The sequence below is a fragment of the Phoenix dactylifera genome, chromosome 5 (assembly GCF_051530095.1).
Source record: "Phoenix dactylifera cultivar Ajwa chromosome 5, Ajwa_hap1_PhDact_Kaust_v1.1, whole genome shotgun sequence".
Lineage (NCBI taxonomy): Eukaryota > Viridiplantae > Streptophyta > Magnoliopsida > Arecales > Arecaceae > Phoenix > Phoenix dactylifera.
Genome location: NC_143194.1, coordinates 22,681,931 through 22,826,109, shown reverse-complemented (window position 1 = coordinate 22,826,109; position 144,179 = coordinate 22,681,931). Strand labels below are relative to the sequence as shown.

The window sequence follows — 144,179 nt, the reverse complement described above, 5'->3', positions numbered from 1 at the left end:
AATTAAAGCTATAATACTTAAAAAGATTAAAGAAGCAAAATATTTTTCTGTAATATTTGATTGCACTCCTGATGCAAGCCATTAGGAACAAATGACCCTAGTTTTAAGATGTGTAGATACTTCAACAAGTTCAGTAAAAGTAGAAAAATATTTTTTAGAATTTTTAGAAGTAGATGATACCTCTGGAAAGGGCCTTTTTAATGAACTTATAAATATAATAGAAAAACATAAACTTGAGGTTAATGATATAAGAGGACAAGGGTACGATAATGGATCTAATATGAAAGGAAAACATCAAGGTATACAAAGGAGATTATTAGATATAAATCCTAGAGCATTTTACACACCATGTGGATGTCATAACTTGAATTTAGTATTATGTGATACTACTAACTCGTGTCCTAAGGCTATATCTTTTTTTGGAGTGATACAGCGAATTTATACCTTATTTTCTTCTTCTACAAAACGATGGAAAATTTTACAAGATAATATATCCACATTAACTCTTAAACCCTTGTCACAAACACGTTGGAAAAGTCGTATTGAAAGTGTCAAAGCAATTAAAAACCAAGCTCCTAAAATAAGAGATGCTTTAGTTCAATTAGCAGAAACTAGTGAAGATCCTAAAATAAAGAGTGAAGCCACATGTTTAGCTACATATGAGATTGAAAATTTTGAATTTTTATTAGACATGAATATTTGGCACGATATATTGTTTGTTGTTAACTCAGTTAGTAAGATTTTACAATCTGAAGACATTCATATTGATGTTGCTATAGATCAATTAAAAGGTCTTCTTTCTTATTTGAAAAGTTATAGGAAAAATGGATTCATGAATGCTTTAAATTCATCTAAAGAAATTGCAAATGAAATGGAAACAGAACCTATATTTCGTGAAAAACGTGTGATCCGTAGAAAAAATATTTTGATGAAAATAATAATGATGAGATAACAAGATCAGCTGAAGAATCTTTTAGAATTGATTACTTTTTATATATAGTAGATCAAGCTATTTTTTCAATTCAAAATAGGTTTGAACAATTTACTGCATATGAAAATATTTTTGGTTTTTTGTTTAATTTTAGAATGTTAAAATCTTTGAATGAAGATGATTTGAAAAAGTGTTGTCTTAATCTTGAAAACTTTTTAAAGCATGGTGAATATTCTGATATTGATGGTATTGATCTGTTTTCAGAGTTAAAAATTTTAAAAGAATTTTTACAAACAGAAACTAGTACCCCTATTGATATTTTAAGTTTTATAAAAAAAACAGATTCTTTTCCAAATGCATGCATTGCATATAGGATATTATTAACAATACCTGTAACAGTTGCTTCTATTGAAAGAAGTTTTTCAAAATTAAAGTTGATAAAATCTTATTTGCGATCAACTATGTCACAAGAAAGATTAAATGGATTAGCTATATTATCGATTGAAAATAGTATTTTAATGGATCTTGAGTATAAAAGTTTAATTAGTAATTTTGCTTCTCAAAAAGCTAGATGAATTATTTTTAAATAAAAATTTTAAAATATTTTTATACTTATTAAAAAAAATTATTATTTAAATAATAATAAAAAAGGCATCTTCTAATGAATTCGCCTAAGGCCCCCAAATGTATTGGGCCGCCCCTGCATAAGCTACATGCACACTATATTTTCTAAAAAATTTTCAGAATTGGGACGAGACAAAATCTATTAAAGTTGGAGCACAGGCAGGACTCGAACCGAAGTTATTGGTAACGAATCCCTAATGACTTTATCAATTGAACCAGTTGGCACTCTCCACTCAAGGGACAATTTTATATGCAAAGGCTAGACATATAAGTATAGGCTATTCATATTGTTTTCCCTTTTATTGCATATATCCCCTCAAAGATTTTCGACATTTGATATTGTAAATATTTATCTAGAAATTTCTTTCAGCCACTTCTACAAGAGAAAACCCACATAATTCATGAAGGTAATGAAGGAAAAGCTCAAGGAAAATACCCATTTATTCAGTAAGTACTAGTAGAGCATCAAAGGAATCAAATTATGCACAAAGAGGATAGGCTCCATCATGCTAATTCGATTAGAAAATGGCAGACTTCAGTTGACATTTAAAACTTGACAAGTTATATATTTTTTTAAAAAATAAAATAAAAATTTGACAAGCTAAACCTGAACACACATTGAGCTAATAGAATCTTGGATATCAAGTTTGAATAGCTGTTGTGCTTGGCTCAAGCTCAGCTCATGCTCAAATATCCCTGACTTATAGTAAATTACTACTTGCCCCATATTTGTCGAACTCATTTGCAGTCCTAGGCAACGCAGAAATTTCTTCCATTATTGGAGATCTTTTAGGAAAAAAAATTAATGTCTGGGTTTGTCAACAAGCTTGATCAACCTAGTAATGTCCTATGCCAACCAATCTTAATGTGGTTGATCTGCTACTAGGCTAGAGTAGTGTTCTAGAAACACCCAAAACTCGAGTAAACTGTACACAATTTATGTCCAATTAATCTTCGCTATTTTTGCATACTTCATGAAATATAAGATATATAGTGGAGCAACATAAATGTTACTCATGAACCGTATCGCTCTATTTTGTGTTATTTTTCTGTTAATACAACATATCACATTGGACCAGCATCAGCTCATAATCCATTAGATCTAGGCCCATACCAATCAATAATTCGAAGGTACAATTAAAATAATGCTTTTACTAGGCATGCAAAATTCAAAAAAATGATTTTTTTATAATGCTTACGGAGCCTATCATGTAGGCTCTTTTAAAAGTAGCACTTGGATATAATATTCCATAGGACACGGTTTTAAATGCAATTACTCCGCACTGCAGGCCGCCAGGTACTAGATATAATATTCCATAGTACAGGGGTTTAAATGCAATTACTCCGCACCGCAGGTCCGCAGCCAGGTACTAGTCTGACGAGGCTAGTTAAAGAGGTACCATTCCACTGGAAGCAGGGCCGAAATAAAAAATTTGTGATGAAGAGAAAAGGATTTGAATGGAATATATCTAGCTGATATGGTCTTGAATGCAAGTGTTCTGCAGTCCGAGAACTAGTCACATCAGTACGCGGGATAAGACTAAGGCTGCAAATAAGTCGGATTAATCCGTGACCCGACCCGCATAGATCCGATCCGATCTGAATTTTAGGACCCGCGGATCCGGGTCGGGTCCAAAAATTGGACCCGAATCATTTTCTGGGTCGGATCTGGGTTTACCGAACGGATCCGATCCGATCCGAATGGACCCGAAGAGGGAGAGAGAGAAAAAAAAGAAAAAGCTCGGATTCTTTCTTGATCTATTACACTGTTGAAACCTCCGGTGTCTCGGTAGCTGGGTTTTTTTTTTCTTCTGTTTTTCGGTTTTTGTTTCTTTTAACTTTTGAAGGGAGAAAGTGAGGGAATGCTGAACTGGATATGGGTCATGTGCCAGTTTCTGCAATGGAATTGGATTTTGGAAGAACGTCTGGGATTTTCTTTGCCCTCCTGAGAGGGGAGCTGGGAGACACCAAGTTCCGTCCAATCAGTCATGTAGATAAAAAATAGTGTGATATGAAATTTGGCTGGTAGACAAACTTACTTAGTTCGTCACGGGTCATCTGTTCTGACTGGAGGTCAATTGCAAGTCTTTCAAGTCATGGGTCACCCAGCACCTCATAGTTATGATATGACCAAATTAGATTTGCTCAAAATTTTTTCCCAAAAGCACAAAAAATGGACTCGATTCGAACTCGAACCCAATCCAACTCGGATCCGGACCCGACCCGAACCCGACCCGACCCAACCCGATCTTCAACCGGATCGGGTCTGGGTCCAAAATTAGGACCCGAACAAAAAACCGGATCAGATCAGGGTTAGGTACCGGGTCGGTGACCCCGACCCGATCCGACCCGACCCATTTGCACCTCTAGATAAGACTAGTTAAAGCTCTAAACAGTCTTGTGAATACCACCCTCCATAAGTTAAATATTACGCAAGATATTCCTTATTACCAGCACGATGCCATGGATTCATTGATTTTGCCTTGTCCAAAGCTCGTGCTGTGCTTGGATTACCACCGCGTAGACTGAGTAAATCTTTCCGTCTTATGCTAAGCCTTTACCGAGACACGTGCCAAACCCTCTCGGCAACGAGGTCTCCTTCCCAAAACTTGGCAAGGGGGAGAATGTAAAAGAGCGATCAAGAGTGAAAAGAGAGCTCTACTATTACAAAGTGCAGAGAGCGCAACACTCTTAGAGGAGTTGATAGCATATGGAGCCCTCCTCTGCTATTTGTAGGCCCTGGCCAAGTACACGTATGGCCTTAATTATGCAATTGGTCAATTTTCTAAGAGCAATCTAGTCCTCTCAATGCAACAAATATCTAATTCTAGGAATATCTATGTAATATCTTCTAGAATGATCCATAAAAATATTCTGTAAAATATCTAAGCAAAATATCTGGTATCCTAAATATCTCCTGTAGTAACGACCTCGAAGGCGTAAATATGTGAAAATAAACTTGCATATGCATATTAGCATCAAGCAGATGCTATGTACACATGATAAAAGCATGGTTATATATTCGAGCTCATAGACTTCTCTATATTCATGCGAGAGAAAAAAAAAAAAAAAGAAAGAAAAAATTGATATGAAATTTTATTTGAACTAGTTATTTAAAATTTAGATGTAAGATAAATTTGAAAATATTTTTGCATGGATTAAATGCTAATATTCCTTCTCCATGAAATTCAAGATGATTTCTTTGGTATGTTATGCTCTTAATTGAATAAGCTTAAATTTTGTTGTCAAAATGAAAGTTTGGCTACTACCAAAAATTTTAAATATAGAATAAATTTTGAAAAGATTTTAGTGTGAATTAGATTCTAATATACCTTGTTCATGAAATTATTTATACTTTTTTTGGTATATTATATTTTTAATCTAGATAAGCTTAAGTTTCGTTATGGTTAACATATAATTGTGAATTTGAATGGAGGAATTGGAACTCTTATTATGCATAGAATTATGGAAATCCCAGTCTAATTAAAGTATCTATCCCTCTTGGACCCTTTTGTTCTCAAGTCTAGGCAATGTTAAAACTCTTTTCTTATGGAAATTCAGCATGATTTAAAAACCCTAGGAGAGAATTCTAATTTGGTTATCATGAGAATTGCAAAGTTAAAAAACATAGATACTTTTATGCAGAGTCAAGGAGGTTAAGAATTTAGAGCATATCTATGTTAAGTTTTTAGATATTTCATCAATTCGTATGGTCTCCAAATATGTAGGGATATCAAAGATTATTTTGGACCCTTCTTAAATATATGTATTCACTCTCTTGGTATGATGGTTGACCCCTGTTGATTAAGTTTCCCCCCCTCTCTCTTATGGCATGAGGATTCTAGTCTAGGGACATCAGCACATCAATATTGGTGTGTTCAATTGAGTTAAGAGTGCTAATTTTTTTTTGAAAAAAAAAAGTCCCTATTTTAGTTGGACTGAAGCCCTGTGAAGGATGGTGCAGGTATAAAGAAAGTCCAATTACAAAATAATAGTTTGGTCGAGAAGGATCGCATTTGATGTGTATATGGGTTAAACTATGACCGGCCCGGTCAAGTTGATGTTGCCCAATGTGGCTGGGTGGGCTTAGGGCCACTTGATTAGTATATTAAGTTCGGCCTGGTGCATTGTCTCAAGCAAATCAACGTTGGGCTTGGGCCCCATTGAACTATGCGAAATTCAGGCTTAGGTTAACATTAAACTATCTCATTGTCATCCCTACTTGCGACATCATAAGCTTAAACTCATTTACTTTGCCTGCTAATCTTCAAGGCTTAGCTGCTTTCTGATAAACTTCCGCAAGACTTTCTTTTTTTTGATGAAATAGTTCTCATTTACCTTTCCTCTATCATTAACTTTTACCAATATCTCTAATATTTAATAGCAAAAGGTTGTTGTGGCCAAATTGTCAAAATTGTCATTGGGAATTCTTTTCTATCTAGACTAAAAAAAATTATAGCCTTCTTTCTCAAACCGTCCACAAGATACTTTGTTATTGGCATGCTAAAATCCTGTAGTGAGCAATGGGTAATGACGCGCATGTATCCATGACGAAAGAACTGCTACATTTTATCTTCAATAATTTCTATTAAATGAAGTGTTAATTAAAATAGGCAAAATAAAAAATAGTTGGTGTGGACTAAGGCTTGTCCCAATGGTCCTACCATTCAATTTTAAGGTGGGACTCTCTTATAATAAATTAGCTCTCTTTTATTACAAGTAAAGATTATGCAGAGTTCCAGCTTTCTCTGGTTCGCGTTCGAACTAGAGAGGATTAATGCTCAATCATTGGCTATTTATACAATTTAGAAAGCTAGTGATTGATTGAGGGGGAATGGAACAATATCCCAAATCTTGCTCAATGTCAAATTGTTTTGCTATATAAGAGTGGCCGCTGATTGAGCTTGAACTTATTTGCTTCAAGCATTAAATTAGGAGAAGCACAACAATTGCTAAATCTAATATTAAGCTCTAACCTCTAGCATGTCGACACGTGTGTTATGCCTAACTCTACTGGTGTCTGATAAATATCCACTATTTATACATTACGACCATGAGAACCATAAAATATAGTTATGGGAATGGTTATCATTTAAAGTGTCGTTACTCAAAATTTACTGCTTTTTTTAATTAGTTTTTCGTAACTCACCAACAATATATTAGATAAGTTAAAGTGTTTTTATTGGATTATCAATGCTATAATCTTAAACCAACATGACCCTATAAAAGTTAACAATAACCGATGCTAGTTTTCATCATAAATATGATATAATTTAAGAATCAATTTACTATGATAATAATATTGGAAAAAGGTTGAAGTCAATTTATTATTAGGAACTCTTATATTCAAGTGTAATAAGATGAATTGATATTTTAGTATGCTTTCTATACATTTCAACCTCGGTGATTGCATGCATCCAAGATTCGGAGCTTGATAGAGCTCGCTGATCCATGATGTTCGCAGGTTTTTGGACGAGGATGACCTGTCGTGGTTCAAACATATCTATAAGAAGGCAAACAATGCGGCTAATTGGATAGCCTGATTCGTGGTCCACCACTTTGGAGATTTCACCAAGAGGGCTACGTGTCGGTGTCTCACCTTCTGAGTTATCTTCTTTTTTTAATTATGTTGGTTGCACCCCTTTGGCGGATGGGAATTGCAGTTGTATATAAAAAAAAAATTGTAAATAAAAAAATTGAAAAGAACTAAGACTTTCTGACATCTCGACCATATTTGAGGATATAGCATTACCAACTGCATTTGAAACATTTATTTTGAAATTGTTAATTATATTTATTTTAGGAAACCGAAAAATAGTTGGCAAATACAAGATAATGTTACATGCTTTTTTTTTTTCTTTTCTCTTCAAGAATATTACGTGTCGATTTGTAAAATAAATAAATGAATAAAAATCTCATTCCTTCTACGGCCGGACGCCATCGCATCGGAATGTTAGCAACCCCGTCCTTTGTCCGAAAGAAGGAATCACCTTCCTTTGCGCTTGGCCACCGTTGGATCGCCCACGGTCGCTTTGAGAGCGGCGCAGGCGGTGAATGGCAGGTTCGGAGAGCTTTGAGATATGTGTGGATGGTCATCCAACGGTGGCTGACGAAGGAAGGGGAACCCTTTGTTCGCGCAAAAGATGCGACTGTAACAGCCCTGTCCCGTTAACAACTGTCAAGGCCAAATCCCGCCCGATGCCATCTCACTGTGTCCTCTGGAAACCTCTCGCCTCCACTCTCTCTTCCTCCTCCTCCTCCGCCTTCGCCGCCACCGCCCCGATTACGTCCCCATATACCCGCCGCCGACCATCTCCGACGCTCTCTCGTCTTCCTCTTTGGTCTCTGAGAAGACGCGCTGCGTCTCAACCCGCGCCTCGCCTTCTTCTTGCGGCGTCTCTTCGGGAGGAGGGATGGGGGGCCAAGCGGTGTCGTATCTCTCCCAGAAAGATGTGGCGGAGACTGAGCGTGGCCACCTTGATAGAGGAGTTAATGGGGTCCTTATCCGATCGCAGCGGTAAAAATTTCATCTTTATGGCTTTTTAGCTTAGTACCTTGGTTGATGTATTAAAGCCTAGGAAGAAGTAATTCTTTTCCCATTGAATTAATTTTAAGTTGGGTAATTTGGTTGAAAGAAGTCGTTTTTGGTTCTGCTTAATTTGCCAATTTCTATCTTTGCTTCTGTTCAGTTCACGGCTTTTTTGATATTTTCCGTTTTTCTTTGAGTTTATGCTGATATAAAACTTTGTAGCGTGACTAAGAGTCCCTGAAGAAAATTGGATCGTATACTAATTCTGAAGGGATTGATTGTTGGACACATGATATCCTTCAAATTTCTTTCATTATACCTATGAATGGCATTAGATTGTGTCCTGAGTTCCGTTATGGAGTTTATCTTTACATTTGTTGTTGGGAACGGAAGGTTTTTTAATTGATGTGGATCTCATGACATTTGAGCTTTGGATAATGATAAGCTAGATGTGAGACCATGTAAATGGTCATGGAGTCAAGCATGGAGACACTTGAGAAAAGTAAGGATAGAGATCAGGCATCTGGCTTAGGCTGTTGGTATTTCATCTGGACCCGGAGATGCCATGATGAATCTAAGTGCTTTAACTGTCCAGGCTCTGATCCTTCAAGCTCCATGGCATGCCATTAGACATTGTAAAAGATCCAATACTGGCAGATGTGTTTGCTCCACCTTGCAGCTTGCCATCATTATTTCACCTTCCCAAGATGGATAGAAATATCATCCAAATAGGCTGTCAAGATTTGAATATAAATGAGAAGATCATTCATAATATATGTTGGTTTTGTTATTAGTGGTCTTCTACACATCTTACTTAGTTTATAAGATCTGTTTTGAAGATTCAAAAATCTTCTATTCAGGATCAAGTGCTGAAAAGTAGCCTATGTTGGAAAATTGTTGTTTCCTAATGTATGTATCTATACTTTTTCCTAGTGCTGTCATGTATGATAGGGTCTATCTTATTGCATTGGCTAGATTTCAGCTTTCAAATGTAGGAATCATTAAATTTAATGTAAATCCATTCCCCATCCATGCTTCTATCACGTCTCAAATTCGGAGTATAACATGGTCGTGCTACCGAGGGATACAATCCAAGATAACATGAAGCCAATATTACATGTAGCTTTCAAATCTATCTAACAAAATATGATAAATAAAAGTCCAATTTTACTATCTATTTAATACAACCAACACTGGTCCAGAGTGTCTAGATCCAAATATAAATATCAAATTCATAATCCTCAACATTCATAAAATCATTAACTACAAATTCATAGTTAATTTAAGATACTAAAATTCTTCTACAAAATCGCCAAGCTTGCTAGCGTGAACTCCAAGCGTGGACCATTCTTCGTTCCTATCGACCCTATTCATATAGAGAGAGAAAAATAAAAATGGAGATATATAAGAGACACAGCTCAGTAAGCAAATCTTAGTCTATCTTACCGGATCAAGGATAAGTTTTTTCATGTCAATGCATCATTTAAGAAAAATAATAGATATTTCAAAATAAGCATTTTATAATATAGTATATTAAAACAAGTTATAAAGTAAATCATGTATGAACAAATCATCCATCTTTCATAAACATAGCTCCAAGTTTATATTGCAAATAAATTGATAAATTATTCTTCATGTCATTTAATCATTATGGATCAAAACATTGCTCACAGATAATCGTGCCATGGTCACTATAACCCATGATAGGGCCATCTTCGTAATCAACAAGATATCATAATTTGTATTCGTTACCAACTTTAATTCATTGATAGAGAGCCATTTTTGTTGGATGTTAACTTTAGGGTATTGATTTTCTAATTCTATAGATCATACATAGGTATCGAAGAGCCTTTAGAAAATTAATATCTTTTTCTTAAAATATTCATATAAATAGATGAAAAATACTAAATGGCATTATCAGATTCATATTTCATAACAAAGCTATTTTTATTAAAACATTCATGAAATTATTTTTCATAATAAAACATGATTTTCATAATACGTATGTTGATTCATAATTTTAAGAAAAATATAATATTTTTACCGAAAAATCATATGCATGGAAAACATGATAATTTGAAAATAATAAGGAGTATAAGATCTACTTACCTCTTTCATCTTAGACTGTCAAACTTTACTAAGCAATTTAGTTAACCCTATTAAAAATATTACAAGCAAAATTAATTTTTGTTTGACGATTTTAATCGAATTGAAATAATAAAAAATAGGGACGATTTGCCGGATGATAGCATTCGACGATTTCGGGTGGGTCAGGCCCAAACGATTCGATCAATAATTCATAGGGCATGAATTTGATCAGGACCAAGGTCATTTAACATAGTTCATCATCAGTGGATTCTACGGACACTTGACAAGATCGGATGATCGATCTGGTAGGCTTTCCGAGCACTAGAGCAGTTTAGGACCTTTTTTCAGATATCAACTCGGGTTCGTAGATCAGGTCAATAAAACCTGATACTGGGTTCCATAGATCTTTTAGAAAGAGAAAGTAGACAGGAGAGAGAAAGTAGAGAGGAGAAAAGAGGGAAGAATCCTTCTTTCCATCTCTCTTCTTTCTTCCCCTCGCCAGTAACAGGTGGCAGCAGGGTGGCCCAGTTGCCCACCCGACAGTGACCACAGGCGATCGCAATCCCCGATCAAACCCAGTGGCCGGCGGTGTGAAATCACGGTGGAAGAAACCAAAATAAATGTGCTTTATTTTGGAAGAGACTCAGGCGATTGCTGGCTTAAATCCACGGGAATGAAGGCCCAAAACACAAAGGAAGGAAGAGGAGAAGATGGAGAGCTCGTACCTAGGTCCGGGGAGGCTCGCCGGCGCCCTTTTCTGACGAAAAACGGGGAAAGATTCTTGAGAAGAAAGCTTGAGATCGAAAGAAAAACTACCTCTATTCTTTGATGGATCTCAAAAGGGGAGGATGGGGAAGCTTAAATAGGCAAAAATCCGGGCTTTTCGGTGTTCGGATTAGCTTGAACAACTACTATTCCGATCGCGATCGCGATCGAAAATGGGGAGGAAGGAGACTCCCAACCGGAGTGCTCCTCTCCTGTTTCGTCACGTGCGGCTCACGTACAACCACTAGGCTGGTCTCTTCAGGCAAGCCCAAGCCCAATGAGTGTGCGGGCCGGTCAATGGACCAGGCCCTCACAGCGTCAACTGCCCCTCACACTTGTTCCTTGTGTTAGTTTGAATTCTAGCAATATAATTTTACGTTCCTTTCAGTGATAGGATTCCATGGTTTCACTTAAGCTATGAAGTTTATCTTGAAAGATTCAAAAAAATTCTTACCTGAAAGTTCAAAGCAAATCTACTTCTTACTAGTAACAAATAGATATAGCCAGTATCTTCCTTGCATCAGAATTTATTATTGCATCTTCTCTTCTTGCTTCTAGCTTCCTTTGTTCATCTTAAACTATGACATTTGTTTTGAAGATCTAAGATTCTTGTCCCAATGTTCAAAACATATATAGTTCTTAATGAAAGAAACTGAGTGTAGTATATACACAAAGAAATAAGAAAAATGTTTCCCCCCTACTAACATATTATAGATGGCTAGTTTGCATTATGTGATATTATTACTCATTTTTCCAAACATGCTTGGCTAGTGTTTCTGGTGATACGGTAGATTACATCATATATTCCCACTACCAAATCACACGGGCATTATACCAAACATGTCTTTTTTCTTTATCTTTATCCTTTTTTTCTATTAGCCAGCTTGTAATTTTTTTTGGCATATTTTTATATTCTTAATCCTTGATCCCAAGGTTCGTCTTGGTACCGGACTCCGTACCGGTGCCACATTAGTATAGTATCAGTACAGTACAGTGCGGAATTTTTTTGGTGTACCGAGTGTCGGTATGCTACCTGTATCGGATATCAGTACCGAACCGGTATGGTACATTATGTTCCGTGCCTCCTAGTTCGGGCCGATACGACATACCATGCTTGATCCTTTATTATGGTATAATATAGTTTCATCACGTTAGAGACAACTTTTTTGTGTTTAGTGTGTAATGCTTGTTAACTTTTTTCTATGCCTCAAAGTAATAATTATAAATTCACTATCTCAATAGGTCTACAAATTAAGTTAACATAGCCGAATTCTTGCTATCGGCAGCCCAGGAAATAATGGTGGTGATGGTCTGGTAGCTGCCGGTCATCTGTATCACTTTGGATATAAACCATTTGTTTGTTACTCTTTGTTTGTTATGCAAAAGGCATACCCAAAACCTCTCTACACTGACCTCAAACTGGCATAACTTTGTCTTAGATTTTTGTCTCAATATGGTATCAGCATGTTACTTTATTACTTTGATGGTTTGTACATGCATGAATTGCGAAAATTGGAGAATACTTAAAAGTTCATGCTTTCTTTTTTTATTTCTATGTCATCTTGGCATTATCATACGTTAATATCTTTTTATGTAGTTGACAGGATAAGACTTGCTTGCAGCTACTTCACACGCAATCTGTGGCTAATAGTTTTGACTCTTACAAAATTAGGTCAACCGAGGCCACCTTTTGATGATCTTATCCAAAGGCTTGGTTCACTGAGTGATATTGATAATGGTTCGAAAAGAAAATTGCCAGGTGATGCAGAGCTTTAGTTATAAATTTGAAGTTCATGTATTTTTTATATATGGCTTTGGTTTTATTTCTTTAGGTATACCAATTATGGAGGCTGAAAGGATCAAGACTTATCTGAAAATCCTCATCCCTTCTTTTGTACTGGAATTCTTTTAACCGCCAGGTGATGCAGAGCTCTATTTTGTACTACTTTTGTGTTATTTGGTTAGATATTGACCCAGTCTATTAGATTAAACAATAGGAAATGGACAAGTACAAGTACTCTTTCTTTAGATGCTCTCTTGTATGTATTTCTATTTAGAACACCTTGAGAGAATAAGTAGTTAACTTGTTAGAATTAGAAAGGTGATTTCATTATAGAATCTTTGGCAGCAAGCGGTGAGATGCCTCTGAACTGCCACTTAAAGCTTCGTATCCCTCTCATGGCTACCCTTCTCTATTATATTCTGCATTTGTTAGAACTTATGTCCAAATTGTAACACCATGTCTGACAAGGTTATGGTTGATCCCGGGCTGTAGGTTGACTTGATCCATTTAACTACATGTCTGTGTTAGCACAAAAATTTCGATTGGTTATCAGCCCTGGTCGACTCGTGCACATCAGCATGCTCATGGATGCTGAGGAGCTTGCTGGGAATCTGAAGAAGAGAAGGTTTTTTATAGGCATATTAAAACTCAACGAAGGAATAGTACTAAACGTGCTGGAAATAGATTCAGATAAGGGAGGCCAAAGATTTTCTCAATAAGAAGAGAGGTTTCAATTTACTTTGGAGGCTTGTAAAAGACAAGGAAAACAGGTAAACATCAATAATAGCAGTGAGACAAGATAGGAAAAGGCTTGTAGCATCACAAGATGTCCTTGATAATAAGAACTTTGGCGAAGAATATTTCAGACAGATAGCATCAAATGGATAGGTAATGCTTTCCTTTGGAAGTTTAGAATATATTTTTCTTTGATTATTTTTTCTCAAAACCCTACTTGGTATGTATAAATTTTTCTAGTTTTAAATTTTCTAGTTTTCTATCTTTCATACAGTGACAGATAGATTTCTTGATGAAAAAAGGCACACATTCTTGATGCTTAGAGCTGGTTATGTCATCTTCGGTTTGTGTTATAACTAGCCTCTTGTTAGTAAAAATCTGAAACCTTATATAGATGTCAAAATTAATTTGATATGCATCACCATATATTAGTTCAACTAGAGAACATGCCCAGGGCATGCTGTTGACTCATTGTCCTTCATAAAATATGCTGAACTATACTGATGTAAAGGGAAAGAAATTCAACATCCTTATTTACCATCTGGTTGGTTTACAATGTCTGAGATTATCAGCATCAAAATTTGCAGGCTAGAGTAGAAGGCGCTGTTCAAAAGGTTCTGATGAGGAGTCTGAAAGGTACTTCCACAGTTGTCCTCGAGAACATCTGCTTTGTGCAATAGCTAGCAATCAGGTATGGTTTGTTTGTCTTGTCTTTGAGCATCCATAAGAGAAATCTCTTTTATTATATGTTAGACTGGGAAGATTTTTATATTTGCCTGTCTATAGAGTACTGTTATAGCTGGAAGGCTTGTGCTTTTCCAAGCATTCAAGGATTTGGAAGGAAGATTCTTTAATGGGTCAATTTGTCTCAGGCCTGATTTCTCTTTAGTTTTAATTATTCTCTGATTATTGAAAGGGTGCGCTAATTTTTTCATAGTGGATGCATACTATTATTTTGCTGTTATATTGCCTTCTGTAGACTGCATGAATCCATGATCTATAAGCTATTTCTAGATATCCATCCTTGTTTGAAAACCAAAATTTTTCAGTCTAGATGTGATTTTCATCAAGGATGTTTTGGTTAATATCAGCTTCTGTTTAACCACACCCACAAGAGAACCAAAAGATTGGTTTTTCATTATTGGTGGTCACTGATGCATAGGTAGGTTCTAAGAGGTAGCAAATCTTAAAACCTTTTGATTTTCTTGTTTCTAGACATTTAAAATGTTATAGAGCATGGTTGATTTTATGCTGATGGGAGGCTTCAGTACTGTAGGTGCAAAATCAACACCATTAATCATCATCTATGACATCTTAAATGCTAAAAAACCACGAAGTGTGTGCAGGTCATTTACGTATGTATGGGGTCACAAAATGGATGGTATCAATATTTCTGTTATGTTGAAATGAGTAATAAGACAAAAACTTTTGGATCCATGCTGGAGATTATGATCTAACCATCCCAAAACATGATGTAAAAACATGATGTGGAGCCATTAATACCCACTTTTTGGACCATTTGAGGCATAAGTAAATGCCCTCCAAAACACATGAACTTTTTTTAGATATCATAGATATTCTAGATCAATCGTGTGGTTCCTTAACGAAACTATGATTTCTTTTGCACCAGCAGGTTGAAGATTGAATCCTAGAAACCCTCTGTGCGCTCACGTGCACATGGAAGCACAGATGTATGGATGTGTATAAGATAAATGCTTAATCCTATTTTGACTGTATGGAATACAAACTGTGCATTGTGCGCTTTCCAAAAGCATGATGTTGACAAAGATAAATTATTCTATTAATATCCTTGTACAGTAGAGGATGCTATTTGGGTTGGGTTAATTTGAGGCAGACCCAAACCATGATATTTTAGTGTTTGTTACGATTAGCTATTTGAAAAATAGAGTTTGTGGGACTGGGCCCAGATCAGGTCAAGCTAGTTTGAGCCTGATCCAGCGCAAGTTGAAATTTGAGTAAGAGTGGGTAGACTTATTGAACTTGATATTAGTATGAAATGCCAATATATACTCAGAAAATCCAATGCAGCTCTACTCCAGCCTAAATATATTTAGTACTAGATTTCCAACTCATCCTAACTTGAGTAGCAACTTATTTGTTGGATCAATTATTTTACTTTTCGATCCAATATTTTTTTTTGAAAATTCCAATATCAAAAAAAACTGTAAATCGCTTTTTTCTTCACCCTGACATTCAAAATTAAGTGCAAAGAGAAACAGAACACAGCATAGCTCATGAGAAGATGGACTAGCATATTGAAGAAAAAGAGGTTGGGATTGGAGAGCAGCAGAGTGGAATGGGAAGGTAGCAGCTACTTTTCTAATCCAGAGAGAGAGAGAGGTGCAATGATAACAACTCTTCTTCAACTACGTATGAAGGGCTTTCTTGGAGGTTGGATGTACAAACTGATGGTTCCACATTAAAGGTGCCAACGGGCCAGGTTAATTTGCAGTAGCCTGACAGGCATAACCTGTTCTTGATAAGGCTTGGGTTTGGTTATCAAACCCATCTGCCACTAGGTATAAATTAAATAAATTAAATATTTATTATGAATTTCAGTATTGAAAAGGTCTTATATGTATGCTCCTAATTGATTGGTGCAATAATGGCGTCTTTTCTTCAACAGCTCATGAAGCGTTTTCATGGAGGTTGGATGTACAATGTGATGTTTCCATATTAAGGGTGTCAATGGGACAGGCTAGCCCAGTAGCCTGATAGGCACAACTTTTTCTTTTTCTTTTCTTTTTTTTTTTTTTTTTTTTTGCTAAGGCACAACTTATTCTTGATAAGGCTTGGATTTATCAAATCCATCTGCCGCTAGGTATCAATGAAATAAAATAAATATTTATATGAATTTCAATATTGAAAAGGTCTTATATGTATGCTCTTAATCAAGGTTCGCCGTCTCGGTACCGGACCTTGTACCGATGCCACACTAGCATAGTGTCGGTATGGTACAGTACAAAATTTTTTTTAGCATGCCGAGTGTCGGTATGCCACCCGTACCGGGTACCGGTATCAAATTGGTACGGTACGGTATGCTCCGTATTGCCTAATTTGGGCTAGTACGGCATACCTTTCTCTTAATCAATTGATGCACCTATGATCTATCCAAAATTTTAAAAGCAGACAAAGTAACCATAGCATTGCATGCATAAGAGAAGAACACATATAATTTGTATCAAACTATTCTTCTATCAGTGCGATCATTAGATTATTATACTAAATGTGCTGGACTTGGACCAAGCCCATGGTGGCTCGCGCTTTGCTTACATGACTGTAGGTAGCTGGAGTTTTGTGAAACTAGAACACGTTGTCTATTGGTGGTTGTTTTACATATTATTTCCTTTTCAAAATGGGGAGTATAGAATGCTTTGTCTCATTATTGGTTTTATTATGAGAATTTATTGATGTATCATTCTTTTTATGTAAACATACTCCATTTGGTTAATGTCAGAGAGACATGGGATGATATATACTAGAGTTTAGAGTTGATAACAGATACTGACTTTTGAAGCAAGTTGTTGACTAACCCAAGTTCTGATTCTGTCGCCTTCTTATGGGTGAAGAAGGTTCATTTCGTTCCTGAGTTGTTAAGATAATTTTCTGAATTATTTTCCATACTCGAGTCACATTGCATATATGTTTTTCTTTTTATTTCTGCTTTTGATTTGTCCCCTTCTTGTGGATAAAGTTTATCCGATCTCATGACCTCAACATTACTAATATTAGTGAATTAATACCCTTTTCGATTATATAAGGTAGTTTTTATACTGTTCTAGATGTTGAGTAGGAACAGAATTGCATAGAAAAGAAATTCTTATCACCCTTCTAATGTTAGACCTTGTTGATAACTGCCCACTTTGTAAGATATGTGATCTCTGCATCATTTTAATAGATCGGGTCGGTAAAAGACCTGATTTTCTGATCCTATTTTGTATGTACTATGATTAAACAGGAGCTTGATTCCTAAACCAGAGGATCGGCAAGGTTATAGACTAAAACCAAACTTCTTCGAATTTTGGCAGGGGCAAACTTCTCGCCTGCATGATCAGTAGGTTCGTCTTGTGTAGTTAGTCAAGCTTTCCAACTAAAGGCTTAATGGCTCGTGATGTATGATTTAATGCGCATTATTTTCCTTGACAGGTTGCAGCATTCACTGAGAGAAGTAGATAGAAAACAAGTATGGCATAATGCAAGGTTGTCCCCATGACTGGTACCCTCACTTTCTACCCTATAACAATAAATAAGCACCACACCGAATCATTTTTATTACGACTTCTTCACCCATAACATTCCACCAAAACTCTGAAACTTTCTCATAGCATGGTATCGTTCCTTGTTTGGTTGCGTGGAGTTGGACCTTCGTTTGTGAGTTACAGTCTCCATGAAAGGTGTGGAACAAAAGCATCCAATGGCTACTGAGTGCTAGCCTGCCATCTGACTTTGCTGTTGTGATCTTAAGATGTGAAAGCCTGCTGGTCCTGGATGACATCTTTGTGTGTGGCTGCCATTGGCCCTCCACCTGCTTTCCGTGATCCCAAAATTTATTTTATTTACCCTTCTTTCTTTCATGGCCTTGGATTTTGGTTAGGATCCCGTGTGAATTATTAACAGGAACCGTTGTGGAGATCTGGTGCTTTTCAATCAGTGGGTCGGTTGTGGGTGGTGGGGCCCGTGACTCTTGTTAGATTCTCTAGATCCATCAAGTGGCTTGGAGATGATGAAATCACATTTAACTAAAGAACACAATAGAAAGTTATAAGAAGTTCTTAAGGAAGGTCTCACTGGGAACAGAAACTAAGTTAAATGATAAAATCACTCAGCCAAGCACATGCAAAGCTTATGGAGATTAAAAATAAATGATTGGTGGAAGCTTTTGTAGTGCAGTTCTATCATGATTATTTACCTGCAAATGGGGCTGCAAATGGGTCGGTTAGGTCGGCGATCTGGTTTGCTCCATCGAGACTCAGGCTCCATTTCCCAGTGCTGTGCCGAGTTCCTAGTCGAGCAGCAGAAATCTTGAATTGGGTTGACTTGGATAATACCTGTGTTAAATTTTCTTGAACTGAATGTGCTGATGAAGAAGTTTCAGCTTTTGTCCACTTAAACTTACGGAGACCTGATTCGATCAAACTGACATTTCAAACTGCTTGGGTCCAAGATTTCTCTCCTGGTTGAAATTTGGAATAGTAGCTCCATGATTATTGGATACCACCAATATCTTCGGAAAAGATCCTACAGTTATGTCAATGGAAAGGAAACAGGGCTACTATACTGTTCAATTTGAACTAGTACGTTTCCTACCGTGCCGGCAAGAAAACTTAGTGCTCCATTAATACTTTAAGAAGTACATGGCAACAAGAAGGCAACTAAAAATGTGCACGAGTTACATGCCCTTTCTTCTCCATTTGTCTGTTTCTTCTTTGTTGACCCCACTAATACCTAAACTTTGGTCAAGCAGCAGGAGGGGTGGCTGCTGTGGCTCGCAAAACATGTAGGCTGGTTTGGTAAATGTTGACCCCAGTCACGTAGTCTTCAGAGATGGATCGAGCATATTTCAACTTTAAATGTCAATTTGGGTACGATCATACCAGTACTAATGCATCCGATCCTATCTCAATGTAACACGAATTGATGCTGAGATGCCCCAACCTGACCTTATTCAAAGGCTCAAAGCAAAAAGATTTTGATCTAAACAAGCTTATTTGCTACTGTACTACCCTTTGTTTTATTAAATAATAATTATGTAGATATTGGATTGCTATAAGTAAAATTTTTAGGTCAATGCCTTTTGGAACGGGTTTGGCCGATTTGTATCAGTGCATGAGTAATATTAAAAGCAGGGATAAAAAGCAGAATTTCTTTTGGACTCTTTTCATGTGGACCAACAGATTTCCTAAATTTTTGCTTTGACTTGGGCTTTTTGTTTAGCCTTGATAAAAACAAACTGTTTCATTTGATGGCTTTTACCATCTTTTTGCACCGCAGATGATTAAAGAAAAAACATGAGCTTATGATTTCCACCTCCAATCCTCCTCACTCCTCAGAGAACGGAATGCAAAGGATGGCATCAATCTTGGAATAGTGGTGCCTGCTTCTCTATGGGAGAATAGTTAGCTCAAGGCCTAATGCCCTTGAAACATGTTTCCCATCCATATAGATGCGTCTCTTTTTACCTTCAAAAAAGAACAAAAAAAAAAGAAAAAAAAAAGATGAATCTCTTTCTTCCCGTCCGCTACCATAGCTTTTCACTTGAACATCCTTCCTGTCTCTCTTTGTAACTGACTTTTGCGTGCTCAAACTGATTTGGACCACCCAAAGCAAGGGCCCAAAGCTTGGAGTAGAGATGGGCAAGAAAAGTCTCCAAATTTGGTGGATTTAGACACTTAACAATGCTTTTACTTCCAGTCGCCTCAATTCAAACAGATGGGTGTAAAATTGCTCCAAAGGTTCTTGTGCTAGGCCCCTTGATTATAGAATTGGCGACCCAACTAGGACTCGTTTGGTTCATAAAAAATTTTTTTACTCATTCTAATGTTTTTTCTAGAAAGATGATTTATGAAAATATGATGCCTGAAAAAATGGTTTTGGCATGTTTGGTTGATCATGGAAAAGTGACATATTTTAAAGTGGCTTGTGTTTGGTTCAACATCTACCTTCCTAGAAAAGTTGTATGAAATACCAATTATACCCTAATAAAGGAAATTACTTTACTCATGGATTTTGATGGCATAAGGCTATTTTTGAAAAAAAAAAGAGATCCCATTTTTTTTTTTTTGTTGAAAACGGGTTCTCATACAGTACGTGTACAAATACACCCAATAAAGTCAAAAAAAAACTAACTCACGGAGAGCCAGTGGCAGCTCCCCCTCCCCCACCCAAAAGGTGTACCCTGAATGATGAGCCGCGAAGGCAGCCACCCAGTCGGCTGCCCCATTAGCTTCTCGGAATACATGTTTGGCCTGGATGGCCACCCCAACCCCACACATCGTCCCTATATCCCGAACCAAGGGGTGGTCTAAGCCCTCACCCCTCAGCTTCTCCTGGATCCAACTGATAACTGTGGCCGAGTCGCCCTCCAAGACAATCGAGCCAGCCTGCAATACCTGCCTCGCATATCGAAGACCCGCCCAGGCAGCTCGTAGCTCTGCCCCGGGAACCGACGTACCGAACAACTGACAGCCTCGTGCTGCCACCACTCTGGAGTGCGAGTCCCGTATCACAAAACCCGCACCACCTCGCGCGCCTCCATCCAGGACCGATCCGTCGAAGTTGACCTTAAGGAAACTCGGGGGTGGGGGTTCCCAGGTGAAAAACACCAGCTGAGGAGTTACCGGAGCAGAGAGGGAACCCCAGGTGTCCCGAGCTATCAGAGGTCCATCTGAAGAAGGTCTGATCTCCAATGCCTGTACTCGCGCGAACTCCGCAACGAACCTTGATGACACCCTGCGCTCACCGAAGGTGCGGGCGTTCCTCGCCAGCCAGATCTGATATGCTGTGCATGTCGCTCGAATAGCCTCCTGACATGTCCAAGGTCGGGCCAACCACTGCTGCATCATCTGTAAAAATTGAAGCCTCCCACACCAAACCCCCTGCGGAAACCCTGCCCATAGCCATGCCGACCTTGCCCAATTTTCAACTGGTAGGAAAATAACTTCTCTATGTCATTTATTGGTTTTTTTCAGTAAAATATGAAAATCTTATTACCATAGCAATGCCATTTTTTTTTTTCGAAAACTCTTCACATAAAAAATATTTTTTTATTTTTAAGCTAGCCATACTTTTTTTCTCTTCTTTTTCCACAAACTAAACTAGCCCCTAGTGATTCTAATGTCAGTTATGTTGACCCAGGTCAACAAGCCTAAAGGTAATGGCAGGACTGGTGTTGGTGACCTTAATTTGCAACTGATTTCAGTTCGAGTAAATGCACTAGAGCTAGTAAGTTCTCGACAAAAATGCACTAATACTAGTAAGATCTTGACAGAAGAGCCCCACATTGAGATTGAAAGAGAGAGGTGAGTTCAGTTTGAAAGCTCTTTTGACCGCATCCACCAAACCCTTCTGTAAAAGGTCGCAAGAGGTGACCACTCTCTCCGTCAGTATTCCTCAAAAAAAGACTACTCTCTCCCACGATGGATGGATGTACGCATGCAGCTTTTTATCTTGATTGGCTCCGAGAGAGAGAGAGAGAGAGAAAGAGAGAGAGGTTGCTATGGCAATGACTCTGTGGGATATTTGTTGCACCACAAATAGAGTAGGGTTGTTGCGTTCAGGGGGAAATCATCAGAGATTCCATCTACTTTCAAGCAAGGAAACAAAGCTTCCAACACAGGACCTTTAATGAGCCTCCCTCTGCAGCTCTGCCTCTCTTCCCCCACCTTTCTCCTTCTCTCTATCAATGGGGGAAATGATTGGGTCTTCCAAGTGAGGACCACATAATGAAAGTCTGAGGGCAACCTCACAAATGCTAATAATTTTACATTCAAATAATATCTTCTACAAACAAGCGAGTTGTAGGTAAATTTGACCATACATTTCTCAATGTGGCAACTACAGCTACAGAAACTGATGCCCCATGCAGAGTTTCAGGGGTAGAAGTTTTACAACAAGGCATTAAAACTCCAGTGCTGGATTCTCCCGAGATGTCCGATACTTTACTACGAAGTTTGGTGGGGGGAAAAACATGGAAGTTAGGCCAAGTTTGGACCAAATAAAAGCAAGCAGCAATGGTACTGCTGCTCCTGTTTCTTCTGATGAGATCTAACTTGGTGGTCGGTTTGTTTCTTCGTCCTCATCTGCATGGGAAATGTATACGGATTACTATAACCTGCAAAAATATAATAGAGTTCTAGCACGGCATGACAAGGGCACAGCTCTGCGAGAGCATGTCCTTCCATTTGTGATTCATTCACATCATGCTTTGCTAAACTTTATCGAACGGCCAGCAAGACATGCGACCCACTACATCATTAGACTAGAATTTGCCTGTCATGCGCCTAGATTATAATTGGGACCATCAAGACTTGGAAATCATGGTGACTTGCAGTTTTCCCAGACATTAGCTTTCTTTTTATAGTACTGTGATAAATCCTTTCCAGGAGAGAAAGAAGAAGAAAGGCTTTCCGGCGAATAGTCGACCCGTTTACCAAGCAGAGTCTCACGAAATCTTCCTTCTTTGCCTTCAATTACATCTGAAAATGACTTGTAAACTTTATTATGTAGCACATGTAACAGCACATATTTGTGCCGTAGTAAAGCTTCAATTCACCATATATTATGCCAAGATCCGGCTTATCAATTGAGCACTAGTCAACAAGATCTTTATGCTTCCAAGTTATTCTTCCAAGTTGAAAGAAAGGGGCTTAGATTTGGCAATAGTTTGAGAAAACGGACTGGCATTGCTGCTGGGAAAGAGTTCTTTTAGATACCTCAGCATTTGGAATATTGAAAGGCTGAAGAAACCAAAGTGGACTTCGCATTTATTGCTAATTGGACAAGTTGTTGGGTTTGTTGGTTCTATTCTTTCAGTTTCTGATTTCCATGCATGCATCTCACTACAGCACTTGGAAATAGACCTCCAGCATTGATAAGCTCCACTAGTTAGTGGAGTGCATGCTCACCCTGATCCAAAAAAAAAAAAAAAAATCATGAACCAGCACGTGTCCAAATTTTTAAGCTCCAGATTGAAATTATTGGAAATTTTTAATTGGTCTTTCATAGTTTGGGGCACCTGTGTGATGTTTACTGTATTAATTCTTTGTGATTTAAAGCTTTCTTAGTTGTCTTGCAAACTTTTCAATAGCTTTTCATTAGCACGTCCATTTGATGAGTGGGGTTAACTTTACATTGCTTTTGAAAAGGTTCTTTCGTGCCTTTACTTGCTTTAAACATTTCGGAGGTTGTAAAATTTGGCCTTAACGTTTATGTACATGTTTCCTTTACAGACATGTTTGATCGTCTCAAATAATCTAGAAGTTGAGCGACCAGTTAACAAGCCACAGTAGACAGCCCTTTTTTAGGAGATTAGGGATGAGTTAGAACAACTCAACAGGGTAAGTGTGAGGACCTGTATAGATATGTATTTAGTCTTACATCGGTTATTTGCCAAGAAAATCTTGAGTACTTATATAGGACTAAAGAATCCAAATAATACCTTCCGACTAGCCTTTTTGGATGAGGTCACGGATTGTTACAAATGGTATCAAAGCAGACCTGGTTCATAACTTATGTGGATTACGGGACACAACGTGACACTGCAACATTGATTCATTAAAGCTAACTACGACCTGATCGTGGTGCTTGTGATTAGATTTGAATGAATTTGAACCCTTAGCCTAACGAGAACATCAGGGCTTAAACGAGGAGAGTATGGGAGGGCGGACTAAGGAATCTAAAAAAAATAACTTTTGATTAGCCTTTTTAAATAACTTCTGGTACTTTGGAATTTTCTTCTTTTTCCTCAAGTTAATTCTCTTCACCCTTCATGTTGATTCCCTAGAGCTTTCTAGTTCTCCCTTACCCTGTACACTATAAATCTCGACTTGTATATCCAATGGATGAAGTGTATCTCTTCCATATTCCTATATGGTTTGCCCAGCTCAAAGCTGTGGTGGCAAGAAACAGATGATTCTTCTAGAACTGTTTGCGAGGAATCTATTTGTGATATCTAGTTTTTGAGTTCCTCAACCTACAGCAAGTTGATTTATGATTTTTATTTAAGGCTGGCACGAGACATGGTTCAACCTTCTTCTTTTTTTCTTTGTACTGCTATTGATGCCAGACCGGTCACAGGAGAGGTGGCTGCAGCGGTAACGTTTCACTCTTGGGATGACTGCTGTAGCTTTAACATAGAAAACAGAGGAAAAGGGAGGAAGAACAGGAGGAGAAGAAGAGAGGAAGAGCGGCAGAGAGGAGGAGAAGCGGAAGAAGAGGAGAGGAGGAAGAAAGAGAAGGAGGAAGAGAGAAGAGAAAGACGTGGGGGAAAAGTTCTTAATCCTTCATTAACCCTAATCATCATAAAAGTCTCCTATAAATAGGGCCAAATAAGAACAATTAAAATAAAATCCCCTTACACAAAATAATTCCCACCAAGCCTAAAATACACAAATAAAGTCCTACAATAATAAAATTGCAAACAAACCCAGAAATAAAAGAAAATAAGATGCAAATAAAATAGGGGACTAAACGAAAGGATAGTCAGCTCTGATGTCCCCATCAACTCCTCGCGGGTGGGAAAAGCTCGACCCCTTCGAGTGCAGGTCTGGCCGGCTATTGTACTGCTCTAGAAGGTCAGGGTCAAGGCGCTGCAACTCGGCTCGCGAGATCCACGTCACATCCGATTCGGGTCGACCTTTCCACCAAACAAGGTAACGTTGGTAGCTTCCTCTCCTGGTAGATATAACCTGCTCATCTAATATATATTCTATATGTTTTCTACGCATGAAACTTTGATGGTTTAGGCTCAATAGCAGGTGATGGGTCAAAGTGATCAACAGAGGCGGGTGTATCAACAAAAGGGTCAGAAGGAATGAATGTGGACCTTTTGTATGGGACTAAATCTTCAATATTAAATGTCGCACTAATCCCATAGTCTTCAGGAAGATCTACAACATAAGCATTCGAACTGATTTTCTTTAGGACTTTGAACGGTCCCGCACTACGGTATTGCAACTTTTTGAACGTTCCTGAAGAAAGTCGTTTAGGTCTAATTCTCACCATGACAGAATCTCCTACATTCAACTCTTTATAATGTCGGTGCAAATCAGCAAGGGATTTATATTTTAAATTATTAGAGTGAATACGTTTGCTGATTTTCTGATGCAATGAATGCAGATGTAATGCAAATGATTGTGCAAACTCAGAGACTCTATATTGATGAGACATGGAAATCAAGTCTATGGGTTGCCTAGGTTTATATCCAGTCACCACTTCGAAGGAACTCATACCTAAGGACCTATTGACCGAACTATTATATACAAACTCGGCGGTCGGTAACACTAAATCCCAAGTCCTAGCATGCTCACCTACCAGACATCGTAAAAGATTTTCTATACTACGGTTAACAACTTCTGTCTGACCATCAGTTTGTGGATGATAGGCAGATGAAAATTTTAATTTGGTGCCCATCATGTGCCAAAGGATTTTCCAAAAGTAACTCATGAATTTAACATCCCTATCGGACACAATAGATTTTGGGAGGCCATGGAGTCTAATAACTTCATCAAAATAAAGTTTCGCAATCCTAGAAGCATCAGAAGTCTTAGAACAGGGGAGAAAATGAGCCATCTTAGAAAATCGGTCCATAACTACAAAAATAGAATCGTGTTTGGTAGAGGTACGTGGAAGCCCGAATACGAAATCCATACTAACATCTTGCCAGGGACAATCGGGAATGGGTAGTGGAGTGTAAAGACCAGTATTCTGTTTATATTGTTTGGCGAGATGACATGTGCGACACTAACCGACAATTTTGGCCACGTCTCTCTTGAGACTCGGCCAGAAGAAACGTTTCTCCACCATTTCAAAGATTTTGTCTCTCCCGAAATGCCCTGACAGTCCTCCAGCGTGTATTTTCCATACTAGGAAGTCTCTCAATAAGGTTCGAAGAATACACAATCGGTCGGAGCAAAAGAGGTAATCATCTTGTAGGAAGAAATCATCTTGTTCTCTCTCTACTCCATCTCGTAGGGTCAAGTATACTTCACTAAAGTCGAGACAGGTGGTATATTGTTCCCTGATCCTTTCAAAACCAATTACTTCAGTGCTCATCATGGATAGGAGGAAGATCCGTCGACTGAGCGCATTAGCAGCCTTGTTTTCAACTCCGGCTTTATATTTCAGGACAAAAGTATAGGCTTGCAGGAACTTGATCCATCGGCCGTGTCGATGGTTCAGTTTCTTTTGGAAGTTGAGATACTTTAAAGCCTCATGGTATGAGTACAAGACAAATTCTTGTGGTAGCAAATAGTATCGCCAATGTCGCAAAGCTTGCACTACCGCATAGAATTTCTTATAATAGACGGAATAACGCAACCTGCCATCGCTTAATTTTTCCCTAAAGAATGCGACAGGGTGACCTTCTTGGCTTAACATGCCACCTATGCCAATGCCAGAGGCATCACATGCGACCTCGAATGCGACCTCGAATACCTTCGTAAAATCAGGGAGACGCAAAACAGGAGCTTCGGTCATACTTTTCTTAATTTCATTAAATGCTTGGGATGTCGACTTAGTCCAGATAAAGTCTTCTTTCTTCATGCAATATGTAATGGGAGACATTATTGAACTAAAATTTCTAATAAAACGACGATAGAAAGTAGCCAAACCATGAAAACTACGTACTTCCGCTAGGGCTTTGCACTCAGGCCAATCAACTATCGCGCTTACTTTTTCCGAATCAGCGGAGACACCCTTAGAAGATACTATGAACCCTAAAAAAGTGACGTGGTTGATCAGGAAGGTACACTTCTTGTGGTTTGCAAAGAAGCTTTCTCTCCTAAGGACATCACAGACCTGTCTTAAATGTGAGAGATGGAGTTCTTGAGTTTGACTATAGATGAGGATGTCATCAAAATATACAACGATAAATTTATTCAAGAAAGATCGAAAAATCTGTGTCATCATCCTCATAAAAGTACTGGGAGCATTTGTTAACCCGAACGACATCACTAACCATTCATAGAGTCCATCTTTGGTCTTAAAGGCAGTTTTCCATTTATGCCCAGGACGGACCCGAATCTGGTGGTATCCACTCTTTAGGTCGATCTTGGAAAAAACGGTAGCACCAAACACAAAGTCCAAACGGTCATCTAGCCTAGGAATAGGAAAACGATACTTAACCGTGATTTTATTGATAGTACGGCTATCGATGCACATCCTCCAAGAGCCATCTTTCTTGGGAGTGAAGAGTGCGGGTACAACACAGGGGCTCAAACTCTCACGAATATACCCTCGGGTGAGGAGTTCGTCAACTTGATGTTTCAGTTCAGTGTGCTCGTTTGGGTTAAGCCTATGATGGGGAAGATTTGGCAAGGATGCTCCAGGAATGAGGTCAATTGTGTGCTAGATATCACGCATCGGAGAAAGTGTATCTGAAAGATCCTTAGGAAAAACAGAGTGAAATTCCTCCAATAGGGGAATTACTGCTGGTGGGTGCTCAGGATTCGACTCCACATTGATAACTCTAGCCACAAGGGCGAACACAGGTGATTGGCTTTTGATATCTTTCATTACCTTTTTTCGAAGTAATGATATGAAGTGATTTATCTTTCCGTAGTGTAGCACTCTTTTTTAGGGGCGGACTCTCTAGGAGGCAATGAGTTCAGTATAATTTTCCGATTCTAGAACATAAAGCTATACGAATTCGACCGTCCATGAAGTGTGACGTCCCTATCGTATAACCAAGTTTCCCTAGAATGACTTGACCTACGTCCATCGGAATGCAGTCACACCAGATTTCGTCTTTATAAGATAGGAATTGAATCGGGACGAGGCATCTTTCCGACACCGAGATGGACATCTTATCCACTCAAGCTACCTTATATGGGTTGGGATAAGGGGTCGATTTCAGACCTAGGCGGGAAACAACTCCGGAGGCAATGGCGTTGATGCAACTTCTGCTATCAAATAAGATTTTGCACGTTTTACCATTGATCTTAATGAGCGTGTAAAATAGGAAGGTCCTACGCCAATCTTGCTCGGTCTTAGTCTGAGCTAGAGTACACCGAACCATATGAAGCCTAGGATTTTGGTCATTCCGATCAGTGGGCTCATTTTGGGGTTCAGCCTGAATTAACTCTAACCCGATCTGTTCGTCTCCAAAGTCTTCTACAAAATTCTCGATGTTTGGTTCATAGACTTCTTCGACACATTCAGTCTCCTGGGTCCCAACTTCAAGTTCAGTCATTAGATAGGTCTTGGCATTACATTGGGACGTAATATGACCAAACTTTTGGCACCTGAAACATTGGGTTTGGCTTTTTGAAGGAGGGTTGGAACCTAGTATGCCTTTTCATTTATCATTTGATGGATTTTGACCAGGCATCGAGGACGTCCTAGTCGGCGCTTGGCTAGAACCGGGCTGGTTAGGAGGGTTAGAAAATGGCCTGGATTGCGGAAGATAATTTTGATTAGGTCGGGCTCCTGGGGCTATGGAGCGAGAGTCGGTACGCATCACTATAGGGATCTGTAAGAAACTATCCATATCTTGAGCCAACTGGTATGCTTGGCCAAGGGTGGTAATCTCTCAGAGGATTAATTCTTTCTGGATCTCCTTGCGGAGTCCTGCCCGAAACCTAGAGAGGGTAACAGTCTCCTCTTCAATTACACCGCATCTCATATGAAACTCTTCAAATCGTGCAATGTAATCGGCAACGGTTGATGTCCCTTGAGTTAATTTCTGCCACCTATCCATAAGGCGTTGTCGGTAAGAGAATGGCAGATATTTCTCATTCAACTTTTCTTTCATATCCTCCCAGGTGGTGATATGAAGAAGCCTTTGGGTCTCACGCATATGTTCAACATTATGCCAGTACCAATGAGCTTGCCCAATAAGCTTCATTTTAGCGAATCGTACTTTTCTATCGTCAGTCATTTCGTACCACTCAAAATAATTATCCATGGCTGCTCTCCAATCAAGATACACGCTTAGCTCTAGTTGACCAGCAAATGTGGGGGCATCTACTCTTACAGTACAAAGTATCGTTCGTCAAGATCATGCTAGTGATCAGGAGGATGTTGGGTCCTAGGGGGATGGGGAAGACCTACAGGTGGTGTGGCCAAACCAAACTCGGGATAGGCTGTGATTGGGGTTCACGGTTCAGGAGTCCTAGGATGTTGCACTAGAGCATAGGTCACTCGCTTGAATTTGTCATGATCAGCTCGTAGGGCAGCGATTTGTTCCACAAGATCTTACAGAACTTTGGAATCCATTGTGGCTAAAGGGGTCTTAGAATGAGTGAGGAGGTACTTCCTACCACTACGGGTTGGCATGCAAGGACTACACTGGTTGATGGTGTGACATGCAATGCTATTAATGACCCTAACTAACCAAATGTGATGCAGGACAACCAACTAATGCAACCTACTATGAATTCAGTAATCAGCAAATTTTCACAAAAGTAACTTAAAATTAAATGTTATCAATTTGTACTTCAGTTACTTCGGAATTAAAGTATGAAATTAGTCACTATAAGAAGTTAGGTTGCAAGCACATATTACGGTCGTTCTAATCCTAAAGTAATCTGATCGATGGATGTTGAGAAATATCCTGTCGCTATGGTGTACTAATTTAATATCTAGATTTAAATGGGAATAGGATAGGTGTGCTCATAGTTGTTCTAGGTCTTGAAGTTTGACAGGAAAGTAAGTTTGCAAAATAGAACTGTCATGCAAGAGAACTAGAACATAATTAGATAAACAAGCCCAAAAGAAACAAGAACCTGTCACCTATGCTGGATGCAGTCAACCGGAAGCGTCCGTTGTAGAGTCTCGAACACGAAGTTGGCGCCGGGCGGAGCTAGCTGGAGCGATGGACCTGGATCTGCAGCACAAGGGCTCCTGAGCTTCTGAAATGGATGGAAGAAGGCGCTGGATCGGGCTTGAAATAGGGCTTGCGGCCGATTGGGCTTGGACCGCTCTCAAGTACACGGGCTCGTGGACCTGGACCGAGATGCAATTGGGCTGCAGAGGCCGGACTGGGCTGGCGGCCTGCGGAAGCCGAGCTGGGGTCGGGCTCGGGTGGGCCTGATGGCACCTCACGGCTGACACACGGGGGACGGGGGGGGGGGGGGGGGGGGGGGGGTGTTTGTGTCCCCTAATCGCAGGTGAGAGGAGAGGGCTAGATGGAGTGGCTTGGAGAAGGGGCGCTGCTGGCGGTCCGCTCGGAGAAGGCGATGCTTGGGGGAGGCAGCGGCCGAAGGGCGCTTGACGGGGCTCGGCAGCGGCGGGGAAGGCTGGTCGGCGCGGCGACGTTGCTCGTCGGGGAGGGTGATGACGGCTCGGTCACCGGAGGTCGAGCGGCGACAGCTCGGGGTGCTCGGAAGAGGCGGCGAAGCCGGGGGGGGGGGGGTGCTCGGAGGAGGTGACGGCATTCCCGACGGGTGGGCAGCGCGGCGGAAGAAGAAGCGGCGGCCGATCGGGACGACGAACAGAGGTAAGAATTTTTCCTTTTTTTGAACCTTTACGGGTTCGGGTTATCGGATTCGGATTTTCGGTTGCAGCCCGCTCCGATACCCGTTAGATCTAGCACGTGCAGATCACATGCACTTTTTTTTTTTGGATTTTTGGACCTGAGCTACCGGGTTGTGGGTAACGGGTTTAGAACTTACCCGTTACTTGACTTTGTCTTCAACCTCCCGACCGATTCGGGAGGGCGTTTCGGTCTCCTCGGCGGCAGCTGCGGAACGGCCGAAGGGGATGGTGACGGAGCTCGTGGCCGCGGCTCCGTGGTCGGCGGCGACAGGCGGCGATCGATCATGGCGGTGGATGGCCCCTTCCTATGTGCGGTGGCCGGCGGCTGCTACGGCGGGTCCAAGAGACAGATCCGAAAGAAGAGGCGATGCACCTTCTCTTTTTGGCAACGGGATTTGCGCGTGGCCCATCAACATGCTCCGGCATCCGTGGTGCTCGGGGTACAGCGTAGATCTCGTGCGCCCACTGGAATTCTGGAATCCGGCGCTGCTCCGCCATACACCAGGGTGGAGCTTCTGTAGGCCGACGTTCTCCGGTAGAAATCAGTGGGGTGGTGGCGTTGTGAGGTGGTTCGGGAATGGAGCTCGGCGCCGAGAAGGAAGCACAGGGGTGGGGCGAGAGCACAGCGACGAGGAAGGGCAAATCATGAAGGGGCTGTTCCTTTCCGTGAGGTCTGAAAAGAGAAGCACGAGGAGTCTTTTTCCGACCCACGGCAGCCCAGAAAAGAGAAATGGTTTTGGCACAAAGGCAAAACCAGTTGCTTTGATACCAAGTTGATGCCGGACCGGTCACAGGAGAGGTGGCTGCAGCGGTAACGCTTCACTCTTGGGATGACTGTTGTAGCTTTAACATAGAAAACAGAGGAAAAGGAAGGAAGAACAGGAGGAGAAGAAGAGAGGAAGAGCGACAGGGAGGAGGAGAAGAGGAAGAAGAGGAGACGAGGAAGAAAGAGAAGGAGGAAGAGAGAAGAGGGAGACGTGGGAAAAAAGTTCTTAATCCTTCATTGACCTTAATCATCATAAAAGTCTCCTATAAATAGGGTCAAATAAGAACAATTAAAATAAAACCCCCTTACACAAAAATAATTCCCACCAAGCCCAAAATACACAAATAAAGTCCTACAATAATAAAATTGCAAACAAACCCAGAAATAAAAGAAAATAAGATGTAAATAAAATAGGGGACTAAACGGAAGGATGGTCAGCTCTGATGTCCCCATCAGCTATGCATGTTCATGAGCATCCACATGCATCGCGTGCACGTGCGAACGTGTGCATGCGTGCATGCGAATCATATATAGCTATCAATATAGAGAAGTCCCATGAATTCATACATAAGGCATTCATATGTCAGAAGAGCTAATAGTATCCATCTGCACACGCTTGTTGTTATCCCACCTTTATCATAAGCCATCCTCCATACAGTACTACATCTGTGTTCCTGTTGCATCATCATCGATCATCGCAAAAATGCTTCACTTGATTGCTGCTGATTTCAGGAGCTGCAGAACAAAATAAAAGAAAGAATGAAGCACCATCATCCTCCTTCCAGTACGTCCTACTATCATCATGAAGCACAATTTAGAACACGCACCCACGGGGAAAAAGAAACAAAATTAAAGAAGCAAGAAAACCCTGAAAGTATTGATCATTTTGTTTCATGTGGATGAATAATGTCGAACCCTGTGCAGATGGCTGCTTGAATAGCAGTCACTCTAGTCAAAAAAAAGATGAGGGATGGAAGTATTGATGGAAGCTTGCAGGATCCGGAGAAACCACAATTTCTACAGTCCTCAGGACATCAAATCAGCTTAAAAGGTAGCTTATGTTGCCATGATTGGTAAATGTGGTACCAAACACGCTGTCCAATGGCTTCTACTATCTACCAAAAAAAACAAAGAAGAACCAACTTTTTATCCAGCTTAATTTCTTCCCTCGTACCTCGCCACCTGCATGCCTGTTATCACATGGACAAGGGTGTCAGCATCTAAATAGGACCTAATAGTATAAGTTCGTCCCAGCTATACAGCCAGCAGTATTGGTTGCCATTCGGCACTATGGCTGGAGATAGAAATTGATGGGACATCAGAGCTGATCATCCTTCCGTTTAGTCTCCTATTTTATTTGCATCTTATTTTATTTTATTTCTAGATTTGTTTACAATTTTATTATTGTAGGACTTTATTAGTGTATTTTGGGCTTGGTAGGAATTATTTTGTGTAAGGGGGTTTTATTTTAATTATTCTTATTTGGCCCTATTTATAGAAAACTTTTATGATGATTAGGGTTAATGAAGAATTAAGAACTTTTTTCCCACGTCTCCCTCTTCTCTCTTCCTCCTTCTCTCTCTTCCTCCTCTCCTCTTCTCCTCCTCTCTACCGCTCTTCCTCTCTTCTTCTCCTCCTGTTCTTCCTCCTTTTTCGTCTGTTTTCTATGTTAAAGCTACAGCAATCATCCCAAGTGTGAAGCGTTACCGCTGCAGCCACCTCTCCTGTGACCGGTCCGGCATCAGAAATCCTTGTTTTATGTAAATGTTCATAGGCGTTTGAGGACAGACACTGGAGGAAGACTGTGACTTGTGATGGACATGTAAATTTTTATGGATGCTTATAGCAAATCGCAGCACTAAGACATTGCCTAAAAAGTTCTAATACCAAACTTCATCAAATGATGGAGTTGTACTTGAGTGGTTGCCGCTAATGTCTTCTTTATTTTATATAATCATCTCATGCACCATGGTGAAATGTCGCTGATTTGCAAGAGGGCAACAACTAATATTCTGCACATTCTTCAACTTGTTAGTTTAAATTGTTAACTGCACACAAAATAATGCCGATCACTTCATCAAGGTGGGGTATTTATACACATTTTTTAGGACTCGTTTGGTTTACGAAAAAAGGAGGAGAAAAACTGTGGTCAATAGAAAAATAAAAATATACCTCTTGTTTTTTGGTGTATCAAATACCTCTTATTCAGTTGGAGTTTTCAAAAGAGAGAGATAGAAAAATAGCATTCTCATGAAAATAAGATTTCTATGTTTTATAGAAAAGAAAAATCTATTGGAGATATGGAAAAGCTACTTTTCTACCAGTTGAAAATTGAGATCTCTTTTTTTCCCCCCAAAAGTACCCTTAAACTATCAAAATTTATGGGTAAGATCTTTGCCATAGTATAATAGGTATTAATACAAACTTTCTCAAGAAAATAGATGCTAAACCAAACATAAGCCGCTCTAAAATGTGCTACTTTCTAATAATCAACCAAACATGCCAAAACTATTTCTTTTGGGCATCATATTTTCAAAAATCATCTTCTCAAAAAAAAATTCCAATAAGTAAAAATTTTTTCTGCGAACCAAATGAGTCCTAAGGATTATTTCGAAACCTAATATAGCTGGATCCCAATCTTAAGTTGATGCTGTCTTTTCTTTGGTAGGAAAGCCGGAGGTTGTTATCTTTGTTCTTATTCTCAACCTAAACCAGTGTGGGAGATGAGGTGTAAGGATCTGTCATCTAGATCTGGAGAAATCTCCACTTGAGACCTATGTCTACCTCAATACTGCTTATCGTAGATCAGGATTCACTTCATCTTCTGAAGTGGTACCTAAAGCTAGACATGAGGAAGTTTAATGGTTAATATACAGAGGAGATTCCTCCAGAAGGAAATCCAAAAATTTGCTCAGGAGCCCCAAAAAATTTCTTTTACTAATGATCAATGGTTCGTGCAGATGAACAACGGTCACTCAGAAAAGCGTGCACTGAATATTATGTATAACTAAACAAATAATAAACGGCAATTGCATTATCACAGATCTATGTACAATCTCAGACCCCTTTTTCATTTTGGACATTTCAGCAAGTTAAAAGGTGAAATCACCAAATGCGTTAAGCATCGAGTTAAATAGTTATCCAAAGCAGAGAGTGAGGGGTCAAATAGTTATCCAAAGCTTGTTGCTGGATTAGACAGTAGAGCACCTTCCCTTGGTTCACCCATGCATTCTGTGAGGAATCATCCCAGTAACCAGAGATGTCAGTGCCGGATAAGCCATAATACTACATGAACGACCTGTAATAAAAAGTTCATTTGTCATGCCATACTTTTGCTTTGCATTTGTTCATGTATTCCAGGAGAATCCAACTATCAAATTTTTCAACCAAGCCCCCTATTAGGTTCTTTTAGGCACCAACTTGTGCACGCTGAGACCATCTTAGAATTTATTCCAGTAAGATCAGAGAGACATTAGGAATATAGATCTCCTCATCTGGCTCCAAATATTACTCAAGAAATGAGAAATTGGCCTTTCATGTTAGCCTAACAGAAAAATGAGGCATCTGACCACTCCCCACAGCCTCGAACATGCCATGCTTGCCTTTTGTTCATCTAGGTGAATTGAATCCACACAAGACACTTGCATTCTCTGCTAAAGAGCGAGTGGCCCTTTTCCACAAGTGAATCATCTCTAACTCAGATGGACCATGCTGCTGGCTTGCTGCACCAGAGGAGCCAGAGGCCAGGAAGACTTTTGCCTTTTCTTCAGCACAGGAACAGGCCTCAGCTTGGCTGATGCCTCCCCTCCCTCTCCTAGTGTTTGTCATTCAGCTGTGAGCATCAGCATTGCTTTTTGTCAAGGTGCCAACCTCCGAATTCTTGCTTCATCTTGTACCACCATGAAGCATAATTTAGCTGTGAAAGCGCTAAGAGTGCTTGATTAGTTCGAGTTGCTTCAGCTTTAAACAGGAGATAGAGGATGAATTACAAGGCATTTTCCTTTTTAACTTGTCATGTTTTCATCTTATTCCCAACTTATTCCCATCCTACCAAACAGCTTGATATTCCCACTTCTGAATGACTCATGCGGAGAGGTGGATTGTTACGTCCAATCCTCATCTGCTTTTGCCTTTGACCCCCTTTGGCTCAGATTCACTCATCTTCCTGGTGGACCAGTCATGATTGATGGGTCATTTTCCTTGCTTTTGGATTGAAGGGTAACCTATAATAAGCTCCGATGAGATCCAACGGAAAAGGCTGTGAGGATGCAGGTTTTAGAGGACTATTTTGGAGTAAGCACTGAAGAAATGATGGTGACTGTCTGAGCCCAATGCAATCTTATCTATCAATGTTCTAAAGGTGCTCTGTGTTTTACCTCTAGAAAATTCAATAACGTCCACCATAATATACAGAGTAGAACAATATTTGTTGGAGAATGATGTCATGCGGCTAGCCTTTGCACTGCCTGCTTCTACAGCAAAAGGTAGTCTAGATGTACGCTAGACTATTTTATACATCAGCAAGTTCTATAGAAACTTGAAAGCTAAGGACTTGAAAGGAAATGCATAACAGTATCTTAAACAGCAGATATTACAGTTATATAACATGATTGTACCTGACAAAGAAAAGAAATTTGAAGGCAGCAAATCTTTCTCTATTGCCTAATAGAAAGATATAGATCAAGAATATTGAAAAATCCTATTTACCACGGTAAAGAGTGGAGTAAGTGCCATTAAAACCTATATGGGCCATAGACGATAGATGCAGCTCACCAGCCCACAAAAAACTAATGGCCGGCGTGCTGAAAGCACGCTATTTTGGTGAATAAGACTGTCCTAATCAGTGGTCCGTTTATTTTTGTTCCATTGGGAACCAAAGCCTGACTTTTGCTGACCTCAAATGAAGGTCATGGTTGTACCTTTCATGCTGTGGCACTCTCAGGTCTCTATAAACGAATCATTAGCATGCCCTGGTATATATAATTGAATAGGGACAAGCAGAAGAGAAAATTCCAAATGCTTAAGAGTCAGTGAATTAATTAAAAACTTATCGCATTACTAGAAAAGACATAGAGATAAAAAAATAAAAATAATAATTAAAAAAAAACAGAGAGGTGAAAGCAGATATTCTTCAGTTCCTTCGAGAGGATCTGATATATTGCTCAAACAATCACAAAAATTGATGAACTAAGAAACATCTGATGGGGAAGATAACTCGAACTTTTTCGTGGAATACTAAGAAACTCCTAGACATAATAAAGTAACTAGCAGTTTCAAAGTTCCAAGTTTCACCTCATGATCAAGGCCTGGTCCTGGATAGGAAAACGATCCAAAGATGCACTCACTTTCTTCTCCAGGAGCACAAAAGAAAGAGAGGTCTCAGCACACTCGAGGCATTGGATGTATCCACTGCCATCTGAAACCACCTTGCTGAGGCCCATCACCATGCAGTATTGCTCTTATGATGATCTCATAATGCTAGAAGATTGTATAGATAATGTTGTATTCATACAACAAGATCACCTTACCCTTTCCCACTTCTAATATGCTCCCCCTCTGCTTCTAGCTCATCAAAGTTTTCAACTGTGCAAACAAAAGAAAGAGATGCACTGAAAGATTGGTACCTAATGACCCTCTATTTCAACAACCCAAGCATGAGGGGGAAAGAAGATTAAAAATAAACGATAATAATGGAGCTATCCGGTCTCGATGGCATGAAGCATGAGAATTATTTGGTGGCCATGAAAACTTTCCGCCAAATTCACACTCATTGCAATGAAGCAAAGCATCATCCGTTTGGAAATAAGCTCCTCGGCGACACCCAGAAGTAAAGAAGAGCCTGGCTTGTTCTTTTCCCTAGTATCTCTACCGAAAGGAAAAGCCTATAAAATCTTCACAAATCGAGGTGCATCGTCCCTTGGCCCTGCAAGAGACCGGTACATGTATAACGTCTCAACAGCCTCACCATCATCAATGGCCTCATCATCATCTTTCTCAGGTCTGTCCCTGATCACTTCCACTACCAAGTGAGGTAGCCTCTGCGCCACTTCCTTGCAACCCCTAATCGAAAGCTTGCACGAAGACATCCATAAGAACCTCATGCTATAGTAATGGTGAAGCCCAGAGAGAAGAGCTGCATCCCCAAAAGGGCTGTCCCTGATCTCAAGCTTCTGCAATTTGGGGCACCCCTCAAGCACGTACCTCAAACCCGAGTCACTGTTCCCCGCGAAGGCCACCGACAGGGTCCTTACTGACTTCCCATACTTTCCAATGTACAAGAACGCCTTGTCAGTCAGCAGGCCAGACACAGCAAGCCTGGTGAGCTTCTTGCAGTTCATCACGATGGCCCCGAACCCCTCATCCATGGCTTCCCCGGTGAGGCGATCAGGGCGGCGGAGGCCCATGATACAGAGGCGGAACACGACCAACTCTGGGCAATTCTTGGACATGCTCACCACAGCAGCATTGGTCATTCCGTGGCAGAAGTAAAGAATCGACCGGAGCTTCGGACATCCCTCAGAAATTGCAATGAGACCGATGTCTGATACAAAGCCCTCGGAGTCCTCTGTTCCATCCAAGGGGAATACACGGAGCTCACGGAGATCCTTGCAAGTCGCAGCCACTGCCTGGAGCCCTTCGTCATGAACAGTGTCAAGGACCTGAAAGAACAAATCCCAAATCAGTTGAATGCTAAACAGGACAGCTGGAAGGAAGGAAGGAAGGAAGGAAGAAGACAATACCCAGAAAGTCTGGAGATTGTGGCAATGAATAATGACCGGCTCGAGCTCCTCGGCGGTGATTACCGAGTAGCCGAGATTGAGAGAGATGAGGTTGGCGCAAACCGGGTAGATGGCAGGGATGAACTGCGGAGCGTGGTTCCGGAAGCCCGAGAGGCACACCAGCGACCTGGAGGCGGCGAAGGCGGCCTCCAGGTCAGCGACCTCCACCTCCCCCTCCCCCTCCCCCACCTCTCCACCCTCCCCGAAGGAACCGGTGCCGAGGTCGGAGAGCTGCGGCGCCCGCACCATGAGGCTCCGAAGCTGGCGGACGGAGACGCGCTGGTTCACCCGCAGCCTCCGGAGGGAGGGGGAGCGGGCGACGAGCGCCTCCAAGGCATCCATGTTCACCTCGCATCCCACGCAGTCGAAGACGAGCGATTCCAGGCTCGTCGTCGACTCCGGGAATCTCGACACCCAGTCCAGCCCCTGGTCCTCCACGTCGTTCTCTATCAGATCCAGCACTCGGAGGTGCCTAAAAGAAAAATCCATCGATCTCTCCAATTATTAGCAGCCACTCCACCACTAGTACTAGTCCTAAGGTTAACGACTGTATGCAACTGAAATGGATCTGATGATTGGAGGAGGAATGATCTCACACTGATACAATCATTACCTGCAATGCTCGGCGATGGCGGCGAGGCCGACGGTGCCGAAGCCGTCGCAGCAGATGAGGGTGAGGTCGCGGAAGGACGGGAAGGAGCGGGCGAGGCGGGAGAGGTCGGCGTCCGAGACGGACATGCGCTTGAGGCAGAGGCGCTCGAGCCAGGGGTTGGAGGTGGCGAGGGCGGCGAGCCAGGGGGAGAAGCCGGCACCCCACCCTGCGGGAACGAGCTCGAAGTCGGCGAACCGGGGCTTGCCCTTAAGAACGAGCGCCCGGACACGGGGGAAGCGCTCGACGGCGCGTGCCGGGGAGACAGCGTAGCAGTTGCCGATGAAGAGCTCGCGCCGGGTCTGGCCCTCGGCGCGGCACCACGACCGGCACACCAGCGACGCCGCGTTCCGGTCCCGGCGGCAGTCCAGGAACTGAAGCACGCTCTCGAGGACATTCTCCAGTACCTGGTCGGAGAACGGCGGAGGAGGGCCGCCGCCCCCGGGGGGCTCCTCGTCCGACATCTCGGACGACCTCCCCTCTCTCATCAACCACAGGGAAGAAACGAAGAGGAATTATTATTACTGTTGGTATTACGAGAAGGAAGAGAAGAAGGAAAGGCTTCTGGTTTTAGACGGTGGCGATGGAGTCATACTCATAGCCAATTAGAGGTTAAATTATATGTTCAAGATCTGGAAGGAAAGAAATATATAGAGGGAAAAAGTGGGGAGCCGACGAGCGGGGGTCATACCTGGCCTGGGCTGGGCCGCCGCCCCTATGGGGGGTTTAGAATGCGGTGTTTGGTTTCTTTATTTGGTTACCACCACCCTTCCTCAGACTCCACACTGCTGGCTGTGCCTCCGAGCGTTGGGATTCTCCCATGTTCCCCACAACTGCAGTCTCCAACATACCTAGTTATGCAACTCCATTATTTGGCCTTTTTATGGTTTGTGAGTTCATTCTATGCATAAATTAAGTTCATCACTCTGTCCTATCTTTAAATTAATCAGTCTGGCTTTCATAATTTAAGTTTGTTTTTGTTGTATATTGATCAAGTTGGACTTTTTAATTGATTATTTATATATCAAAGTTCAATAAAATGGTCTGCTTCTTTTGGTTTCCTTTTGGTTTATATTATTATCTTAGTTTTACAATTGAAGCTTTTTCTCACTCACCACCTTGGTTTTCCTTTAGTTTGTAATTTTATTTTATTCTTCTAGATGGGTTTTTCTCTCCGGGGAACAACTTTATTATTATTTATGTGATCGGAGCTTCGTTTTCCTATGTTTATCCACTCATATTCGTGATTTAAGCTCTTATAAAACTTATAATTTATTTTTACTTATAATTTGAATTTATGTTGTGCTATCATCTTTGTATCTCTTTATTTGCACCGCTCATTCTACCCAAATGGAAAAGAAGATAAAAGACCGAGGAGTTAGAGAAGGGTTGAAAACGCAAAAAAAAATCACAAAATCAAAAACTCTAAAATATTTAGTCTAGAAATTAAATGATATTTTTTGAGAGAGAGAATTTTTTTTTTTTTTTTTTGCTCTGAATAGTTTGGTATTTTGGGTTGAAAGAAGGGTGTAACTCGAAGTGGGTGCTCTTCTTTATATATATAAATATATTAACTTTTATAGGAATTGACAAATATTACTAATGGATACATCCTTTTGAACCTTTTCTTTTTAAAAGTCTTGTTGAGATGCTAAAGTAATAAAATATGAAGGAAAGGAATGCATTTGTGATCTATTTTCATTATCATTCATTTGGTGTTACTTTTTCACCAATCAATCTTCGCTGTAATAGTGATTGTAGAAGTATATTTGGGTATGCAGTGAAGAGTAAGTTATGATCATCTTGCAACTTGTTGCACTTCTATTAAAATGTTGACTAATGAGCACATAAATATGAGTGACTCAAGTTATTAAACATTTGAATAATGGCTCATCATGGTTCCTCCTTTTTGTTGTGGGCTTAGGTGGCAGTATGGAACATGAAGCCATAATTAATGGATTATGATAGAAAATCCTTCTAACTTTTTATAAATATAGAAAATGGGGGAGGAAATTTTTACAAACACCAAGATTATATGGTGGCTCTAAGAAAATTATCAATCATACTTCAAGTAGCTACAGTTTTTCCTTTAATCATGTCTTCTAGGACTTTTGGATCACTGTCCTTATCATTCTAACAGTTGCAGAAATAAAACTGCAAATATTACCAATATTTGTATTCTGATAGGCCAAATGAGTAAAAGGGCCAAAGTATGCCATGGTGACCGAGTGGAACCCTGTTGCTTTGAGCTGGTGGTTGGAAGAGAGAAGAAAAATGATGATGGGAGTTGTGCATGTTAGCCAAGGAGGGCAATCTTTCTGTATATAAGAAATTTGCCGACAGAAGTTGCAAGGTGCTTCGGGAAGGAGTAGCAATTTTTGACCCAACCAAGCCTACTCAATCTAGGCCAAGTTTGGCTACATTATTATGATCTTGGGATTGGTTGGTCAGAAAATTTAACCTGACTTTGATAATTTTGTTTCTTCTTATTTTTAAGCTAAGTTATGAACCATTCCAAATCATGACTAATTGCATTGTCTTAAGTGAGTGCAAGTTAGTATGTTAAAGTTGGTGGAAACCAATAGGAAAAGAAATTTGCAAGAAAAGCCTAGTTCAATTCATGATGGTTGAGGTATGATGTTAGAGTAGGCTCTATTTTTTATGTAGAAAGCAGAACCTGTCATTTGTTTAAATTGTTAAAAGTAAAAAAAAAAAGTCGTAAAAGCTTATAATTTTTACATGTCGAGATTTTTGTTCTGATCAGAAAAATTATTTCTTCCTACGTCGACAATTAATGATAGGTTTTGTTTTTAGGTTTATATCTCTTGTAAATAACATTTTGTATCACTTTTTATCTATGATAGCTTCAAACATGCATGATCTTAAACTAAGCTAAAAGTTTCATAACCATCAACCAACGTTCTAAGTTTACGGCAAGACTGTTGTTTGAAGTTGTTAGTTAATCCAGAAAATGAGCAGCAATCATGAGGTTGATGTCAAAGTGAGTTTGGTTTTATTTTGATTATTATAGTCATCACCTGTACTGTTGTACATGCAATAAGGCTTGTACTAAAACAAAATGAAAATACATACTCTTATCAAATAAGATTAAGTTGGATCATATTTTCTTCCAAAGGGGTTGCCAATATGCCCAATAATTCTAAAAGGTCTAACATAATTTTCACACCCGATGAATAAATCTAAATTCGAATTCTATTTCGGCTTAATTCAAAGCTGACAAAGAAATTAATTTGCTAAGAGGCATCATTAAAACAATACCCAACCGAGGGCTTGATTAATCACAAGGACCAACCTTTTAGTAATGGACATGGTATAAAGGTGGTGATGTTGAATTCTAGGAGATAAAAGAGATATCAAGTAACTATTCATTTATATGCATTAAGCCTTCATCTGCATGGCATGATTTAGATAGTACACTGAGAGGACAAGATGGTCCACAACAAGTGTACTACTCCGAGATATTTCCTCTCATCATCCATCTGTTACAGCTTATCCAGTCATCCAGTATCCACTTTAGCTCGGGTCAATGGGTTAATAAAGCTAGTATTATAAATATCTCCTCATCTACTCTTTTTATTGCGTGACATTTACTAGAGACTAAAGAAGAGATGGACAGAAAATTAATAGGAGGCTAGTGCGCCATTTAGGGGCAGTTTACAAGGAAAAGCTGTAATAACTTTGGATTAATTTATATTTTATTATCATGAACATTGCTAGAAGTTTCAGACATCCATGACTTGCCTATTATTTATCTGGATAAGTAAAAGGATTCATGGGTTATCTGTCATTATAATTAAGTTAAAATAAATTACACATTCTAGAGGTCTCTTTCTTAGGCATTTGCCCTCCTTGTTAAGAGTATCAAAGCCAATCTATATTGTTTGATTAGTAGTTTAGGTAAAAAATAGGAGTCCATTAGTCCACATAAAATCAGGGATTGCTTGGAGCTCCATAGTTGAAGTTGCATTACAATCTAAGTTGCATTAATTGACTTATAGTGCGCTTACTTCTTGTATTTGGAAAAGAGTTTGGAAATAGAGAAGCACCTTTAATAAACATTGCATTGAACATTTTACGAGTGCATGCTAGTTTGGAGCACTTGATGAATATGGAGATAAGAGTATCCTGGACAAAGAGGTCACCTTCAGAGCTGCTAATAATGAGGGCCTAGCATGGACCTGAGTGTCCATGGAGAGGAAGCAAACGGCAGTACAAGCCTTAAGAAAAATGGAGAAAGTGAATGAGAGAGGAAGGGTTTGGGAGAGAAAGAGGGTGAAAAGCAGTACATACTGGTGTAGAGATGGAAGGATAAGCAACATCGGGAAAAGAGGGAGAGGACGAGGCAAAATGGATGAGAAAATTTTTTTAATTAAGATATTTATTCGAGCGATTGCAACTCATCCAGCAACTATTTTGATTGCAAATTTTTTTACTACATGATAGCTCTAAGTTGCAGTCCATTGAGTTGCTCAGTTTATATTATAATATAAATTGGAGGTATTCAAATAAGTAAACTGACCTATATCTGAAATTTCAACTGCATATCATTCTACTAACATGACTCCAAAGAGTCCCTTAAATTGCCACATCTAACAGTATAAATATACCGATGGGTGTGCCAAATTTGCATAGGTTCTTTTATCGTGAGGAAAAAAAAAGAAGCAAAAGCTTGTTTCACTTTGCGAGATTCTTTTATATTCTTTCCCAAAGCCTATTTTATAAAATCATGCAAAAAGTTGAAGTAAGTATTATCTTTTCTTGTCTCATGCAAGAAAATATCAGACTAACCAACACAATTTAAATGTGAGTCCTTCTAGTCATGTCATCTTCTTTTCGGTTTTCTATTTAAATATCAGACTTATTGCCATAGACTTACTGCCTTCTTAAGTAGCTAGATTCTTCCAATCATGCATCAATACCTTTTCTTTTTTATTGGAATGCATCAACATCTATTACTTTATATATATATATATATATATATATATATATGACCAAGACACTGAAATGAAGTGGACTGCTTATGCATCCATGTGGCTTCATTTTCCCAGCCTTGAAACATTTAACTTACGAAAAAAGAGGAAATCACTCAACATGGATCACACACACTAGTCTTCCTTCTCTAAAGTCACACTGCTTATTCTTCCATCTATTTCAAACAAAATCTCAGCCATCCATTGGACATGCCTTTCCATATATTGGCGCATGCAAAATTTTATCATCCATATGCTCTTTATGTTCTTAGAGGATGGGCCTTGAGGCAATGTTAAAATTGATTCATGATCATCTGGAGATCAAAGATCCGAAACACGAAAAGTATTCCAGCACATTAGATTAAAGTTGTGTATTTCTAACCCTCCCAAACTTTTTAATGAAGAAAATCTTGTTGACTAAATCATCCACTCTCTCTCTCTCTCTCCCTTTCTAATATTTTTACGTTCTTATGAAGACCAAGATTCCAATGAATCCAATGCTACCATTGCCTAAATTATTTGGCCATAAGAACTTTCATATGTATATATTTTTTTAAATTGGTATAAATAAAATCCAAATTTTTCAAAGAAAAAAAAAAAAAACAAAAGCCAAACTAGAGTTTCCATAAAAAAATAATAAAAAAAGACTCTCACTATTTTATGGTTTTATGGGTACACATAAGAGCCAAAAAAAAAAAAAGTTAGTATCTTTATATTTCAAGAATGATGATAGTATATGGGTAATTGGATTCCCCAAATATCAATAGTATCAGCTGTCAAACTGTATCTTACTCGGTCAGTCCTGAATTCCCCAAACTAAGATGGTAAGACCACCCAGAGATGAGCATGAAATGACTCGGATACTCGGCATTAATTCCCTTCCTTCCACAGTTAAATAGCGGCAAGGAGTCCATACAACAAGGGGATGAGGTGTGGCGATGGTGTGCCTACGTCTGGAAACCGCCAACTCGTCTCAAATCGAAGGGACTCACAAAGTCTTCATTGGTACGATGCAAAGCTTCTGAAGCCATTTCAAGGCCCACCTCATGAATCATTGAGGGTGGAAGCAATCACTCAGGAGTCCTTCACCACTTCTGTTCTTTTAGTTTATTCATATCATGAGGTGGTGAGAGAGGCACACGACAAACAAAAGCGAAGTCCAAAGCACTCATCGACATGATCCATGACAGAACCTGCACCCAGACCCATCCAGGCTTTGAGCTGCAGCGAAGGCAAGTGAAAGAAGCCCTCAGCTAAAAGAACAATTTAATATGGCTTGGCTTCAAGGCTTTCTTGGATGCCATGGGTAGCGAGGGCCCATTGCCTCTGTACCTGTCATTTTTTGCCATATACTTGCGTGCGCTCCTTTTAGGTGGCACATGTAGGAGGGGATCCAAGTACATCCCTTGGATTAGGGTTGCAAGAGGGTCAAATTGATTCTAGAATGGATATGAAAGATTTGGAGCCATGACTTGACCGATTTAAGGGAGTGGTTTGGATCGCATATGAATTTTCTTTCAGCCAAGGACCGCATGTGAATTATTTTGGACTTGAGATATTTAGGTCAGGCCCAATGTGCATCTATGATAGACTTGAATCCAACCCAATAGGATTTTGGAGTAAAGTATGCATGGATTTCTTTCAGACCAATAAGATTATAGCATCTGCCATTGGCTGTGATTGGTTGGATACTAGCAAAGAAGCATGGGTTTTCCAACAGACCCATAATTCAAATATTTCTTCATGGAGTCTGAGGAGGAAATGGACATACGTTCAAGAAAGCAACAAATGTGATATCACGATAACAGCGTATGATAAGCATTACGCAAAACTGCTTATAATGTCCATATCATACACGGCACAATATTCTTAAGAAAAAAAAACAAGATTGTTCGAATCGATTATTACAAATGATGGATAAAAAAAATGGTTGTCGTGAATAGTGGTGCTACATATGATTTTACCATCTGGTAAAAATGTTCGTTTTGTCGCCTGCATAAGTTTTTATCGAAAAATGTAGCAGACAATCCCATGGCGGCAAGCAACAATCTGATATCATGTCAACCTGCAACTAAAGGGAGACCAAAGGAAAAATTTTATGGTTACGAGAAGCTTTTGTGGAATATTAAAATTTTGATCATAATGGTACACAAGTAGCAGTAAAAGGTTGTATGGTCATTCTATTCTTTGGATGGTTCCCTCCAAAAATCCCTTTTCCTTTCTCTTTTTTTTTTTGTTCCTTTGGATCAATTCTTCAAAATATTATGGTTGGTATCGATGATCATACTATGAAAATTCATAGAAAGATGGTGCAAATTAATTGGTTTATACTCGAAAATAAATCTATGCTAATTAATGAAGCTTTTGGTCACCAGTAGGAAACTGAAGGTCCATCCAAGCAAATGGACAAATGCAAATCATCGAGATAAAATACTCTTTGAAATATCTGCACAGAAATTAATGCAGATATGTGCGTAAAAAGTAAAAACATCTGCACTACATAAAATTTCTGCCTTGACGTATGGAAATAATATGCGGACTCTCCGTGTAAAGATGCAGTACGTTCATAAAATATCTATCGATATGGATCCACATAGGTATGTTATGCGGAAGAAATTCTTAGTGTGCATAATATTCTATGCGGATGTTAACATGTATATGCGGACCTATGCGATTAAGGATGCGGAGATCGCATATAACATTTATACGCATGTAAATCCGTATAGAAGTATATGCAAATATTCAAATTGTTGTGCGAACAAGAACATACAATGTATATGCGGAAAGAGAAGGAGAAGTAGCTGCTCTCGAATGCCCTCTTGCTGTTCTCGAATAAGCTATTTTCGACGCTAACTCGAAATTTCATAAGATAAGAAAGATGAAATCTGCAGATAATGTTTTATGTGGACAATCGTATTTGACAATTAGGATGCTCGGCTCGTGGGAGTTAGTGGTCATATCGAGATGAGGAACCCATAATCTTATCATGCTCCACAAGCATATAAACGCTGCAGCGAAGGGGGGCTTCAAGATGGTGGACAGGGTGTAAGTGATGGAGGTAGGCGAAATCGCCGCCAGTAATTGTTTCACGACCATCGTGACCGAAGACGCAGCGGAGGCTACCGATACTGAGTGTCGAGTGCCAGGTGAGGAAGGATGCGGAGGGCCCGCAATAGAAAATCGATGTAGAGAAAAATTGTAAAAACCCAAAAAAAAAGAGGAAAGGGCGGACGGGCCGGCCCGAAAAGACCGGGCCCATCCCCCTTATTACGATCGTGCCCTAGGAACGATCGTGGAAGAAGAAGGGTGAAGGGGGGCGGCGGCGTTGGAGAGGGCTCGCCGGAGAGACGAGCGCCGGAGAGAGGAACCGGCCGGCCGCGAAGGAAGCCGGAAACTTTTCCCTCCCTCGGTGAAGATCCCCCACAAATTGGGAGAAGAAGTCTCGGATCCGTGCGTGAAAAGCCAAGACCCCTCCTCCGATTCCTCGCCGGAAAGTCGCCAGAGCAACCCGTCGGACTGAGGTAAGCCCTCTTGCGCTTCATTGTTTGGTTTTTTTTTTGGGGTTGTGGGTGGGATTTTGGTTGTCGGATCGTCGAGAAAGAGTCCGAAATAGGGTACCCCTATTTCGGCTTCTCTCTTTCGGATTTTTGGCCGCTGTCGGTCGCCGGGATGGCCGAGATCCATGGCGGGAAGGGGGTTGATCGGATCTGTGTGAGGGTTGGAGATGAATTCCTAGGATTTGTTGTGGACAGGGATGGTGGACCGAGGGCTTTCTCTCGTGGTTCCACCCTCTTCCTCTCTCCCTCTCGTCGGTTCGCCGCCGGCCGGCGACGACGGCGGCTGGGTGTTGTCGGGTGGGAAGCAGAGCCACCATCACGGTGGCTGTGAGGGTCCGTGCGGGCCTTCTATCAGTGATCGAGAAGGAGAGGGGGGGGGGAGAGAAAAAACCCCTTTCAGTTCTAAGGGAAGGAGAAGAAGAGGGATCTTCTCTCCCCTCTTTCTTTGGCCGGCCACCATCGCCGGCGACTGCAGCAAAGGCGGCCGACGATGGTTCGGCCAGTGATGACCGAGGGTCGGGAGGGTGGTGGCCGAGGGTTAGGCAGGTGGCTGCTGCTGCCCTTGAACCAAGAATTGGGGAAGGGGAGATATACCCCTATCTGTGAAGAGAGAAGAGTCTTATTCCCTTCTCTCTCGTTCACCCTCCTTTTGGTCTTTCCGTCGGGACCGGCCATCGTCGCCGGCGTGGCAGCGGCCACGGCTGGCGACGACATAGGCCGGTGGTATAAGGGTGGGAGTCGGGCCACCCCGACTGCCCTAGATTTGGAGGGATTGAGATGTTTGGGGACCTGGTGATGGACCCCATAGTAGATATGAATTATAGTTTAGAATATTTAAATATTAAATAATTTAGTTGTGAACTATAATTGATGTTGTAGAGGAAGAGTCAGCGGAGCCAGGAGATTTTGATCAGGGAAGTCAGCACCCAGCAAGTAGGTTGTGACTCGGATCCGTGATTGAGTCAGTCTATAATTTCGGTAAAAATTCCTACATCTGAGCACTTTTATTTATGCATATATTGGATTTATCGTTGGATATATTTTATCAGTATGTTGCTATTTGTTTTATGAGCTTGTATGACACATATGAGATATGCATTTTGATTGCTATGAAAATATTGAAATAATTAAATTAGAAAGAATTAACATATTTTTGAGAAATTATGAAAATATGTGATGTGATTGGAATTTGATTAAACATGTAAAACTAGACATGTAAAATGGGTTGGACTAACCTTGTCATGGGATAGCCTCTACGAGCTTATGCGTAGGATAGCCTCCACGGGCTTACGCGTGGGATAGCCTCTACGAGCTTATGCGTAGAATAGCCTCCACGGGCTTACGCATGGGATAGCTGCCACGAGCTTATGCGTGGGATTTGTGCAGTCTTGGACTGGGACATGAACTTGGTTAGTCCAATGCCAGAAGTGAAAAAGTCTGAAAACTTGGAAATCAGAGTAATACGGGAATTGATCACATAATGTGAAAAAAATGATTTATGTGTATGAAATGGTTACTTATATTTGCTATTTGTTGAGCCTTTGAAATGATGAAATGATATTATTTTGATATTTTGATCATTTTATTATTATTACTGTGTGTGGCTGTTGGGATTCTTACTAGGCTGGAAAAGCTCATATTACTCTTACTTTCTTTTTCAGAGGCACTGGATTTGTAGAGTCCATTGGGTGGGACGAGAAATGAGATCAGCATGGAGTCTGACTGCTAGATAGATAGAAGTTAATTTATCTTTTGTTTATGGACATTGGAAAATTATGTAATAATTCCGTACATTTTGGTTGGATTTGATTTAATTTCATAAATCATTAATTTTGGCATTTATGGAATTATTGAAATTATTTGTTTATCTTAGGCCTTGCATGATCTTTAGGGCACTGCTCTAGGGCTCATGCGGCCGGTCACGTACCGGACCCGGGTGATGGGTTCGGGGCTTGACAAAAATGAATAAGAGGAGGAGCTCAGGGTCGACCCAACCCTTAAGCGACTGAAGCAGTCGCCTAAGGCCCCAGCTCAAAGAAAGTTTACCACAGAAAAGGCCTCAATGACAAAATAGAAAGAAAAAATACTTTCCTGTAAGTTTGCCTTAAGCTGGCCCACTATAAAAAAGGCTTCAAAGACAAAACAATCTTAGGTCTCCAAATACTTTGAGCCGCTCCTGGAGGAGCTTTTCTATTTTTGGAAGCATCGAGCCCCTCGAGACGCATTGGACCCAAAATATGAGATCTGTACAGGAGGCTCTTGGACGCATTGAACTAACATGTATATGAACTTTACCATAGTTTTAAGGTAACCTAGTAAAGCAGGCATTCCTGAAGTCAGAAAAGAAGAGAAGCTGATGAAAGCATACTCTTATGAGAACTCCCTGTCCAGCAAATGCATGAACTCGATGTATTCTATATGTTTGGTGACGGAGGATCAATTCCAAAAAAGCTATATTAGATATCATAAAGCACATTTGATCATTGGCTATTATCATATTTCCATTTTTTTTGTTTATCTTGGGTGGAGAGAAGAGAGAATTGTGGTGGGGAGCCACCACCGAAGCTCAAACCATGAAGCTCTCCACTGTGGAGAGACATGCCAAATTATGGGGACCTTTTCCATTGCCTTGGTGGTTTGTGTGGTCTTGTTTGGTCTCACAAATTTGCTGCTTGAATTCCCAGCCGACTTTTTTCAGTTGTTCCTATACCACTACCAGAAAACACGCGTATAGTGACGGGAAATTAGTGACGGACCGTTATCAGTTACTATTTATGACGGATTAGTGACCGACAGAAATTTGATCACCGTGGTGTAAACTTAGTGACCGTTTAGTGACAGACCGGTCACAGAATGTGCGGGTAGGATGGGCGCCAAACCTTAGTGACCATCATAGTGACGGGGTATCTGTCAGCAATATGATAACCAAAATTGCAACCAGACAGTGACAAATGCAGCCGTCACAAATATAGTAACCCTAGTATTTATAAATTTTTAAAAGATTATTTTTGGCAGTAACAGATTATTGACAAAAATTTCTGTCACCAAATTTAATTTTTAATTCCAAAAATATTAAAAATATTATTTTTGAGTAAACCTAAATTAAAAGAAAAAATAAAAGGAGGAATATCCAAAATGAAACTAAGTGTGCCCGCCGTTCCGCCCAAATTTCTTCGATAATCCAAATTCCAATCGCTCTCTAAATTTTGGTTACTAAATTGTTTACCAACTATTGTGACGAGCAGTCATAACTTAGTGACAGGATTTTGGTCAATAAAAATTGATTTTGCTCAGCGCGTTTGTAACCAATTAGTGACCGTAAACTTATCACTAGGTCAGTGACGGGATTAATGACAAATGTAGTGACAAAATGTGTGACCATGTCTGTGACGACTAAATCTGTCACTAAAGGTCGTGACAGATTAGTGAACAAACTTGTGACCGCATTCTGTGACAAAATCAGTGACCAAGTTGCCTTCGTCACTAACTCCGCAACTGGATAGTGACGGAAAATACATAATTTCTTAAATATTTAATTCTTGAATTTGTAACGGCTTAGTGACGGCGGTTCTGTCACGGAGGTTAGTGACGGGAATCGCCGCCGTCACGGAGAATTTAGCGACGCGTGTTTTTGTAACGAAGTCAGTGACGGGAGCTCCGGTCACAAATTCCATATTAGTAACCGGAAACACGGTATAGTGACGGAAAGCTCCGTCACTATACGCGTGTTTTCTGGTAGTGTACATTGACGAACGTAGCATTTCACTCTGCTCAGAAAGGAGAGATGACCTTCAAGACTGAAGGAGAGGTGGCCATGAGAGAATGGAAGCCATTCCCTCAACCAACCAAGACCCAAGTAATTTTCTCCTGTCATTGATCAAGAAGGGCATCAAAGAGCTATAGATCTTGAACAAGGGGGCCAGCTGTTACCAAGTCCCTCCGTATATCTTCTTCTGCCTCCGTACAAACTGGAGCTGGGCAAGTGCATGCCATCAGTTTCAGCGGAATTTGAAGGGCGGATTGTTGCATCAAGGTGAGGCATCTGAAGATAATATGCCATCAGTTACTATAAGCTTCCACCATGCCTCTAGAGAATACTTGCATATATACCTAGTCTGTGATGATTCCAGTGAGGATGAGGGCGATGATCAAGCTAACAAGCTGGTCCAGCTTCTGAAGGATCTCTTCCAAGGCTGTGGGGAAATGCTATACTGCTGCCATTTTGTGTAGCGTTTGCCCCGAGGTTGGTTTGGTCATCCATCATCTGAAGTCTGAACATATCAACTGCAGTATTACTTGGTTTCTAGTCATGTTTAATGTCCTTATTGTTGGACACATTTCTATGTGGCTGATATAGTTTAGTTGCTGGATAACTTTGGATGGTAGATAACTATCCATCCACCAAAATTTAGTTACGCCTAAGCTAGTTTTCTTGATGAAAGAAAACTGACGATGTTTTAGTTATTTAGGTCCCTAGTCTAGTCTATTTTTTAGCCTATGATATCCGACGATTTTATGGCTTTTATGGAGGCATGGCTTAGAAGGCTCTTTCTTTCTAAAGTCTTCTTGTAGATATATTCTAACCAAATATTTAAATAATTATGGCTGAAGGTACATATCACCAATATTATTATGCATAAAATTATTTTGATTGAGATAGTTTCTCGCATTTATCCCTCCTCTCGTTACCGTTCAATTTTTTTATTGCTTTGGTTGTCTTTGTTGGTCAAGAGCTTTCCAAATGTACAATAGCTTGTCGTCCGGGTATGTCATTATACATCAAATTATTCAGTTTGTAATGTTTTTACTCTGTTGAATAATTTACACAATCTCTTTTCTAGCATATTTTATGGGGAAGAATCATGCAGATACGGAGAGGTCTTATGGATAGAGGCAGAATCCTCTTGGTACATCACCTTAAGATTGTTAAAATCCAAGCAAACACGGATTACAGACATTATTGATTGGGATTAGTGAATTTTTTGTTCATGAATGCTTGTGATTCTAAGAAAGTGATTATTAGAATACCATGGATAGACATTGGAGAAGACAGCTCGTTGAAGTAGAGCAGCAAGAGGTTTGGTGTGCTAGCCCACATGTTATACTCAAAATTGAGCGATATAATGACAGCATGTTAAGATGTTAACCTTTTTGGTTAGGAAAAGCGCTACCATGTCAAGAAGATTCTGCTCTCGCCTAATGCTCATAGCGTTTCTGTATAGAAGTTCGTATGTATGGTTTGCGAGGAACATTGGAATAGACATGAATGGGAATCCAAAAGACTATATTCTCCGATGCCTTTGATTCATAACTAGAATCGAAATAACCGATTGAGGTATTTTTTGAAAAATTAATTAAATAAGAAGATATTTTTGGAAAATTATATTGTTTAAGTAAAATAACGGAAGGAAAGCAAGAATTGAATTTTGAAGAATTGGAGCATTCCTACTCTTCTCCGAAATAGGAATGTGAATGGCCAAAGGAGACTCCTCTAACCAAATAGCTGGAGTACGGATCATTTCTATGCCCAATCGAGAGCCCAACTTCTCTAACCGCATATGTCCTTATTTTTTATTTTACCACTTTCTATGTTTCTGCTATGTTAGTTTGCTTGTTGTCGTGTCTAACTTCGAAGTATTTTATTTTTCGGGTCAAGAACAACAAACAGGACAGCTTGTGAAACTGCAGATTTCGAAAGATTGAAATAATGATCTTGTCTTCTACCAGTCAATATGATTAAATTGCAAATAACTGGTGCAAAATGTAACCCGCATGACCCATGGGAAACATAGAAACTAAAGCAGTTGCTCTTTGAATTGCAGGCCTCAACTTCCAAGAAACTGAGGAACATAATTCAATGCTCATATGTGCATAACAGCATAAGCTTGTGTAAGACTTTTCACCTCCACCGGAAAACCAAAGCAATGTATGGCTTACCGCGCAACAGATCTTATTTCATGCACAATCCAGCACTACTTTTCAAAAAGACTTTTTTGAACATTCTACTAGTCAAGCTTAACGATCCATTTGCAATTTCAGCAATAAAACATCTTAAATTTCATCAATATTTGTCTGTAACGTTTTCAAGTATATCACCATTTTCACGTACTGGGTGAGAAGAAAGCAACCATTTTGCTTGATTTCCAACTTTTGTAGACCATACTTTGGTAGATCATAGGAAAGCTTGATGGGAGTTTGGGACATGAAATTTCCAAATAAATATTACTTTCCCACACGCAAGCACACCAATCCAAATTTTACTTCAAATTTCAATTTTAGATTACGTAAGTTTAACCCAATTAGTTATCACTTATCAGGCAATATTTTTTTGGATCCAATTGCTGAATGCCATAGGTTATTAGATTCATTAGGGAGTTATTGGATTCCCGTTACAATTTTCGACCCAGCGTACCTCCAGCTAACGGTTCGAACCCTGTCGGCATATTCAATTGGGCGTGGACGATGCTGCCAACTAACGTGGGCTAATGATATCTTTTCGGACACATCCGATAAATTGATTTTTTTTTTTTTTTTTTGCTACGACGGATAATTTATATACTCCTAGCATATGTATACATTAAAAAAAAAATAATTAAAGAATAGTAAATCTTGGAGTGCTCTAGGCAACTTCTTTTTTCTAACCCATGAACTCTCCGAAGTGATCAGCTACGTACGAGGCCACTCAATCTGCAGCTCCATTAGCCTCTCTATACACATGCTTGACTTGAAAAGCCACGTCGCTACTAACTATTATTTGAATATTTCGAAGCAAGGGGTAGCACCCACCCACACCGCCAGTGCCCCAGCCAATCATCCTAGTCGAATCATTCTCAAGCATGACCGCTCTAACCCGCAGCACACGTTAAGCATGGCCCAAACTAGCCTATGCCGCCCTCAGCTTAGTTTCCGGAACCGAGGTGTTGAAGATCTGACACCTACCAGCAACAACTACCGTAGAATCTAAGTCTCTGATGACGAAGCTTGCACCTACCCTTCTTCCACCATCAAGGATGCATCCATCAAAGTTGACCTTAAAAAAACTCGAAAATGGAGGCATCTAGTGAGCGTAATCCAACAACGCTATTCGAATCAAACAAAAAATTTAGAGCTTGGAACCACAAATTAGATTCTATTGGTTATCAAGCCAATTCTGGAATTTATTATTTAAGTAAAAAAATAAAATATTACGAGATTTGATCAGATTTGGGCTCAGAAAGAGGAGTGCCCACACCCAATTCCACCGTACACAATGCAGAAGCTTCAAGCTCGGATTCCGAATGGGATTAAAAATTTGGAGACAAGTTGTTATCGTTGATAAATAATTAAATATAACTAGATATTCTTTTTTAGGATAACCCAATTTCATTCTGATCTCATGATTAAATTGTACCATAATGTAACTATATGGCATAATTACTTTTGATTTTCTTCTTAAAAAATTATTTTCGTTTTATAGTTATAGTTATATTATACCTTTTTTGTAGTTATATTTTTGCCGATAGAAGATCTTGACATCTTGTTGGTCATTTAACAATTAAGTGGGATGAGAAAAACGGAAACAATGTTGCTTTGGATCAGCTGCTAATAATCACTGCTAACTCACCCGAGATGTGGTAGTTGGCTATTGGTATCAAATATGGTGGGATTTGATCCAAGAGGATCACTTGACCTGCCGCTAACTAATCTAGCTGTTTTAGGTTACTCTGGATCAAGCTTTGAGGGCAAGATCCGCAGCATCCAAGGTTTAATCGAGTATCAGAACTTCGAAAAGTCATATCTCTAATTCTAGAAGAATTTGACTTTGTGACCGAACACAAAGCTTATATAGGAGTCAAAATATATTTTCTACCAAAACATGAATTTTAAAAAATATTTTTCACATAATTTTTATTTTTTAAATTAGGAGATGAGTCTAACACGATTTAGCCCAGACTTACTAGTATAAAAGAAATAAAAAGTTTTGTCCTCTTTTAACTAGAAAAAAGATCTGACTCAAAATATAGAAGGTGGATCTTTATAGAATTTGAACACCTTCTATTTAACATTATTTGTTACATTATTTATTCTATTTCAAGAACAATAAAAGGAAAGAGAAAACTATACCGATGCATTATATGATGCTAGTATTAGTGACGAAATATTTTGGAGTGCTTCCTTTACCATGTAGATGCTAGTATCCTGTATTAATATCCTCGATCATCATTAAAGTTTATTATTTAATATACAACAAAAATTTGACAATTAAAAATTTTTATTTATTATATTTTATTATATTGTTAAATTTTAGGTAAAGAATAATTAAAAAATAGAGGGGGAAAAAAGTGTATCCCACATATCATGCAATTTATAAACTAGTATTTGTTAACATGATAAACAACTACTACTTCTGATCACCTGTGAGATCACCGCTTAGTTCACCAGCTACTGCTAAGCTAATTACTTTCACATAAGACTAATTAACTGAGAAGCGATGTGGTAATTAATCTCCAGCTCTTTGTGTGGTGCAAGCCAAAACAAATTCTGTTTGGGATTTGGACGCGCTAGCCTGTCATCAACTGCCGGTCTCTCAAAGAGGGTGCTCGTTCCGACGTGAAGGCCGAAAAGGCCCCTCTCTCCCCAAGAGTCCCAGCCTCTCAGGTACCGCCGCGAGGCCGACGCGTCCGCGCCCAATCGAGAGCCCCCGTCTCCTCGCCGCGGCCATGGATCCCACCGCCAATCCCCTCAACAAGGAATCGGAAGGTGAGCACTCATCGGATTACGCTCCCTACCCCAAGCTCAACGCGGAGGACGTCGCGCCCCCTCCGCCGCCCTCCGTCCCCGCTCACCACGCCACCACCATGCCACCGGAGTCCAACCCCTACGTCACCCCCGCCCCCGCTGCCTCGTCCTCCAAGAGTATGCCCTCTCTCTTTGCTATTTCCTTGGTCTGAGATTAGAGAGATTTGGTTTTGTTCGATTTGTTTATCCTGTTTGTTGTTCTTTTGAATATTTGATTAGTTTTATGATGGATAGGGTTTGGTGAATTTGTGTGTGATTTTGTTTGATTAATTGGATTTTTTTTTTTTTTGGACTATGATGAATAGATACGATGGACACCGTCCGTGATGTGCTCGGGACTTGGGGGAAAAAGGTAGGGGAAGCGGCAAAGAAGACCGAGGATTTGGCCGGGAATGTTTGGCAGCACTGTGAGTATTAGATTTAGATGAATTAATTAAAAAGGGCTCTTTTTCTCTTTCTATGTAATCGAATTTGCTTTTCTATTTGTCTATATGAATTATTCATTTGTGTTTGATCTGCTCGATATTATGTGTGGGGAAAACCGTAATAAATATTTTCTTGAACGAAAGACATAGATTATTAGACTTATGAAACACTTGGTTTTCAGTTAACTTTAGTTAATCATTAGCAAGACAACTGAAGTTAGATGTAAGTTGTTTAAAGTTCGATAAGTTTTAGACATGAAGTAGCTGTAATGGACGTGACTCTACTTTGAGTCCTATAGGGGTGGGGTTGCAGGCTGGAAAGATCAGAGCTGATGATCACGAAAGAGGTTGAGTCTAGTTGCAAAGTTTTTGGCGAAATGATAAAACGGCCATGTGGAATGTTTTGGTGCTAATATAGATATTAGAGTTCCTAAGATGTATCTTAAGAAAATGGAAGCCCAATAAATTCGATTTAGTCTAAGTTTGTTGCTTCCTCAGCGAGGACAAAGTAACCTAAGTCAAAGTATTCTCTGTTACGATCCTAATCTGTAGACCTAAATGCTAGGCTTTGCAGGTGTTCAAGGCACTAGTGTTAAACAAGATCATGACATACTGTTATTATGCTCTGCAATTGCATCCTTAGTATCCTACCCCATGGCAGCCTTGGAGCTCTTACTTTGACCAAGGTACTGCTTTTATGTGTGACGAATCTCACTCTAATGCTGGTATCACATTTGCACTCCACTGTTGCATGGACATGTATGTGAGAATTGGATTCGGACATGTGTCCAAGTATTTGGCTTGGCAAGAGAGGAAAAAGGTGTTGAAATTAACTAAAATATGTATATTTGAATATTCTATGAGGACATTAAAAGATATCATCTATTACAGTTTTTCAACGTGCACGCCTCTCATTTGAACTTCCCAATTATTCTGCAAACCCTGTTTTAAATGGTTTCCATGAAAAGCTAATAAAAAAGCATCAAAGAAAGATAATGAATGATGGATTTTTCACCACAACTCAGAAAGTTTGAAGAGCAAAAAGAGGCAAAAGGATGATTAGTTTTGACCTTTTTCCCCCTTGATATTTGTGAGTTGTGGCAATTTGATGGGAAGTTGAATTTGATTGCTCACTCTTTTGATAATATCCGTACATGTTCTAGTTCTTTCTTTATTTGTTTATTGGCAGATAGTTCATAATACATGTTTGCTAGCTATATGTAATGGTAGCTTCTTATACTTTTGCCATAATGTGGTCGTTGGCTTAATTATAGTGGTTTTGCAAAGAACAAGGGCCTACAAATTTTGAATGGAAAGGAAGGTCAGTTTTGAAATAATGAAATGAATTGCCTAATCGAATTTGAAATTGGAACTATAAGGAAAGCATTGGAGGATGAACATCTGATAATAAGTGAAAGGGAAATTTTGTTTTCTTTTTTTTTTTGAATTTTGAATACAAGGAAGGCCATTTTTTGAATTGACTAAGTGAAAATGTAATTGAACATGAATTTGGAACTGTAAGGAAAGCTTTGGTGGATAAATATCTAATAATATGCAGCACTACTATATCCCATGATGATTACATAAACCATTGGTTTGAGGCTAGGCTAGAACTGAGACTCACCAAAGATTGGCACTCTTAGCTGACATAAACCCTTACGTTGATCTTCAACCACGCCGAGACTAAGATGATTCAGCCGCTCTCCTTCATTTGATTCAGTAACCTATGCCTTTGAGACTCAAAAGGGAAATAATGATGGAAGCACAATAATCCTCACATTATTAGATGGATTAAAATGTTGGGTATAAATATCAGTCCAAGTTTCATAATGATGCACATGGTGGAGATAAAGAAAGAACGAACCTAAAAATCACTACAAACAAGGTTAAAGTTAGAAATATGGATTAAGTAATCACATGCCAGTGTCATGTTGGCTTGGCATTGGCAATGTGTCGACACACAATTGACAACATGCCAACCTTGATTGAGGGTTGCAGTCCTTGACCTGACCCGCCAACGCTACACGAAGCGACACAAAGTTAGTAGATTTGGATTGGCATAATTGGGGTTTGGATCAAAAACAGGGTGTCAAAATTAATTCATTTATTAAATGGGTCAGGATTCTTACGAAAAGGATGGGTCAAAAGGATTTAGAGCCTTGACTGTTCGACCCATCTTGACCCATTTTATAATTGCGTTGGAGACCCAAACAAGAAAGTGACCATTGTCAAACAATTTAATAAGGTATAAAATTATGTCATTACAATATTGTATAAAGCAATAGGGGGCTAATTAGTTAAAATTAGTGGATTGACATTTGATTAGATTAACTAGTTTAATATTAGGTAAATTATGTTAATTTGTGTTTAAGTTTGTCGAGATAGGTTAACAGGTTAACTGTATGATGTTAGATATAAGTCAATTCTATTTTCTTATGAAGTAGGTTAAGGGGATCAGGCTGTCTTACCTGTATAATGAACAGGTCAAGTTTTGGTTTTAATCATTGACATGTTTTCATGCTGGCAGTTTAATTGAAATGCTTATATCTCAACCTAACATGAAGCTGAACCAACTCAACATTGCTGCCCTTAGTTGCTGCATTATTGGTAAGGCATTATCACGCTACATGTCATGCCAAATCACTCATTCTGACTGGCTCTTTAGATGATGGTTCAGAATGAGTATGTTGTCAGAAGGCTGGAAATTATGCCATTTAAGGATAAAGTGGTGGAGAACCTATAAGGGCGGTACATACTTGGATAACAATGGCATAGGAAGCTTCATGAGAGAAATGACTTAAAATTTTTATTAAAGGAATGTTAAAAAGGCCGAAAAGATCTATTGTATGATGAATAGAAATTGTTCAATATAATATGGAGAAGTTGTTGGGGACGAATTATATGTTCCTTTTAAAATAAATGGTGTCGAATGAGTTATCACCCTCCTTTAGATGGATAGGTAAAGTTACATTGAACATAGGAGGCATTGAAGCCCAGGTGGATTGAGTATGGAATACCACTAGGCCAAATAAGTAAAGAATATGCATTTATTTTTTGAAAAAAATGATCTAGTTGGATGAAGAGGATAGTGACGAGGCTTGTTATGAATAGGGAGATGGAATAAATGTGGCCCGACATAAGGAACACCAAACCCTTGAATTCTAGCATTTCTAGCCCTCTTGTAACTTTAAGTATATGCACAGACAAATAGATAAACAAATAACAGACCAGTAAAAGATGGTTATTACAAAAAGAAAAGTGTTTAAAGATGTTAGTTAAAGTGATGGAATAGGAATTGAAAGCAGAATGGTATAGCAAATATTGGAAATTTGGAATGGAAACTTGGCTGGTATGAAAATGGAATGACCACATTATTGGTAGAGCGCTGAATTATGGTTGGACTATTAAAACCAACCTAAGTCAGCTAGTTCAGAGTAGCACAAGTTGAAAAAAGCTTTCTTTTGTATGCGCATGTTCATCTGGACAGAGTTGAAAAGAGATAAATAGAAAAATAAGTGAAGAAGAACAAAATGAAAATGAGAAAACATTAGGTAAAAGGAATAATATTGTGAAACAGTAATTTATGTTTCTTGTTATTGAACAGGCTTATAACTTTAAGTTTCTATACTAGCCTGGTTCAAAATCTTTCAGTAATTTCAGCAGTTTCATTTTTATTTCATGATTTAAATTTGAATTTAATAAATAAATAAATAAAGGAAAAATATTTAGAAACCCGGTGAAATAGGAATACTAGTTAACAGAAAATGTAACATCATTTTTGGGTGTGCTCTTTCAATTCATTTTAGTCAAACTATATGAAAAATTATGTCAAACAAGGCAAGAAATGGGAAAAAGGAGAAATAAGAAAAATAATGAGTTAATGGAATATCTAAGATATCATTTAGAAAATCTTGTTTAGTAATAATGTAAAACTTAAGATGTATAATTATTTGTGTTAGTAGATAATCATATAATGATCAAGGTATTAGAGTACTGAGTTTATATCCTTGGTAACCAGTTAAGTAAGAATTGTGAAGGTGGCCAAAGAATGATGATGGATAACAAGCAGTAGAAATGAATACAAATTTCCACTAAAACATAAAGCATCAACCATCCACTTTATTCTTACTAAAATTGGATGAGACAAAAGGAGATTAAGATGGCGTTGAAAACAAAGCTAAGTTCACATGTCTCAGCTCCTTTAAAGAATAAACGGTCACACTTATTTTGAGTTACTCTAATGACAAGTTAGCCAAGCTGTAACATGGACCAAGAAGATAACTTGCAGTCTGAAGCAATTGACTTGAGGTGCAAGTTTTCAAAAAGGTGCATACCTGTGGTAATTTACTAAAGGTGGCCAAAGTCTAACATATCTGTGACAATAGACTGTGATCGGTGTGATGTCTCCTGTGTAGTTTGAGAATAGAATAAATGACTTGGTTCATATATGCATCTGCTCAATACATCGAATGTTATTATTCTTAGCCCCCCCCCCCCCCCCCCCCCCCCTCCAAAAAAAAAAATCACATTGTTATGTTTCCTGTTTTTGAGAAAAAGGTAAAAACCCCAACCTAGTACATGCGAACTCCAAAAATGCTAGATAACTGGTGCAGACACCCGCATGCACATGCATAAAACATAAACCAATATTCAGTCGTCTTGCTCAATCATGGAAATAGATTTATATATTGAATATAACTTTCAATGTTGCATAAGTTGAGAGTACATACATACATATATACATACATTCATAATAAAATATAAATCAGTATTCAGTTTTCTTGCTTAATCATGGAAATAGATTTTACATATTGAAGACAACTTTCAATATTGTATAAATTGGGAGCTTATTCATTTTATATTCCAATTCTTTGCTGAATAAATCAGTTTGGCTTTTTCATTATTCATTTTCTTTTATGTTTGTCACCCACAGACACACGACTCACGTGCACACACACGCATATACACATACATACATAAAATATAAACCAACATTCTGTCAGTCTTCTTGCTTAATATGGAAACTGATATTCGTAGCGAATACAATTTCAAATATTGCATAAATTGGGAGCTTATTCTTGCACACATACATATATGCATGTATACGTACATCCATACACGTCATATGTACATAATCTTGAAGCAGATTTACATATTGAATATGACTTTCGATATTGCATAAACTGGGAGCTTGTTCATTTTACATTCCAACTCTTTGCTGAATTAATCAGTTATACGGCTTTTTTACTATCCATGTTCTTTTATGCTTGTTTGGCACTTATGTTTTAGCATGTTGGAACATATTTTGTATTTTTTTAAACTTTAGTAGGTCAAATTTTAGCTGTGCAAAATGGTTACAATCTATCTTGATCCAGTGAAAACAGGACCTAGTGTCACAGAAGCAGCGATGGGGAGGATTGCTCAGACAACTAAGGTCATAGCAGAAGGTGGTTATGACAAGATATTCCAACAGACTTTCGAGACACTTCCTGAAGAGAAACTCAAAAGGTCATATGCATGCTATCTATCTACTTCTGCTGGGCCTGTTATGGGAGTTTTATACCTCTCTACTGCTAAACTTGCATTTTGTAGTGACAATCCTCTGTCATACAAAGTTGGGGATCAAACTGAATGGAGCTATTACAAGGTATTTTGCCCAACTTGTCTATGTACGTTCACCAGCATGTGCACTGCAAAATATTCTTTCTTTGGTTGGTAGTATGGACCAGCATGTTCCTTAGAATAACCAACTTCATATAACTTAGTCGAATGTTGGTAATAGATGAACTTAAGATGAGTGGTCATCTTATGTGCTCAATCTTACAGCTCTTAAACACTTACAAGATGGTTCTTTTCTCATCTTATTCTTTGGTTAGGTTTCTCTTTAGCCATGGTTTTTTCTTCCTTTTTTGCATTTTAAACTAACACTATGGAATTAAAGGAGTAATAACATTTTTTACTATTGTAGTGCAATGTGTGTTTGCAGGAGTGTCAACTTAAACTATGAACATCTAAAATCTAACTCCTATAAATAAAAGGGCATGTCCAACCTGTGCAGCATAAGTTGTCACACTGAGATTCTAATTCTGAAATGAGTAATGTTTGACTTATCAGCATCCAAATTATTTATATTTTGTATAATAATTAAAAATATTTCAAAAATGCTAAAATACTTTTTGCTTAACTGTTGACGTGGTTATTTGGATTTTGTACTTGTGATACTTGATTTTTTAACCATTATCTGGTCAATGCATTTAAGTTTTTGTTAGCATTCAATGCATAGAAATATCTTAATTTGCCATCACAATAATTTCACATGCAGACTAATGAGCTTTGCATTAGCATTGCTGTCACCAACAATCTGTTCATTTTCTTTATTGGTGCAACTTCTAGACTTCCCTTAATGAAAATTCATTTTGATATGCAATATGATGCTGGTATTTTATGTTCTTTCTGCACTTGGATCTCACTTGTTAACTCATGTTCACGGCACTGGCAGGTTACTTAGAGCTTACATGAATCAAAAGTCTAAACTAAATTAGCATAAACAAGGATACTGTCATATCGAGCAACGTGTAGTTCACCCCTCCAAAGGCCTGATTTAATGTGGATGCAGTATTCAACATGATCAAACTTTTTCAATTTAATGGTTAACTGTGAAGAGATTCAAGAGAATTTGTTGGGGTTAGATCTCAAAAGTTTAGGTCACACGAACTAGTTGCAATACAAGCATTTGCTAAATAACTCTGCAATAGAATTCTAGTGTTCTCTTCTTCCTTCTAATTGCTAATACTCAGAACATTTTGTGTTGTCAGTGCATGTTCGCTAAAGCCATATCCATAGACTTTCTCAGACGTTTTTATACAAATTATGTCTATGCTCATCTAGCTTATTCTTTTTATAGTTTATAGTTTTTACCTTTTGTAATGAAGTAGACACTACAAATTTTGTATTTGTTACTGGCATTCTGTCATCTGGTGGTTTTTCTTGGAATCCAAACAGGTAGTAATTCCACTGCATCAGCTAAGGTCAGTTAATCCTTCAGCAAGCAGAGTAAATCCAGCAGAAAAATATATTCAGGTTGTCTCTGTTGACAACCATGAGTTCTGGTTCATGGGTTTTGTGAACTACGACAATGCTGTTAAAAATCTACAGGGAGCTATGCATGGTGCTCCCAACTTGCAGCCTTAGTTGTGCTGATGGATTCGGATTTGCAGTTCCTATCGAGTTTTTGTGCATCATATATCTCAGTATGTTAGACAGTTGAAACATATCTTGTGATTGATTTGGCCAGATGATTTTCCTATGTGTCCATGGTTTGATAGCTAAGAGATATTCATTATGCCATATGCTGTGGAATAAATTAGTTTTGATGTTTGATTAGCGTGCTTGTTAATAACATTATTGTATTTAAAGGACATAATTCTTTTTTTTCCTGTATCTTTACAAGGTGATTGTCTAATTCAGTGAGAGACCCCCAACTCCTTGCAGAAATTTATTTTTGAAACAAGTGCTTATTTCTTTAAAAAATTCGGATATTACTCATTAATTCTAATATCTATCAAGAATTCTTCTGCTTCTACGCAATTCTTCCCTTTAGCCTTGGCACATTGAACTGGAAGCCGCGAAGATCTGTTTTTCCATAAATTGTGGTGGTGAGGGAATTAAATTCTCTCTTAGGAACATTGTTTTGCCCTTGTTTATTATTTCTTTGTACACTATTTTCTTTTCTGCCAATTTTTAGCGTAGCAATAGTAGACATAATACCAGATATCACATTTATTGGCATATCACTACAACGAGTCTATGTCGATGCATGGATTTCTTTTGCTATTATAATACCTAATTTCATGTTGGCATATATCAAATTCGTGTTGATTTGCGTGGGCATGTGAATGATATGCTCTCTGATTTCTTGTTGGCATGCTCTTATTTTGGTCATTGTAGGATCTTGATTATTTGTTGTGATTGATTGGTCGCTGCTTTTATATATGTGGTTGATTAAGTTGTATGAAAAAAGGAAGAAAAAAAAAAACAACTTAGCTAGGGGCCGTGGGTTTATGATTTCTTGTTCCTTTGATTTTTCTGCTTGAAAATCATCTAGGATGCTCTTGAAAAAGGGATCAGGGAAATGTTTACTACTTGTTGATTTTGAAATGCTGGAGGATCATTTGACATGATCCGGGATATCGGTTGCTGAGACGGGCCTTGTTACCGATATAGCATAAAAATGAGCCATAGTTTTTGCAACAAAATATCGTTTCCATCAACTTAGCAAAAAGATTAACTGAGTAGCAACTAAACATCACTTTGACCAGCCTTGTGGGTTGGTTAAGTGGTGGTTATTACATTTTAACTTGTGCCACCCACGGCTACCTATTCATCATCAAGAAAAAACAAGAAGAGGAGTGCACAAACAGAAACCAACAGTACATTCATCAAAGGATGGCCGACGGCCATCGATGCTCTCTGTGATTGGTGCACAATTGTTTATGCTTTCTTTCACACGCATTACTTGTATCTAACACCAATAACCATATATTATTAGTGGGGCAAAACTCATGTTGAATAGGCTAGTTAGAAAATTTTGGTATAAGATGTTGGCTATACTTACTGCTGTTAGTCTACCAGACAAGATTACAAGAAAGGTTTAAGCAGCTTATATTCATCTGTACAAACAAGCTTTAGGACTTGTGTCATCCTTTTTAAAATGGCTTGTCTAAATTTTGTTGTTAGCTTTTTATAACCTCGTACAATTGATTTTTCAAAAGCTGGTACAACCTTTATAACAAAACCGTGCATGTCAAAGTTGGCACCTTCAAAAGAAGCCCTGTTCTTCGCATATCAAATTTGCGAACGGTATAACCAATTAGTTTTGGAGGTAAGTGAACAGGACAAATGAATTCCTTTGTTCAGGTTCTTTAGGGTTCTTAACCTACGGATTTTGGAACTCCTTAAAGGAATTCAGAAAAAATCATAAACAAACACTCTAAGCTGCGACGACTTCTCAGGAAGAATTTTGTTCAAACTTCACAAAAATCTGAAGACTCGGTTCGGACACTGGGCTTACAAGAAATTGATGCACTGGACGCATAAGAGCTAATAACCAGGCCTTGGAAGACTTTTCTTCATAATTATTTAAAATCTAGGGATTCTCACGGATGAGCTCACAAACGTGCTGCACTGAAATCTGAAGCCTTGTTAGCACAATAAGCTTACAAGAGCTTATCATCATATGTTTATTTAGCCGTTCTGCAGGTTAATATTTCCATACCAATTTAAATGGCTTGTTGTGATTCCTTTCGTGCAGATTGCCTCGCTTCTTGCCAATGGCAATGACTTACATCTTCCCTGAATGAAGAATCCTCGACCAATCAAACTGCTTGATGCCACAGCTTGTCCTTCCTTGCTTACCTTTGGATCGAGAACTTGGGGGTCTAACAATATTGACAGAATGTTGCTTATTTTCAAATATTTCAATCTTGCATCCTCCCTCCATTTTTATGGTTATATTCACCTCCATTTTCTAGGTCCTTCCTGCTTAGCTTAGACTTCCATCGACGTTTATAAGTATCGTCTGTCTCTAGGCTTCCGACGACACTTACAAGCATCGTCTTAGTTAACTTATTTGTAAGATGACACTTATAAGTGTCGTTGATCATTGGGATTTCTACTTCCACGCTTTTAAGCGTCGTAATATACCGACATTACTAGCAAGCATTGGTAAATTTTGGCGTAGTGATTAAATTACCAACGTTTCTTTCTAGCGTTAGAAGATCACAGTCTGAGAAGCCTCTTTTTTCTGCAGCGCATTGGTCTGCTCCTATCTTTCTTGTGTTGATGCAACCTATCCCAGCGAAGAGCAAGTCTGATTTAGGAGAATCTCTGGACCATTTTGCCACTATGAGCAGAGATGAACAGAGTGTCGGAGCAAAATCCGCCATATTGAGAAGCCAAATCATATGCCAAACTTCAAGAAGCCATAACTTGGTCTACGACGTCTGATTTAGATGATTTTTTTTTTTTTAAAATCGGGCGGCTTTTCGAGATTTACAACTTTAGGCTAACTCTCTGGAAGGTTGAATCGGGCTGAAATTCTATTATTTGGGCCCCAAAACAGGCTGGTTAAATTGAAACTTTCTTTTTCAATAAAGACTTTGACTAGGCATTATCTCCTAATCTATAAATAATTAGGTAAAGTGATAGCAGATAAAGTTGATGTAGAAACCGAGATATATCTTCTCTAAAATTTTATTTTTTCTTAATTATTTATATTAATCATATTTATTTTGGAAGATCTAGTCCTATTCGAACTAGAAGAGGAATTCAACCTAAATTGTGAAAGAGAGGACCTCATTAACATTATAAATAGGGGATATATACCTCAATTTATTAGGTGTAGAGCATCAATGAAAGAAAAATGGACTCAAACCCTACTTTCACAATTCTTCCATCCTCTTCTATTTTTTTTTGAGAAATTCGAGTCAAACGGGCTAAGAAAAATCTACCTTTTCTCCAATTGAATCAAAGTCGGCATGCACTATATTTGATCTCTTCTTCCAAATCTCTTTCTATGTCATTCTTGAGTTCATCTCTTAACTTTTGCTCTTCTTCTGACATAAAATTTGTGTTCAAAACACCCTAGATAGAAAGAATTATCATTAATATCGAAGTGGTTCGATAGAAGCATGATTAGAATGGTACAATACCAATGCTAGCTTAACATCAAAAAATAAGGATGCACTGTTATCATAAAGGAAAAACCTTGCCATGTCATCTTGTGTCATTAAAAAGTATAGATGTTCCGTTAATATCAGCAAGCAAAGATGTGCAACATGTTGGTGTTTGTATGTCAGCAAACCATGCTTATACTGAATAGGTTACAGAAACAACTACTTTAGTCCAAAAGTTGACATTCATGACACTTTAGTCTTTAGTTTTTCAAGAACCATTAAGAAATCCTTGATAGTTAAAACCAATTTATTTCATTATCTTTCTTCTGAACTTTTTACTGCTTGTTTCAGAAACCTTCCACATACTGGCATTTTTTAAATGGAAAACTTATATCTTCAAAAGCTTTATTAATTTTTCTTCAACAATTTTAAAAATTAGGTTGCATGTTTCATTAATGTAATGCACCGATCTGTCTGTATCGAAATGACGCAAGTTGAACAACAAATTTGGCAACTTTTTCCTTGAGCATACTGTGTCAAGAACGTGTGCTTAGACAAGAATGGCAAGGAAAAAGAATTTGAAATTAGCAAAAGTTTACTGCAAGTACTAAAGGATCAGATATTTACCGGCTCCCTGTATAATTTCATGAAAAATGTATTGACTGAAAATTTCAATAGCAAGTTTTAAACAGAAGTAACTAACAGCCAATTGCATGTTAGAATGCTAGAGAGAGGGAAAAAAGGACAAAGAAGTAAACTCCACCAAAAGATCATGTAATGTTGAGTTGCAATGAGTTCGATCAAGCTGCTTGTCCTTCAGACCTGAAACTTCTACCAAATGCATTCTAGGTTTCTTAGTTCATTTCAGAGAAAAGGGCTGATAGAAAAGGAAGAGAAAACTAACCTGGAAACTGTTCCATGTATTACAATTCAGACATACAAATGTCTCCTCACTCTGCATTGTGCTACTAATATTTATAAGTCTGACTGTTCAAGTTAGTCCTTTTATCATAGTAGAGTTAAGCAAATAGGTAAGATGTTACATCAAAAAAAAAGAAAATTACAGTGACAGGGTTAACAGGTTAGATGAGAGATTTTAAAAGATTGAAGTGCTGAATTTTTTAGCACCAAAGCTCTCCTTGCTGATTGCTAAGTCCATTGGAACTTCAGTCACAGTCAAAAGACAAATGACCGATGGTGCTTTAGATGGAAGTAATAAAGAACGGAGTTTGGTTGCCCTTAAAGCACAGTCCCATAGAGATGTTTCACATTACCTACATGTTTGGTTGGAAGGGCACCTACTTTTTATTTCAGTCAATAATATCCCAGCCAATGTCCCGGCCAATATGGAGGATATTCTATTTATATCAACTGAAATAGTTAATTTGAGATTGTTAAAGCTGACATATATTTTTGATTCATTCTCTTATAATTTAATCTTTCAAGATCTAGTCGTCAATCAGTTTGCTAGTTTTTAAATTTCTTATAGGTATGCACAAAAATAAACCTATGTGAGTTGCTAAGAAAAGACTAATGTTTTACGGTCGTGCATGGGTAATTATACGTCGAAGGAAATCTATCTCAAGGTAGATTGTCGCTATAGAGGTTCCCTATTTAGGCTTTTTCTACCCACCTACATAAGCATTAGTTCAATGACATACTTTCGGCTTTTTGATCCTTTGTCACTACTTCATATACCTGACATTCTAAAATGAGTTAGGGCTTATGGTGCAATCACCCAGCTAGTGGCTAATGAAAATAGAAGCCTCTCTAACACCAATTTGTTTAGGATTTAATATAGATAGATAATCAATTTCATTTATGTGACTAAGAAGGCAAGGTAACCTTAAGATTTTTTAGCTAGTCCATGTGCTTCACATTTTGAAATGATTGAGGGCTTATAGCATAATCATCATGGTTAGGTGGGCTAATGACAAAGGAAGTCTCCCGAACCCGATAGGACTTAATTTGGCTAGATAATCCATTCATATTATTATCTCCCAAAGTTCAAGCCCCCGACAAACCCTAGCCGAATGTTTAGAACTTGATTTGGATAGATAATCCATTCATATTATTATATCAAGGAGTTCAAACCATAGATGAGAGCTGGACTTGTACCCAGATCATTAGTACCAACTCCCAATGATCTTACTTTCCAGGCTTAAAGGCACTCTAAAGAGGGAAAAAAAAATAATTGAGTAAGTTCATGCAATCCAAAGTTGAAGTACAAATGTGTAATGAGATCCAATGCACTCTGTGTATGGCAAAAACCTTTCGTCCAAAGTCCAAACAGCTTCACTCCCAAAATAATCCCTTTTTTTTATCTAACAAACGGGGTGTCAACTGTTGATTGGTGAGCAAGGCTGTCTGCTGTTTACCCTAATTTACGGCCTCAAAATCGAGATGGATTTCACCGGAGCCGGTTCAAATCAACCGGACGGTCGCATTCCAGGCTGTCCGTGCCGCCGGGCTTGATCCGACCGAATCGAACCCGTTCCTTTCCCCCTAATAAATCCTCCCTGCCTTCTATTCTTCCATTCTATTTCTTTTTCCGAGGACGATCGGTGTTCTTCCGCTGCTTCTCATGGCGAATTCACTCTATGGCTCCAGCCCTTTTCGATCCAGGTCTCTCCCTCCCTCCCTCTCTTTTTCGATCTTATGGGAATTCCGCGATTTTATTTCCACTGAATGACCTATAATTCCCTAAATTCGCTTCTTGTGGGGTTGGTATCGCAGGGAAGGCCTCACCTCGAGGCCCGCGGCTAGCTCGGACGAGATCCAGTTGCGGATCGATCCGATGCACGCGGACTTGGACGAGGAGATCTCCGGCCTCCACAAAAAGATTCGGCTGTTGAAAGGCGTGAGTCTTTCTTTTCTTTTCCTGATTTTTTTTATTGAGTTTCTGTCGATTTTTGCTTGTAATTTCATATGATAGATTTGATTTGATTTCTCTTCTCGATCCTTTTATATATGTTGGTTTTTGCTGCACTCTTCTTGTTAGTTTATTGAGTTTCTGTCGATTTTTGCTTGTAATTTCATATGATTGATTTGATTTGATTTCTCTTCTCGATCTTTTTATATATGTTGGTTTTTGCTGCACTCTTCTTGTTAGATCCCCGGATTTAAAAGAAAGAAGGGAAAGTTAGGAACCTAAAGATTCTTGGAATCGACAATTAAACCTTGGATTGCTAATCTGAATTGAGGATGTTGTTTGTGTTTGAATATCTTAGCGTTAATTGTGGCCACATGTGTAATCACGTGAATGGCTAATTTCGTTTATTATTGGTTTTTGTTATGCATTGTAGCTGGTATGGTTCAAACAACAAAATGGTTTTGCTAGAGGTCTGCAGAATTGAGAGATTTTTTGACTCGTGACTATATTGTCGAGTGCTCCTACCATTCCTCAAATTCATCATGGTGATTTCTTCCTTGAGTGCTTAAAACTAAACTTCACCAAGATTCTTCTCTTCCTTGGGTCTTCTCGTGTCTCATGCCTAGAATGAAAAACATAAACAATTATTGCTCATGCATTCTCAAGTTGAGAGGTTATGGAGCATCTTTTACATGTTCACGTTCACATGATGTTCCCTCTTTTCAGTTTTGAGAGTTTCAAATCTAAAAGTTTGTGTGAGAAGGTGAAATCTTAACAGCATTAACCTAATACTATAGATGGTAAACGGTTGTTTTTGCATCTTCATCTTTAACCATCTAAACTATTATATAGTTTCCTCTGATTAAAAATAATAAAGGAAATAATCATTAATAGAATTAAAAGACAAGAAATTTTTTTCCTCGTCTTCTTTTCTGAAATGAGAAGATGTAAGGCGTCAAATTATCAATCTAGATACTGTTTATGGAAGCAAATTTTTAGGCTTATGATTTTTGATGGTAGTATAGTGACCTTACCTTTGTGAGAGTTGTTGATATTAAAATCCCAAAGCATAGCAATGCGATGAATGCAGCATCGTTGCTTGGATAAACAACAATGTGACTCTGGAGTTTGCGCATAGCATGATCAAGTTCAGTATTGGCTTGGGGTTGCATACTTGGAGCAATGGGAAGAATGTTGTATAGTTACATGGCTAAACAACAATGGTCAGAGGCACTTAGGTGTATAATATATATAATATTAGTTAGTGACATCCTATTGAGATGCATATTAGAAGCATCAACTTGGGTCTATTCTTCTTTTTTTTTTTTTAATTCAGGATTTAAAACCAAATTTGACAGCATTAGCCCATAACTTTGATACTTGGATAAGTGGGAGAGGGTAATCAAGGACCAGGGAGGAGGTCATGGGCATAGAGTTGGTGGATAATGTTGTAGGGTTAATGTGGCAGGGTAGAGGAGGCATATTACAAGAGGTAGAGCAGGAGATGGTTCAAAGAGGTGTGGGATAAAGAGTGTGGAGAGAAGAGGTTAGCATGAAGTTTTGGTAGTTGCAGGTTGTTTGTGCCGTGAAAGGCAAGGTTCACTGTCTTAGTACCAAACTCTGTACCAATGCCACACTAGCACAGTGTCGGTATGGTATGGTATGAAATTTTTTTGGCATATTGAGTGTCAGTACGCCACTCGTACTACATATCGAGTACCAGTACCAAATTGGTACGGTATGCCCATACCGTCTGGTTTAGGCCAGTACGATGTACCTTACTGAAAGGAGTAGGTTGATGGGGCCGCTAAAAGGCGTGGTAGTGTGAACATCATTGGTGACTGCATAAGCGGGATATGAGCAGAGCCATGGTTAAGCGTGTAGTTTTGGGGAATGAGGAATGGATTTTTGGGTCAAAAAGGCTGAGGGATGTGGCTTGGAAATGGACCTATCTTTTTTCTATCCTGCAGCTAGGCATGGCTTTGTATTTGGCTTATTATCACTTAGACGATAGAACATTCTCTGAGAGTGGAAGTAATTATTAGACTGTTTTAAGTGGTTGCTAGCCAATTGGTTAGGATGGTCTTTAGTTGTACACACAAGCCAGGAATTCAAGCCCTGGAATTGACTGATTCTCATTATATGTGAGGAATACTTCACACTAGATTATATCTGCAGAATTTTAAGATGCTTCCCAACAATTTAAAAGCTCTTAAAGAGTATATATCAAGCTTAAAACTCTGGTTAGTTCAATCCACGAATAACAAAAATTAACCAAAAAGTGGGATTTATTCTAACTTTATGGCCTGCAAGGGCAGATCTGAGAAATCCATGTAGGAGGGCAGAGTATGGAATTTTGTCTTGAATACCATTTTGGTTAATAGTAATTATAAAAAGTTCATTAAAAAAGAATAAAAATAATTGTTTACATTGATTCAGAGCATAAACTGAGCATTGGCTCGTAGTAGCATTTCAAGCATTTGAATTCAAGATGAGAGATTTTGGAAAAGACTAATCTGGCAAACTCACTTCAAATTGCATTTCATTTTACATGATCAATTACTATTTGGAACTATTCATCTTGAGAAGGCAACAATAGAATAACTTGATGAGTTGGAGTTAATTATCAACTGCCATGAGTTGGTGAGTGCAGAAGATGTGCAAATGAGTGGTGACAAAGATGAATTTTGAGGGGAAGTCATAGACAAGGTTATCAAGGCTTAAAAAGAGCCTCAGTACTCCTTGTGCTCAATCCATTTCCTGGCCTCAAATGAGAATACCTTAAGCTTGGGCCCTTAGGCTTGCTACTTCATGAAATAGATGATGTTGGTTGGGATCGAAGGCTACAAGAATTGGCTTCTCTTTGAGGAGCTTGGGAAGGGCTTTTTTTTTTGTAAGGGGGGTGTGGTTGTAATTTACGTGACTTCATGGTGCGGACACTAGTACTGGACTAATTATTTTGCGAGATCACGGTCGTCGCAGGAGGACGGTCCAGCCACTTTCGTTGTGGTTGGATTGATTTATGTTATTTTTTATTATTTTATGTTGGTAGGATTAATTTGCATATTGTCATTTGAGGACCTTGTTTAGATTGTTTTCTTTGTAGGGACCTATCTGTTATTTTGTGGCCCCATATGTATATAGGGCATGCATTTGTTTTCTTTAATGAAATTATGCATGAAAATTAGTCTTCTTCCTCTTCCTCCTCCTCTCCTCTTTCTTCTTCTTCCCCTCTTCTTCTCCTCTATCACTCTGCCTTCCATCCCTTACATCTGTTCTGCATCAGCTTTGGTATCAGAGCCAGGTTGACTTTGCCTCTGTTGCTGAAGTCAAGGGATCCAGTTTATGGACGGACCTCCGCCGATTCCTTTTCGGCCTTTCCTTCATCTGCATTTTGCTGAAGTATTTGCACCGCAAACGCCGGAACGCACGGAGGATCGCTGCACGGCACGCATTTCGAAGAAGAAGGGGTGTTCCCTTTCTTCTTTGTTTTCTTCTCTCTCCCTCATTTCATCTCTCGTGAGGACAAAAGGGGCAAAACCCTTCCGTCGGTCGCTTCCCACCTGGCGCCAGTCCACCGGTCTCCTTCGCAAGACGCCATCGCCGCCTTCGTTCCCCACCGTCGCTGCCTCCACTGCTGTCTCCCTTTTCTTCCCTTCCCTCTCTCTCGGATCCCACACAGAGAAGGAAAACCCCATCGCCGGATACCCCCAAAGCGGCCCGGGAGGCAAATAAGCCGGCCTCCTTGTCGTTTTCTCCTCCAACCGTCACTGTTCAAGCACCAACCACCACCGCCGTTTCGCAGCGCCGCCGATTCACCATCGGACACCGCCGTGCCTCCCCGGAAGCTTCGGCCACATCTTGTTGCCACCGTCCGTGGCCGGATCCAGGAGAAGGACGCCGCCGCCCCACTCGACGCCGCCCCACTCCACCGGTGCAACACCTCCTCGCAACCACCGCCGCGAAATCAGGCGTGAGCCGTCGGATTCGTTGAAGGGGGAAGATGGTCTACAGTACAGGTAAGGTCTAAATCCGTTAGCCCATCATCCATTAGCCCAAACCAATTCAAAAAAAAAAAAAAATCTTGCGGATCGGACTGTCTTAGCGGGTTGAGTCTGTTAACCCGATAACCCGACTCCACTTGAGTTATTAAAAAAAAAAATCAAAATTTGAAATTGCCGCACGTGACGCGTAAGTCACGCACGTGCGGGAGATTTCTTCTTTCTCTTCCTTACTTTCCCGACTACCTCTCTTCTTCGGTATCTCCGATCACCGCTTTCGTCGTCCTATGCCGTCACCGCTCGGCCGTTACCACTTCCGCCCACCACCGCCAAATTTTTCTTTGATTTTTCCTTCGCACCACCGCGTCGCCCGCCTCTTCCCTCTGCCACAGTTGTTGCTACTCCGCCGGACACTCGCCGGCCCGTCCGTGTCCACCACCACTTACCACGCCCCTCCCACCATCGCCAATCCCCTGCCTTCCACTGCTATCAGCGCACCCCGCTCGTTCCCCACCGCCGCTGCCACGTCTGCTGCTGCACCACTGCGCCGCGCGCCGCCCCTGGTCTTCCTTGCCGCCGCGCCGCCGCTTGTAATTGCCGCCGCGCCGCCGCTTGTAATTGCCGCCGTCGGTTGCCACGCCACCACTGTCATCTTTGACAGCCCCTATCACAAACCGTTCCAATCGCAGCCACCAACAGCTGCTCCGACCACCTCCAAGGAAACTGTTATAGTGACGTCCCTTCGACGCCATAGACCACCCTCCTGGTCCTGTTTCAGCCTGATTATCTTCCGCGTGCACAAATCTCTCTCCAGACCAGGTCAGCTCTATTTTTCCCTTTCCTGCGGATTCAATTTGCTCATTTAATTTGGCATTAATTTTCTTAATTTGTGCGTGGTAATACGTTCCACAAATCCAAAATACACGCGATCACACACGTTCACAAGACAAACAGAACCCTAGTAGTAGCATTTTTTTAATATTAATTGTAGAGCTAGATCATATCTGGGAGACATACATGGCTTCGTGACACCTTGCATAGTTCGAGAACTTGGTACTACTTGATTGCAGCTACTTGTTGACCTGCGTCTTATATTAATTTTCAGTTTGCAATAACTATTTGCTAGGGAGTAGTTTTAGTTTATATTGAGCATCTACTTTGCAATTTTGAATTCATTTCATGCATTAGGTCTACTTAGGAATCTTTATAGTTGGTCGGCTCATACATTTTGTCATTCATTTTATGCATCTACGTAGTGGTCGTGTCGCATCTCATTCTGAGTCCCAATTAGGTATGGATTCCAAAATCGAAGCTCTATTAAAAACTATCCAAGACACTAACGCGCAAGTCCAAAACAACAATGCCCAAATTCATGACCTAACCACACTGTCCACCCAGGTTAATGCTCGACTTGATTCAATTGAGGCTTCAATTCAGAGGGTTCTTGACTTTAAGAAAGCTAGTACCTCCCATTTACCAGGTCTTGAAGGGGATGGCACCCTAGAACAATTCCTCGAACAACAAGACTCTGTTCGGCAGGGCAATCTTGATAATAGGTTTGTTCTAGGTCACCATCATGCCTACCCTCGCCCTAGAGGACCTGGTTCCTTTCCTAATATTGATAGAGGTTACCGACATAACGTAGAACCTAGAGAACCTCGTGACCCTGATGACGATGTAATGCGAGGCATTAGGGTTGAAGCCCCCACTTTTGACGGTCGTCTTGACCCGAAAGTCTTTTCAGATTGGTTACGCGAAATGGACCATTTCTTTGAGTGGTACAATCTGTCTGATGAGAAAAAAGTTCGATTCGCTCGGATGAAACTTCTTGGTCGAGCTAAGCTGTTTTGGCAAAACAATGAACAACTGTTAGCTAGGAGACATCAACCTGCTATTACTGATTGGGTCGAGATGAAAGAAAAATTGAAAGAAAAATACCTTCCATTAAGCTATCAAGCTGACCTCCTAGATCGATGGAATAATTTAAGACAAGGTAGCCGCACAGCTACTGGTTACATCGCTCAATTTGATGAATTTATGATGCGAAGTAATGTAGCTGAAGATGAACGTATGATCCTGAGCCGATTTCGATGGGGCCTAAATGATGAGCTTAGGAAAAAACTTATCCTTCGTGAAGTAGCCACCTTAGACCAAGCCTATACATTTGTGCAAAACTATGAGCAGTTCTCCAAATCTATGTTTGCTAGGCGCCGAGACACCTGGCGGGTTCCCACTAGTGCCCAACCATCGGGACCCAGACCCTCAATCAGTTCTGTCCCACTAAACCCTTTTCTTCTACACCTATCCAAAACCGAGATATTAAAGGCAAAGGAGTTTTAGGTGAACTTCCAAAGACAAAACTCAAGAATTCAGTATTTTAAATGCCAGGGATTTGGTCATGTTGCCTCCCAATGTGTAAATCAAACCCTTGTTATTGATACACAAGCACAGGAGGGTGACATTGATAATTTAAAGGAACAAATTTATGAGCCCAATTTGGAGGATATTCAAGATGTCGAAGACGAACCTGAAGACGAATCACACACTTTAGGCTGTATTCGAGCTACACCCCAGATAATTGCCCACGAATCCGACCAATCCACTATGAATGTAGTAAGGTGTGCCGTTACCCAGTCTAAGGAGACGGATGACTGGAGACAAACCTCAATTTTCCACACTTACATTAAGTGCGGAGAAAAAGATTATAAAGTTATCATTGATAGCGGGAGCTGCATTAATGCGATATCTTCCAGCATTGTTTCCCGCTTGGGTCTGACTCCAGTTTTCCAACCTCAACCATATAAGGTCTCCTGGATCGACACATCATCTATTCACATTAAGGAAAGATGTCTTGTACCTATTCATATCCTTTCTTATAAAGACACTGTCTGGTGTGACGTCCTCCCAATGGATGTAGGTAATCTGATATTAGGAAGACCTTGGTTGTTCGACCTCGATGTCACTATCTACGGTCGAACTAACTCTTGCTCTTTTGTATTCCAGGGTCAGAAAATTAAGCTTAATCCTTTACGGCCCAAAATACTAGATAAGTGTACGAACAAGAGTACCTCTAAAGCAAAGGAACTCCATATCCTTAGCCCCATGGAATTTGAAATGAGCGTATTTCATGACTCTCCAATGTTTGCTTTACTAGTTAAAGAGCTCCACCCACATCTTCAAAGCACATTCCCGGCTGAAGCCCTAGCTATCCTTGAGGAGTTCAAGGAAGTTCTCCCCGACGATCTCTCGGATTATTTGCCCCCTCTGCGTGATATTCAGCACGCCATTGATCTAGTCCCTGGAGCTACTCTTCCTAACTTGCCCCATTATCGGATGAACCCTTCTGAGCATGCAGAGCTCCTAAGGCAAATTAAGGAGCTCCTACAAAAGAGATTTATTCGAAAGAGTCTAAGTCCTTGTGCTGTACCTGCCCTACTTACTCCAAAGAAAGATGAGACTTGGAGAATGTGTGTAGACAGTCGGGCTATTAACAGAATCACGATCAAATACCGTTTTCCTATTTCCCGGTTCGACGACATGTTGGATATGATGGCGGGTGCCACCATTTTTTCCAAGATTGATTTAAAAAGTGGCTACCATCAAATCCGAATTCGCCCAGGAGATGAATGGAAGACAGCCTTTAAGACAAAAAATGGCCTCTACGAATGGCTGGTAATGCCTTTTGGTCTTTCAAACGCTCCTAGTACCTTTATGCGAGTGATGACTCAAGTACTACGACCTTTCATGGGCAAATTTTTAGTCGTGTACTTTGACAATATCCTTATTTATAGCCAATCTAAGAAGCAACATTTAATCCATTTAAGGCAAGTTTGTACAACTTTACACAACAAGAGCCTCTATGCGAACCTTAAGAAGTGTTCATTTTTCACTACTCACGTAAACTTCTTAGGGTATTTAGTCTCTTCTGAGGGCTTATCTGCTAACCCTGCGAAAATCACTGCAATTGTCGAATGGCCTGAACCTAGGAATATTACCGATATCCGTAGTTTTCACGGCCTGGCCACATTTTACCGTCGTTTCATAAAGGGGTTTAGTACCATTATGTCACCTATCATAGATTGCCTTAAACGGGGTGACTTTCAGTGGACGCGCGCTGCTGCTATAGCATTTAGTGACATTATGAAGAGAATGACGGAAGCGCCGGTTATGCGACTCCCTGATTTTAGTAAAGTTTTTGAGGTGGAATGTGATGCATCTGGCTTAGGTATAGGTGGTGTGCTTAGTCAAGAACGTCATCCGATAGCCTATTTTAGTGAAAAGCTGAACGAGGCTAGACAAAGGTATTCCACCTATAACAAAGAATTTTATGCAATAGTCCAGGCCCTACGGTATTGGCGACATTATCTTCTTCCAAATGAATTTGTTCTCTATTCTGACCACGAAGCACTTCGTTTTCTTAATTCCCAAAAAAAACTTAATCATCGCCATGCTAAATGGGTTCAATTTCTCCAGGACTACGCTTTTGTTCTCAAGCAAATGTCAGGTGCAGCGAATAAAGTTGCTGATGCGCTGAGTCGACGAGTAACCCTGTTGTCCGCCATGTCTGTTTCCATCACCGGTTTTGACAGACTTAAGCATGATTACTTATCTTGCCCTGATTTTGGAAAACTCTATCATGCCCTTGCTGATGGACAAGGACCTTTGATTGATAGTGTTTATCTTCAAGACGGGTACTTGTTCAAAGCTTCCAAGCTCTGTATCCCGCGAACTTCCGTACAAGATTTTTTGATATGGAAAGTGCATGCCGGTGGTCTCGCTGGACATTTTGGGCGAGATAAGAGCATAGAAGACGTCGAACGTCAATTTTTTTGGCCAAGTTTGAAACGGGACGTTGCTAAAATTGTAGGACAGTGTCGCACGTGTCAACTAGCTAAGCACAAAAAACAAAATACTAGCCTCTACACTTTGATGAGATTGTTAAGCTATACGGTTTACCGAAAACCGTTGTATCCGATAGGGATGTCCGCTTCATGAGCTATTTTTGGAAAACCTTGTGGCATATGGTTGGCACCAAACTTTAAATTTTTTACTGCTTATCATCCCATCCTCAAACCGATGGCCAAACTGAAGTCGTCAACCGAAGTCTAGGTAACCTTTTGCGAAGTCTAGTTGGTGAACACAATCGTAACTGGGATTCTATTCTGCCTGTCGCCCAATTTGCATATAATTCGTCGGTCAATAGATCTATCGGGATGAGTCCATTTGAGGTAGTCCATGATTATAAAGCTAGAAAACCTGTAGACCTCCTACCTATGTCCCCACATATTCGAATTTCTGAGTCTGCACATGCATTTGCACAACACATTCATACTCTGCATCAGAAAATTAGCAAGCGCATTCATATGAGTAATGCTCAATATAAGCTACAGGCTGATTCTCATAAGCGAGATAAATAATTTCAAACTGGTGATTATGTTATGATACGTATTCGGCCTGAGCGGTTTCCATCTGGAACCGTCAAGAAACTGCAGGCTCGTAGTGCTGGGCCCTTTCGGGTATTGCAACGAGTGGGCACTAATGCCTATGTCCTTGATCTCCCCTCTGATTATGGTATTAGCTCCACTTTTAATATTGAGGATTTGGTTGCTTACAAGGGTCCCCCTTCCATTCCTATTGACCCTTTCACTGAGCCATCCCTTGAGCTTGATGATACTTCTATTTTTGATTCCATACCATCTCCGACCCATTTACCCTTACCACCAGCACAAAAAGAACAGATTGATGCCATTTTAGATGAGCAGACTGTTTCTACCAGTGATGGGGGTGTTCAGCATTTCTTGGTTCGCTGGCGAGGACGTCCGGAGTCCGATGCTACATGGATTACACGTGAGGAGTTCCAGTGCATTGACCCAGATCTCCTGGAGTACTATCAGAGTCATTCGTCGGGGTCGACTTCTTCTTACCCGGGGGGAGTTTGTGCGGACACTAGTACTGGACTGATTATTTTGCGGGATCACGGTCGTCGCAGGAGGACGGTCCAGCCACTTTCGTTGTGGTTGGATTGATTTATGTTATTTTTTATTATTTTATGTTAGTAGGATTAATTTGCATATTGTCATTTGAGGACCTTGTTTAGATAGTTTTCTTTGTAGGGACCTATCTGTTATTTTGTGGCCCTATATGTATATGGGGCATGCATTTGTTTTCTTTAATGAAATTATGCATGAAAATTAGTCTTCTTCCTCTTACTCCTCCTCTCCTCTTTCTTCTTCTTCCCCTCTTCTTCTCCTCTATCACTCTGCCTTCCGTCCCTTACATCTGTTCTGCATCACTTCATTAATGCTTCCACTTTACAATGCACTTTTCTTGTTTCTGTCCCTTAAAAAAACAGAGAGAACTGAACTTAGAAATATGTAATTTAAGATCTTAAACATGGGAATCTATATGAACCTTTGGAGAGTGGACATGTATTGGAGACATGTCAGGTTGACCAGTCATTTATCTAAAGGAATTTACTTATAGTAGCAGGATAATAAACTTTAGGAAATGAATTTGGGACAGAGTGTTGGTACAATTGGGACTATATAGTGATCAATCTTCTTGAATAGGGGGATTTCTAGGGCTAGTAGACCTACATGTGGGATTGGAAAGAAGGAATGAGAAGAGGGGCCCAGCTTGTTGGGCATGTATTGAAAGTGGGACTGAGGAAAGAGTAAATGGAAGCAGGACTGACTTGCATCGACTTCCACATAACCCTTCCTGTGATGGCCCATTTAATTTTGTTCAACACATGACTGTTTTGGTTGAGGACATCATCTCAAGGTCATAGCCTGTCTGGTACTTTCCAACATCAATTTAGCAATCATGTTTTTCCCAGAAAATCATGTCTCCTTTTCAGCTCCTGTATGAAGACCTGCCAATATATATGTGCTCAGAAAATGTTATCCTAATTGCTCATTCCACATTTCTTATTCTTAGTAATTCTTTTTATGAATTATGTCATGCAGTATTAGTACTCTTCTTCTTATGCATCAAAAGTTTCAGTTTGAGAAGTTTTCCGTTTTCTTGTTCGCAAGTATTTGACAAAACATTTACTCAAATTTGACATTGCAGGTAGCTCAAGAAATAGAAACGGAAGCAAGGTTTCAGAATGACTTCATATCTCAATTGGTAATACAAGTATCAACTAAGTTGTTTGTGCATTGAATGATCCTACTCAACATATATGCCTATTTCTCTCTTATTGGATTGCTGATTTTTACATTTATACTTTAAAACTGATTACGAAATTCACTCTTATACTTGACAAATAGTATAACAAATAAAATTTATGTATTTCTTGAAAGATTAATGGTTCTTTCTTATTGCATTTCTGATATTATAGATTATATATTATTAAGTAAAGAGAAAATCTTTGATTGATGGGAATTTATATTATGTTCAGATATATTTTGCTTTGTGATGCACGTGAACCTTTGTTGTGTTTGCTTCCATTGTTGGCTGTTTGTAACAACCAACCTGTATTCCTATGAGATGGAAAATTTTAGTTGTTCATTTGCAATATATGCTGGCTCCTCAATAAATCAAGTGGTAATTTTGGGATCTTTGTTTTTCATGCCATCATCATATGTTTGACTTGTGTGGACTTCTAATAAGTTACCTTGTTTCACCTGGTTTTTAAAATTTTTACCTACCCTGGTATCTTGTTTAATTTTTTTGGGATGGAATGTATATTGATTAACAAAATAGGGCAATTGTGATTCAATTTGTTGAGTGTGACTTATGCATAAAAATCTTAAATATTAACATTTAATTGTGATATTCATATAGCAACAAAATTATATAACCCAAAAAAAGATCACTCATTTGGCCAGGGAACATTGAATATGAGAAATACCTTATTTTAAAGAATGGTGACAAATGATTGAGAAATCCGTCTCAAGTGTTCAGGAGGAACTTCACATCTTCTGTCTCTTGTGATTGCTCTGTCTAATGGTTGCCACTTGCCAATATTTTTTTTTATTTTTTCGAACATAAAGTTTGAAGCATCCCAACATATGCATCGGATTTAGTGGCTTGCAAGGTCTCCTTTGCTTTTATGTCATGGAGGATTCTCATTGAGTCCATCTGTTTCCTTTGAACTTCAAAAGTATTGCTTTATGGTCAAGTAATTCCAGATCATTTTTGCGGCACATGAGCCCATGTGCATATGAGTGACAAAGTCCATATATCATCTTCATATTTTTTATTCTTTTTTTTATGTGGGAACTTGTCTGTTATAAAATGATAACACATGCATTTCTTGCGTTCTTAAACAGCAAATGACTCTTATAAAAGCTCAGGCTGCAGTGAAGAACAATATGAGGAGGATGAACAAAAGCATCATCCAGCAGGGCTCAAACCATGTAGTCCATGTCATCCTGTTTGCTCTCTTCTGTTTCTTTGTAGTCTATCTGCTATCCAAATTCTCTAGAAGATGAGGAAAGGAGATGTGAGAGGAGATGGGAAGGCAACATGAATGAGGATTTGATGCTTCTCCAGTTTTCATTGTATTACTTCGATGGAGTTGCTGAGGTAACAGTGGTGTAAAATAATTGGACGGGTGGTGGCCAGCATTGAGACCTCAAATGTTGAATCATGTTAACCTGAACAGGGACATATATTATCCTGTAATTAAATATATGAAAGTAGCTCAGATCCATAGTTGCTTAACCTTCCAGTTACAAGTGCTTTTATTGTTTTTAGTTGTGCGCACCAACTGAATCTGGCTGTCTCGAAAGAATATTTTTCCTGTACCTCTATCTTCGTGAAGTTAAAAATGAAATATAAATCTGGAAAAGTAGAGGCTTACAGAAAAATGTTAGGTTATAGGACATGCAACAGGAGACTGAGAAATGAGGACTGTTTCAGATTTGGCTATGATTAGTGGATGCAATTCCTTGTATTAAAGTTCATCAAGAAACTATGAGGTGTGTTGCAAACTGAGTACATCAATTGCAAACTGAGTACATCTTGCTTGCTCTTTCGTTCTTGGTTCTCTCTTACAACAAAAATTTGGAGAGCTACTTACTAGATGTCGAAGCTAAAGCTATATAGTAAGAAAAGGTAGGTGTGTGTGTGTGTGTGTGTTTTTCGCCTATCCTGCAGATTTTCAGTAGGAGTGCATGTGGTTGCTAGAATAAGAATTTGGCAGCTCGTACAGGAATTCTTATCACATGTTAATGCCAGTATTCACACTATTTTGGAATTGGAAGTATAAATTGTATTCCAATTCCCGGGTTGACCTCTTATATATTGAGGGAAAAGCCTTGACAATAACGGAGACAAATTTTAATCACGGAATGCATTTTCACATGCACATGAATGAAAGATTTTCTGATAGATGGAGAAAGAAGAAAAAAAAAGGTAAAATTATGCACAGAGCTGATGTTTCCCAATATTCAGTAAGAATGCAAACACAAGCCGATATCTTGCCCTGGGTTTCCATTAAGTGTCATAACCAAGCCTTCAATTCCTTTCATTCGAACTTATGTTCAAGTAGCCTATACTTGATGTTCTATAAGTGAATTCGGTTAGAGCATTCGGGCTAGCTACATTGGCAAGAACCTTCTGCAAGCGGTGTCTGAGCGTTTCTTTTGAATGCTTGCTTCAGCTTGTGCTCCTTTACCTCATTAAGGACCCTTGCTGTCCAATTGGCGAAGAAGGTCTCATCATGCCCAAGCTGGCGATCCTTGTAGAATGAAAAGCACCGACGTGTCTCGTTGTTAGGGCAATGATCGCCTTGGGGATCATTCCATGCCCCTTGGTGCTTCATCCCTGAATAGCTAGCGATCCACCGAAAAACGTACTGCCCCACACCTGCTAGCTCTAGCCATCCTTTGGGGAAGAACTCCATTAGGCTGCTGTTCTTGTCCATGAAGAACATATTGGTCAGCTGAGCCCCATGAGTAGAGGCTAGGATGTCCGTTTCACTCAGTAATTTCACCTGCATCAACCGGTGTAAAGATGAATCAATCGATCAAAACTTGTGATCATAGCCTCCAAAACACCTGAGAGACGGAGTCAAAGACATGGATGATAGAACCGGAACAATATTGGTGATATAGAGAGATGCTTATGAACTTTTTGCAAACAAAACTTGCCTAAACTTGTGAGATAATAAGTATTGTGATTCATACAAGGAGGAGGATAGATGTATCATGGTACAAGGTTAGGTCTAGAAGCGACTACTTCTAAAGTAACATAGTTGGATCGACCAAATAATAGGGAAATATACTAGATACGTGCATTGAAGATCCAAGTGTGTTGCTGCGGATGGGGTGGCTTCTTATATGGCCCATCACTCCAAAGGTGTTATCTGGGCAAGACATGACTTTATACCGTCTTCTTTATATTTTCTGCTTCTTTCTGATTTTATGGGTTATACTTATACCCATTGTGTGTGAATCGCCAATGTACCAAAAAAAAAAAAAAAATCCAAGTGTGGGCAAGAAGAGTGAGTGGCTTCAGTTTGTGTCTAAGATTGTAGAAAGAAAATTAAGAAGTATCTGCACCTTGGTGGTTGACAGGTTAACTAGCAATCTATGATTAGCGTGTTCATGGAGGATAATTAATCAAACAAAAAACACCGACCTGATCGCAGAATGTCAAATTATTAGGCCTGGCAACCTTGAGTTGGCACGCATCCACCCTCATGCACTCCCTCCCAAAGATCCTTATAACTGCCGGCTCGTCCTTAAACGACCTGGCCCCCGTCCTCAACAGCAATGTAAGCCTTACGGCACTCAAGCCTCCAACAGCCGTGCTAATCCCGCAGTAAGCTCGAGCCTTGCACCTCATCATGTCATACACCTCCTCCCTCCTCTCCCTCGCCATCGATCCCTCGTTGTGCCTAAACACCACTGCCTCCTCAAAGCAAATCGGCCCCTCTTGGCTCTTCTCGAACCGCTCGATCGCCACCTCCTGTCCGAAGACTGCCTTCATCAGGGCTGCAACCCACGGGCCCATGCGCGTTCTAAGTTCTCCTCTATGGTACAGCACCCACCTTGCTGGCCTAACGCACCCTTTCCTCCGGTGCCATGCCACAAATGGCACCACCGCCGATAGCCCATGCCACAAGTTATCGTAGTCGTAGTACGTATCCGACACGTATGTCAGGCCCGAGAGGAGCTTCGCGTTGCGCGGGAGGGCATCCGGCGGTGCCAATGTGTATGAATTCCTCGTGCCATTCGATGGGTCGCTGCCCGCCAAGCACAGAAGCCGACCGTCCCGCTCCTTCGAGGGGAAGTGGAGGAACTCGGTCTCGCCTGCCTCGTAGGTGTCGTTTAGGGAGCTCATGAACCAAGTGTTGCCCTCCATGGCGGTTTTGGCGAGCCGGAGGTCTTTGAGGGGGAGGAATGTAACGGCCGGTTCCTGGAGCTTGGGCTTTGCGAGCGAGTAAATTAGGTTGTGGGCTTGGTGAGGAAATGGCCATGAGGGGGAGAAGAGGGAGAAGGAGAGGGGGGTCTTGAGTACTGCTTGGATTAGTGTTGGGATTTGGAGGAGGGCGAGGAAGGTGATGAGGGTGATGAGGAAGCAATGGGAGCACTTGGAAGACTGGGTGGAAGTGGGGAAGCCTCTTCGCTTGGAGAAGCATTCTGTGGGTATGCGATCCTGAGCTGGAGTTGATCGGCGCATCCTCAGGACTATGCCTTCTAGTGTTGTGAGGATTTCCCCTACGGGAGATTGGAGAGGCTACTGTATTTATTGGATACGGGCGTGGTACTGTTGGAGTCGTTGTTGAGCCCTGAGAACTCTCTGTTCTCTTCCTTCTCCTTGGCTTGTGTGGTTCAGTCGCGTTGAAAGACCTAGGTGGAGTAGTAAAGGTGGAAAGCTTAAAGCTGTGAGAGATAGAGAGGGCACGTTTGGGGGGATATGAATGTGATAAGAACTAGAAATGGAGAAAGAATGATGCGTGGGATGAGCGAAAGTAGGAGGGAAGATGCTCTCACTAATTTAAGTTGTCAACTGCCTAACTATATAATAGAATTACTTAATAACTACGTAATAGAATGAAAGAAGTACTATCTGATGTCTTCCATGTGAGTTCCGTATGTAAAGAAAATATAAAGAAATGGTTTTGTGGAGTAGAACAGAAGATTGATTTTCTTGGATCAAGTAAAATAAGGGAGCATGGTTCCAAAACTGCCAATAATGCAATAAGCTTGGAGAATTTGGATCGGGGTTGCCACCCTATTCGATTTGTGTACTTTAAAAAACAAAAAAAATGGGTGGGTGATGCAGACGACTTGAGGCTCCACGCGAGTTGGACTAGACTGCCTTAGCATTCCCACTAACCAGACTACATTAGCATTGCATGCGTTGTGGTTGAAATCTGGCCTGTGGGTGACCACATCGGAGAAAGCCGAGAAGACACTGGCCGGGACGGAGAAAGCTGAGAAGACACCGACTGGGACGGAGAGAGGGAGCCACCTCCTGTGTTTCGGGGTATTTGCATAAAACCTTGGCCGTGGATTCCAGCAAAGGCCCTTCGACGGTTAAGTTAGCAGAGTTTTTGGAGGGGCTTCTGAGTATTTTGTATTGCTTTTAATGGCTTCTAATCGCCTACCAAAGGACTTTCCCTACTCCCTTTTTATAAGGTGAGGATGACGGCCGTTACCTGAAATCTCGGGCTGAGATGTGATCAACTGGCCAATAGTTGGAGATGACGTGTGTTGGCAGGTGCGGCGGGGTATGATCCTTCATAGGTGTGGCAGAGTATGACCCTTGACAGGTGTGGCAGAGTACGATCCTTGGTTAGCGCGTCATGGCGTGGCCAGCAAGTAATGGTTCGTAGAAGGGGACTGGCCAGGCTGGGATATTCGGCCACATATGTTGGCGTGGGCATGCGCGCAGGTACGGCTGCGAGCGAGGTCAGGCAGGCTTGGAGGCCGCGACATGTGCTTGACGAGGTCGGCTCGGCCTTCGGCAGGCGGAGGTCGGCCCGGCCTCTGGTAAGATTGGCTCGACTTTTGGTGCGCTTAGATCGGCTTGGCTCTTGATGGGACTGAGGTCTGGCCTCTGGTCGCTCTGAGGTATGTCGGCCAAAATTGGATGACTCCATGCTGAAGTAGGACAATCCATTTGCCTCCCATCGACCTGCATTGAAGTTTCAATTGGTGTTTTCTTCATCCTTTTTCTTCACAAAAGAAAGATATGCGTCCGGCTCATTTTAGACCAACTTGTGCTGAGTTGAAGAATCTTTTGGTTTTAAGTAGTCGATCATCATATCCATAGCAATTTTTAGATGCCTCTCACTTATAGCTTTTTAAACCTTAATATCTTGGTCATTTGTTGGGTGACTGAAACCAAGTTGAACCTAGATCTTGATCAAATATGGAAGTTAGAATCATAAAAGAATGATTGAAAAATCTGGATCGTTATATCGATATATCCTAATCAACATTTTGGGGTATATCAAATAATTGGGGTTAAGACACCAAGGGCCAGGATTTTATGTACACCTGCGTCAGAAATGCGCCTCTACTGAATAAAGCGACATCTCAACTTTGTATGCACGTATTCATCTTTCCCCATAGTCTTGTTCCGAGTAAGATATTGCGAAACACGTCACTTATTAGAAAAAAAAAAAATGGAAACCTCGAAAACTTCAACCTCAAAGTTGACGGGAGTAGTGCATGCGAAGGTAATAGACCATCCTCTCCGATAAAAAAGTATTTGCTGCCCAAATCTAGCAATCAAAGTGCAGCTCGGGGCAGCATGCGAAATTTAAAAGAGCTCCTGAGTAGAATTGCACATTCTATCCTCTGATTTCGACTCTACTGCCCATAGAAACTAAGCACCTAATATTAGCGAACGAATTCTGAAATTGGAATTATTTCAAGGTGCCATTGACCATAAATATTCGGAAAAAAAAGAGGTTTTGTTTTTTAATAATTAAGCGATGCATGCAGTCCAATAGAAGATGCGAAGCACACGCGATGGTCGCTCAGAAAAATCATTCAGAAAAGTCACTCAACTGTCTTCCACCATTCATGTTGCTTCATTTGGCACCATTCGAAACTCAAGTACAAAGCAATTAGAATGGCTTTTTAAAGAAAAGGGGAAAAAAATGAGAATGCAAGACACCAGCTAAGTAATAGTTTGAGTTACATTTTTGAACTACCAAAGCATTTTTGATTTTGCATGAACATAGAACACTACCAGCTTGACCTACCCAAACTCAGGAAAGTCATTCAAAAAAGTCACTGGATTGTCCTCCACCATTCATGTTGCTTCATTGGGCACCATTCAAAACCCAAGTGTAACGCAATTAGAATTAGTACATTTTTCTTGCTTCCACCTGCAGAGCAAAAAATGAACTAACTTTGAGAATCTTTTTAACAAGAAAGATGTCTATAGCACAGCAAAGAGGGCCGGAGGCTTGTGGCCCTCACAAGTGAAAGTTACAGGAGTTAGCTCTATAATAGAAAAAATGTCAATAAATCATTATACTTTTATATGCCTGTGATATACCAAAGGTGGGAAAATAAAAGTGTAAGGCCATATATATATCCATGGACTACTGGAAACAATTCTATTTATTTGTTTGTTTGTTTATATGTTAGTTTTAAAATAAGGTCTTAAACCCCTTGTTTGTGTGGGATATTGGCCCTCTAGATGCACGTAGAATAATATGAATTTTATGGCACAACTTGTGGATAGAGTTAAGACTGAAATGGGATCGAATACCAGTATATTCATATATATATTTGTTTTAGTTGATGAATACAGATACAAATATAAATATTAGTCGGATATATAAAATTATATTCATATTTGATTTAAATATATATAGTCACAAATTGAATATTGTAAATATGATTATAAATATGAATATAAGTTGGATAATTAAACATTATGATTATAGAAAAAAAATTTATTACTAAATATATAATAACTCAAGTTAATAATATGTTAATATAATTATATATTTATCTTAAAAGTTCGTAAGTACTATATAAAATTAAATAAAATTATAAATAAAATCAAATATTTGGATATAGTTATTTTATCTATATTTATATCTATTTTTTGTTAAAAAAATATAGATATGAATACCGATATTAATCGAATGCTCAAATTTTTATCCATATTCAGATAGATTCGAACGAATCCGAAATATTATCCAGCTCACTTTTACCCCTGAATGGAGTAAAGGAAAGTTTGTTGCCTAGTTTCTGTCCAACCTAAACTACATTGCCTGTTGCTTGCGAGTAGCTGGTTCTGTATCCACTGTGTCCAACATACAGCCTGTTGATTGGTACAGCTATTCTTAATTTTATCACAAACAATTATCCTAGTTTTCATCGCCCACAGGCCCCATACATATCTATATACTCATGCAAAAATAAAATAAAAAAAATAACAGAGAAGCCACATTAGATTAGCTTCTTGGCAATCTCCCCCCAACATTATAATGCTTCGGCCTCAAATCTCATTAATGCTAATAAAGGGATAACAATGCAAACCAATATTTCACTTATCAACAAAAAGCTAAAACACAAAAAACTCTCATCAAGCTGGTAACAAGGACATCTAATTACCACAAGAGCAACCTCCTTGCCATTGGACAAACGCAGGAAGTATTCTCTTTGGAAATTACACAGCAATGTAAATTCTAATGTGTAGTACATGCAGCAGACTTTTTTATTCCTAAAATGCACGAATTTGAATAAAACTACATGTCTTCAATTGATGGATTGCATCAACATTTAGTTGACGAAATATGGTCATACTCTACAAACAGTTGTCACATAATCCGTGAATTTTTGGGCAACTTAAGTAGAAAAAACAAGGTGCATGAACGGCAGTGGCACCAGTGAGCTAAAAATATTAATATCCACAGAGAGCATTTAGTCTTATTTACACTAAATTTACATTTAAGTTTGCCTGCTTACCAAGTTAGGGTTACGTAAGTATGGTTCAATCAAACCGGAACAAATATCTCAAAGGCCTTTGTCAAGAGGACAGCATAACCGAGTATAACCAAGTCAATAATTTTAAGCCTCAAAATTGCCACCAACCGTGTCACAGATGTTACCACCCAATGAGTTTAGCTTGCAAATGTGCTGTCATGGACTCAGCTACTGCTATATACCAGAGTCAGAAAGCTGTACAGAGGTTAGACTTCATGTTAGAAGAGCACTGCTGCTGAATTGGACTCCCAGGGTCACAAATCCTACTCCGCTTCGGCTCAGATATTCTCACACGTGATATTGCCACTGCAAGAGCATCAACAAAACCACAGGCATCCTGTTCCTCTGACTTGCAACTCAATCCCTCCATAGATGGAGAGTTGCTGATGACTCCAATTCTTTGCACCTCAATTCTGGGTTCACTGTTTCTGACTCTTGATTTTATTGCCAATGCCTTCGATGGGCACTCTGTGTAGAACAGAATCCATGGGTGTCCTGAAACCCCAATAAAATCACCATCAGAATCATGTAAATGTGAAACAAAGAATATAAATGAACAGGAAGCAGATATTATTGACGCACTTAAGACTTCATCAGCAGCCAATCTTGTGGAGACACTTCGGGTCAGCATCCGATGGACCAGATCCCGTGCAAGTTCTGACACTGACTCCCATATCCCGCTTTGGAAATCAAGCTCAACCTTTTTAATTGCCTCAAAAACAGCTTCCAAAGATTCACCTCGAAATGGAAGAGTACCAACTAGCAGTGCATAAAGCAGCACCCCAGCAGCCCAGATATCCACTTTCTCAGAATAATGTCCTAATAGGACTTCAGGTGCAACATATGCTGGGCTTCCAGCAATACCAGACAGTTTCTGACCTGTGCAAAATGTTAAAAAATAATTGGTAAAATAAGTTAACAAAATTATTAAACGAGGCACCAAAAAATCGTGCAGTGACTGGGATGTGCCTTTGTTACTCCATACTAGGTACAATATGCATAAGGGGGCACAATGGCAAATAGAAAACATGAGCAACATGGTGCTAATGTAGCTCACACCTCACCTAAGTGAAAGCCATGATTTATGAGATATTAGAAGATAACAATGCATTTGTGGGGTTGTGAAGGCTCACATGAACCGCAAATGCAATACTAGATATATTCTGGAGCAAAATGTACTGCATCACTGGCCATGATCTACAATATCTAGAATGAATACCAAAGATCAAATTTTTCTTAGGTTAATTAACTATGAATCAAGTAGACAAAAAATGTATAATTAGAGCTTGAACCCAATATAAATGGTGGGTCATATTTTTGAATATACTTATCTTTAATCATGATTTACACAACTTAAAACACATTAACCAAAGTTCCTGCGTGGTTCTATGTTGCTAAACCCGTATCAGATTCTTCAGCCAAAAAATGCATACCAGATCAAATCAATTGATGCATGAGCAGAAGAATGTATGCATAGTTGAATCTTGGCAGGAGGCATCTGAAATAATGAAGACTATGATTAAAGTGTGCTCTCAGTCAAGATGACCTACCGTAGATTATATCCCTCAAATCCCATCACTAATATACATAATAGACAAGGGGTACTGGCAACATTGGATGAGCAAATTTTACCAAAGAACCCTTCCTTTTATTACAATGAAAATAAAATCATAAACAGGTTCCTTTCAATTGAATAATGCACTAAATGTGCCAAAGGGTACACCAAGCACTCAACTCTATGGATGCATTCAGTGCATTGATATATGACCCACTCACCCTTCTTAGCTATTAATTACATAGGAATAAAGATAAGTGGAATTCACGCCCCTCTTAGCTATTAATCACATGGGAATAAAGATAAGTGGAATTTAGGTTACTGACTGCCAGGGTATGCTGAACCCGTTGGAACTAACCGGTTCAGCTTGTACCGTACCAGTACCGGCCAGCACCAGTACGGTACAACCATTGAATTCGGTTCCGACCTCTTTGCCCGTACCGGTGCGAAACGGTCTGGTTCGAACCGGTACAAGCCTGGTACTGACACTCGGAAAGAAAAAGAGGAAGAAGAGGAAAGAAGAGAAAGAAAGAAGAGGAAGAAGAGAAAGAAGATGAAGAAAAAGAGAAAGAAGAGAAGACGAAGAAGAGAAAAAGCCTACCTGTCACTTCGGGCCGACCTCCTCCCACAGGCCGACAAGGATCACTCGTTTTGCTCGCAGTTCCGGCCCCTTCTTTGCTCGTGGGAGAAAGGAAAAAGAGAGGAGAGGAGAAGGAGAGGAAGAGGGTTCGAGAAGAAAGAAGGAAAAAAAAAAGGGAAAAAAAGGGCTTCGCGCGCGGGGCAGCCCACCAGTGCAGGTGCGAGCGGGGAGGCGCGGTTCCCTGCTCAGGCTCGCTGCCTGCGGGGCCCCGCATGAATGCCACTCCGTGGCAAAAAAGCGGACGTGCGCGCGTTGCAATTTTTTTTTCCCGGTTGGCCAGTTCGATACCGGTCCCCACTAGTACGTCGGTTCGATCGGTTCCGCATACTTTCCTGTCTGCTGTGTGCAAACCTTCTCAATTCACCATTAGTGTATTATAACCCAATTTACCAGACACATAAACTCACATAAGAAAAGCAAAAGAGGAAATTGAAAAAAATGGGTCATCGTATTTTCTAAAATGTTCAACAACAGATTAGATAAATGTCTTTTTTATAAAAGAAAGGAATGTGAAAATGGACTGCACCCACTGTTTTATACCATCCTTATTTTATCTACCAAGTTCGCAGACTTAGATATAAATTAACCAACTTGCGTAATTCTATAAATAAAGCAAGGGAAGCCAATAACGAAATGGATATTTGAACAACAAATACACTAAGAAATAGCCAGCTGATAGACCATAGGAATTCAATTACAAAGCAAAATGAACTTTAAATGAAGATTCAAGAATGTACGCCTTAAGAACCTAAATGTCAACAGAAGTTTTACCAAATTCATGATATAACTAGAGGAAGGAAGGTGTTGATTTCATTAGCTTCTTATACTTGCAACCACAGTCTCAACTCAAATCCTAGCAAACCTTGCCAGTAGCAAGGTTTAAAAACTCAATTTCAATTTCGACTTTGGCTTTTACCAAACCACATGAGTTTAGGCATCTTGAAAATAGACATTATTGTGCTTCCAAAAGATCTCAAAAACTTGCAAAATTTGAGGTTAGTCTATGAAAATGCTTCCAAACATTCAATGAAATGAAGAAAACAAATATTAGAGCAAAAGATCTATATATATATAAGTTGGCCCCATAAGTTAGCTATCAGCAAACTCCAATATCGAACCCAGCTTAAGATCAAGTTTGAGAAGAAAACAACAATTTTTCAAGATCAATAACTTGCTAAATAACAGAAAACGTTATCCTTATGCTCACCAGAAGTTTCAGCCCTGCAACTCTACATGATTCCAAACCCATTGAAGGTAAAGTTTTCAATGGCATTGCTTCTAAACATGAAAGAATAGAGGTAATGGAGGAAAGATGGCTGGTTAGATCAAGTGGTTGCAGCCATGGGGGCCTTTCACAACAAGATTAATATGGACACCTAAAGCAGTTCGGAAAATCAAACTCAGAAACAGAGGGCTAAAATTCGTAAGGATGTTTACTAACAAGATATGCTATCTAATAAAAAAGAACATTAATTTAATATATACTATATTTTATAAATTAACACCATGTTGTCCTAAAAACACCGAAGAAGAAGAAGAAGCACTTCTATTTGAAAAGTAGATTGACTATCAAACTCCTCTATAATGTTGGTGTGCCAACTAATGGTGGAAAGAACAACCAACAAGGTTAAGGTAGAGCCGATCTCATCTCAGGTTGGACATGGCTAAGGCAGCTAGCTGGAGATTTTAATCGGGCTGGATTGAACAACATAAAAACCTGTTTTAATTCATTAATGTAGCTAGTCAGACTGAACAGACCATTTACCATCACGCGATATGCAAAAAAAAAAAAAATGCAAGATATCTATTTGTTTTGCTTCCTGGTTCAGCCCAATAATAAAATGAACAAATATGACATACTTTTCATTTTAGATCGTCGCAGCCCAATAATAATATATACTATATTTTATAAATTAACACCATGCACCGAAGAAGAAGAAGAAGCACTTCTATTTGAAAAGTAGATTGACTATCAAACTCCTCTATAATGTTGGTGTGCCAACTAATGGTGGAAAGAACAACCAACAAGGTTAAGGTAGAGCCGATCTCATCTCAGGTTGGACATGGCTAAGGCAGCTAGCTGGAGATTTTAATCGGGCTGGATTGAACAACATAAAAACCTGTTTTAATTCATTAATGTAGCTAGTCAGACTGAACAGACCATTTACCATCACGCGATATGCAAAAAAAAATAAAATGCAAGATATCTATTTGTTTTGCTTCCTGGTTCAGCCCAATAATAAAATGAACAAATTTGACATACTTTTCATTTTAGATCGTCGCAGTCCTGTTCTTTGTTCTTTTGTTTAAAGCATAACCGGTAAGAGAAACTAAAAGGGAGTGAGTTTCTGATAGTATAAAGTGTCAAGGAGTTTCTAGATGTTCAAAGCCATGTCACTACTTCCAGAACTCACTCCCCAATTTACCTCCAATACCTTCTCTCCTCCACCCCTCTCCCCAACAGCCAGAGACAAACACAAAAAGAGAAGCAATATGATTTTAGAAGCATACAAGATGACGGAGGTAAAAATTTCGGTAGGCCTCTACATGGTTTCAATGTCGTAACAAACTACAAAAACATGCATGTAGTTAATCTATTCTTCCATTTTCTCATTTAGGCTTCCTATATACATCCTCGCATTTCTGTTCTACTATTGACATGCCATATATGGGCAAGGTAAGATGAGTCAAATCCATGGATTGATGTATGTTACTATACAGGTCCATATAAGCACCATGCCATATAGATATGAACACAATAGAGAGGTATACATATTACTAGTCATGATCGTTGTTTTGTATTGGTCAAGGACTGCCAAAGCATCCCAAAGCAAGTGCTTTTGGATGTACTTAGAGCTCACAAATTCTAACCTGACCTATCAACCCAACTCGTATCTAACATGTAATAAATAGGTTTGAGTTTGGGCTAAACATGTTCGAATTGTACACAAATCAACCCGTCTTGACCTGTTTATTATTAAATGGGTCAAGTTTGGGTTCAAGGATCACAACCCATTTAACCGTTTAGCCCGTTTAATGCTAATCAAATTAGGTTCAGTTATATATGTTTAATTGACCCATGTATCTGCTTGAAACGGATTGAATCAAGCTGCCAAACCCGACTACTCCCACCCATAGCCTGCTACCCATTTACACCAAAATGGCTTCTAGAGTCTGGAGCATTCCAATCCCACTTCACTTTCCTCTTCATGCATTCATGGTTAGAGTGAGGGTTAGCATTCATAGTTGAGGAAGAGCACTGTCACCTGGTCTCTTGCGCTCGCCCTCCAACTCCAAGGTACCCAAGCTCTCCCCAGCCCCCTCTCCTCCTTCATCCTTTGATTTTGAAGTTGCCTCTTCTACCGTGAAAAAAGAGTCAACCTAACCCTCATAGCCATCATTAAGCCTATTTTCCTTCCTTTCTCTGTCACTATGGTTGTTTCTTTTATTTTTCAGTGAGCTCTGCTAATCTATATAGGCCATTGTTGCAGCTTCAGCAATCAGATGGTTGAGTGCTCGAGGGTGGTAGCGACACACTACCCGCTCGCCAATTGACGTGGCTTGGCCCTTCTTTGCCCGATCCAGAAGCTACCAGTGGCTAGAGCAATGGCCATGCTCCACATGGTAGCAGCAGCTCAGTCCGATGGCAGCACCACCGCTCTTGTCACCACCAACAGACAGCCTCTGCCTCCTTGCTTTAGATTGACCGAGCTCCTCTGCCTCCCCACCATCCTCGTTCCCCAAATGGGTAGTGGCGATGTGAGTTTCTCTCTCTCTCTCTCTCTCTCTCTCTCTCTCTCTCTCTGTGTGTGTGTGTGTGTGTGTGTGTGTGTGTGTGTGTGTGTGTGTTTTGACCCTTTTAACTCAAGGGTATCACTTTTTTCTTCGTTTCATTCGTTCACTCTACTTTTTGAAATAAAATGGATGCAGAAGGAAAAGGTGAGGGTGAGATAGACGCTGCTCTTCAAGGTCGGGATCAATACTTTATTGCAGGCCTACTTGGGGTCCCGACTTCTGGTTATGATCAGGGATTCCTTCATTTATCTCCTCCCTGCCATCTCTATTATTCTCAGCAGATGCTTCGTTTACATCATTGATCCATATGTGCTTTGTTTCTTACAGGTCACATGTAGCTCTCATCATTTTTTTGTTGTTTTTGAATGTGTTGGGGGAGATTTACGTTTGTCTTTTGATTAGAGGTTTGTGCATACAATGAGGGGGTTTTGATTGTTGCTTCCAATTTTCAAATAATTGATGAGTTCTTTGGCATTTGGAGGATCCCTATAAGGTCTCTTTACTTCTTCTTTCTTATCCTTCTTTATAAATGAGTTTATTGCATATCAAGATATCAAGAATAGAACTTTTGGCAAGTTACTAGTTTTAAAAATTTTATTTCTCTATTTTTTTTATTTTTCTGACCCCAAGTTTGACCTGTTTATTAAACAGGTTATACATGTGACTAGATTAATAGATTATACAGGTTAACTGATATGACCTATTTTTATTAAATAGGTTAAGCAGGTCAGGACATGTTATCTGCTTATTAAACATGACGGGTTCAGATTTCAAATTATAACATGTTTAATAAATAGGTCAACTTCAAGATTGAGATTTTCTAACCTGACCTGCAACTGACCAACCTATATATGATCCGACCCAACACGATTGCTGCCCCTAGGTGTCCTGACGCAGGTGGTTCGAGGTGTACCAAACAGGTCAGGACGATTCGGCTATTTGATTCGGTCCGAGCTAAGAATTGGCCTAAACCAACCTGAAGTGTTTAGTTTTGTCTGGTTTCAAACTATTTTGGGCTATTCCAAACTTAACCAAGCAGTGTGGTTTATAATTTCAGTGGCTTATAGTTTGAGTCATGAGTTGCATCTCCTCCCTATTCTTCTCTCCTCTATACCAATCTTCCTCGCCTCTCCCCTCTCTCCTTCTCTCTCAATCCTCCTCTTCCCTCTCTCTTCTCTTCCAATCATCCTCACCTCTCGCAAGTAGCGACCCTTGCTAAAACTAGGGTTCCATGACCACTGCAGCCACTACCAACAATGATAACAGCCACGAAGCCACTGAGACGACAATGACATCAAAAGTACGTCGTCCCTCCATTCCTCCCTCCCCATCTCCCTCCTTATCTCTCCTCTCTCCCTCTCTTTCTCCCCCAATATTGTACGACATGCCTCAAGTCAATATGGTATATAATGATACTATACTGAATCGATAGCCAACCGGTACAATCTCTGGTACTAGTTCAACGAACCTTGGTATGCATTTATGCTAATCAAGTATACATCACCATGGACTGATACTATCTAGCTCATGCACATTATCTTGATCATATGCAACAAAATATGACTAGGCACCACACATTACGATCTAGTATAGTATTGTGCTAGCCATGATAGGCATAGATGCATCACATGGTACTTTGATACTTGGTCAAATCACATAAGTCAAACTACAAGTGTATTTAGTCATGCACAAGTCAAGACCATGCTCAAATATTACAGTTAAAATAAGCAAAACAAGACCTACCCCATTTAAAACTGAATGAATAAAAACTAAGATAAAACTGGTCAAGCTTGCACTAGAATAATGAAGTTGATGGTTGCATTTTACACTTAATATATAAGAAATGAATCGCAATCCCAGCCAACCATCCTTAAAAACACACTAATTCAAATGATCACAAGTCCTCTTTAAACTCAAATTTAGCTTAGCAAACTTCCACGATCCAATCTAGCTATTTGCAAGAGTAACGAACCATTCTACCACCTAGTCAGTCCATAAAGCTTCTAACTCCTACATTGTCAGAATCTACACATCATGTCAGAACTAATATCAATGAAATGTCAAACTATTTATTTCTTCCATTTCCATACTATAAATTACATACGTACCTATCCACATCCTTTAGAAAAAAACACATTTCTGAATCTCATTTACTATTCATGCATATGCAGCAAGAAAATTTCCTTAATACTATTAGCAAATACATGGCAACTGGATGCAGCAAATGCATAATTGATCTCCTCTTTTTGAATATAGAGGCAACAAAGGCAACATGGTCCTCACAGATCATACTATTTTCCAAATACTAAATCATCAGCCAACATCAACAAACAAGCAAGAAAGAATCAATTCCATAAAGATACATCCTCATTGAGGCGCTAATGTTCATATAGTCATAACATGGAATGGACAATAGATGAGATGACACCATCAAAACCTTAACTAGAACTGTTAGATGGATCATTTTAAGAAAAATTACAACTTCTAACTTCAAATTTCCTTGAAAGGAGATGTGTTACTGAAAGGATCTCAATTCAAAAATACTAAGAAAGTCAAATAATTCATGTACTGGCATACTGCATCTAGTATTGCAGTCTTGTTCTTTAATTGCCTCGAGGAATTTTAAATACAAGATAAAGGTCAGCAGTGGATTCCAGACCCTAATCATATCTTGAGCTTACTGAATATACTTCTTCAAATATAGTCACAAGTTGGTACTTGATAGCTTAGACATGCCCATTTATTCAATAATAGCAAAAACATTTAAGCATATTCAGCTGTTTTCTTCAAATTGTTGCAACTATATATCTGACTCATGCTTCAGTCATATAAGGGAGACACCAACAATTAAACTTGATTTCATTCATGCCCTGCCACCCCCTGCCACCTTTTCAATTAAATGTCCAAATAAATATATAAATATATCCCTGACCTCCAAAATCTTTACTCTTTTGCAATCACCAGAAGAAGAAAAAAAGACACTCGCCATATTTATCTTCTAACCAGAATTTGTTTGGAATTGAATTAGCACCAAGAGCAAAATGGTTCAAGATCATGGAATTTTAACTATGTCATAGAATAAAATTAGAAACAGAAAGAGAAAAAAAATGCAACTACTTGGCCAATTATAACCACTATATTCATATGCAATAGGTTCACAACATTCACCTTAGGATCCGGGCAAGAATCTTCCCTGAGAACATTTGAAAGATTCACAAGTGACATTCTAACAGTGGGCCACCTTACAACCTCCTACATTGCTCAGATTATCATATGGATGTCAATGTCAAATTTGGCATGAGGTGTTGGAATCTGAACGTTGCAACGCCTAAAATTAGCAACAAAACTCTATATACTTGGACATCAATGTATCCATGCATATACATAACTTGATTTGCATACTCAAAAAATGATACACGTCCTCTAGAACTAAATTTCCAAGAAATTCAAAGACAACCTATCCACTGCATGGAATGTCAGTGCAAGTTTGATACTTCATTTAAACTGCCAATAATATGATTGATACAAAGTTCGCTTCCAACCAAATGTCAACATTTTTCTTCTTTTCTTTCTTATATTGTTTACCAAGGTTGTTCGAGAGAGAAGGGGGTTTGAAGGCCACATTCTTTTCTGTATGCTACTATTTGTAACAATTCTGAGAACCTAGTAAACCTCAGCGAAAAGTTGCAAACTTTATAAGAATCAAAAGCATAAGCAGACAATGCTCGAATTAAATTCTAAAACTGCAGAAAGCAGAAAGTTTAGTTTCAGTATAAAGAAGAAGAATAGCATAAAATAATATAATGAGAATCAAGAAACATCCAATACAATTACCACCGGCAACCCGGACCGCCAATCCAAAGTCCGCAAGCTTCATCTTCCCTGACGACGTGAGCAAAATGTTTTCTGGCTTAATGTCCCGATGGACCACACCCATTTCATGACAGTACTTAATGACCGAAACCAGCTCCTTTATAAGGACTGCAGCCCGCTGCTCCGAGTACCTTCCTTCCCTGACCATCTCGTCAATCAGCCGGCCCCCAGAGCACAGCTCCATCACGAGATGAAAAGATTCAGAATCCTCAAACACCGCCTTGAGAGTAACAATACCAGGGTGGCCAGAGAGGTGCTGCATAATCTCCACCTCCCGGTGAACGGTCTCCTCCCCATTCTTGGGCAACGTCTTGCATGCAAACTCCTCACCGCTGGCCCTGCTCCTGCACAGCCTAACAGCCCCAAACCTCCCTTGCCCGATATCCCGGCCAAGAGTGTACTCGTTCTCCAGCTTCTTCTTCCGGCCAATACTGGTCACCGGATCTATGCAACCCAATTTCCTCTTCAGGCCACGTCCCGGAGAACTCGCCAGTGGTCTCCCAGAGGGCGGGGCAGTCATCACGGCTCCTGCGGCCTCTCCACCACTGCAAGATCCTACTTTTTCGCGAGGGAACGCATTCTGCTGGCCCCTACAGCACTTCTTTATCTGCCTCGCGTGATCCACGCCATCAGACAGGTATGACCCCACAGCCGAAGAAGATTTCGCTCCCTTTCTCTTCCTCCTCAAAGACTCCATCCTATTCCTACCAATAGAAATCAAATCCTACTCGTATACTACAGATCAAATCAAATCCCACTCCTATGCACCAGATCAAAGGATTAGGGCGAGCTCGAGGGACGACGGGAAAGAAAGGACTTAAATCCGGACGCCCGAGGACGCCTGTTCTTCTTCTTCCGGCCCATGAGGAGCAGCCGAACGGAAAGCAACCGCGATCGAAGCGTTAAGGGTTCTTGGAGGGGAAAGACGCGGATCGGGGGGAAGAGGGGCGTCCGCTCGTCAAAGAACGGCAATGGCGGCGATCCAAGAAGCCTATACAACCACGAGAGCGAGACGAAACCCTAGAATCCGTAATAACTCGGGGGCGGAGGCGATCGGAGAAACCCTACAAAGGGAAAGAGAGTGAGGGGAAGTGGGGAGAAGGGAAGGGGGGGAAGTTTCGAGATCTTCACCAAGGGCTCGCGGCGCGAGCGTTCGGTGAGAGAGGCGAGGAAAAGCGGGGGAGAGTTTGACAGCGGGCTCCGCTAGCGTTGCTTGTGTGGCTTTCACCGCGGGCGTCGGTGGCGTGGGACCCACGCGAGGCGGTCATGCGTTCTGAGGGGTGAGGATTTTGCTGTATACTTGCATTACGTTTCCGCAAGGGTCCATCGAGGCGGCAGAGGTCGCGGTGATCGACGTCTGTTATGATGCCACGTGGCAAGATGGTTTTACTTGTGCTCCCCCGCGGTTCAGCAGGTCGGAGAGTATGCGTTAGCCTTGGACCAGGAACGTGTTCGTCACGTCCGTCAGATGGGCTTCTGATATTGCTACTCCATGTACAATCAAAACAGCATGTAGTATATACGGCCAAAATTAGGTACCCATCTCATCCTAACGTCCTAACACTGTATATTAATATACATATATATAAATACATACATACATACATACACACATGTGCAAGTGGCTTAATTGTCTAATTTTTTAATTCTTATAATAACTTTATTATGTTTTTTACAATTTAGATTAATCATGAATAGGTTTTCGCGAAGAAAAGAATTATAGTGTGGATGGACTTTAAATAGATGGAAACAATTTCCTTTCAATTGAAATTTTTATTTTATTTTATTTTATTTTGCATACTAAAGGTCATGTCTAGCATCCAAATTGATAGTAATTTATTGATTGTAGCATAACTTGAGTTTATTAATATTAATATAATAAAATAATTTTAAATAATTTTATAAGCAAGTATATTAGTTCCTATTTCTTTTAATTGGTCCTATATCTGAAATTTTTAGTTATACCTGCCTGAGTTTGCACATGCATTATAACTAATGCACATAAAGCAAATTACTATGAGAAAAATAAGCAAGAGCATTCTGGTTAATAAAATTCACCCGAGCTCGAGAAATCCTCTAGCCAGTCAATCTCATTCTAAAATAAATGAGTAAAATAGAGATTGGACTTTTGATTGTAAAATTAGATCAATTGGATTTCTTGATGCATAGCTGTGTGGCTTCAAAATGATAGACCATTAATATGATGATAATATTTTCATGGTACAAGCAAGAGAAGTTCCACATCCAAAGTTTACTTTAGTTTTTTTGCTTTGGAGCAATGGAACTTTCTTCAAAATGGCATACAATTAAGATGATGATAAAATTTTCATGGTACAGGCAAGGGAAGTTCCACCTCTGTAGTTTGCTTTGATTTCTTGCCTTGCTTCAATTCACCATACAAATATGAGGCAAACCCCCAAAGGGAGAGGGCTAAAGCGACCGCTTTACTACCATTAAATTTCTCATTTAAAAAGATGACCGGTAGGATCTCTCCAATAGGGACAAGGATTGCTATCATCATACCACCAAATAGTGAGGAGGCACTAAATATGACACCCACCAGTCCAACGTTGAGGATTTGCCAACAAATTGCATCCCAAATGAGCACCATGTAGTATCTCAACTCACCAAGCTCAAACTCTCTTGCCTCCTTTGGAATGGCCTGAACACGAGCATAAGAAAATCCCAAATGTTTTGTTAAATTTATATTTAGACTAATTTGGTAAGATAAGTCGTAATAAAACTGAAATGATTCGTTATATATGATACAGCATATCTTTGACCAAGGTGTATTTACTAAGTTCTCACAATTTGTTAATCCCTTCATCCAAGAAACAATAAGTGCATATTGTCATGTTTAACGAAATAAACGTAAATGTCCTGCATACAACGATTATCCAAACATAACAATGTAAACATCTAGAGATTTCGTTTAGAATTTATATGGCCAATAACAATGTAAACATAACAATGTAATTCTCCAATTTCCTCTCTAATTCATAAAAAATATGATGATGTTTAAACTTAATTATTGTACATAACCTTAGATGGGGCTCATTCTTTCTTGTCAAAACTTGATGAGTGCATGCTTAGTGAATTTAGGCTGGGCAATCTAATTTCACCAGCACCCTAGAATCAACCATGTGTTATCCTTCATAGTCCAACAATAACATATGCTTTACTAATAATCAACTCATGTTTATCATAAAAATAGACTTATAAGCTATATGAACTATCCATTCTAGAAGTATAAAAAATAAAAAATAAAAAATTGAAAGCAGTGCAACGCTCGAAATCTATAATGTTAAAACCAATAGGCTTATCGGATCTGATCGAGTAGGCACCATTCACATTGGGCTCAAGTTGAATCCAACCTTTCTAGCATAAGCTTTTCTTGTTCAAACTACTACACACCACAATATTTTTTATATCCATACTGGCTTGGTCGGCAAGTCCAAATTTTGGAACTCTACGCAAAACCCTAACAATATCAATAGTCAAAGTCCATGGTAGAGATGGAGATTAAGCCTTTACATTGCTTCAATGCCAGATTCTAAGATGGTTTGATTACGAACTTAGCTTAGCAAGAAAGAGAATATCCAGTCAAGATTACCTAACAAGGTATACTAGGATTGTGTGAGATTTTCCAATAGAAAATTTTAAGGCGAGGTCACCGGCGGCCCTCGACGAGGTTCTCCTCCGTGGGGGGCACGGGATTCTACTGCGGGCTGAGGAGGGGCCGTCGGTTTTTCCCCGACAACTTCTCTGTTTCTTCTAACCTCTCTGTGTGCAGGTCCGGGGACAAGCTTCGCCGGAGCTACGCCGATGGATCAACAGGCGGTCCCTTCAGGGACAAAGACATACGCAGCAGTGGTGGCGGGCAAAGGTATGGGCAAAGGTAAGGGTAAAACTTTTGCGGGACGGGGGGAGACATCCAGGGCTCCGGCGAGGCTGGGGCCATGGGTGACTCACTGGCCCTCGGAAGCGGATGTGGCTCGGTTGAGTCGCCGCTTTCCGACGGTCTTGGAGCCGTCGGAGGCGCCCATCGAGGCTGCTCGCAGGGAGTGGGACGGCCTCTCGGTGGTGGTCCGCAGCCTCGACCGTCGGGTGCCGGCCGAGTGGGTGGCCAAGGATGTGGCCACCCGAGGAAGATTGGTAGGGAAGGAGGAGGCGGTGCCGCTAGCCGACGACCACCTAGCCTTGAGGTTTGGGTCGACGGCCGACCGAGACCGAGCGCTCAATGGTGGCCCATGGGTGGTGGCGGGGCAGCTCCTCGCGATGGAGCCGTGGGTGCCGGAGTTTGTGCCGGGGGAGGTAGCCGTGAAAACGGCCGCTGTATGGCTCCGGCTACCCCGGCTCCCGCCGGAATATTGGTCGGCCGCGACCATACTGGAAATAGCAACCCAAGTGGGGCGGCCGCTCGCCGTTGACGGGGTGACCGAACAACGGCGAGCCATGGGCTTCGCTAGGGTGAAGGTGGCGATCGATGCCACTGAGCCCCTTCTTCCGGGGGTCCTGATTCGAGGGAAGACGAGGGTGCGGTGGCAGCCCTTCGTCTTCGAAAATATCGGCGACTACTGCACCGGTTGTGGCAGGATTGGCCACTCGGTGATGGCGTGCCGTCATTCAGCGCCGGAGCAGTCGGAGGAGGTGGGGGTGGATTTGGGGCATCTCAAGTAGGGCCAGAGATGGGAACCGGGGAGGTCGACCAAGGGCTGATCTTTGGTCCATGGTTAGTGGCAAACCGACCCCGGCTCCCGCGAGGGCCGCCGCCGCCGCCGCCGCTGCCGCGACCGGGGAAGACAGCCGAGCCGAAGGCCAAGGCGCCCTTGCCTCGGCCGCTGTCTCCGGAAGACCGGGCCAGCCCACCGGTTATACCCCCTCCGGACCGTGACGGTTGGCAGAAACCAACCAAGATCGCCCGCCGCCACTCGCCGCTGAAAAACACGCCGATGGAGGGGGCGGGCGACGGAGCACCGGACTCCCACCACGGCAGCAACCGAGTCGACTCGGCATTTCAACCCAGAGTCGGCCTGGTTGACCCGGACGGTGGGCCAAGTAAGGCTGGGCCGGACATGCTTTGGGCTGGCCCGGTCGCGCTACCCGGCCCGCCGAGCTACGCGGGTGGGACCACGGGCCCGTCTGGCAAGCGGCCCAGGGATGATGGGCCGCGAGTCGACAAGGGCCCATTGGGTTCCTTTGGTATGGGTTCGGCGCGCGCACGTGCGTTGCGCGTGATGCGCACGGCACGTGCGCGCGCGCGTGTCATACGGGTGCTGATGGTGCCCACGGGGGGGCGCGCTTCCAACGGGCCACGCGTTCCCAGGATGACCCGCGCGCCCAAAGGGTCGGTTGCGCGCGGGCCTGGCGGGCTGCGTGGGGCCTGCGGGATGCGCGTGCCTGGCGGGCCGCGCGCGCCTGGCGGGCCGCGTGCGCCTGGTGGGCCGAGTCGGCCTGGCGAGCCGCCCATGCCGGTTGGGCCCCGCGGGCAGTTGGCTCCGAGCGAGCCTGTTCGTGAGCTGGCTGACCCCGGGGTCGCTCTCTCGGGGCTTGGTCCTTTCCAGTTTGGCCTTACGGGCTAGGGGATGGGCCCGACGAGTAGGCATGATGTGATGGAGCCGGAGACTATAGGACGAGAGAGGCTCGGGTCACCAGGAGCACTGAGTGTGCCTGGGCTGATGGACACCACCGAGGATCCAGCACGGGGATCATCTACAGTATTCTGGTTTGGTTCCCCGCCCCAGGTGGGGGAGAGACCCCGGCCAGAGACCTCTCCGGCGGGCACTGGAGTCATAGTATACCCCCCGCAGGAGTCTAGCCCGGGCGAGCGTGACCTAGGCGGTGAGGCCTATGGGGCAGGGGGTCGGGTTTTGGTTAGCCACCCCGAGGCTGAGCAGCTAGCTCAGGCCGCCCGGGAGGGGGTACCCCGGGGGGACAGTAGGGAGAGCAGTGATGACCGGGTTGCGGTCGCAGGGGCCACCAGTACACCGGCGGTGGATCATCCGACGGTGGTACAGAGGGTCCGAGCGGCTGTTATGCGGGTTGTCTCCGGAGTGAGTGAGGATGACGGTCAGCTTGGGGGGATTTACCTCGAGGTAGTGCTGGACCCGATGGCCCAGGGGGTGGATGAGCCTGTGGCCGACCTCTCAGACTTTTCTCCATGAGGATCCTAGCTTGGAATTGCAGAGGGGCAGGTAAGCCGTCCTTTAGGACGTTGTTCAGGAGGTTAGTGCAGGTCCACAGCCCAGAGATCTGCTTCCTCTGTGAGACGCGATTGTCTGGTAACGGACTTCGTCGTGTGCAGCGTCGTCTGGAGGTCGACTGGGAGTCCTATGCGATAGACTCCCAAGGGCTTTCAGGGGATATTTTGGTATTATGGAAGCGGGGGGTGGCGTCTGTGGATGTCTTCCACAACTGCCCCCAACAGGTTATCATGATTATTACTGAGCCTGATGCGGCTCCATGGGTTTTGTGTGGGGTGTATGCAAGCACTGATTATAGGAATAGGAGAGTCCTCTGGGACGAGATTACTAATCTGGTTGCCCAGTGGTTTCCGACCATGGTGATAGGTGACTTCAATTGTATTCTAAGTGCGAGTGAGAAGAGAGGAGGACGACCCTTTACCGATACAGTAGATCGAAGAGAGTTCCGAGATTTTGTATCTCAGAATGGCTTAGTGGATCTGGGTTTCTCGGGACCACGATTCACGTGGTGTAATAACCAGTCTGGCATGACTAGGGTTTGGGAGCGGATAGACAGGGCTATTGCGAGCCCCGATTGGATCATCCGATTTCCCACCTACCAGGTCAGACACTTATCCCGTATTGCCTCTGACCATTGTCCACTGTTGTTATCAACAGTTTTGGACTCTGGCCATCATAGCCCTTTCCGTTTTGAGAAGGTGTGGTTGTCCTACCCTCAATCCTGGGATATCGTTCGGGAGGCATGGTCCTTGCTGGTTCACGGCAATGCCATGCAGAGGGTATCACGAAAATTGGAACTAACTAAGAGGCGGCTCCGCCGTTGGAACCGCGAGGTTGTGGGAGATATTTTTAGAAAGATGGAAGTGGTAGAGGTTGCCATTAGCAATCTTCAAATCAGAGAAGATCAGGAAGGTGAGCTCCCGGAGGCAGACATGATAAGCCTACGGGGGCTACTTGCTGATCATCACTCGTTGCTACGGCAGCATGAGATCTTCTGGAGACAGAAGTCCAGAATCCAGTGGATTAGAGAGGGAGATCGGAATACCAATTTCTTCCACCGGACGACGGTCATCAGGAGGCAGAGGAGCATGATTCGTTCCCTGCGAGATGGGACTGGTCATCAGGTGGAGGGGGATGCAGAGGTCAGTCAGGTATTGCTAGATTTCTTTCGGTCTAGATGGACGGAGGATAGAGATCCCGGGAATGTCGGCCAGCTCCCGAGGGCAGATACGCAAATCGGAATGTCGGAGAATGCACTCCTGGTTCGACATGTGACAGGGGAGGAAGTGCAAGAGGCGGTCTGGGCCCTTGCAGGGGACAAGGCCCCAGGGCCGGACGGCTTTCCACCTTTCTTCTTTAGGAGATATTGGGGTGTCATTCGGGTTGCAGTGGTGGAGGCAGTGCGGTATTTCTTCAGTCAGACAGTGATGCCTGATGATTGGAGAGCTACCTATGTCGCGTTGATACCTAAGCGCCAGGATGCGAGGGAGCCCAGCCATTTCAGGCCCATCAGCTTGTGCACAATCCTTTATAAGGTGGTGGCAAGGATAATGGTGGGCAGGATGAAGCATCTGCTGCCAGGCCTCATTTGCCAGGAGCAAGGTGCTTTTGTGGGGGGTAGGAATATCTCTGATAACGTCATGCTGGCCCAAGAAATGATGTGGGATCTGCGACGGGCCTCTAAGCGAAGAAGTATGATGGCTGTCAAGCTGGACATGGAACGGGCTTATGATAGAATTCGGTGGAGTTTCTTGCGACGCGCTTTGGAGTGCTTCGGTTTTCGTGAGACCTGGATTGAGTGGGTGTTGGGGTGTGTCCAGGGGTCGAGATTCTCCATCTTGATCAACGGCACGCCTTCCCCTTTCTTTAGGTCTACTATGGGGCTTAGACAGGGATGTCCTTTATCCCCATATTTGTTCATCATCTGTTCAGATGTCCTGTCTCGGGCTCTGCGGGGTGTTTGTGCTAACCGGGAGTTGGAGGCGTTTGTTCCCGCCCCAGGGTCTCGGTCTATATCGCATCTACTATTCGCAGATGATTGTCTACTCCTGGCCAGGGCGCAGGTAGAGGATGCACGAGTACTCAGGAGAGTATTAGCGGAGTACTATGCTATGTCGGGTCAGAAGGTAAACCTTCAGAAGTCAACAATTTCCTTCAGCCCTAGCACTGAGCATAGGGTCAGACAGGAGATTCGGGGGTTACTTGGGATGCCGGATCAGGACGGGACCTGGAGTTACCTGGGAGTACCCATCACGGGTCGGAGGTTACGGGTGGCGGAGTGTTATGGTCTGGTGCAGAGGATTCAGAGCAGACTGGAGGGTTGGAGGGCATCTTCACTCTCCATGATGGGTAGATTGACGCTGATTAGGTCAGTGCTAGCTTCCATGCCTGTCCACTTCATGGCCAACACAGTAGTTCCGAAAACAGTGCTAATGAGGATTGAGCGGCTACTTCGGAGCTTCCTGTGGGAGTCGTATGGAGGGGGTCACGGGATGCATCTAGTGGCATGGGAGAGCATCTGCCTACCAGTGAGTGAGGGTGGCCTCGGAGTCTTGTCTCTGGTGGAGCGACGTGAGGCGCTGATTGCCTGACATGCAGCTCGATTCACGCTGGAGCCACAGGATTTCTGGAGTCAGACCATGGCTACTAGATATGGCCGTACTGGCACTGCAAGGGCGATTCGCAGTGGGCGTCGCTGTTTATTCATGTGGCAAGAGATTGCCAAATATCTTCCCATGGTCGAGGAGAACACTAGATGGTTGATAGGCAATGGGCAGAGTATTGATGTGGTTGGTGACCCATGGGTGGGTGCCCTACCCTTGAGACTTTGGCCGACTATGGTTGACATTGAGGCAGTGGAGGGACTGCGGGTCTGTGACCTCCTTGTCCCGGGCGGGGTTGCCTGGGATGAGGTTAGGTTGGGTCACATGTTTGGGGCACACTTGGCTGAGAGGGTTAGGTCCCTTCCGATCCCGGGGTATGTGGGTCCGGATACCCGGGTGTGGAGCACGTCGTGCAGGACTGGAGTGAGGGTGGGGGACCTCTCCCGTGTGCTCCGGCCAGAGCATGAGCCAGGGCCGGAGTGTGCCTGGGTCTGGCGCCTAGGCCTCCATCCGAGGGTCGCACTGTTCTTATGGAAGGTCGCCTGGGTTCGGCTTCCGACAAGAGCAGTATTGAGCGAACGGGGTTTGAGGATGCCCCCAGAGTGTGGAGCATGCAGAGCTGATGAGTCGGTGGACCATGCACTGTTTTAGTGCATATGGGCGAGGGCGGCGTGGTGTGCGGCAGGGCTGCCATGGGATGGTTGGACCCGTGGGGACCAGTTCTTACGAACTATCCGCTGGTGGTCGGGTAACCCATTGACACGCCAAGAGGCGGTTAGAGCGACCTGCACAGCATACCAGATATGGCTGGCCAGGAATGCTCGAACCTTTGGTGAGCAGAGCAAGTCGCCAAGGCTCGTGGCGGAGAGCGCCCGGGCGCAGACGGCAGAGTTTAGTCATGCTTCCTCCTTAGATGGACTTTTGATAGCTCGGAATATCTGGGGTTTCCCTTCTGCCTCGGCAGCTTCTCACACGGTGTTTTTCACCTGGGAGCCCCCACCCCCAAGCTTCCTCAAAGTCAATTTTGATGGGTCCGTGCTGGATGGTGGCACGATAGGTGGAGCAGGTTTTGTTATTCGGGACCCGACCTCCAGGGTAGTGGCGGCAGGAGGCTATCAGGTATTTGACTGCACGGTTCCTGGAGCGGAGCTGAGAGCTGCCTGGGCGGGTCTTCGACACGCTCAGCATGTGCTCTCAGCTAGATCAGTTATCTTGGAGGGTGACTCGGCTACGGTCATTAGTTGGATCCAGGGGGGTCTGAGAGCCGGTGCTGCCGACCATCCCTTGATCCGCGATATCGGGTTGATGATGAGGGACGGAGGGGTGGTCCAGGCGAAGCATGTGTTTAGAGAAGCCAACGGGGCTGCGGATTAGGTGGCCACGTACGTGGCTAACCATGCCAGTAGTACCTTATGGGCTGGGGACGGGGAGCTGCCTCGGGAGCTCCGGGATGTTTTGTTTTCCGATTTTATTGGGTGTATCCGTACACGTGTTGTATAGATCACCCGGTTTAGCAAAAAAAAAAAAATTTAAGGGTTTCATATTGTCGCGATGGAGTAGGCCTGATCCGTGGATACATTTAAGGCCCACGATTTTGGACTCCACTCACTAGCCCAATAAATGATAGCTCATGCTAATGCAGAGCTGGCCCAACCCTTAGGCTACTGAGGCAGTCGCCTAAAGCTCCGACCTAAAAAAGGCCCACCACAGAAAAAGCCTCAAAGACAAAACAGAAAAGAAAAATATTTCTTCAGTGAGTTTGTCTTAGGCCGGCCAACTGCATGGAACGCTTCAAAGACAAAATAGAAAGAAAAAATGCCTCTCTCAGTGAGTTCGCCTTAAGTCTCCAAATGCATTGGGCCGCTCCTAGCCCGGTCATATCAGTAAATAGCTTATTTCTTCGTGACATCGCTTTATGAAATATAACTCATGGTCGCCTATTCTTAGTCTTCCATGTCTCTGGTTAATGTGAAAAGCTCGTTACAGATTCAAATTTGATGACCGAGCCACAGTTCCCCGCATCGTATCAGTGATGTCAGGGCATATTCAAATTATTTGAGCAGTGCCAGAGTCTCTACGCTAAAGGTGACATCTGACCCTGCCCATCAATCATGGAAACCAGCAGCGACATATTCTCATCGATCAAGATAAATAAAGCTTGTTAAAAGACAGTGAACGTCAGGATATCTAGCTAAATGGCAGCCATTAACCATGTTTCACAACTATAACAATGGCACGTATACTCAAAGTGGTAGATTTGTTAGTGAACACTGACACTTTTTTAAGTCTTATTTGGTTGGTAGGAGGAGAAGAAAAGAAGTGTGGTTGATGTAAATATAAAAAAATGCCTTATATTTGATTGAATTTTTTTTTTAAAAAAAAAGATAGAACAATAGTTTTTTATGAGAATAAGATTTTCATATTTTATGAAAAAAACTTATGTGAGATATGAAAAAATTTAATTCCCACTGGATAGGAATTAGAAGAATTTTTTTTTCAAAAATATTCTTAAGCTTTTATAGAATGAGGTGAAGTATTTTTTCTTTATTAAAAATGTAATAAGTATGTTACACAACTTTCTTTAAAAAATAGATGCTTAACTAAATATAAGCCACTCTGCAATATGCCACTTTTTATAGTCAACCAAGTATAAAAAAAATATTTTTCAGGCATTATATATTTGAGCATAAGCTTCTTCAAAAAAATATTTTAGTGAATTATTTTCTGCAAACCCAATAAATCCTTAATTGTTTGTGCCCTTCTATTTCTAGATAGCCCCAACCCTTCTTCTTGTATTTTCTTCATTTGTTCTTGTGCATAGCTTGTGGAGTCAGGTGGCTCCTGACCTCCTTTTCAATTAAAAAAAAAAAAGTGGATTTATTAGACTAAAATCCACCGGAGCTTGTCACGCTTGTTCATATTAAAAGAAATGAGGGTTTGACGTAATGTATGTTTTTTTAATGTATCCATCAACAGGAAGGTTTCTTATTGTTTTTTTTTTTTGTTTGTACATCGGCTGCTCACATCGTTCTTACTTATTTTTGGAAATTGAAAGTTGCTCAATTTGTTTTCTTCTAATTGGAAGGATTCCTCGAGAGTTTAAAATATGACCGAGAACACGGATTCCAGGCAATTCAACACTAGAAAGTTTGACATAGAACACGTGACCCTCACTACTCACCGCGACTAATGAAACGAGAATCACGTATTTGCTCTTTGCTTCACTGCTTCCACGTGGAGGTATAGGCAGGCCCATGTGGAGGAGGGCGGCTCGGTCGCACGAGGGTCGGTTATTTACAGTAACCCGTTGGTCGTGCGGCTGAACCGGCCAACCCGGAACGGGTCGACCCGCATCCCACCCGGCCCGGGTTAACGAAACGGTGAGTTCGGTGGTATAGGGAAAGATGTGATCAGGGCTCTCCGTCGTGGTTTTTGATGGCGTGGTCTCTTCTTCCAGAAATTTCTAGTCGTCGGTAACCCTAGGGCTAGAAAGCGCCGCCTCTGCAGCAGCGCTGGGTTCTCGGCTCCGCCATGCCCGGGCCTTGTTACTCGGACCTACATACATCACCAACTACAGGAAAGCCTCGAGCAGCTCGAGAAGGCCATGGCCAAAGAGGGCTCCTCCAAGGTCGTCCGCGTCCATAGCATCATCAGATTTGACGGTGCTTCTTCTTATCTCAAGCAGCACGAAGAGATCTGAGGAAGGGAGGGAGAAAGACGGGGGGTGGAGACTAGAGAGGGGAGGGGTTGAGTATGAAACAAGGGAATGAAGTTTCCGGTTGAACCACGGCTGACCCGCAGTCAAAACCGAAACCGATGACGCGGCCGCCCCAGCGGTTCTATAGGTGACTGAAGTTTTTCTTTTAAGAAAAAAAAAAGCCTAGTGTTCAGGTTGTAACTTCCGTGCCAAAGAATGATGGATCTTTTTTTTTTTTTTTTTGGCAATATCCATTGGATCACGCCCGCGCAGATTTTCAGACACTTCAAACTGCGTAGATCTCGAAGCGGTCATTGCATGATCCAACCGTGGATGAATCTTTCTTTTGCGCGAAAGATGCAATCTCTGTCCAAGCCCACCCCCGCATAGAAGCCTCCACTGGGCCCCCCACCCCGCCAGGAGAATGTTTGATGCGGGCAAATCGGATCGTGTGTTGGGCACGCCGACCTATTTTACTTATACCCTCCCCACCCGTGAGCCGGCTCGGTTATCCGACCCGACCCTCCGTGTGAGTACGTCACACCTGGCACCACCCAGACTACCAGCCGACCAGTACGTCACACCTGGCACCACCCAGACTACCAGCCGACCAGTAGCACTTTCAGACCCTGTGTCCAGGCGTTGAGCATTCGGTCCCCAAATTTAATCGACGCCCGCGCGTTTCGAATCTGGAACCACTTGGTTGGAAGTAAACGCCCCGTTCCAACTGGGCTACCATCTTGGTGGCAGCATGGACATCCTTCAAATATTAAGAGACACAGGTTCGAGTTCAAATATTAGAGTTGTTTCATAACCGCCACTCATGTACTCGATCATTGATAGTCAAAGTGATAGACAACCCAACCTCAAAAATTGGATCCCTTCTATCACCAGGCCTAGGTTAGAGGATCCTGATGCCATATATAAAAGGTACTATCAACTTGTGTTATACGACATGATCATTTGTCCTACCAAAGGTTCAAATAAAATATTTAAACTTTGACTAAAAGTAATCATTATATCAAAAAATAACAAACACATTTGGAAGGAGCACCAAACTGGCTTTAATGTAATCGAAGAGAGTGGGTGGTCTAATAAGAGTTTAGTGTCCACTTTACCTTTGCGGCTGTGGCACGTAGAGCATTATAATGGTGTATCTTCTGCAAGCTTTTTCTAAGTAATTTTTAACTCTATCACGACGGAAAGAAGGGAGGAAGGGAGGGAGGGTGGATCTAGTGTTTGGCGGTTGGGGGAGAGGGAGAGAGAGAGAGAGGTATCAGCGCATGAACCTGGAAATCTTTGCTGAGTAGCATGCCAAGGAGGCAGAAGAGGGACCCAGAAGCTCCCATCACCATCTGCGTCTCGATGACCATGGCGTACGTCATCTCCTCCGTGGTCCGCCTATACGCCAGCTCCACCAGCGGCAGCACCAGCCCTATCAGCGCCGCGGCCGCCACCATCATACAAAATCCTAGGTAGTACTTGGACTGCGGCTCCCCCTCCGGCCGGTCGCTGGCCCCGCCAAGGCCAAGCACGACCGGGCCGAGTGTCAGCAGCACGACGGCGTTGAGGGAGAAAGGGGTGAAGCGCTGTCGAACAATAAGGAGGGCGAAGACGGCAGTGAAGGCGAGCTGAGAGGCCATGAGGAGGGAGGAGGTGGAAAGGGGGAGGAAGGAGGAGGCGTAGGAGTACATGTAGCTGTCGACGGCAATGAGGAGACCGAGGACGGCGCAGGCAGCCGTGAGGGCGGGTGGGAGGAGGAGGAAGAAGCGGCGGCAGCGCCGGCGGGTGGCGGCCGCGGCGGTGGCGGGGAGGAAGAGATGGGAGATGGAGAGGGGGAGGAGGAGGATGGGCCAGGCGCAGACCTGGAGGAAGGCGGAGAGCCACATGCGGTGGCCGCCGCGGACGAAGTAGAGGCGGAGGAGAAGGGGGCCGCCGCAGCCGAGGAGCATGAGGGTGGCGTTGAAGATAACGAGGAAAGAGGGCTTGAGTTGGTGGTGGGTTGAGGTGGTGGACGGAGGAGGAGCCGTGGAGTCCATATTGTTCTCTTTCTCTTCTACTGAGGCCATGGATGAGATAGACGGGAGGGGGGAGGGGGGTGTTCTATAATGTTGACGACGCTAGAAAAAAGATCCCCTGGAGACGCGGTAGTGAATAATGAGTGGGTCCATCAAGATGGACGCCGTGGCAGCGTGAAATTATTAGATGATGAAACGAGTCCAACTAATAATTTTATCCTATGGTGAAATGAATCACTCAAGATATATAATTTTATCCTGGATCCTTAGTAGATCTTATCCATCTAATAATTCCTGCATGGTAGCTGCCCATTGCAGGATAAACTAAATTTACCGTGATGGCAGTGATTGCTATGTCAGAAGTCAGGAGTGTCCCATAGGAAAAAATTCAATAGGGGAAATTAATTCCCCATCCTCCAAAAGACTCCGCTATCACAATAAATTCCTTTTGACTAGCTTCATAACAAGCGGTCCAGCATATTTTTAACTATTTTTTATGAGATAAAAATACCCCTCCCTCATAAGTACCTGATTTTTTCTTTCCAAACCGAAACTCATCTTCTTCTTTCCCCATTACGCCTTCCTATCCCTCGCCGTGGCCGACGGCTGCTTCCCCATCCACCGCCTTGGTGCCCTTCAGTCCGTCGCTACACTCCTAATCTTCTTCCTCCTCCTCGCCGCCGCCACCCTCCTCCTCCCGCACCCCCTCACTCCCAACCTCCTCTTCCTCCTCACTTCCCTCGCCTTTGCCCTACTCTCCGCAGCCTCGGCCCACTCGGCCGCCGCCTACTAGACCTCCGACCTTCAGGCCAAGTGCGACTCCCTCTCCACCGCCGCTTCCCTTGCCCTCGCCCTCCACTCGCGCTTCTTCCCCACCGTCGCCGCCCACGAGAGGATCCGGAGGAGAAAGGGTCTTAACCGCGCTCCACCGGCCACGTCGCCGAGCCACCGCCGGCCTCGGCACTCTTCCGGCGCGGCCGGCCTCGTGGGAGGAGAAGAAAGAAAAAAATAAGAAGAAGCTTCGAGAAGAAAAAAAAAGAAAAAAAAAAGAAAAAGAAAGAAAAAGAAGAAAAGGGAAAAAAAGAAAAATAAAGTTAACTCACTATTGCAATTAAGTTAGTAAGCTTGAACACAGTTAACTCACCATTGCAATTAGGTTAGTAAACTTGGTACACAGGTAATATAGTATGGCATATAAGCTTGACACACAATCAATCAATGTTTGAGCACTTAATCTAGTCTAGTACACAGTTAAATCATCTCGGCATATAGTTAAGTAAGCTTGGAACACACTTAATCTAGCCTGCCACATATTTAAATCATCTCAGAAACACAGTTAAGTATTCTCTACACACATTTAAATCTTCTCTGCACACAGTTAATCAATGGTTGAATACTTAATCTAGCCTGGCACAAGGTTAAATCTTCTCGGCACACAATTGAGTAAGCTTGGAACATACTTAATCTAGCCTAACATATAGTTAAATCATCTCGGAACATAATTAAGTCTTTTCTGCATATAGTTAAATCTTCTCTGCACACAGTTAAATCTTCTTTGAATATAATATTCTCTGCACACAGTTTAGTCTTCTCTGCACACAGTTAAATATTCTCTGTACACAGTCTTCTATGCACATAGTTAAGTCTTTACTGTGCACACAGTTAAATCTTCGCTGCACACAATTAAGTTAAGAGTTAACTACTCAAAAAAGAGTTAACTAATTTCAAACTTTTTGCAACATTAAGCCATCTTAACTTAACTGTGTACAAAGAAGATTTAACTATGTACATAGAATATTTAGCTGTATTTCAAGATAATTTAACTGTGTGCCACACTAGATTAAGTGTGTTCCAAGCTTACTTAACTGTGTGCCAAGAAGATTTAACTGTGCCTGGCTAGATTAAGTGTTCAAACATTCATTAACTGTGTGCCAAGCTTACTTAAATGTGTATCATGCTATATTATTGCAATGGTGAGTTAACTTTATTTTTCTTTTCTTTTTTTTTCTTTTTTTTTTCTTTTCTTCCGACGCCGGAAGAGTGCCGAGTCGTTATTTATTTATTTATTTATTTATTTGTTCATTCATATATATATATATATATATATATATATATATATATATATATATATATATATATGTGTTTATTTTTTTTCTTTTTTCTTTTCTTTCTTTTCTTTTTCTTTTCTTTTTTCTTCTCTTCTTCCCGAAGCTTCTTCTTCTTTCTTCTTTCTTCTCCTCCCGCGATGCCGGCGGCGCCGGAAGAGTGCCGAGGCTGGCGGTGGCTCAGCAACGTGGCCGGTGGAGCATAGTTGAGACCCTTTCTTCTCCACATCCTCTTGCGGGCGACGATGGGGAAGAAGCGCGGGTGCAGGCCGGGGGCAAGAGAGGCGGCGGTGAAGAGGGAGTCACACTTGGCCTGAAGGTCGGAGGTCTGGTAGGCGGCGACCGAGTGGGCGGAGGCTGCGGAGAGGAGGGCAAGGCGAGGAAAGCGAGGAGGAAGACGAGGTCGTGAATGAAGGGGTGCGGAAGGAGTGCGGCGGCGGCGAGGAGGAAGATTAGGAGTGCGGCGGCAGACTGGAGGGCGCCAATGCGGTGGACGGGGGAGCGGCCGTCGGCCGCGGCGGGGAATAGAAAGGCGTAATGGGCGATAATGGCGCAATGGCGGATAGGAAGGCGTAATGAGGGATAGAAAGGCATAATAGTGGAAATTACTCTCAAGGATGGGGGCATCTTCGCTATTTTCTAAAAAATAAATATTCTTAAGGACCGAAAATTAAACTTACTGAAATTATTGGATTGGTTGTTACACCCCACCCCCCCCCCCCCCCCCCCCCCCCCCCCCCCCCAACACACACACACAGAGAGAGACACGCACATATAAATATAGATATAAAGAGAAAAAAGTCATGTATAGGATAAGAACATCCTCAATTGGTTGGTCTAGCTGCAGCTTCTCACCGTGGACTTTTCTCTTGGTAGATGTAGACGTAAATGTTTTGTTGCCTGTCGTCGTCAACTTAGGGTCACATATATAAGATTACTAGTGGAGGCTGGCAGCTTATCTTTTCTTATTTTTTATGCAGCAAATGGCCGATGGAATGGTGATCTGTTGATTTAGTTCGATGAACCACCACCAGCAACAATGGCCGAGCCATTTTGACTAAGCACCACCCTTGATTGAGACGTCAACATGAAACGATTGAGAAGACTTTCATGTATATATATATAGCTGCCCAACTTGATGCCAGGGTGCACCTTATTTTATGCCGTATGTTGGCGTAGCTCCAACTAGAATTTGGGAAGGTATTATCTTTGATTGGGCTACGTGCACTTTCTTCACCAATCAGCTTCAATTGGGCTATGTGCATGGTGGAGCACAACGATGATGTGGTCCGTCTTTGTTTACGGTGCCTCTTGGGCGCCGGCCAAAGAAGAGAACGCATCAAAGCGTTTCCTTATCGTTTCAATGATTGGAATAAGGCGTGCAATATAAAAGAGAAGACGTCTTCGCCTGACGCTGCCCGTGACAGTGTGATGTTTACCGAGAAGATGCCCGACTGCTCGGTCAGGTAGCAACCATCGGTATACGGCAGAGCAGAGGTATAAATTATAATTTGTATGTAAATAAATGAGAAAGGTCCAAAAGGCTGCCGTTTCTCTTGATTTCTCTCGACTATATTTTTAAATATAATTTTGATTCTGAATATATTATCTTGATTGAGAATTCGATATCTTGGTCTGGAAATATCAGCCAAGGCCTCGAAAGATTATGATTTTCTCCAATTCCCTCACTTTCATGTCAGTCGAGATAAATTAAGATCTCTCAACTACTTGCTGCGCTCAATGGCTTGCAGCCTATCGAAAATTCAACAGACATACACCCATCAGTTATTTTTCTTTTATATGTCTTTTTTATTTTTAAAAAAATTAAAATCATGTGGTCGGCAAATCTTAGGCACTCCAATAAGTGGTAGATGGATAAGGGTGTCATTCAAATTCTTGGCTGCAGCAGTGCATTCAAGACTTGATCATCGAAAATGTTCTTATGGTCGATCGGCACACCTTGGTTTTTCTTTCTTTTTTTTTCTTTTTTTTTTTCAATTCCATGTTCTTATCTCATGGCTTGGTAGACATATATGCTTTATTACCACAGAGTATTGATAAAGGCTGGCAGCTAATCATTTTTGGGCTGCAATCAATAGCATTATCTTTTGATTTAGTTCAATGAACCAACCATATAGCTAAGCCATTTTGACTAAAGAGCATGACTCTTGATAGAAAGTTCTCCCAAAAAAGGATAAAAAAAGGCAAAAATCCCTTCACAGGCTTCATCTATAGTTGTCAGCCTGATATCAGCATCTGCCTACTTGCATGTGCTATATGTTCGAGTAAGCTGCATAAAAAAACCAGGTGTTAATCAGATCATAAAATCTATGATACTGTTGTATCACGTAGTGTGGAATTTTCTCCCCTTTTAGAGTAGTTCTTTAATTTATTAAGAGGACAATTTAGTAGCACTTCCTTCTCCTATTGCTCTGATACTATGACTGCAAATTGTCTCTCATCTAGCCACATGCACTTGCCACCTTGTCTGATCAGCCTTGACTTCCTTTCATCACCATGGGTATAGTATATATTTTCGGATCAATGGTCATAGATCACTCGCACCGCCGATCTTTAAATTACCGGTACATCTGTGCACCTTTTCTTATTTCACCATCTCATATACCTAACACTGCCAAATTGAGAATTAATTGAAAGTGGCACAAGATCAGGTGAGTTACATGGCATAAATTCATTTTCTGCCTAATGGACACCAAATGACCTGTAACTTTGTTTAGAAAAAAGAGTCCGAAAAGAAATCATATATACATCCTTGACAAAAACTTAGACGGTGGGTGAGCATCGGAGGTATTGATATTGTTTAATGTTGAGTCTTAAAAGAATGAACTTTGGTTGTTTTGGGAAAAATTTTTTGCAAAGTAACAAGTCTAAATACTGATTCTTTAATGTCAAGTCTTAAAACATGTAGTTGGTTCTCTTTTTTAAGTAAAACTTGCATTTAGTCAATTGATTTAAATATTGGATTTAGTTGAGCATAAATTGGGTTGGGTCCAAACAGAATTTACGTATTCCAGTAGAAAAAAAAAAAATCAAGCAAACTTTGCGTTTGCCCTTTCATGGGATAGGTAATTATCTGCATGCAGCATCCCTAGCGCAAATTCATAAAGAGTTAGTTTTCTAACATCTCCCAGAAGTTGCTTTTCTGACTTATAAACAAGCAATACTCGCAAATTCAATACTTAAGGCTTACAAAATTTGTTGATTTCAAAGGTATAAAAGGACTTTATTATGCCATGCAACACATATATATATATCCTTAAGCCTAGTTTAAAAGGAACTATAGAAGAAGAACCTGAATATTAGCATAAAAGAAATTAGTGGTGTATACTACCTGTTTATGTACAGAAAATGGTCTTTACAGGAAAAAGAAATTTGGATATATGATTTTAGAGGCTTCTATTTTGATTTCTCTACTCATTGGTGGGGGCTCTTTTAAAGAAAAATAATTTTTAACTTAATTTTTTGCTTAGCAGAAATCAATTATTACAAACTAGTGTCCAACAAAGATGAGATAAAACACAAGCCATCATGATTTAAAACAAGTAATCTACTATCTTCTTTGCCAATGCATGTTTCTTATTTTTAACAACTCCAAAAGATAAAAAGGATGTGTAACTTAAAATAAAAAGAACTATGGTTATCAGCCTGTTAATTAGCATGTTGGCCCACATTCTGCAGCCCACAACGGACAACCACCCGCCCCCCCCCCCTCAAAAAAAAAAATGGTAGGTAGGAGTCACTGAAGATATCTCAAAAGAAAAGGCTAACATTATCTCCTAGCAAGAGTGAGTCTCATAAGTGGTATTGCTATAAAGTGGTAACAAAACAAAACAAAATTTTGGCATCTTGACCGAAACGGATAGGATGTTTGGTAAAGAGCCTCGAACTCCCAATCATAAGTTGGTTTCGTTGAAGCCAAAAGTCTAGCATTTTTGTGGTCTTGTAAACCACCTCTGAAATATTAAACCACCTATTTAAATGGGCTACAATCACAACAATTGTGGCCAATGCCAGGCCCAGTCAAGGGAATGGCAGCTAACAAGCTGGGCCTGGACCTAGCAAGTCCACAATTGTCAATCCATCGCCCCGATAAAATATAAAATCACGCTCGTCAGCTGACCTATAAACAACCGCACAAATTGGGGTTTTGGCATGAGCAGCTTGGACTTTGGCAGCTCAATGGTGTACCAAGGTGACTGTAGGCTGTAGAATAGAATAGATCACCGCGAAGTAGAAGAGGAGAGAGGAGAGGAGATGGGGTGGAAGAAAAAGTATAAGCAGGAGGAAGAGAAATTGAGGAATTATATGTCATGTACCCAATCTGAAATTATGAGTTAGGGTTGCCGCAACTACCGTACACTTATGGACAACTCTTTCAATAAGCATGCAAAATATCTCATCACAATATCATAAAGTAAATAGCAAAATTAAAGTAATCATTTAAATAACCTCGAAATTTAAATAACCAAAATGTAACTTAATATATGATAAAATTTCAACAATATCCGATGGTCTTATATTAAACTTTATTAAAATCCCAATCTAAAATAAAAGACCAAACTCTACTCCTAATCACCCATGCCCGAAGTATAATCCCGTGCTAGTTTAGTCCTCAAAATATGTAAAATGGTAAAATATAACGAGTTATGAGATAGACAATGAACATTTTGACTAGATATATAATAATTTATTAAACATAAGTATATGAAATACATCATTTCAAAATCAAATCTAAACATTCAGCCTTAACAAAACATTATACATGCGAACATAATTTTCTCAAAATTCAAATTTCATTCATAAATTCAATTTCTTTCAAAATACCAAGTTCATCTTGATGGCAATGAACTATGACCACACTTGTACTCAGTGGCCGGATGGGATAAGGAGCTCAAAAATAGTCATACTGCCAATGGATAACCTCCCATGATAAAGTATTGAAATACCAATATATAGCCCTCACTCGTAGGGTATTGAATTACCATAATATAACCTTCACCGATGAGGTATCGAAATACTAATATATAACCTCCACAAGTAAAATATCGAAATACCAATATATAATTCCTACTAATAAGATATGGAAGTGCAAACGTATAACTCCTACCTACATGGTATCAAAGTATAGTTTGGTTATGAGACCAAATCTATCTTGATTCAAGACTCTTTTTTTTCAAAAATATATTTTATGTTCCAAATTGAAGAATATATAAAATAATGCAATATCGAAATCAATCAAGTATAATGCATATCGAAATTAATGCATTTGATCATAAGTAGTATAATATTTCAGAAAAAGGCATATTCAATAATAAAATACTATCTCAAGTTCATAAATTATAAATAGTTCAATTTATAAAATATTTTATAATTTACCGGTATATCTAAAAAAGATATATGCTCTCAAATAGAATCAACTGGGAGATTCAATTAACTCTAAAAATTTCTCTTAAAATCTAATATCCAAAAAATATAGTTTTTATAAAAAATTAACCATATTTATTTTAAAAATATAAATCATAAATCTAACACTTTCGTACAAGATCGACCCCAAATAATTTCACAAAGATTGGGTCCCTGATGTGGAAGCTGAGTTGGGTTCGATCCTGGTCTTAGAAGGGATCCACTGCGGTTCACTTGCCACAGGAGACAGTAGAGAATGAAAAGGAGAAGAGAGCGAAAGAGAGGATGAGTGAAGACACAAATGAAGAGATCTCTTGTGGTCTCCTCAAAATAAAGGAATTAGGGGAGGATTTGTGACCGCTGTGCGGCGACGGCCGGCGGGCCGTAATCTGCGGCGGCAAGCAGGTGGTGGCAGCGACAGCAGGCAAAGAGACAACCAAAGAAAAACGCCTAAAAAATAGGAGAATTGATTTGACTTTGATTCGGTGCTAGGACGCTCATCGGCAGCCACAATTCCAGCATGGCGGGTCATGGAGGAATCCAACTGCTCTGCCGAAGGTTCCTCCACAGGAAATAGCGACGACGGTGGCTGAAAAAAGTAATAGAAATCGGCCAAAAACAGCGCTGAAACAGGGGATGTCTTACCAATGCAAATCCGGGGCCAAACAACGGAATCCCCGCTTTCCGATGAAGGGGGAGGACGGTGGTAAAGTCCTACGGCTGCGGCAAGGCGTTGATGAGGGTGGCATTGCAAGAAAAGGCAATGAAACCACCAACGGGATTGCCGGCGATCTTGACGGCAATCGGTGGTGAGAGTACTCGAGAGATGGCGGCGCTCTTATATAGCCGGCGGGCTCCCCCCCGCCGATCCGAATTTGAGGAGGAGGATGCAGATCCGACTAGGATTTAAACAGGGGCTCTGCCCCGTTTCGGTCTTGGAAACAGGCCTTCGGGCCTCTCTCTCACGCTTCACACCGAGCCGGGCCAATGGACCGGGCTGGATCTTACATTATAAATGATAGAAACTTAGATGGCACATTGCCCCTTGGGGGAAAGCAGTGACGCACAGGTCTTAATTTGCATCGAAACGTTAAAGATGGAGGTGCTCTAGGCTTCTTTGGGCCTGAGATACTCCACCTGATGCATTTGTTGAACTCCTGTCCCATGGGCAGAGGGTGAACTAGCTTGGCTGGGCCCAATTTGGGCCTTGCATCTCTCAGGCCCATGATAAATCCTAATGAACTACCCAAGTTATATAATTTCTATTTGATTTTTTTCATTTGCACTTGAGTTGGCACGAGATTGGACCACAACATTTCATCTAAACTTTTAATGTTTTCAAGGTACCAACGAGGCAGTTAGTCTAACCATATAGATGAACACGCGCAAACTTATGCTTAAATTCGTTGCTACTTAGAAGGAAGAACAGCAAAATAACCAAATTCTATCTTCATTGCAATAAAATTCACAAAACATAGTAAATAAAATATGACTTGGGCAACATCATCCATTCAAATCGATTAAAAAAAAAAGGAGAGAGAGGGAGAAACAATCGTCTAGATAATCATTTCAAATAGAATTAGAAGTAGTGCTTGTCTCAGTAGAAGTTGGGCTTACCCACACGAAATCAGGTTTTCGGTGCTACAAAGCTAGCCAAGTTCGACATTAACCTCTCCAAACGTTTGGTGAGATCATGTCAGACCTATAATTTGGAGCCTAGTTGGATGAACGATAACTCCCCTTTTAGCATTGGTCTGTAAGAAATTGCTCGCTCGCATAGCCCCCTGTTGGGGGGAAAACCCAAGTCGTGCCAGTTCGAAGGCGCTCGGCCAGGGAGCGCCGACCAGAAAGGCGCTCGGCCAGGGAGCGCCGGTCTCACAACGCTCAAGCTGGAGGCACCCCGATGAGCAACTGGCTTGGCTCGGCACCCGTGCCAAGCCCCTGCCTTAACCAAATATCCAACCCCCGCCTAATCCTCTAGAGGATCTGACAACTAGATACCCGACTCCACCGTACTCAGTTACCGTCATCAAGCCATTAAGGCACGTGACCTCCGCAGGCCTTCGGCACGCCCTATCATTAATGCGTGGTGACCCCTACGGGCCTCCAATGCACTCAACCATTAAATGAACACGGCTCAAGATGATCTCCGGATCACTGGACCATCAAAGCGTATGGCTCTCCCTGATCACCGGTTCACTCAGCAATCAATGCACTTGCTATCTACGAACCCCAGGCCCACCACGGCCGGCGGTTCAACCACTCCAACAGGTCCGATCAACCATGACAGTTCGCTGACTCCGGTCTGATCCGGTCTTATTCTCCACAACGCCATTAATGAGCATGATCGTGCCCAATTATCACGAAAAAGACAATCTACCCTGTCACCTCTCAGGTAACATAATATCCTTCTATAAAAGGGAACCTGGGGGGAAAGAAAACGGACACACACAGGAACAAACATTCTCCTCTTTTACTCCACTCATATACTAGCCCCCCTCTGACTTAAGCATCGGAGGGCCGGCGCCGGAGATCTCGGCCACCGGCTTTTTTGCAGGATCCTCCAGGAGGACGCCACCAGCCGACGCGCTGCCATCTACCATTCCATCAGCGGAGCTCCTCCCCTCTCGGCTCACGGTCGCCCCCGGGTCCAATTTCCAGCAACAGTTGGCGCTAGAGGAAGGGCCCGAGTTGCGGCCATGAAACTGAGAAGTAAGGGGGCTTCCAATGCCTCTCGACGTCCTCCACCTAGTCCTGGACACTCTGTCCAGAACTCGCCACCTCCGGCCGAGTCAACTCAAGTTCGGTCGGAGCAGTTCGATGCCCTGGTGCAACAAGTGCAGGCCTTGGCCACCGCTGTCCAAAGCTTGCAACCCAGGGGCATCCCGACGGCACCGCTCCCTCTGGCCCCAGTTCAGCCGGTGCCTCCTGCAAGCGGACTCTCCCTTCGAGGTCAGGACTCTCAAGTCCAGGCCTCCCTCTGGAGAGAACATCCAGTTAGAGGTCCTGGTGGCTGGCCACAACCATCAGAGGCTGAGTCGGTCTCAGGGCAACCTGCTCCGGAGCAGGCCAACGCGGTGATCCCCCAGAATGATGAACTCGACAAGAAGGTCGAGAAGCTGGAGCGCCAGATTCAGGTGCTCCACGGAAGGAAGTCGGGACGTGATGGTGACTTCGAGTTCACCACGAAGTCCCCCTTCTCCCAACAGATTGAGGGTGAGCCGGTCCCGCCACGATTCAAGATGCCCCAAGTGGAGCCTTACAACGGCAGGACCGACCCTCTTGACCACCTGGAAAGTTATCGGGCCTTAATGGCCCTACAGGGAGCCTCGGAGGCCATGCTGTGCAAAGCTTTCCCAGCAACGCTCCGAGGACCAGCCCGGCTTTGGTTTACCGGGCTGAAGCTGAGTACCGTTTCCTCCTTCGAGCAGCTCGGCAGGCAGTTTGCCAGCAACTTTGCTGCCAGCCAGCCCCAGCGGCGAACATCGGACTCCCTCCTTGATATAAAACAAAAGGAGGAAGAGTCCCTCAGAGAGTACCTGGACCGATTCACCGCCGCGACATGGAAAGTCCGGGAGCTTGACCAGTCAATTGCCATGTCGGCACTAAAGACTGGAGCCCAGTCTTATAGGTTCCTCTTCTCCATCGAGAAGAATTTTCCTGCGGACCTTATTGAAATGCTGGTTCGGGCGCGGAAGTACGCAAAGGCCGAGGAAGCCGTGGCCATTAGGCGGAGCGGGACCGAGCAGACTTCCAAGAAATAGAAAAGACGCCGCGAGGAGCATGGCCAGCCCAGAAGCCCGTCCCCGCGCCGAGCCAAGAATCCGCCCCGTCTGAAGAATCCAACCCGATTACGGGGACCGCCTCAGCAAAGATCACCACTCCGCCCGAGGTTTCCACCACGGGCTCGTGCACCCGAAGGGAGGTATGAAAACTACACTCCCCTCATGGAGATTGAGGGTCGGGATTATTTCCAGCCCCCGCCTCCAAGACGAGATCCCGGAGCCCGGCGTGATCCCCGGAAGTACTGCCGTTTCCATCGGAATCATGGCCACGATACAGAGGACTGTTTCCAGCTCCGGAACGAGATCGAAGCGCTCATCCGCCGAGGGGTGCTCGATCGATTTGTGCGAGGCCGACGTGAAGAAAAGAGGCCGGCGGAGAGAGCTGCACAGCCTGAAGATTCAAACGCCAACAGACCCATCGCCGGCACCATCAACACCATCCGAGGCGGAGCCTCGGCCGGAGAAGCTTCAGGGGAAGGTACCTCCTCGAATCGCCTACGCGCCTCGGAAGTCATCTCATTCTCAGATAATGACTTGGAGGGAGTCGAAACTCCCCACGATGATGCTGTGGTCATCTCTATTGTTATGAATAGATTCGATGTAAAACGCATCTTAATCGATAATGGAAGCTCGGCGAACGTTTTGTATTTTGATGCCTATTGTAAAATGGGGATGACAGAAAAGCAACTACGGAGGATGAATGCTCCGTTGGTCAGATTTACTGGGAATTCGGTCCCAGTAGAGGGCGAGGTCGATCTCCTGGTCACGGTCGGGCTCGCCCCCTGGGAAAGTACCGTGAAAATGACCTTCCTTGTGATACGCCTGCCCTCGGCTTATAACGCCCTCCTTGGAAGATCAGGTCTCAACGCTCTTCGAGCCATGGTCTCAACTCGCCACCTGCTCATGCGATTCCCCACCAGCGAAGGAGTTGGCGAAGTTCGTGGGGACCAAGCGGTAGCAAGACGATGCTACATGGCGACCCATGAGGCGAAGCGATCGGCCGAAGTGTCGATCCCAGCAACAGACCAGCCTTCAGCTAAAACCCTGGAGGCACAGGTCGGCCCTCAGAAGTATCGGGTAGAGCCCGGTGAGCTACTAATCCAAGTTCCTTTACACGAAAACTTTTTCGAGCTAACCATGCAGGTTGACTCCGGCCTCAATGATCGCAAAAGGGATCGCCTCGTCAACTTCTTGCGGAACAACATGGATGTCTTCGCATGGTCGCCCGCGGATATGCCGGGGATAGATCCAGAGATCATGGTCCACCGGCTCCAAGTAAAGCCAACCTGCAAGCCTGTACGACAAAAGAAGCGAGGTGCCGCTCCTGAACGACAACGAGCAGCAGCCGAGGAGGTTGATAAACTTCTTAAGGCTGGCTTCATTCGGAAAATACCCTACCCAGAGTGGCTCGCCAATGTGGTCCTCATCAAAAAGGCTAGTGGGAAATGGCGCATGTGCGTGGATTACACCGACTTGAATAAAGCCTGCCCAAAGGACAGCTTCCCACTCTCCAGCATCGACCAGCTCGTGGACTCCACCTCGGGACATGAGCTGTTGGCATTCATGGACACCTTCTTCGGATACAACCAGATCCGTATGGCGCCAGAAGATGAAGAAAAGACGGCCTTCATCACCGACGGGGGTACCTACTGCTACAAAGTAATGCCATTCGGCTTAAAGAATGCCGGAGCAACTTATCAGAGGCTGGTCCGCCGGATCTTCAAAGACCAAATAGGCCGAAATATGGAGGTCTATGTTGATGACATGCTGGTGAAAAGCAAGGTGGCTCAAGACCATGTGACCGACCTTGATGAAGCATTCTCCACACTCCGAAGGTACCAAATGAAGCTCAATCCAGCCAAATGTGCGTTCGGAGTCACCTCGGGCAAATTCCTTGGCTTCATCATTACGCATCGGGGAATCGAGACCAATCCTGAAAAGATCCGAGCACTCCAAGAGATGACGCCTCCGAGGACAGTCAAGGAGGTACAACGGCTTACGGGCCGAGTCGCAGCTCTCGGGAGATTCATCTCCCGGTCGGCCGAGCGCTGCCTTCCATTTTTTGCGACTCTTAAGAAGCCAAAAAACTTCCTATAGTCGGCCGAGTGCCAGCAATCCTTTGAAGAGCTCAAACACCTTCTTGCTTCCCCTCCCCTGCTCACAAAGCCTCGGCAGGGTGAACTCCTCTACATGTACTTAGCTGTTTCCCCTGTAGCAGTGAGCTCGGCCCTGGTTCGGGAGGAGGGTGTTGACCCCCTAATGGATTTTGATGAATACAAAACACTAGAGTATAATTCCATTTATCTTAACAATGTAATTGAGAAATTCATGTGTTTTATTAAGAATATTGTTAAGAAATATCTAGGCAAGTTCCCATAATTTTTATGAATTTATTGAAGAATTTTTTTTTGAGATGAAAGAAAAAGTTCAGGGACAGCCGAGACGTCTCCTGATAGTCTCAGAGACGTCTCTGGCACAAACAGGAAGAACTGGCACGTCTGGAGACGTCCCCGGCACCTGCCGAGTCGTCCCCGCGATAGCGGAGTCGACTCTCTCAGTAGCGGAGTCGACTCTCTCAGTGGCGGCAGAAAGGCAGTTTTTAAGAGACATGCGCGAGACGTCCCCACCATACGCGGAGTCGTCCCCGCAAGTAAAAAGCAGATCTCCGGAGTCGTCCCCTAGATAGCGGAGACGGCTCTCTCAGGGTTTTCCAGAGAATGATTTCTTCGGTGATAAGGCAGCGGAGACGTCCCCTGAAAGAGCGGAGTCGACTCTCTCAGGGAATTCCAAGAGACATGTTTTTCTGAGATAAAGAAGCGGAGTCGTCCCCGAGGGGGCGGAGTCGTCCCCATTCAAAAAGTGCAAACAAGCCGAGACATCCCCATAAAGTGCAGAGACGACCCTCTCAGCAAATCAGAAAGGCAAGGATTCAAACGGTACAATTCCAGAGTCGTCCCCGTAAAGAGCCGAGTCGTCCCCAGACAATGTAAAAAGTAAAATCTTGTAGCCGAGACGTCTCTCGTTGAAGCGGAGACGTCCCCGAAACGCCTGGGACGCGACTGACAACTTTTCAGGTTTGGTTTGAATTTCAAATCTCCTTCACTTTATCTCTAACGGCTATATTTACTTTTTGGGCTATAAAAGGGACCTCTTAAGTGCTTCTAAACAACTCTTCACCAACCCAAAGCAAAATCATTCAAGAGAGAAGAAAGAAAAACAGGTTCAAGGGAGTTAGTGCATTCAAGTGAAGAAATCAAGTGCTTTCAAGCTTCCCAAGTGATTTCAAGCTCAACTACTCTCTTCCGCTCGTGCATTCAAAGCTCACACTCAAACCTACGCGATCCACATCGGAAGAATCACCATTTCCCACGCTTCCAACGGCAAAAGGATTCTTCCGGGTTCTATTGTTCATCATTGTCTTATTTGCTTATTTAGAGCTTTTTTAATCCTTTGTAAAATCTTCTATTGTGGTGCTTGTTCCAGTCAAGGGACTTGGAACAAGGAAAAGGCGTCCCAAGCCTAAGTGTAATTGGGGTTTTTAGGGTTTGTTGTTAGCCCGGTGTAAAACAACGAGTTGGGTAGTGAACTCGCAAAACTACCGTACTGTAATCGTGGATTATAGTGGAAATTCCCAACGATGCTTTGGGGAGTGGATGTAGGAGCGGTGGAGGCTCCGAACCACTATAAAAGCTTGTGTTTGCGATTGCTTGTCTTCATAGCTTTATTTTTGTTTAGCTCATACATTTGTGAGTTCTATTTTTAAACAGTCAAAAGTTTTTAAAACACCTAATTCACCCCCCTCTTGGGTGACCATCTCTGGGCAACAAGTGGTATCAGAGCGGGTGCTCTGTGTATCTCTTAAAAGACTTAACCGTCTTAGCCAAAGATCTAGATGGCAACACCCTTTAACAATGTTCCTGCCGAGGGGCAAGCAACCAATAGACCTCCACTCTTCAATGGGACAAATTATACCTATTGGAAGACTAGAATGAGAATCTTCATTCAAGCACAAGACTATGCCTTGTGGAGGGTTATAGTCAAGGGACCACAAGAACCATCACACGTAGTTAATGGCATTCGAGTTTCCAAACCTGAGGAGGATTGGGATGAGAATGATGATAGGATGGCTCAACTCAATTCTAGAGCCATGAACTCATTATTTTGTTCTTTAGATGTAAATGAGTTCAATAGAGTCTCTACATGTAGTTCCGCTAAGGAAATATGGGATAGGCTTGAAGTTATCCACGAGGGTACAAATCAAGTCAAAGAGTCCAAAGTGAACATTCTAGTTCACAAATATGAGTTGTTTAAGATGGAACCCAATGAAACCATCACATGCATGTTTACACGCTTTACCGATATAATTAATGGTCTAAAGAGTTTGGGTAAATCTTATACTAACCCGGAGCTTGTGAGTAAAATTCTCAGGTCTTTGCCAAAAGCATGGGAAGCAAAGGTCACGGCGATCGTAGAAGCCAAAGACCTCAACACCTTGGGGCTAGAACAACTTTTGGGCTCATTAATGACGCATGAGCTCACGACGAAACAACATGAAGATGATTTGCCAAAGAAGAAGACAATTGCATTCAAGGCTGCTTCGAGTGCGTGTGAAGAAGAAAGTAGTGAGAGTGAGGAAGAAAGTGAGGACGAGGACTTGGGTTTGATAGTTAGAAATGAGGATGATAGTGTTATTTTGATGATTAACAAGCAATTATCTAGAGTATGCTATAAGTTAAATTGATACTTCATTTATAAGTTCATTACTCTCAGTATATTTGGTTAATTGAAAATAGATACATGACCTTGTTCATTTGAATGAATCTAACCTTGAGAATGCAGCAAAGTGTGGATTGAGTCGACCCAAAGGTTGATTGGGTCGACCCCGGCACATCAAGAAATCATTTGGCACACTCCTGCAAAAATGGCACAAATGAACAGTGAGTTGGGTCGACCCAAGGTAAGCATGAGTCGACCCAACCTTGAAGAACCTCAAAAACACAACTGAAGAATGCTCTCTGGATTTACTGAGAGGGTCGACCCAAACAGTGGTTGAGTCGACCCAAGCTTGAGTCGACCCAAACCCTGAGAGGGTCGATCCAAAGGCAAGACAGAAAGACAGACAGAAATTGGTTCTCTGGAATTACTGAGAGGGTCGACCCAAGAAGAAGTTGAGTCGACCCAAGTGAACTTTGAGTCGACCCAAAGAATGGTTGGGTCGACCCATGGGAAGGAAGGCTGAAATTGAAGTTTTTGTGGTTTCTGAGAGGGTCGACCCAAGGAATGTTTGAGTCAACCCAAGGCAAAGTTGGGTCGACCCAAGGACAGGTTGAGCCGACCCAAACACGGGCTGAACAGTAACGGCTAGTTCTGCAACTGTACTTTTTGTCATTCCCAAGGTGAGTAACGGCTAGTTTTTCAAATGTAACCATTGGGACTTGTCCTAAGAAGGTGGGAAGCTATTTAAAGAGGCACTATTCATCAGAGAGAACAACTTTTGAGTGGAATATCAAAGAGTACCCAAGAATACAAAAGTGCCCTAATCTTCTTCATCAAGAGCTTCATTCAAGAATCAAAGAAAGGGATTGAGCAGATTCAAAGAGGCATCAAGAGCTCCATCCCCCTTAAAGAGTGAAGCATCCTTGACAAAGAAGAGCAAAGCGACTTCAAAGCGATAAATACTTTCTAACTCTTCCTTGTAGCTTATATTGTTTCATATGCTCATTTAGGAGTTTGAATCTTTCCTTTTGTTTATTAAACACTTTGTAAAGGTTCGTTGGTGAGCCCGCAAAACCAACAAAGGTTTTTGGTGAACCCGGAAAACCAAAGTGTAAAGGTTAGTTGGTGAGCCCGCAAAACCAACAAAGGTTTTTGGTGAACCCGAAAAACCAAAGTGTATAGGTTCGTTGGTGAGCCCGTAAAACCAACAAAGGTTTTTGGATTGTGAGCCCGGAAAACAATCCAACTGTAATCTGCGAGATTATAGTGAATTCCCAAGGGGACGCTTGGGGAGTGGACGTAGGTGCTAAGGAGAGCACCGAACCACTATATATTGTTGTGTTTGTGTTGTGCTTGTGTTTTCATTTACTCTTGCATTATCTTCTACTCTTGCGTTAGTTTAACTCACTCAAATAGCTTAAGAAAGCATCCACCGCACTTAATTAAGAAAACGTTTAAAGCATCAAAATTTAGAAGAAACCAATTCACCCCCCCCCCCTCTTGGCTTGTCACCTTGGGCAACAAGTGGTATCAGAGCGAGGTGCTCTAATAGTGCTCATTGATCTAACAATCAAGAGTTAAAGCTCATGACAACCCAAGTGGGATGTGCAATGAGTGAGGGGCAATCCACAAATAGACCACCTCTATTTAATGGCACAAACTACACATATTGGAAAGCTAGAATGAGGATATTCATTCAAGCTTCGGACTATGAACTGTGGCAAATCATCACTAGAGGACCTCACATACCCACACTTAACATAGATGGCACTATCATACCCAAACCAGAAATGGATTGGAATGAAAGTGATAGAAGATTAGCACAGTTAAATGCAAAAGCTGTAAATACACTTTACTGCTCTTTAGATGTAAATGAATTTAATAGAATATCCACTTGCACCACCGCCAAAGAAATTTGGGATAGACTTGAGGTCACACATGAAGGGACCAATCAAGTTAAGGAGTCCAAGATAAACATATTAGTACACAAGTATGAACTGTTTAAAATGGAATCTACTGAGTCCATAACTGATATGTTTACTCGTTTTACTGAGATTATAAATGGGCTTAAAAGTTTAGGAAAGTCTTATTCTAACTCTGATTTGGTGCGTAAAATTCTCAGGTCTCTACCAAGGAATTGGGAGGCCAAGGTAACCGCTATTCAAGAGGCAAAGGACCTCAACACACTGCAGTTAGAGGAGCTCCGAGGATCTCTCATGACCCATGAGTTGACAATGAGGCAAAATTCAGAAGATGAGGTCAAGAAAAGAAAACCCATTGCCCTAAAGACTACCACCCCTAGACAACAAACTGAATCGGAAGATTCAGATGATGATGAAGATATTGATGAAGAAGGGATGGCAGTGCTTGGGAGAAAATTCAGAAGATTCATGAGAGGTAAGAATAAGTTCCATAAAAAGAAACCCTTTCTTAAAGGTAACTCAAGCAAAGAAAAGGTTAAGGATAAGGAAAAAGAAAAGGAGACTCCCATTTGCTATGAGTGTAACAAACCCGGGCATTATAAGATAGATTGCCCAGATTTGAAGTGGATGGCAAGAAAGTTGAAAAAGAAGAATTTTATGGCCGATTGGAGTGAAAGTGAGGAATCAAGTTCGGAGGACGAAGATCATCAAGACACGGCCCAAATATGTCATATGGCCAATGACGATGAGGTAGATTCTGAACTTGACTGTGATTTTACTGTTGATGAATTGCATGATGCATTCTTAGAACTCATGGAAGAACATAAGAAAGTAATTAATAAAAATAAAGCTCTAAAAGAAGAAAATCAATCTCTCATTAAAGATAAGATAAAACTGTCTCATAACTATGAAACATTAAGTAGGAAACTTGAAAATGAAACCAAAAATCTAATTGCTGAAAATGTCAAGCTAAAAGAAGATGCTGAAAAATATAAATCTTTGGTAGATAGATTTACTCTTAGTTCTACCAAATTAAACTTGATTCTTGATAGCCAAAAAGCTGTATATGATAAGGCCGGTTTAGGGTATAGAACAAATAGGAAACAAAAACTCTTAAAGAATATTTTTGTAAAAGCTAAAAGGAAAAATATTACTTGTTATTGTTGTAATAAGATAGGACATAGAGCATATGAATGTAATTTTAGAAAGTCTAGTCAAAACAGATCAAGTAATAATCAAAAGATAAAATTCAAGAAAGTTTGGGTTCCAAAAGGAACATGGAGTACTAACCCTAAAGGACCCAACTTAGCTTGGGTACCTAAAGGTTCTTCTTGATCTTGATTGCAGGTGTGTCTTGCAGCTGATAAAATGGAAAAACGATGGTATCTAGATAGTGGCTGTTCAAGACACATGACCGGTGACGAAGATCAATTTGTCACCTTGGAACCAAAGAAAGGTGGAGTAGTGACCTATGGAGACAATGGTAAAGGGTATATCATTGGAAAGGGTAAAATTTTCATTGCTCCATCTATTTTTATAGAAAATGTTTTATTAGTTAAGGGTTTGAAACATAACCTTCTTAGCATAAGTCAATTTTGTGATAAAGGATTTAAAGTTACATTTGAAGCATCTGTATGCATAATCACAAATCCTAAAGATAATAGCATTGTACTTGTAGGACAAAGGCAAAGAAATATTTACTTAGTAGATCTTCATGAGTTAGGCAAGAAAAATGGTTTATGCTTAATTACTAATGAAGAAAAGAAAATTGAAACTAGTTGGCTTTGGCATCGAAGATTAGGACATGCTAGTATGGAATTAATATCAAAACTAGTTAAGAAGGAATTAATAAAGGATGTGCCAAAATTGATTTTTGAAAAGGACAAAATATGTGGACCATGTTCATTGGGAAAACAAACTAAGTCATCTTTCAAATCGAAAAACGTAGTATCAACAACTAGACCATTTGAACTCATACACATGGATTTATTTGGACCTACTAGAACTACAAGTCTAGGAGAAAAGAAATATGGACTAGTTATTGTTGATGATTTTTCAAGGTATACATGGGTTTCATTTTTGGCACATAAGAATGAAGCATTTTCAGAATTTTTGAAACTATATAATAAAATCATAAATGAAAAGAAACTCACCTTAGTAGCCATTCGAAGTGATCATGGTACTGAATTTAAAAATCAACACTTCGAGGAATTTTGCACTAAAAATGGAATATCACATCAATTTTCAGCACCTAGAACGCCTCAACAAAATGGGATTGTTGAAAGGAAAAATAGGACATTGGCAGAAATGGCACGCACAATGTTGTGCGAGTCAAATCTTCCAAAGTACTTTTGGGCTGAAGCTATAAACACCTCTTGCCATATTCTAAATCGAGTTTTAATACGACCTATAACTAAGAAAACTCCTTATGAACTTTGGAAGAATAAGAAACCAACTGCAAAATATTTTAAAGTGTTTGGATGTAAATGTTTTATCTTAAATAATGGCAAGGAGGACTTAAGTAAATTTGATGCCAAGTCAGATGAAGGTATCTTCTTAGGATACTCCACATCTAGCAAGGCATACAGAGTATTCAACAAAAGAACCTTAGTAGTAGAAGAGTCAGTCAATATTATATTTGATGAGTCTGATAGTGAGTCTGCTAGGAAAGAAAATACTATTGATGATGATACAGGAATTATCGACTTTGAAAAGTTGAAAATTGATGACGTGCCAAATCAAGATAAGGGAGATGATTGCGTGCCACCACAACCCCAAGACGTGCCAAAAGAATGGAGGTATGCACATGGACATCCTAAAGATTTAATCATTGGTGATCCATCTCAAGGGGTAAGAACTCGATCATCTCTTAGAAATTTAAATGATTATCTTGCTTTCGTTTCACAATTAGAACCTAAAACTTATGAAGAGGCTGAAAAAGATACTAACTGGATAAATGCCATGCAAGAGGAATTAAATCAATTTAAAAGAAGTAATGTATGGACATTAACTGAAAGACCAAAGCATAATTCAGTAATTGGAACAAAATGGGTATTTAGAAATAAATTAGATGAAAATGGATTAGTTATAAGGAATAAGGCTAGACTTGTAGCTAAGGGATACAATCAAGAAGAAGGAATAGATTTTGATGAGACATTTGCTCCTGTAGCTAGATTAGAGGCTATTAGATTGCTTCTGGCATTTGCATGTTTCATGGATTTTAAATTATATCAAATGGATGTGAAGAGTGCATTCTTAAATGGTATTATTGAGGAGGAAGTATATGTAGAACAACCTCCAGAATTTGAAAATCATGAATTGCCAAATCATGTGTTTAAACTACATAAGGCATTATATGGATTAAAGCAAGCACCTAGGGCTTGGTATGATCGACTAAGTAAATTTCTGCTTGAAAATGATTTTTGTAGAGAAAATGTAGATAAAACTTTATTCATCAAAAGAAAGGACAAAAATCTATTAGTGGTGCAAATATATGTAGATGACATAATCTTTGGTGCCACTAATGATACTCTATGCAAAGAATTCGCTGATTTAATGCATGGAGAATTTGAGATGAGTTTGATGGGAGAACTAAGCTTCTTTCTAGGATTACAAATCAAACAAACCAAAGAAGGCATTTTCATTCATCAAACTAAGTATACAAAGGAAATACTGAAGAAGTTTGGGAATGAAAATCATAAGGGAATTGGCACTCCAATGAATCCTACTAGTAAGCTAGACAAAGATGAAAAAGGGAAAAGTGTTGATATTAAGCTCTATAGAGGACTAATTGGATCCTTGCTCTATCTTACTGCTAGTAGACCCGACATTGTATTTAGTGTAGGGATATGTGCTAGATACCAATCGAATCCTAAGGAGTCACATTTAAGTGCTGTTAAGAGAATCCTTAGATACTTAAGAGGAACTACCACCATTGGATTATGGTACTCGAGAGACTCCTGTCTAGATTTGCTTGCATATTCAGATGCTGACTTTGCTGGATGCAAGTTAGATAGGAAGAGCACAAGTGGCACATGTCAATTCTTAGGAAATAACTTAGTATCATGGTTTAGTAAGAAGCAGAACTCAGTGGCACTGTCCACAGCTGAAGCTGAATACATAGCTGCTGGTAGTTGTTGTGCTCAAGTATTATGGCTCAAGCAACAACTAGAGGACTATGGAGTCAAACTAGATAATATTCCTATTAAGTGTGATAATACTAGTGCTATCAATCTCACTAAAAGTCCAGTTCAGCACTCTAAAGCCAAACACATAGAAATAAGGTACCATTTTATTAGGGATCATGTGCAAAATGAAAATGTATGTATTGAGCATATATGCACGAAAAAACAATTGGCCGACATATTTACCAAACCATTGAGTGAAGATAGATTCTGTATGCTCAGGAGGGAATTAGGCATATGTGATCCTTTTTATTAAAGAAATATAAAAGGGAGATAGTAGTCTCATGATACATTCCTCTAATTTCAAAAATCCCATGAAACATGAGTCAAATTTGTTATCTATAGATTTCTTACTCATGTATCATTGTTCCATAAAGAGTTTATAAGGATTGGAAGCAAGGAAAACTTTTTAGAAGCAAAAAGGAAGAGAAAAGAAAATTTCTGCACTTGGGTCGACCCAACCCAGAACATGGGTCGACCCAACGTTGAGTCGACCCAAGAAAAATCTTGAGTCGACCCAACGTCGGGACCCCACTGTTAAAAGGGGGCCCGAGAGCACATCTAGGGCACTGTTTGCCCTTTGTCTTCTTCCGAAAAGACTAGCCCCCACTCTCCAATCTCCACTAAACTCCTCCAAACAGTAGATTTCCTAAGGATCTTGGAGAAATGGGACCCAAACGAGCCGTAGCCAAGAGATCCGGAAGAGTGACCCGGGTCCAACAAGAGGAAAGGCACCCTACCGAGCCTTCTCCCGTGTCTCCAAGACGTGAGGCACGTGCGGAGGTCCCTCCTCCTCCTTCCCCCTCAGTGATCCTTGCAAGATTTGCGGGGAGGCCGGTTACTACCGGGAGAAGGATCCATTCGGAGTTTTTCAATCAAGAAGGGTTTCGAATTTGGGAATGGATCCAAAGACAAGGTTGGGAGTATCTTTGCTCCCTAGATGTGGTCATCTACCCCGGGTTGGTACAAGAGTTCTATGCCTTCCTCAAGACTGGTATGGGAGGGCTTGTGTCGGAAGTTCGAGGGGTTCGGATCCGTGTATCCGAGGAGAGCTTGAGTGAGTTACTACACCTACCCTGCATAGGAGCCACTCCGGAGAGGCCAGAAGACAAAATGAGAGCTCTGCAATTGATCATGGAAAACGAGAACTTCGATTTTTCTCAGAAGGTAATAGCTAGTTCTCTTTCCGCTGAGATGAGGTTATTGCTCAATATGATAAATAGGATTTTATTTCCGAAGACCGGAAGATTTGATCTCATCTCAGAGCGAGATCTAGCAGTTATGGAGTGTATGATTCGGGGGACTCCTCTAAATCTTCCGGCTATGATATTAAGGCAGATGAGGAAGGTGATGTGCAGCAACAGGGTATCACTACCTTATGGTATGATACTTACATTGATCTTCCATCAGCATGGTTTACCTCTTGAGGAGGAGGCATCCAAGAGTCTGCATCACACGGACACGTACACTGCACGGACACTCATACGCATGGGATATGCGAAAGTGAACGGGCAGTGGATTCACACCGGTGCAGGCATTCAGGGTGAGGCACCAGAGGGAGAGGCACCAGAGGATGAGGATGAGGAGCCTATGGATCATCCTACTGTACCCTCAGAGGCTGGACCATCGTCATCCGCTCCTCCGATAGATACGGATGACTTCTGGAGCAGGATGACAGAGCTCATGACAGCTCAGGCGAGGACTATTATTGACGGGCTCACGAGCCGATTGGACGCCCGGTTGGATGTCATGTCTGCTGAGATCAGTGATCTGAGGCAGCAGATAGGAGCACTCCGGAGAGAGAGAGACACATGGACCATCTGTGCCACAGGCTGCTGAGTCAGAAATATCGGCACAGAGTCATCCCGCTCGTCGTGCTCCACGCCAGACACAGTCTCACCAGGCTCGACCTCCCCTCGCCACGTATGCTAGGAGGATGAGGACTAGATCCCAGCCATTAGATTCCCCCTAGGCTGATCTTAGCGTCTATGTTTAGAGCCTAGGCTAGATATCTAGTTCTCACATGTATCTTGCTTTTCTCCTATATATCTTGTTTTTATCTTATGTATCTTTAAATCTTGATTAAGGAACATTGTATCTGTCTTTGTTTTTGACATGAATGTATGAAAATGTTCCTATTTTGATCAATGAAGTTTGAAGTTTATTATTTATTGCATCTTTTCCCATATATATATTTTTGATGATAACAAAAAGGGGGAGAAGAAAAGAAAGAGTATTTAAGAAAAGAAAGAGTATTTAAGAAAAGAAAGAGTATTAAGAAAAGAAAGAGTATTCAATTTAAGTAAAGAAAGAGTATTTTATTTAAGAAGTAAAGAAAGAGTATTAATTTTGGGAGAAGTAAAGAAATATAACAAAAAGGGGAGAAATAAAGATAAAAGTTATGTAAAGAAAAGAGAAATAAATGGGCAAACAAATTGAAAATCATATAAGAAAGCTTATACATCTAAGGGGGAGCAATTTGTAACAATGAAATTGACTAAATCAAAAATTTCCATCAAAGTTCAGAATTTGGCACATATAAATTCAGAATTTGGCACGCACCTCTCGCACCCCGATACATAACCTGAAACTCAGAGTTTATCTCCAATTTTTGAAGTTTCATTGCTAATGAATTATAAATGAAAGGGGGAGCAATTCAAAAAGTCAAATTGGCAACATTTGAATGATATAGGGGGAGATTTCACAAGTATATATGAAAAGCTGAAATTCAGCAATTTAATCCCTTTTATAAACTGATTTTAAAGACAAGTATCAATAGACTTATACTCTTTATTTTGTAATCATCAAAAAGGGGGAGATTGAGGATGATAGTGTTATTTTGATGATTAACAAGCAATTATCTAGAGTATGCTATAAGTTAAATTGATACTTCATTTATAAGTTCATTACTCTCAGTATATTTGGTTAATTGAAAATAGATACATGACCTTGTTCATTTGAATGAATCTAACCTTGAGAATGCAGCAAAGTGTGGATTGAGTCGACCCAAAGATTGATTGGGTCGACCCCGGCACATCAAGAAATCATTTGGCACACTCCTGCAAAAATGGCACAAATGAACAGTGAGTTGGGTCGACCCAAGGTAAAGAAAGATAAGGAAGAACTAGTTAAAGAAAATTTGAATCTTAAGAATGAGGTACATAAGTACAAACCAATTGTTGAAAGATTCACACAAAGCTCTGAAAAATTAAATCTTATTCTTTCAAATCAAAGAGCTGTTTTCAATAAAGCCGGATTGGGATATAAAACTAACAAACAACAAAAATATCTAAAGAATTTCTTTGTAAAAGCAAAAAATGTAAAAACTGAAAAACCTACATGCTTTCATTGTGGAAAGAATGGACATAAAGAAATCTCTTGTATTCAAAGAAAGATCCAAACTAACAAGAGTACATTTGTGAAAGCTAAGAACATAACTAAAGTATGGGTGCCTAAGGGAACCAACCACACTAACCAAGAAGGACCCAAGAAAACTTGGGTACCTAAGAGCTTCACATGATCATTTTGCAGGTATGCCTTGCAGCCGGAAATAAAAAGAAAATGTGGTATCTTGATAGTGGTTGCTCAAGGCATATGACCGGTGACAAGAGTCTCTTCGTCACCTTGGAATCAAAAGAAGGAGGATTAGTCACTTTTGGAGATAATGCTAAAGGCCGAATCATTGGTGTTGGTAAAATCTCCATATCACCCTCCTCATTTATTGATAATGTATTGTTAGTTAACGGGCTAAAACATAACTTATTAAGTATAAGTCAATTTTGTGACAAGGGCTTTAAAGTGTCATTTGAATCATCACTATGCATAATTAGTAGTCCAATTGACAATGAGATCATACTCACAGGACATAGGCATGGAAATGTTTACATGGTAGATCTTGATGATCTCACCATGAAGGATGGCCAATGTCTTGTAGCCATGAATCCCAAAGTCAATGAAATTAGTTGGTTATGGCATCGTAGGTTAGGGCATGCTAGCATGGATCTAATCTCTAAATTAATTACAAAGGATCTAGTTAAAGGACTACCAAAAATAGACTTTGAAAAGAATAAAATTTGTGCTGCATGTCAATTAGAGAAACAAACAAGAAACTCTTTCAAGTCTAAGAACATAGTCTCAACAACAAAACCCTTGGAACTAATTCACATGGACTTGTTTGGACCCACTAGAACTGCTAGTCTGGGGGGTAAGAGATTTGGTCTTGTAATTGTTGATGATTTTTCACGTTTTACATGGGTTTCATTTCTTGCACATAAAGATGAGTCCTTTCCCGCTTTTATCAAGTTTCATAATAGGGTTTCAAATGAACTCAATCTTAAACTAAAAGCAATTAGGAGTGATCATGGTACCGAGTTTGAAAATCAGTATTTTGAAAAATTTTGTGAAGAAAATGGTATCAATCACAACTTCTCGGCACCTAGGACACCCTAACAAAATGGGGTGGTAGAAAGGAAGAATCGCACACTAGCAGATATGGCTCGTACCATGTTGTGCAAATCGGATCTACCAAAGTATTTTTGGGCTGAAGCAATAAATACTTCATGTCATATTTTGAATCGTGCTTTAGTTAGATCCATCTTGAAGAAAACACCTTATGAGCTAATAAAAGGTAAGAAACCAAATATAAGCTATTTTCATGTTTTTGGTTGTCGATGCTTTATTTTAAATAATGGAAAGGACAATCTAAGCAAATTTAGTGCTAAATCAGATGAGGGGATCTTCTTAGGTTATTCCTCATCTAGTAGAGCATACAGGGTCTTCAACAAGAGAACTCTCATTGTTGAAGAATCCATTCATGTTGTTTTTGATGAAGCTAATGGAGATTCTTCTAGAAAAGAAGAAGATGGTGATGCAGGTATACTTGAAGACCGAATGAAGGAATTCTCCATTCAAGACAAACAACATGAGGATGAGATCAAAGAAGATACAAATCAGCAAGGTGAAGAAGATCAACCTCCATCAAGAAATCAAGATCTTCCTAAGGAATGGAGGTATGCACATGGTCATCCAAATGATCTAATCCTTGGTGATCCTTCACAAGGTATAAGAACTAGATCCTCTCTAAGAAATACTAGTAATTATCTTGCTTTCGTTTCACAAATAGAGCCTAAATCACTAGAAGAAGCTGAAAAAGATGATAATTGGATGAATGCTATGCAAGAGGAATTAAACCAATTTGAAAGAAATGAAGTTTGGACTTTAATGAAAAGACCCCCTAATGTTTCAATTATAGGCACCAAGTGGGTGTATAGAAATAAACTAGATGAAGATGGAATAGTAATAAGAAATAAAGCTAGGCTAGTGGCCAAAGGATATAATCAGGAGGAAGGAATAGATTTTGATGAAACTTTTGCTCCTGTTGCTAGGTTAGAGGCTATTAGACTACTTTTGGCATATGCATGCTTCATGGATTTTAAACTCTATCAAATGGATGTAAAAAGTGCTTTTTTAAATGGCCACATAATGGAGGAAGTTTATGTAGGACAACCTCCAGGTTTTGAAAATCACTTACATCCAGATTATGTGTATAAATTGCATAAAGCATTGTATGGACTTAAGCAAGCCCCTAGGGCATGGTATGAAAGATTAAGTAATTTCCTAATTGAAAACAAATTTAAGAGAGGAAATGTAGACAAAACCCTCTTTATTAAAAGAAAAGAAAATGACTTATTGCTTGTACAAATTTATGTGGATGATATAATTTTTGGTGCTACTAATGATAGTCTTTGTCAAGAGTTTGCCAAGCTTATGCAGGGAGAATTTGAAATGAGCATGATGGGTGAGCTCAACTTCTTCCTTGGGCTACAAATAAAACAATCAGAGGAAGGCATCTTCATCAGTCAGTCCAAATACATCAAGAAAATGTTGGAAAAATTCAAGATGAAGGATGCAAAGGAAATCAGCACACCCATGGGCTCAAGTTGCAAGCTTGACAAAGATGAAAAAGGTAAAAGTATAGACTGCAAATTGTACAGAGGTATGATAGGCTCTCTACTTTACCTTACTGCTAGTAGACCAGATATATTATTCAGTGTTTGTATGTGTGCTAGATACCAAGCATGTCCTAAGGAATCACACTTGCAAGCTGTTAAAAGAATTTTTAGATATCTAGTAGGGACATCTAATGTAGGCTTATGGTATTCTAAACAATCTGACATAAATTTAATTGCTTATTCCGATGCTGATTTTGCCGGGTGCAAACTCGACAGAAAAAGCACAAGTGGCATATGTCAATTTTTGGGTGCTAATTTGGTTTCTTGGTTTAGCAAGAAACAAAATTCAGTTGCCTTGTCCACAGCTGAGGCGGTGTACATAGCAGCTGGAAGCTGTTGTGCCCAAGTTCTTTGGATTAAGCAACAACTTGAAGACTTCGGTATCAAAATGGATAATATACCAATTAAGTGTGATAATACAAGTGCAATTAATTTAACAAAAAATCATGTTCAACACTCTAAGTCAAAGCATATAGAGATTAGGCATCATTTTATTAGGGATCATGTGCTGAAAAATGATGTGATGATTGAATATGTATGCACTGAAAATCAATTGGCCGATATCTTTACAAAGCCCCTTTGTAAAGATAGATTCAACTTCTTAAGGAATGCTTTGAGCTTGTATGATCCTAGTAAATGAATTGAACTTGTATTGCATTGCTTTGCTACTCAAACTAGTAATCCACCTCAAAGTAAACATAAGTGAAAACATGAATTCATCTAAGCTAAATGACGAACTGTTTGACTTTCCGGAGGATGGTTACCCTCCCTTGGACTCTTCATGGAGATATTTTCAGAGCCTATTTCATAGGTATTCGAAATTTGGTCAAACATTCCTCATTTCAATATTAATAATTCAAAAATCATTATCAAATTATTATAGGATGTATTATTAAGGGGGAGGATCACAAACAAATTCACTCTGAGTTTGTCAAAAGAGATCATGTTGATTAGGATGATTAAAACAAAAATTGGGAAAAGATAGAACTCAGTCTGAAATTTTTCAGTGCCGGAGACGTCTCTGGCAAATCGCAGAGACGTCCCCCCAGGCGAGACGTCTCGCCTTAGTCGCGGAGACGTCTCGGGGACCGAACTAGGGTTTTTAAAATAAGTGAAACAGCTCGAGCCGACCCGAGCTATCTTCTCTCATTCCCGACCAAAACCAAAAACCCTAGCCTCCGCTTGTTCTCCATCACAAACCCTAGCCTCCTTCTCCACATTTTCTTAGGATTTCCACTCAATGGCACCCAAAAGAGCTAGGACGACCCGTGGAAGGCGACCTAGGGCAGCGGCCGACGGTGAGGAACGGAGGGAAGAACCTTCCGCGCCGTCTCCTCCGGTTGCTCCGCCGACCACAACCATCTCCTGTGCAAATCGCACAGTCACGACCGGTAGGTATATAGATTTTTCATTTTTAGATAATGAGGGGTTCTCTATTGGAGAGAGACTCCGAGCCCAAGGGTGGGAGCACCTTTGTACCCTTAATACCTCGACCTACCCCGGCCTAGTTAGAGAACTTTTTAGCAATATGGCCTTAGGGGACCTAGGGTACACTGCATATGTCCGGGGGA

General features: G+C 41.2%; 7 protein-coding genes across 9 annotated transcripts; 3 read left to right on the top strand and 4 right to left on the bottom strand.

Moving 5' to 3' along the window:
- Positions 1-7,723: 7,723 nt before the first annotated feature.
- Positions 7,724-19,298, top strand: LOC113462995 (uncharacterized). Its single transcript, XM_088722992.2, has 7 exons — positions 7,724-8,072; positions 12,542-12,696; positions 12,770-12,856; positions 13,213-13,608; positions 14,043-14,146; positions 17,435-17,534; positions 17,623-19,298. Exons 1-3 carry the CDS (start codon positions 7,969-7,971, stop codon positions 12,847-12,849), a joined length of 339 nt encoding a protein of 112 aa, XP_088579118.2. The 5' UTR covers positions 7,724-7,968; the 3' UTR covers positions 12,850-12,856; positions 13,213-13,608; positions 14,043-14,146; positions 17,435-17,534; positions 17,623-19,298.
- Positions 19,299-36,470: 17,172 nt separating this feature from the next.
- Positions 36,471-39,772, bottom strand: LOC103711008 (transport inhibitor response 1-like protein). 2 transcript variants are annotated; one of them, XM_039116794.2, is made up of 4 exons: positions 39,555-39,772; positions 38,828-39,346; positions 38,176-38,686; positions 36,471-38,094 (listed from the first exon to the last, which is right to left on the bottom strand). In XM_039116794.2, exons 2-4 carry the CDS (start codon positions 39,325-39,327, stop codon positions 37,318-37,320), a joined length of 1,788 nt encoding a protein of 595 aa, XP_038972722.1. In that variant the 5' UTR covers positions 39,328-39,346; positions 39,555-39,772; the 3' UTR covers positions 36,471-37,317. The 2 variants fall into 2 exon arrangements, with proteins under 2 accessions (XP_038972722.1, XP_017699262.2); XM_017843773.4 differs by having other exon boundaries at positions 38,828-39,772.
- Positions 39,773-55,932: 16,160 nt separating this feature from the next.
- Positions 55,933-64,615, top strand: LOC103711009 (GEM-like protein 1). The gene is made up of 4 exons (XM_008796973.6): positions 55,933-56,306; positions 56,495-56,596; positions 61,990-62,261; positions 63,617-64,615. The coding sequence occupies exons 1-4, from the start codon at positions 56,111-56,113 to the stop codon at positions 63,803-63,805; spliced, it is 759 nt and encodes a 252-aa protein (XP_008795195.3). The 5' UTR covers positions 55,933-56,110; the 3' UTR covers positions 63,806-64,615.
- A 5,132-nt stretch (positions 64,616-69,747) lies between these two features.
- LOC103711010 (bet1-like protein At4g14600) lies at positions 69,748-82,833 on the top strand. The gene is made up of 4 exons (XM_008796974.5): positions 69,748-69,912; positions 70,024-70,147; positions 81,235-81,291; positions 82,440-82,833. Exons 1-4 carry the CDS (start codon positions 69,872-69,874, stop codon positions 82,599-82,601), a joined length of 384 nt encoding a protein of 127 aa, XP_008795196.2. The 5' UTR covers positions 69,748-69,871; the 3' UTR covers positions 82,602-82,833.
- Positions 82,834-83,429: 596 nt separating this feature from the next.
- LOC103711030 (uncharacterized) lies at positions 83,430-85,951 on the bottom strand. Its single transcript, XM_008796999.4, has 2 exons — positions 84,754-85,951; positions 83,430-84,106 (listed from the first exon to the last, which is right to left on the bottom strand). Exons 1-2 carry the CDS (start codon positions 85,795-85,797, stop codon positions 83,708-83,710), a joined length of 1,443 nt encoding a protein of 480 aa, XP_008795221.3. The 5' UTR covers positions 85,798-85,951; the 3' UTR covers positions 83,430-83,707.
- Positions 85,952-89,828: 3,877 nt separating this feature from the next.
- PEPKR2 (phosphoenolpyruvate carboxylase-related kinase 2) lies at positions 89,829-101,135 on the bottom strand. Of its 2 annotated transcripts, none has more exons than XM_008796978.5 (3): positions 99,902-101,135; positions 90,660-90,956; positions 89,829-90,572 (listed from the first exon to the last, which is right to left on the bottom strand). In XM_008796978.5, exons 1-3 carry the CDS (start codon positions 100,635-100,637, stop codon positions 90,265-90,267), a joined length of 1,341 nt encoding a protein of 446 aa, XP_008795200.2. In that variant the 5' UTR covers positions 100,638-101,135; the 3' UTR covers positions 89,829-90,264. The 2 variants fall into 2 exon arrangements, with proteins under 2 accessions (XP_008795200.2, XP_008795199.2); XM_008796977.5 differs by having other exon boundaries at positions 99,896-101,132.
- Positions 101,136-102,100: 965 nt separating this feature from the next.
- On the bottom strand, positions 102,101-114,532 carry LOC103711031 (purine permease 3-like). The gene is made up of 2 exons (XM_039116792.3): positions 113,733-114,532; positions 102,101-102,602 (listed from the first exon to the last, which is right to left on the bottom strand). The coding sequence occupies exons 1-2, from the start codon at positions 114,510-114,512 to the stop codon at positions 102,267-102,269; spliced, it is 1,116 nt and encodes a 371-aa protein (XP_038972720.1). The 5' UTR covers positions 114,513-114,532; the 3' UTR covers positions 102,101-102,266.
- Positions 114,533-144,179: the final 29,647 nt, after the last annotated feature.

Bases quoted from the DNA above. Each gene is read 5' to 3' on its own strand.
- LOC103711008 (XM_017843773.4), bottom strand. From the start codon at position 39,351: ATGAGAGAGGGGAGGTCGTCCGAGATGTCGGACGAGGAGCCCCCCGGG. The intron at 38,687-38,827 runs GTAATGATTGTA...TTTTTCTTTTAG, and splicing joins GCCATCGCCGAGCATTGCAG to GCACCTCCGAGTGCTGGATC. The intron at 38,095-38,175 runs GTATTGTCTTCT...TTGTTCTTTCAG, and splicing joins ACAATCTCCAGACTTTCTGG to GTCCTTGACACTGTTCATGA.
- LOC103711031 (XM_039116792.3), bottom strand. From the start codon at position 114,512: ATGGCCTCAGTAGAAGAGAAAGAGAACAATATGGACTCCACGGCTCCT. The intron at 102,603-113,732 runs GTTCATGCGCTG...GCTCGTGTTCAG, and splicing joins TACTCAGCAAAGATTTCCAG to GCCATTCCAAAGGAGGCAAG.
- LOC103711010 (XM_008796974.5), top strand. From the start codon at position 69,872: ATGGCGAATTCACTCTATGGCTCCAGCCCTTTTCGATCCAG. The intron at 70,148-81,234 runs GTGAGTCTTTCT...TTGACATTGCAG, and splicing joins AGATTCGGCTGTTGAAAGGC to GTAGCTCAAGAAATAGAAAC. The intron at 81,292-82,439 runs GTAATACAAGTA...GTTCTTAAACAG, and splicing joins ATGACTTCATATCTCAATTG to CAAATGACTCTTATAAAAGC.
- LOC113462995 (XM_088722992.2), top strand. From the start codon at position 7,969: ATGGGGGGCCAAGCGGTGTCGTATCTCTCCCAGAAAGATGTGGCGGAG. The intron at 8,073-12,541 runs GTAAAAATTTCA...TGTAGTTGACAG, and splicing joins GTCCTTATCCGATCGCAGCG to GATAAGACTTGCTTGCAGCT. The intron at 12,697-12,769 runs GTGATGCAGAGC...TTATTTCTTTAG, and splicing joins TTCGAAAAGAAAATTGCCAG to GTATACCAATTATGGAGGCT.
- LOC103711009 (XM_008796973.6), top strand. From the start codon at position 56,111: ATGGATCCCACCGCCAATCCCCTCAACAAGGAATCGGAAGGTGAGCAC. The intron at 56,307-56,494 runs GTATGCCCTCTC...TATGATGAATAG, and splicing joins CGCTGCCTCGTCCTCCAAGA to ATACGATGGACACCGTCCGT. The intron at 56,597-61,989 runs GTGAGTATTAGA...ATCTTGATCCAG, and splicing joins CGGGAATGTTTGGCAGCACT to TGAAAACAGGACCTAGTGTC.
- LOC103711030 (XM_008796999.4), bottom strand. From the start codon at position 85,797: ATGCGCCGATCAACTCCAGCTCAGGATCGCATACCCACAGAATGCTTC. The intron at 84,107-84,753 runs GTCGGTGTTTTT...CGGTTGATGCAG, and splicing joins ATTTGACATTCTGCGATCAG to GTGAAATTACTGAGTGAAAC.
- PEPKR2 (XM_008796977.5), bottom strand. From the start codon at position 100,637: ATGGAGTCTTTGAGGAGGAAGAGAAAGGGAGCGAAATCTTCTTCGGCT. The intron at 90,957-99,895 runs GTATTGGATGTT...CATTTTGCACAG, and splicing joins CCGGGTTGCCGGTGGTAATT to GTCAGAAACTGTCTGGTATT. The intron at 90,573-90,659 runs GTGCGTCAATAA...TTGGGGTTTCAG, and splicing joins GGCTGCTGATGAAGTCTTAA to GACACCCATGGATTCTGTTC.